The 144,179-nt window shown below is 38.6% G+C and overlaps 1 protein-coding gene across 13 annotated transcripts; it reads left to right on the top strand.

Moving 5' to 3' along the window:
- Window positions 1–1,578: 1,578 nt before the first annotated feature.
- Window positions 1,579–111,325, top strand: EMSY (EMSY transcriptional repressor, BRCA2 interacting). 13 transcript variants are annotated; one of them, XM_012469626.3, is made up of 22 exons: window positions 1,581–1,894; window positions 3,535–3,643; window positions 9,794–9,893; window positions 11,225–11,299; window positions 12,654–12,695; window positions 16,072–16,247; window positions 17,896–18,045; window positions 21,470–21,729; window positions 29,922–30,198; window positions 53,116–53,370; window positions 70,379–70,528; window positions 71,414–71,584; window positions 81,336–81,472; window positions 84,691–84,864; window positions 86,811–87,009; window positions 94,550–94,714; window positions 96,468–96,623; window positions 98,244–98,285; window positions 100,884–101,083; window positions 102,981–103,544; window positions 104,524–105,024; window positions 108,783–111,325. In XM_012469626.3, the coding sequence occupies exons 2-22, from the start codon at window positions 3,574–3,576 to the stop codon at window positions 108,975–108,977; spliced, it is 4,059 nt and encodes a 1,352-aa protein (XP_012325049.1). In that variant the 5' UTR covers window positions 1,581–1,894; window positions 3,535–3,573; the 3' UTR covers window positions 108,978–111,325. The 13 variants fall into 13 exon arrangements, with proteins under 13 accessions (XP_012325056.1, XP_012325049.1, XP_064221378.1 ...); XM_012469625.3 differs by having other exon boundaries at window positions 1,582–1,894; window positions 17,893–18,045; XM_012469628.3 differs by having other exon boundaries at window positions 1,584–1,894; window positions 17,893–18,045; window positions 100,932–101,083.
- Window positions 111,326–144,179: the final 32,854 nt, after the last annotated feature.

Here is a 144,179-nt window from a genome sequence, read left to right on the forward strand (position 1 = left end):
GCAAACTTTCTTCAAAGGTTGGAAGGTTCTGCAAAGCTTTGGGGGAGAATAAGCTGAAGGCAGCTGTTCTCTTACAGAGAAGTAGGTGCAAGGACATGTAGCCATTAGTGCCGGCAGCCCCCTAGCTGCTCTTACGCTGCATACCTGTGTCTGACTACTCCTTCCATCCATTGCTCATTGCTCAGCCTGGCTCTGTGGGATGGACCCAGCAATTTCATATCTAAATATCTCTCTCTGTGTATATATATTACAACATTATAACTTCTGTAACACTCTTTTGGATCATTTGCTCTAGTACAAGCCAGATACTATGTCCCAAAGATGCTCAAGCAGCCTTATAGGGAGGTCTACATAGTGAGAAACTGAGGCCTCTTTCCTTGCTGACTTTCCAACCCATGTGAGTGAGCCACCTTGGAAGCTCCATGAAGATTTCATTACTATTTTCCCAAGAGTTCTTAAGCAACTGGATGCATTGGAAGATCAGGGAGACAACAAAGGGAGGGCCTGGTAATTAGTATGTTCCACTTTCTGATTTTCTGAAGGTGTAGGCTTGGGTTTCAACAACAGTGATCTTCCTGGACCTCGGAGAGTATTTTTAGCTAATGGGCAAACAGTAGTAGGAAACTTAAATGCTGTTATTTACCTTCTCTTCCTAACCCACAGTTCCATTCAAGAACATAAACAGTCTCATACGCTTGTATAGTGGTCCACACCTTAGAACGTTTATGAGGTGCATCACAAGATCCCTACAGGGTAGTATTAACCCAATTTTTCAAGAAGAAAACTATGTTTGGAAATTGTAGAATGCATATTAAGAACTCTTTCTGACGAGCGTTTCTACCGGATCCTATGTTACCCAAAGTACAAAATTTTCAATTTTTGAGGGAAGTCAACCACAAGATTTCATTGAATCTTCAATACCAGGCAACTGGCTTCGATTTTATGGCCGCGAATAACTATATATTGGGCCCCTTTCTCTCCTGCAAAATAGGGGCGACAAGGCCTTCTCTACAAATACGATGAAATAAGAACAAAGGCTGAGGGTGAACCTATCACGTCGTAGGGCCTCAAATAAATTCCTTCTCCTTCTTGCCCTTGACAGACATAGCACAAGATATCACTACCATTCCCACTTCACACGTGGAGGAAACCCAGGTCGAGAACGCTCGGATTTCCCCTTCTCTACTTGCAACTCCGTAACCCGCAAATCGGCTACAGACACCTGTGATGACCTCTATCAATTCTCGCAGGGTGGATTCTCTCTCGAAATACCGTCTGGGGGGCTAGACGCCGCTAATAATTGCCCTCAGGATCGAAGAAACTCGATCCTAATCTTCGACGGCACTTCAGGAACAAAGCTACTCTCCCATCGTTCCTAACCTCGCTAGAGTAAAGGTCGCAGCAAAGCCACCGCTGCAACCGCCGGCGCCATCTTGGCCACTACGTGTGACGCCACACGTAGCAGAGAGCGCAGCCGATTGGTTGGGAGACGGCAGCTCAGGAGAGGCGCGCGAAGCCAGAGACAGGAGGGTATGCAGGAGAAGCAAAGGGAACTACAATCCCGGCCTTCCCTGCGCGCACGATAGCAAACCCAGAGCGAAAGAGGTTGGAGCTTGGATTCGGACCACAACTCCCAGCACCCTCCGTGATGTCTGTCCTTTTCTTTCATAACGCCGAGGAAAAGAAGGACAAGATGAATGGAGGCCTTTTGGTGTTTGTTCTCCGAAAGGCGGGAAAGGCGAACTACACCTCCCGACTGGCCGCGCGCGGCTGCGCCTGCGCCCTGTTACCTGTCGCCATCTTGCCCCTTCAGAGGCACTGCAAACAAACCCAATTCCTGGTGTCCTAGTCTTGGCGGAGGAGCCTTTTAGATGAGCCCCGAAAGGCCGGGCAGGTGGGTGACTCTCAGGCAGGGTCCTGGGAAATGCTGGCAGGCCAGCCAGGGTAGAGGAGCGCCGGGCCAAGCATTCGGAGACCGGCTTGGGGCTCCCAGCCCCATCCTCCGTTGTTTCCTAACGAGATCGTGGGGCTCCCCGAGGTGGACTCAGGGGAACTCTGGCAGGCCTGGTGCTGGGACTCCGGTGGTCCAGCTCTGGGAGACTCCCGGTGAGTTCAGGTCGTTTGGCTGGCTGTCCGCTCGCCTACACTCTCTCCCTTGTCCTCTCCGCTGGGGAGGGAGTGAGGCGCGGGTGCCGGCCGGGACCCCTGACAACAGCTACTGGCCCCAAGGGACTTGGGTCGTGGGCTTGACATTGGGACCGGCGCCGTGAGGCCGGGGTGAGGAGCCTGGGCGGGCTGCTGTTGTGGTGCTGCGAGAAAGTGCGTGTTTGGAGAGGGGGCGGGGCGGGCTTGCCTCTTTGACACTTGAGTGGGGAAGGATCCTACGAGATCCCGGTTCCCCGAGTGGGCTTCGGCAACTACTGCCCGGGTTTCCGATGCGTTGCGGCCCCTCTGTGGGGTCCGCTGTCGGGGACGCGCCGGGATGCCGTGACGTGGTGCTCGGTTCGAGCCAGTCGCCGGCTGCCTCCGAGATCCTGTCTGGAGGCGGGGACTGGCTTGTGGAGGGAGCGGATTCCTTTGGCTCTGCCCCTTCTTCCTCCTCCCCACCCTTTTTCTTTATGTCACACTGCCGGCTGGGGCGCGCAGTCCAGTTCTCCTTGCCTTGGGTTGGTTCTGAGCTGAGAGGACTATGGGAAGTAGGGGGAGGGGGGCTCACCTCAGGACACGGAGTTGGAGTTAGAAGCCCCAGCGCCTGGAACGGGATATAGCAGTTATTTCGGTTCGGTGTCTGACTTCCAGGCTGGACAGTGGGCTCATTCATTCATTCGTTTTACTCTCAGTCGCGTGAACCATTCACTTATCCATTTAACAAATACTTTCAGCGGCTCTATTCTGTGCTAAGCAGGTTCTGTGTAAGTCCCCAGCGCCGTGTCTTTTTGTCCTTTACACTAGGTGATTCCCAGTTGTAAGTAAGTTCCTGACAGCTAAACTTTTGGTAAATGGTTGTTTAATAGCTACAGGATCTAAATTCATTGTAAAGACTTGAGAAGAAAGTTACTTATTAAGTTTCTTTAACTTGCTAGGAGCTTTACGAATTTTATCATGTAATTCATAAGTGAGGAAGCTGACAGGAGTCAACTTGCCCAAGGTTGGTAGTGCCACCTATTTATTAAATTAAATGCCAGCCACTATGAAAGAACTTTACATATAGTGTTCTTTAATACGCATAACAAGCTGGGTGATCTTACCATTGTTTTATAGATGTGTAAAACTTATACTCAATCAGTAAGTTGAAAAGTTGGGTCTAGAAACATAGAGGTGTCTGGCTCTAAAGCCTGTGCTCGTTCCACTGTGATAGTTCAAAGGATGTAATTCTTGATTTGTCGGAAGTTGGTAAGTGTGGTGGTGAGAAACGATTGTAAAGTATTAATATCTTTTTGGTTTACTTCGTAGCCTGTGGCTGGATCTCCAGGTGAGTGGCTCCTTGAACGTACTTTGGTAATTTGACTTTTTGTTTTTTTTTTGTTCTGGTAGGGAGGACAAGCTCTTTGGGGCTACCAAACAGAAGCAGCAATGCCTGTTGTGTGGCCAACCCTTTTGGATCTCAGCAGGGATGAATGCAAAAGAATTCTTCGAAAATTGGGTATGATGTTTATTTTTGATGTTTTTTACCTTTCTGATACTTTTCCCTTTCTGCCTGGATCACGGCTGTTTGCATGGGCGTCATATCTCATGCTACATCAGAAATTCTTTGGAGTTACAGTTCCCATCTTACTCATTGTGATTTCCCCCGGTGCCTAACACAGTGCTTTGTAAATAGTAGGTAAGTGAATTGTAATAATACTAGTAGCTAAGATTTATTGACGGCTACTTGGCTATTCTGAGTCTTCTATATGCAACATCTAATTTAAATATTTTAAGAATTAGCTTTGTCCTTTTAAAGCCTGAAAGGTAGGTGTTTTTTTGTTTGTTTGCTTTGTCTCCATTTTACAGATGAAGCTTAGAAGCCAGGGTAATGCTGATAGACATGGAGTCAGTATTTGAACAAGGGAATATGCTTTCAGTCTCATTTTAACATAGTCTTAGCCTTCATGATTGTGTGTGTGAATTACATACTATTTCTGAATTCTAAGTTGATGTAAGCTATGCTCACTTTTTCAAATTATATCTTACTATCAGTAATAAAACCCACTTTACGCTTGTAATTTATTATTTAGTGCTTCTTTTCCCTTACAGCAGCCTTTCTCAGCCAGCATTGAGGGAAGGAAGCCCTAATGCTAAGGTATCCATTGCACTTAAAGAACTAACTTCTCCCCATGCATCCAGAATACCATTATTTTCCTTGGGAAAATTGAGAAAAAGAGTTATTACTCAAATCATTTTGTGTTCTGTGGTTCAAATGAGGATCTTTGGTTGAGAAATGCTTCCTTAGACTATAAGGACCTTGTCTTATTTACCAGTGTAGTCTCTGGCTAGCACAATAAATGAAATAATTGAAAAAATAATTTGAAAAAGAAGATTAAATGTTTTGGCAGTGGATATTAATTCTTTAGATAGCTGTGATTTTAAAGGGAAAGTATAGGTCTTGAATTTAGACAGTCCTGGGGTCTTGGCATTATTACAAATGACCCCTGTGACCAAGGACAAGTTATTTATTCTTCCTAAATTTGTTGACAGTTTTGTTTAAAAAAAGAAAAAGGGTAACACTATTGGCCTCATTAGTTTGTTATGTGTATTAACAGTATACCTAAAGGACCAATCATAGTAAATCTTTATCAGGAATTTTTATTTTGTAAATCAGATAGAATCATAGCTGCTCTGGCCCTGCCTTCCCTTTTTATTCCACTATGATGATTTCAGATCACTTTTTAGCAGCATCTTTTAGCAAGTCTAAGAGTTGTTTTTGGGGAGGGTGTGGTGGATGTCAATTTTTTTTAACCTTATATTTAAACTTTTAGTGCTAATCTGATGATAGTTTTCTACACTCTTACATACAATTAATATAACTTGTTAGCTGCCAATTATAAAGTTGGACTTTGTTTACTAGCTGAAGTAATTGCAGAACATATCACAAAGACAATAGATTGGATTGGGGTTTCTGGGTTTTGGGGCCCTTGAATTGAGAGATTATGTTTAAATATAAAAATGGTAGCCTTTAAGTCTAAATTTATTCCTAATTTTAGTCAGAGCTGTGTGGGTAATGTTGCTGCAGAGCTGCTTCTATACAAAAGAAAACAGTCATCCTGTATGGTAATATCATCTTCATTGACCCCTCACTTTGGGAGGTGAGCTTTGATAGTGATTTGCCAAAGACTTCCTCCCCACCCGTTGGCTTATTATCATAACAATGAAACCTTTGAATTGTCTTCAAATGCTAGCTCTAGGTTCAAAGTTTAAAAAAGGTACATACAGTTTTTAAAAATTAGCAGTGTCTTTTTAAAAAATTATAAAACATTTCAATATAAAATATTAAATACTTAGATTTTACGTACATATTAAAGAAATTGGGATAGTGAATTTTTTTATATATACCGAATGTGCTAGTGCTAGTTAAATGCTTATTTCTCTCTGTCCTGCCTCTTCCCTGCCCTATTTTTATGATCATTCCTGAGCTGTAGCTCTAACATGGGGCTTTATGGACTATAGTGTATTTGAATGGCTGATTTAATAGACTAAATTGAGGGCTTTATAAAAATGGTTTGGCAAATCTTTTGCTTTTGGAATGTTCATATGTGTTTATTCTTTCATTCTACTTTTGTGTTAACACTATGATAGAATGGTGTGAAAAATAATACCAGAAATTCAACTAAATTTGAGATATGTGGGGATCTAAGGATACCCATCAAAATGGACGTCAGCAAATGTGAAGGAGATTGGGAAGCTAATAAGGGTTCTTCACAATGAGTGAATTTCTTGTGAAGAAGAGGAAGTGATACGGATCCAATAGCTGTGGTAACTGTGTTCTGAGTCCTAGTTTTGTGTGTGTGAGGTTGCCATCTCTTGATTTTGTACATGACTTAGACTTGAAATGAGACTTGAAATGTCAGAAATATTTGTTGTATTTCTTTAGTTTTATTTTCTGATAAATAATGTTTTGATCATCATAAATTCCACAAGTCAAAAGTATGTACGTCTTTTTCATTTTCCTCAAACTGTTCCCTGTCTTTGACCACTTCATTTCTTTTTATGGCATTACCATTCTTCTAAACATTTCGCAAGCTGCAAAATCTTTCTTCTGCCTTTACTTCCCACAATCAATCAGTTACTGAGTCCTATCAAATAAAAACATTTTAGACTGGAATTAGAGGCTTTTCTCAGTCTGGCCACAAACTGCTTTTCCATTTTTACTTTTCTCTATTCTCTTACATGTGTGAACTAAAATCTTTAAAATAGTTATTTGTATATGTTTCTTAGGTGCCTTGTTGAATTTTAATCACCTTGAGGATTGGGATTTTATTTTGTTCCTAGAAATATTCTCCATGGTACCTTGTAGTGATAATGTTCAATTAGTAGTCTGATTTGAGTTAGTGACTATCCAAGTATAGACATGTTTTACTGCTCTTAATATAAAACTTTCAAACATAGTTACTGATAGTTACTGGAATAATATGAAACATCATCCGTTCTTTTACTCTGTTTTGTTTTGTACATTTGCTTTTTTTTTTTTTTTTTTAACCCTGCCTGCCTGGAGCACAGTTCTCTTTCTGATTAAACCATCTGCTTCCACACTAGATGATGTATTTCTCCTCTGTACTTTTACCACTGTATGTAAACTGTATCATAATTGTCTGATGAATAGAGAGCTACAATGAAACAAGTCATCAGACAATTATGACTCTAGAATAGAGAGCTACAATGAAACAAGTCTAGAGTTAACTCCCTGAGGGCAGGCTTAGCACACTACTTGGTATAGATAACAGGACTCAATACTGATCTGTTGAATGAAATATTTCATAAATAGGGGAGGGCATAAACATTTAGATTATACTGCATTCTTGGTTATCCCTAGTGCTTTTCTCAACTCTATTCTGAGTCTGATAAAAGCTGAAATAAGTTTCCTGGAACTAAGTATTTCTTTCACTACTCAGCAGCAGAGCTTTGTCCTTCAAGAGTGACCACCCCATTGAAATGTCTACAGAGTATCCAACACAGGTTGAACATGCAGGATGTTTAAACTTGGGGTCATTTGGTTGGACCAGACATTTCTTTTTTTCTTTTTTTTTTTCTGAGACAGGGTCTTACTCTGTCACCCAGGCTGAAGTACAGTGGCATGAACATGGCTCACCACATCCTCTACCTCCCAGGCTCAAGTGATCCTCCTACTTCAGCTTTCTGAGTAGTTGGGACCACAGGCAAGCACTACCACCCTCAGCTAATTTTTAAATTTTTTGTAGAGATGGGGTCTTGCCATGTTGCCCAGGCTGATCTTGAACTGAGCTCAAGCAGTCCTCCTGCCTTGGCCTTCCAAAGAGCTGGGATTACAGGTGTAAGCCATGGCGCATGGCCAGACTTTTTTTTTTTTTTTTTTTTTTTAGATAGGTTCTCATTCAGTTGCCCAGGCTGGAGTGCAATGGCATGATCATAGGTTCTCGTTCAGTTGCCCAGGCTGGAGATCATAGCTCACTGCATCCTTGACTTCCTGGGCTCAAGTGATCCTCCCACATCAGCCTCCTGAGTAATTGGAACTACAGGTGTACACCACTACACCCAGCTAATTTTTTTGTATTTTTTGTACAGCCAGGGTTTTACCATGTTGCCCAGACTGGTCTGGAACTATTGGACTTGGGCGATCTGCCCACCTTGGCCTTCCAGAGTGCTGGGATTACAGGTGTGAGCCACCATGCCTGGCCCTGGCCAGATATTTCTATTTAATGTAAAAATTATATTTGATGTAGGCAGCCCAGCCCAGTCTTCTACATAAAACTTAAAATTTTGACAGAACTGTGAATAATATCAACTGAATGAGACTACTGGTTTATTATTGGTATAGTACCTAGTCTGTGAGCACTTGTTCATTATTTGGCTCACATTTTAAAAATTTCTCTTGTGTGTCAGGTGTTGGCAAATAGCAAATACTCATAACAACTTGACTATGAAGACAACTCTAGTTTGGACATTTATTTCCCACAATTCTGGTTTGCTCAGATAGTTTCATATTTAATAGTTTAAAACAATAACTGTTTTATTATTTCTTGCCATTCTGTGGTTTGCTGGCCTTGTCTAAGTTCTTTCAGATATTTAGTGGTAGCTTATCTGGGGACGAGACTCAGCTGAGGTAGCTGGCCTCTCTCTTCGTGTGGCTTTTCTTTCTTTTCCTTTTTTTTTTTTGAGACGGAGTCTCACTCTGTCACCTAGGCTAGAGTGCAATGGCGCAATCTCGGCTCACTGCAACCTCCGCCTCCTGGGTTCAAGTGATTCTCCTGCCTCAGCCTCCCGAGCAGCTGGGACTACAGGTGCCCACCATCACGCCTGGCTAATTTTTGTATTTTTTTTTTTTTTTTTTTTTGAGACAGAGTTTCACTCTTGTTACCCAGGCTGGAGTGCAATGGCGCAATCTCGGCTCACTGCAACCTCTGCCTCCTGGGTTCAGGCAATTCTCCTGCCTCAGCCTCCCGAGTAGCTGGGATTACAGGCATGCGCCACCATGCCCAGCTAATTTTTTGTATTTTTAGTAGAGACGGGGTTTCACCATGTTGACCAGGATGGTCTCGATCTCTTGACCTCGTGATCCACCCGCCTCGGCCTCCCAAAATGCTGGGATTGCAGGTGTGAGCTGCTGCACCCGGCTTCTTCACAGCTTGGTGATCTCAAAGTTCCCAAAGAGCAAGGCCCTGTGTGCAAGTACTTAGCAAGCTTACGTTTGTTGTTGTTCCCTTGGCCAAAGCAAGTCGTTGCCAAGACTAGAGTCTGTGGGAGGGTTCTACACAAGGGTATCACCCAATAAACTATACATGCCACTCACTGAGAGACATGTATAATTTATTGGAGGCCACTGGGGACTTTTGGGTTTATATTTTAACCAGTCCTGGGGACTGACCATTTTATTTCTTAATGGTTATTTCTGTAGAAAGAGTGAAATGATGATGTCTGGTATTAGGATTTAGTATATTATGTCCTAGTTACTGCAAGAGCATTTCATGTCTGTGTTTCCCAGTGAGTCATTTTGATGATAGTTTTTATAGATACAGAGGATCTTGCTTCTGGAGCGTACCTACAAAGTGCCTTCTAGGTAAGGAAACAGGTTGAGAGATGAGAAAAGACTTGCTGAATGTCACGCTACTAGTAAGTGGCAGTGCTGGAGCCAGAATATTTTGTTCTAATACTTTTTCCATTGCATAGTACTTACAGTACTTTCAACTATACAGGAGGGAGGTAGAATATAGTTCGAACTCTTAGGTAGGCTGAAAGAATTATTTTAAGGGTTGATTAATGAGGGTACTTTTAAGTAATGCTGAAAACTTCTCAGCCTTATCACATCACTTGGTGCCTATTCCCAGTTGTTGGTATCGTGTGTGTTATGTGTTTTTCAATAACAATGTGTGAAACAAAATACTGTTAGGTTTTTCTACCTAAATGTTTTACATACACAACTTCTGTGAGGCAATGAAAAACAAAATGACATAAAATTATAAAAGCCACATTTTAATGTTATTAGATAAAATGTTTGAAAGGAATTTAAAACAGTATTTGCATTTGATTATTTTTAGTTTTTTTGCCCTGAAGTTTCACTATACATAGCCATAATATTAAAATATTAAATGCCTATCTTGATAAAATAATTTTCTTCTTCTAGAATTGGAGGCATATGCTGGAGTTATCAGTGCACTTCGGGCACAGGGGGATCTCACCAAGGAAAAGAAAGATCTTCTTGGAGAACTATCAAAAGTTCTTAGGTAAATTATCATAAACGTTTGTGAGACGTGACTCTAGAAATTTCATTTTGAGGGATTTTATTACCTATCACTCTCAAATTAAGTAACTGTCAAATTAAGTTGAAGAACAGAGGTGTTCAGATTGTTGGAGCTGAGGGACTCCATCCCAGTTGTGTTCTCTGTTACAGAAAATTGTGTACCTTACCAATTATTGTGTAATCCAGAATGAAGAGCATGCAAACTCTTCAGAAAGAGTTGAAGGCAAGTTATCGTACTTTTGGCCCACCTGGGAAAGGAGGTGCTTTTGACTTAGGTGAAGGAAAGAAGAGCTGGCAGTAACTGGATATGGTGACCTAGAGTGACATTTGTTGGAGGGAAGAGGTGATGTGAGAAAGATGCCTTAATTTACATAAATGGGCAGTGATATGTGGTCATTGCTTAAACATAGTCTTTTTAAGTGAAAATATGGAAGAGACTCTTCCTGTTACTTAATTAACATTAACATAGGGATGATATTAAGCCCAATTCTCAATCTTATTGTTTTCATAGTTAACAATTTGTATTTGTTTGTTGTTTATATTTCTTGTAAATTCTGTTTTCTAGCCCCTTACATGTTTTGGTCCATGTTATAGATTTAGCTTAAGTAGTACAGAATACAATTTGAAGAGTGGTATTCATTTTATTGAGTATTTATGAATGGAGTGGGGGTAACCTTTTAAAAAGTTGTTTACTATTAACTTTACATGTGTTTAATCAGGATTAATAGCATATTTTTACCATTGGTAACATTACATAATGTAGAAGATATGCAGCTGAAGTGTTGAGTAATAAAGGAATATTACCCTGTTGTTAAGTTGTATAGCATATAGCCACAGGAAAGAGTATTTCGCCACTCGCATTTCTTTATTATATTCACTGATCATAAAATTATAGACTCCTAAGCTTTAGAAAAGACCTTGGAAGACTTTTTTCTAAGTGACAAAAATCTCTTAGCAGTCATGATTAGGAAGTCATTCAGCATCTGCATGTTTAGATAGCAGGAAGCTCTGCTATTCTCATCCATTGTCTGACATTTCTGAGATTTGGAAGTAATACCTTGACATCAGGCTGAATTTGTCTTCCTGTGATTTCTAATTTGCAACTAATTCTTTCTGCAGTTACACAGAATTAGTATGAATCTTTTTCTAAGATGTTAAAGCATTTGAAGATATATATTAGACTCCTGTCTATATTTTTTCACAAAGCAATCTTGTTCCCCTTCCCCCTCAAAAATGTTGACTTAAACATTAATGAAAGTATAGAAAAGAGCTGCCTGCTTGGCAGAGTTCTATAATGGCTATTTTTCTTCATAGCATCTCAACAGAACGCCACCGTGCTGAAGTTCGGAGAGCAGTAAACGATGAACGGTTAACAACAATTGCACATAAGTAAGCCATTAGTCATACCATCCCTGATTTTTTATGACATAGTATAACATAGTTTTGAAACAGTCTTCCTATTGTGTAGTAGGTTTCTGAGTCTTTTAAATATCTGTATACTCAGGGATCCTGATCATAGCAGTCAAAGTGATGTTAACTGTTTATTCAGTTGGTTGTATTTTTTTGCATTTGGTTAGGCAAGCTTTAAGTACTCAGGTCAAATCCTGTTACAGTGTAATCTCTGTCTAACTAAAAATCACTGCAATTTAGCAGATGATTCTCTTTTTTGAAGCCAAGTTCAGTAACAAAGTATTGTGACCCCTAAAATTGAAGTATTGAAAGCCCCTTAGAAGTTCTTTGTAATGATATTTGATATGCTATTATCTTATAAATAGGCATTGTAACTCTTTTGATATCTGACTCATTATTTCATGTATTTTGAGATTCAGAAAAAAATGTAAAATTTGTGTTCTGTCTTTAAGAAATATGAATATAGCATCCCTTAATTTATTTTTAAAAAGCCAATGAAATAAAACAATAAAAGATTCTTACCAAATTGTTTTCTGATCATTATAACTATTTGAGAGGTGGGGTGGAGGGTGGTAGAGGATTGAAGGCAAGGATCCAGCCTTAATTGATTATGTATGGAGTCAGTGCCTCCTAAAGAATACAAAGGAACAGAAATTAGCCTTTAAATGTTTATAAAAGATGATAAAACATTTCATAAAATATGTTATAGTATAATTCATTTTTTATTTTTGTTTTATAGTGTGAAATAAAATGAAAGGGAAAAATTCAGTGCATTTCTGTAATGTGATAACTTAAACATTGTATTTAAACCAATTGGCAATATTTGAATTGACCCCAAAGAGCTTCATGTTGTGCTTCACTGTCCCTCATTTTACTTAACATAAAATGGGGTGTACCTTTTCAACAGCATAGTTTGAAAATTGAGCTGTTTATTCTGGAATTTTGAGATTCTTCAGTGGTAGGTATGCACTGTAGAAATTTGGAAATTTTCCGTTAGAGACATTTAGTAACCTAGTTGCCAGGCTAACATGGTTCAAACACTCAAATATTAATTAATGTGTTCTTTTTTTAATTTGCTCTAAGCTTTTGAATTGGGGTGTTCTAGAAATAATGGTAACTGAGCCTAGATTCTAATTTCAGAACTGGTAATAGGAAATGTGTGTGCTAGATGGTAAAGTAGTAAACCTTAGCTTGCATTCAGAGGCACTTAGAAATGAATTAGTACTGTAGAAGGAATGGTATTGTGGGGCGACTAGTTGTAAGTTGATGCATCAGTTTCATACTTAAAGGATAACATTTATTTAGTCTCCTTTTCCTTTTTTCCCCTTTAAAGAATGAATTTATCCTTATATTTGGGTGAAAGACCAAGTTACAGGTATGCAAATAGGTTATTATTATTTCAGGCTTTTTCTTGTATTTATTTCCAAATTGAAGCTCTCAATTATTCAGGGGCACATTATTCCATTTATGAATTAACCATGCCCCTTGCTTTTCCTTTTCTTCCCCTCCTCCCCCTCCTAATACTGCCCACCCTTTAGCCATTTTGCTGCTTGGGAGTACCTCTAGTCAGAGGGTGGGAAGGGAGAGGAGGTGAAAATTTTAATTAGTCATTTTACTACTTGTTAGTTATCCTGGAAAAGGTTTGGTAGAATAATTTACAAGTATTTGCCAAAATATTTTTGAATAACATGAGTTTCTTTAATCTATTTGACCTCTCCCTTTCCCTCCTCTCTCCATTAGCATGGATAATTGAGAGTTGGCTTTTATCTGCCTGTGTTTCCTCTTTTTTCTCTCCTTTCTGATTTCTTTAATACATAAATTTCATTTTTTGAAAAGAGTTTACTTCAGTGTATAATTTTGAGCTGCTTAGGTTTTTCAGTATTCTTGTTTTAATATTTTGTATTATTGTTTTAGTTGGATCAGATGTTTTATTTACTTGTTGAGTTCGGGGTCAGTGAGTGGGGATGGGTGAGGAAGGAATAGATCTCGCATTCTTTCCATCTCCTCTGCCTCTTTCCCTCAGAAGTAGCAACAGAGCCTAGTTCCAGAGATTATCTATAGGAGGACTTCATACTCTGAGCCTAGAAAAACAACTAAAGGAATGCATCTGAACTGACTGCATTCCCTTTCTCCTTCTCTCCCCTCCCCCCACTCAAAATAGCAGTTTAGGCCAGAAGGAATGTGGTTGAAAGGTGATGAGAAAGCTGAGAAGGTTGAGCACAAAGGAGGAGGAAACAAAAGGAGTGGGGTATCTGGGATCAAAGAAAAGCTTTTCTGTGGCTTGAAACATAACACATGTTTATTGTTTGGCACCAGGCCACTTATTAAGTAGTTTGATACTCTTAATTCAGTTTTTAGTTACGTCAGTATATTACAGTATTAATGCCTTGGATGTCAAGGAGCTTTGGATATTTTAATTGGCCTGTTCTTGCCCATGTGGTCTCTAGATTTAGGAGAAAGTGACTATTTGGAATTTCTGCTCTCTTAACCCTTTCCTCAATCAGTCAAACATTCACAGGATACTGCATCAATTTCTGTGTGAAGATGAGAATTTCTTACTGGTGCCTTGTATAGCAAAAGGTAGTTTCATTAGTTTAATCTTAGATTTCTCAGAAAAGGAACTGGAGCAAGGTTTCTCCTGGTGTACTTAGTATAAATAGAGAGGCATTCTTATACTCACACTAAGATCTATATCCCAGTGAAGCCCTCCAGGAAGATGTTTAGTCTATAAAATCTAGTTTAGATGACTTGTGCAATTAATGCATATTTACACTTACATCTTCATTTCTAAGCAAAGAGGAATTTCTGATCTAATTCTAACATAATACTTAATTTTTCACTCAAAGTTTGAGCATGTTTGCATGAGTAGAAATTTGGAAGATTTATAGATCTTTCTAAAAGTTGCAGTTGTGTCTTTTGCACTGCAAGTTTTGTCTTTTCAGTAGCATATGTTCATGTACTTCAAATTATTAATCTTCCATAATTTCTGCCACCACTTAAGCAATGCACCAGGTAAGTGTAGATATCACTTAATTTGTGTGGTAAATCCTCACTAAGCAAGCTTATTAGTGATATTCTAAAAAAGCAGATAGCAAAATAGAAGTAAGCCAAGAAAATGCTGAATAACTTTTAGAATTTTTTCTTCTAACAGTTAGTCTTTTCTGCCTCTTTCTTGTTGGTACCATTCTTTGTTTCAAAACTAGCATCAACTTGGGGATTATGTAATAACAAATTTGTGAGTGGAACTGAAGTTTTAGGAATTCTCCTTTCCTTTGTCTTAGGTAGGACTGTGTTAAACCATAAGGGAATTTACACATTTTCCACAGTAACCCAGTTGGATTCATCAGCTCTTAGAAATTCCTTTCTGAACTGAAGTTAAATCCTTAAATTGTAAAAGTGATTTATTCCATTCAATGAAAGTTGGTAGTAATTTGACACCAGTATCTAATTGGTATACATCAAAGGCAAAACCCATTTGAAAAATTTTATACTTTCTACTTATCTGTCAAATAATTTCAGTTGTATGATTATGCTTGTCGGAGGAGACATTTATTATTTGTGTGAACTTAGGCAAGTAATTTGACCTCTCTGACTCAGTTTCCTCATCTGTAAAATGGAGGTAATAATACTACCAAATTCATAGGATTGAAGAGTTAGTACATGTAATATGTTTAGAACAATCCTTGAAATAAGTGCTTAATGATAACTGTCATCATTACTATCATTATCATTGTTACTCCACTGCCCACTAACAAGGGCTTTTGTATACTCTTACCTAAATCTGAGAATGGGTGGACATACAGAGTCTTAAACTCCAAGTTAGTTTGGAGAACCTATGGTTTCAAATGCAGAAATATTTCTGATTTAGTGCAGACGTTGATTATTTCTGAGTGAATTTTAAACTTCAGCACTAATCATTGGTCAGAGTCTTTCATGGAGCCAAGTCAAGAGAAGTGATACAACTGCCTTTTGATATTTCAACCTCTGATTGGATTCTTGGGATAAAATTTGCTCAAGGAATTTAGGGTAAAGAAACTGAGAGTGGTGTTTACTTAGAGAGTTCAACTGTCTTAATTCCTTCTTAGAGTGAAGGGTTGTATAAATAAATAAAAATAATGGTGGGTTTCTTCTAGTGTCCTTAGATCTAGTCTATTTTTAATAGGAAGGATAATAACAGTGCGTTATCAGTGACACATATGGTTTTATATACAGCACTCTCCCATTCTTTTCTACTTAGTCTCCCTCATTTACTATCTCAGTTTCCTTTGTTTGAAAGCCTTAGAACCTCTGGCCATGCAGGGAGTTAGATAATTTTAAAAAGATTCAGTGAACTTCATCCTTAAATATCAAGGAAAATCTGACTTTTAAAATTATAAGTGCTTTTTGCTTTCTTGCGTTAATTATAAAATTAAGTTATAAGAATTAGTAGAAATACTAGTTTCATTAGTGATAGCAGATTTAAATTAATGAAACCAAAACTGATATTTATTTAGAAGGCATAGGAAGATTTTTTATAGTTTCAGTTATGTTCACGATAAGATTTAGATTTATAATAAACTGTAAGAACCTAAGTGTGTGACATTCCTTGAATTCTGATTCATAATTTTGATCTTGCTTGCTTAAAATAAAGCCTCTCCTATCCACTCAGGGCACTTTTTATAATTTAAAAAGTTATATATGTTTGAGAAAATATGTTTGATTTGTTTTTAGTGATTGAAAACCCTTGTAGCAGCACTTTCTTTTTTGTTTAGTATGTCTGGACCTAATAGCTCTTCAGAATGGTCCATTGAAGGTCGTCGGTTGGTACCACTGATGCCCCGGCTCGTTCCCCAAACCGCCTTTACTGTAACAGCTAATGCTGTTGCTAATGCAGCTATCCAGCACAATGCATCTCTTCCAGTGCCTGCAGAAACAGGAAGCAAGGAAGGTGAGTGGAAAAATATGCCTGTGTTTGATACTACTTTCCTTAGAATCTTCAAGAAAATTTCAAGGAAAGTTGTCTTATTTTTCATCTACTTTTATTCTAGTGTTTAAAGGTTATGAAATATAATAGGAAACTCTAATTCTGAAACTAGACTGCCAGGTTTTTAGTCTTGGACAAAATTTAAGTCTCCCTTTTGTCAAAGGTATGAATTATGTTAATCATCAAAATTGCAAAAACCTCGGAATGGATTTTTGATATCGGTGTGTTTTTAAGAATAGAAGGCCTTAATGGATAAATGAGTGTTTGCTTATTTTCTAATATCATCCATTATGGCCTTCTATTCTTAAAAATGAATAGAAGGCCTTAATGGATGATATTAGAAAATAAATAAGGTAACAGAAGTCATTTAGCTGCTAAAAAATAATTCTGAACTGATAGCTTTAGAAAATAAAGCTCTGTTTTCATTTTCTGGAATTGGTGATATATGCTACTACTTTGTTCTGGTTAGTGTGCTGAATCCATTCCCTGGTAGAAGGGCTTTCTTATCATTATTTATCTAGTAAATACACATGCTTTAGAAATTCTTCAATTCTCTAGAGGCCACCAAGAGTAATATTAAATTTGAGAGAGCTATTTGTATTGACTCAAGTAGTTTAGTTTCGTGTTGCATGACAATGACTCTAAAAACAGTGCATTTGTCAGATTACTCTGGGGAATTGTCTTTGCTTGCCTAGCAATGGCCGTGGAACAGAGTAAGTAAAACACTCTTTTTATTCATGCGAGGCTCTGTTTTAGGCTGAGGAAAGGTATATTTGGAGGAAGATAGTGTACAAACTTGGCCTCCATTGAGTTCCTCTGTCTACCGACTCTCAGGTAGAGTGGAAAGAGTATAGAGTTTCCACTAGTTAAATATATGTTTGAATCTTAGTTTGTCATTTCCTAGCTGTGTGACCTCCAGCAAGTTTTAGCTTTTGTGAGCCTTGGGTTCCTCATCTTTAAAATAAGAATGCAGTATTGTGAGAATTAGTGAAGATGTATGGAAAGGATTTAATGTGGTACTCAATAAATGGTGCCTATAACCTATTCTTATTGTTGTTGAGCTGTATCCCTTCATTGAATGATAGGTTGAAATATGATGTTGTCATTATTTTAGTTGAGTTGTTGTGCTGCTTGGATGGCAATGACTAATGAGTTGATACATAGAAAAGAATGTTACCTTGATTCTTCCCTAGTGGCCACATTGGAAATTGCTAAGGTTAGGGAACAATTATCCATCCATCATTGATGCTGCTCTTAGTATTAAAAGGGAATACAAGTAAGTGCCTATTATCTAAATCCTGCCATGAGTGAAAATTATTTTCATTTTTCTCAGTGTAATTTTAAACTTTATTTCTTTGTAACTGCTTTTTTCTCCATTAGCAATCTCACCTTTAGATAAACTGTTAAATACTTGGGAAAAATCTGTTTAAGTGATAATTTTCAGGAAAGGTTATTAATGCCTTTTAACCTGTGGACCTAATACCTAGTACTGGCCTCTAACTTCTGATACATAATAATGTTAAAATTGGCCTGCAATAAAAATAATTTTTCTGTATGCCTGGACAGTTTTGGTGAAAGTTAACAGCAAACTTTTTTATCGTTCCTTCAGTAGTGGTTTGCTATTCCTACACAAGTACCACGTCAACCCCAACCTCTACCCCTGTTCCAAGTGGCAGCATAGCAACGGTTAAGTCTCCAAGACCTGCCAGTCCTGCCTCCAATGTAGTTGTCTTGCCAAGTGGAAGTACTGTTTATGTCAAAAGTAAGTGATACTCTCAGTGTTATCAGGGCCGTCTTGGCTAAATGCTGCAGTCTAGGCTCTGATTAGACCTGTCTTCCTGGTTTAAATCATTGGTCCACTAGCTGTTAGCAGGGTTAGTTTTTGAAGATTCTAAAGAATTCCTTTCTTTACATATGACTAGGTATATATTGCTTTTTAAATCAGTTCTGGGATTTGAGATGTGCTTGTCATTTTTGTTCTCTGTGGGTAATCTGCCTTTGAACAGCACTGGCCTTAAGAATTCACTTTTTTGATTGTCATGAAATAGGAATGTTGTGAATAGAAACTGAAGGAATGTACATATGTGATTTATTCAGTATTTCTTCTATAATTTTAATCTTTTTAGTATTTTCTTAGATTATTTTATATAATGTATTATCCAACTGTTAGATTCAGTGAAACATTCTAGAGAGCTTATCTTTATTTCTAATTGACCATAATTTTTGAAGTTTCTTTTATTTGCAGTTTTTAATTCCTTGATTCTACCCTATGTGAAGCAGTTTGGTTTCCAGTTCATTGTTTTTTTTTTTTTTCCCCATCTTTTTGTTTTTAATTTCTGTTATGACAATGTTGCTTTCTATTTATTTTTATTTTTTTAATTTGTAAAGAAAAGGAGCCGGTGCAGTGGTTCATGCCTGTAATTCTAGCACTTTGGGAGGCCGAGGTGGGCGGATCGTCTGAGGTCAAGAGTTTGAGACCAGCCTGGCCAATGTGACGAAACCCTATCTCTACTGAAAATACAAAAGAAAAATTAGCTGGGCATGCTGGCACGTGCCTGTAGTCCCAGCTATTTGGGAGGCTGAGGCAGGAGAATTGCTTGAATCTGGGAGACAGAAGTTGCAATGAACCGAGATTGCACCACTGCACTCCAGCCTGGATGACAGAGCAAGACTCTGTCTCAAAAAAAAAAAAAAAGAAAAAGAAAAAGAAAAGGGGTTGATTTAGCTCATGATTCTGCTGGTTGGAAAGTCCAAGTTTGGGCAAGGATCTTCTGCTTCAACTCATGGCAGAAAGTGGAAAGGGAGCAGTTGTATGCAAAGAGATCCCATGGTGAGAGAGGAAGTGAGAGACAGAAACTGAGGAAGCCAGTCTTTTTTAATTTTATTTTTTGCTTTGTTTTCCCTATCAACTGGAGGTCACAAATATTTGATTTTCCTTTTTCTCAGTATAGTTATAAACTTGATTTATTTGTAACTTAGAGGTAAAGTTTGCTGTTTTAGACAGGAATGATTCTAGGTCTTTGTCACCCCTGTTTAAATTAGAGTTAAAAAATTGAAGTTGTAGGGGTAATATTTTATTACTAATTTCATGAGTCATGCTATACAATTGGTGATGTCTGCTCTGCAGAGATTTCTTACATTGAGTTGCTATGTTTTATGTTTCTCACTTGATTTTTAAGAAGTCTACAAAAACAGTTGAGGCTTTAGTTCATAAAGAAAAAACTCAGAATCTCAGACTATTAATTAAATTTATATCTGATTTCTGCAGATTTAGCCAAGGTGGTCTTTTAAAATAACTGTAGAGATCTACTTTTTGATCATTTTCAAAACACTAGGCTGGAGCTAGATGTGGTGGCTCACGCCTGTAATTCCAGTACTTTGAGAAGCTGAGGTGGGCGGATCACTTGAGTTCAGGCATTTGAGACCAGCCTGGCCAACATAGTGAAACCCTGTCTTTACTAAAAATACAAAAACTAGTCAGGTGTCATGGTAGGCACCTGTAATTTCAGCTACTCGGGAGGCTGAGGCAGGAGAATCGCTTGAACCCGGGAGGCAGAGAATCTCTTGAACCTGGGAGCCCAAGATCACGCCACTGCACTCCAACCTGGGCAACAGAGCGAAACTTCATAATAAATAAATAAATAGGCCAGGCTTGGTGACTCATGCCTGTAATCCCAGCACTTTTGGGAGGCTGAGGCAAACGGATCACCTGAGGTCAGAAGTTTGAGACCAGCCTTGCCAACGTGATAAAACCCTGTCTCTACTAAAAATACAGAAAATTAGCCAGGTATGGTGGCAGGCAACTGTAATCCCAGCTACTTGGGAGGCTGAGGCAGGAGAATCACTTGAACCTGGGAGACGGAGGCTACAGTAAACTGAGATCCTGCCACTTCACTCCAGCCTGGGTGACAGTGTGAGACTCCGTCTCTTAAATGAATAAATAAAATACTGAAAGTGCATTTCAAACATGAAGAAACTATTTCACATAGTATGTAGTTTTAAGTAACAGGAAGATTTATTTCTTTATGCCTAGAAGTCATACCAACAGCATTAGTTTGGAATATAATCATTGATTTACCTAACTTTGTATGTGCAAGGCACTATACTGGGGAAACAAGCCAATAAGACTTAGTCATTGCGCTCTGGGAGCCCCTTACTAATGGGAGATGCGTTGACAATCACGTTGCCATGTGGTAAGTGGTACAGCGTAGGGGAGAGGTGGATTAGCTTTGCTTAGAGGAGTAAGGGAAAGCTTCACTGAGGAGATGGCTTGTAAGATGATGATTGTAGAATGATGAAGAGGTCATTGATAGTAGATGGTATTCCTCAAGGAACAGTAGTATATGGATACTCAGAGATGATACAGTGTGGTTAAGGTGGCTTTGGGGAATGGTGAGCAGTTCAGAATCCCAAGATTATAGGGGTACACAGGGTTGGATGTGACAGGTATTGTGTTCCTGGAAAGATAGGGAGTCTTGAATCATATGGTAATGATTTTGTGTCTCATCTTGTAGGTAGATAAAAACCACTAAAGGATTTTAGACAGTGCATAGGCTTGATTAGATGTGAAATTTTTAACTAGTAATAGGATGAAGTGTAGATAGAAGTGGACAGACTGGAAGCATGAACATCTATTAGGTGGTTGTTGCTAAGATACAGGCAGGAGATAAGAAGGCCTGACATGGCCGTCATAGGTTTAAAGAAAGCAGGGAAGTCTGGGTGCGGTGGCTTATGCCTGTAATCCCAGCACTTTGGGAGACCGAGGTGGGCAGATCACGTTAGGTCAGGAGTTCAAGACCAGCTTGGCCAACATGGTGAAACCCCATCTCTACTAAAAATACAGAATTTAGCTGGGCATGGTGGCAGGTGCATGTAATCCCAGCTACTCGGGAGGCAGAAGCAGGAGAATCGCTTGAACCTGGGTGGTGGATGTCGCAGTGAGGTGAGATCACACCACTGCACTCCAGCCTGGGTGACAGAATGAGACTCCATCTTTAAAAAAAAAAAAAAAAAAGAAAGGAAGGAAGGCATTCAGAGACCACTTCTCTGAGGGAGGACTGATAGTACTTACTGGCAAACAGCTTAATACAGAGAGAGGTCAAGGATGATATAAAGATTTTAAAAATAAAGTATAAAATGCAACATTAGTTTGGTATACATATAGCAGTATTGTCATTGCCCTTCAGGTGTAAGCTGTTCAGATGAAGATGAAAAACCCAGAAAACGAAGGCGAACAAACTCTTCCAGCTCCTCTCCTGTTGTTCTAAAGGAAGTTCCAAAGGCTGTTGTTCCAGTCTCAAAGACGATCACTGTGCCTGTGAGTGGTAGTCCCAAGATGAGCAACATCATGCAGAGCATTGCCAACTCCTTACCACCCCACATGTCTCCTGTGAAAATAACCTTCACTAAACCATCAACACAGACAACAAACACAACAACACAGAAGGTATGTGGTGGAGGGAGTCTCTGCCTGCCAGTTGTTTCTTTCAGACAGTATGATTCAGATTTAATAAACATAGACTGAGTGCTTACTATGTGCTTGGCATTATGCTGGGGATGTTCACATCTTTTACTTTGTTTAATTCTCCAGATAAGGCTTTTGCATAGGTATTATTATTTCACTTTTGCAGATGAGGCTTTGTGGTGTTAAATGACTTGCCTAATACGACACAGCTAGCCTGTCTCTTCTAATAATTTTGCTCTATTTTATAGTTGCAATCCTATTTGGAAAAAAATTAAAATAGAAAAAAAATTTAACCTATATTTATATGACTTTCCCTTTAGGAACTCAGATTTTAATTTGCCAAAGTAGTAAAGTTGTCAGGTGTTTCATAGAAGAAAGGAAGGATATAGTTAATTGAATAATTTTTATCTTCTTTTTAAATTCTTTGCATGCTATTATTAATTCATTCCTAAACTCTTCTCTAAATATGTTGAAATCATCAGTATTCTGTCAATTTCATGTTATTAGACCCCTCTGTTTTCCCAAACTGATCTGGATGGACCCTGATGGCTCTCTAGGCTTGTTGCACACCTGTATTTCTGGGATCTCCCCTTAACCGTCATTCTGATCTTCTTTGTCAGTTTCTTTGCTCATTTTGCTGGAGCATATCCTCCAGTAGCTACCTGGTGTATGGGGAGATGGAAAGTAAATTTTGGGAGACCTTGCATGGTAGACTGCAAATTTCTTTTTTCTACCTTCCCACTTTTTTTATGGTTTAACTAGGAAAAGTATTCTAGGTTGGAAGTCATTTTCCCTGTTGAAGTTTTGAAGGTATTGTTGCTCTGTTGGCTTCTAGCTTCCAGTATTGCTTTTGGGAAACCCAGTGCCATTCTAATTTCAGATCCTGTTTTACTCTTTGCAAACTTTTAGTAACTTTCAGAATTCTGAAATTTCAAGGTAATGTTCCTTGGTGTGGGTCTTTATTTCATACATTAGGTTGTATACCCAGTGGGCCCTTTTATTCTGAATATTCATATCCTTTAATTCTGATACATTTCTTGAGTTACTTATTTGATTTGTCTCTGTTTTTTCTTTTTGAATCACCTACATTTGTCTATTCAGCTGCCTGGACTGATTCATTTATCTTTCTCATTTCCGTTTTTTATTTGTTTGCATTGTTTTCCTACTCTAATGTAATGGTTAAAAGCCTGTGTTTTGGAACTAGACTTCCTGGATTCAGATCCCAGCTTTTGCCACTTACTGGCTATGTGACTGTGGGAAAACTAAACTCTCTACCCAAGTTTTCTCATCAATAAAACAGAAAACAATATTTTATAGGATTTTTGAGTGTAAATACGTGAAATATGAAAAATTGTTCAAGACTTGCACGTAGTAAATGCTCAGTATTGTTATTTTCATCATTTATTTTTCACTACATTTACAGAATTTTTCACTTTTGCTCTCATGCTTTAAATTTCTAGTAACTCTTATTCTCTGAAAGTTCCTTTAAAAAACAATACATCTTGCTCTTTCATAGAAGCATTGTATTCTCTTACCTAATGAGATTCATGACAATTTTTAAAATGTTTTCTGTTTTCATGTTCTCTCTCTTACCTGTAAGTTCCTTTTATCTATTTGTTTTGATCTCTTTTATTTAGTTTTCTTAAGTGTATGACTGTCTGCTTATGAATAAAAATAGGCATTAGAAAGGTGACAGAAAGCTCTGTGTGCATGGGTGGGACATGCTGACTGGTGACTTTCATTGGAAATTGACCTCGCTGGACTGTTTTGTTCAGGAACATTCACTAACCCTTTACCTCCACCATTTGTCACTTTAGGGCTTTTTTTTGGACTGGTAGATTGCTTAGAAATATTACGGTCTTCTACCTTAAGTACTATGAGCCTGACTGGCAATATTTTGTTTGGGGGTTAAATAGAGGGAAAGGGCTAGGTGGGCTCACTGTTCATTATATACACTTAACTCCTCTGTTTTTAGCATCGTACCTGGCCCCTCAGATGTGCCTGATATCAGATGTGCCAGATTTCTTTATCAATCTCCCTCATGACAGTAAATTTCTAGCCTTCCTTTAGGACGGGGAAGAATAGCTAGGGATCTAAATCGTTCTTAGATTTTTAACTAATTTTCCTCTCTTTAGTTGCGCATTTATCCCCACTTCAGAAGTATCTGGTGCACTCAATTCCTGAGTCTTTCTGGGGCTCACTAATGCAGGTTGCCTTATTTTTTGTTATTATGTACTGCCTTAGGTTTTTACTTTCTTGGATATGCTTAATCCATTCTTATTTGTCTGTTTTTCAGTTTCCAAACTTTATAGCTGTTGGCTCCTTTTTGTTTTGACCTTATAGGTTTGTGTGTCTTTTCCCTTTAAAAAAAAAAAAAATCTCTTCATACTGTTTTAGAGGGATTTTGGGGAAGGAGTGGAGGTAAAGTCTGTATTCAATGTATGGTCTTTCCACCTTCAAATCTTTAGTCCTGTGATAACTTTCCCATAAAGAACCTCCTTGAGTTTCCTGCAAAAATGTCATTATATTATATATTTTAAATTATTATTTTCTTAATAAGTAGAAGTGATAATGAGCTGATTTGTGGGATATAATTCTATTTTCAGTCTGAAGATGGGAAATTATGGTATGATATTAAAATCAAACAAAAATTTTTATAGTCAAGAGTCCTGGGTTGGAACCCTAGCTCTTCTAGTATGACCTAAATAAATTAGTCTTTCTAAATCTGTTTACTCATTTATAAGATGAGAATGATGTCACTCTTAGTACATTATTGCGAGGATTAAATAAGACTGGATATTTAAAGTGCAACGTAAGGTATGTATTCAACAAATATTAGTTCCTTCCCTTTGCAGGTATTTTATGGAATATGGTGTTTTGTTTATTTACCGTGTTGATTAATGAGCTGTTCCAAATAAATGAATTCATCAGTTTGTTGAAGCGTATCCCTTCATATATAGAAATTAATTATTTTTGATGACTTCTTAAGTTTTATACTGAAGATAAGTTTTACACTGAAGATAAGTTTTACATTTTTATTTGTTGACTCCAAGATAATCTTTCTGAATGTCACTTTTTATATGCTATTATAGTTATGGCTTTCTGGGCTGGCCCTATATTAGGTGGCATCAGTCTGCTATACCCTGAATTTTTAAGTCTACTTACTGTAATGTTTTTACTGCCTTTGTTGCTGGATCTTATTTTCTCAGTAATTCTTCTCTCTTCCCTCCTTCTTGTCTACTCTTAATTTGGTTTTTGAGAAATAGCAAGCAAAGCTATAGCTAAAAGAGCATCTACCTCTCATCTGAATCCTTTTATTCCCATACTCTGTTTTATTGTTATTCACTATACTTATAACTAGTTGATATTATATTACAAAGTTGTTTATCTGTTTCTCCCAGGGACTATAAGCTGTTAAGGGTAGAGACTTTGTCTCATTCTTCACTGTATTCCCTAGTATTTAGAATAGTACCTGGCATGTAGTAAGTGCTAATTAATATTTGTTGAATGAGTACATTAATTAATGAACAAATAGATATATCTGGTTCCAGTACTGGCCTAGCCACCTCCCTTGAGCCTATTTCTTTATAAAATAAAGATAATCATAGTAGTTCTTAGAGTTGCTGGGAGAATTAAGTGAGATGATTCATAGAAAATACTTAACATAGTACATACAGTGAATGCTTAGTAAATGTCACCTAACGTTATTAACTTTTCAGTCTTCTTTGGTGAACTTAGCTAAAAATACTTATAGTAGATGAGGGCTCAGTGAAGTTTGTGAACTTTTTTTAAGTTATTAACTTTACCATATATTTGCTTTTATTTTTTTTCTTCTGAATTTTCAATTGAGAATGAATAGTTGAGGTTTTCAGACTTGTGATGCTTATAAAAGGACATATTTATCTCCAAAGTTATGTATGAACCATACCATGAGAGTTCAGGTTCAGATCTTTAGATTTGTCTTACCATGGTTAAAAAACAAATATTGAAAACAAATTAAATTAAAAATAAGACTCATTCATTCCACAAATATTTACTGAGCACCTACTATGTTCCAGATGTGTACTCTTTTACTTAATGTATACTCAATGCCATTACTTTTATTATTTTGTGGATAAGCTAATATGGGTAGGACTAATAAATGTTCTTAAAATTTTTTGTTTTCTTTTTGCTTCGGTAATTGGATTTTTCTGAAATCTGTCCAAGGCTGTTGCCGTTATTGCATTCACCTTGGATTTGTCACAAATCCTGTGTAAGGCAACTTAGGAATTATTGTAGGTGAAGTGACTTTTATATTAAGTATAATTATTTATGAATTTGTGGACTTTATTCAAATTCAAATAGGTCATATATTTTCAGGGTAGTCACATTTCCACCTGTGTTAATGTGGTGCCTTCATTTTAAATATAACATTGATGCAGCACTTATATAAACAAAGCAGCAGAATTTAGCTTTATGCCTTCATGTGCTTGATTGATATTTTTCATTTTGTCCTTAGGGTGCAAGTCCCAGCACTCTTAAGGAGTTTTTGTGAGTGCTAGAAGGTCAGTAATTTGAATTATGGCCTGAATAAACACTGTTTGGTTCACTTCGTTTTAAATTCCTATACTTCCCCCTGTTGTAATAACTAACTTTAAAGTGCAAGTAGGTTTCCTCCAAGGTGGATCTATAATGAAGGATAACTTCTTTTCAGATCAGAAATCATCTTGCAGGCTGAAATCTCAAAATATATTTTATCATTTATCTATAACCTAAATTATGCTCTTAAAGACTTTAGATTCATTTTGCTGAAGTTTTGTCTTAATGTTAGAAGCCTACATGCATACTCTAATTCTGAAATTGCAAATATTTGGTACAAATGTGAATGCTTCCCTTGCCCTTGCCCATGACGGACATTGCTAATTAACTGGCATACTTTCCTGCTAAGCCTTAGTGAATCCTCATCTGTGCCTCAGAGTCCTTATAAGCATTGTGCATCAGGAAGCTACTATAATTAGTTCAGAAATGGCAAAAGTGAACCCTAATTGCCATTACTACTCTAATAGTTTGGCTGTGGCAGTAGCTGTGAATTCTTTGGATTCTCAAAGGTATCAGAATTTGGGAAAAAGATTAAGAAAAGTTTTAAATGAAACAAAGTACATCGAAATACATTTTCAGATTGATTTGATATATAATGCCTTTACTGATATCCTTTAGTAATAATACACTACTAATAAGTACCATTTGTTGACTGCCAAATATTGACCACCTGCTATGTGCCTAGCACTATGTTAGATGCTTAACAACATTATATTGTTTAATCCTGGTAATGACTTTGCAAGGTAGGTATTATTATCCCCATTTTATAGATGAAAATTGGAGCTCAGAGATTTCAACATGTACAGGGGCCTGGCATTTGTAAGTGACAGAGGCAGGATCTAAGTGCAGGTTTGTTTGACTCTTAAGTTTGTGGTCTTTTTACCATATTGGTCTACTTCTCAGTTTGTATCATGGTTGATCATTGTTTTCTAATAATGCTATATAGGTGTTTGCTGATCAAGTCTATCTATAAATGTGCTGGTTAACTGTATATAGGTGTTTGCTGATCTTATATATCCTTCTTGACGCCTCAAATAATTAACAGACTCCTTAAAGTAATGGACAAGTACTTATATCTTATAATTATCTGCAACACTGAAAGTATATAACAACAGTGTTATGCTCAGAGCTTCTTGGAGATGTAGGTCCTGAGTACAGACCTATTCAGTAAATTTTGACTGACTAACTTCTGACCTTCTTTAGAAGTGATATAAAAATGAAAAATAATTTTCCCCTTAAATTCTTTAGATTTTTCAAAACAGTTTTTCTTTTCTAGATAGGTACAAATAATTTCATTTAAAGAGGAAGGAGATAATCTGTTCTGTTTTGGGTTTTACTATATCATCATTATACTTACCCCAGAATAAAAATGTGATACTATAGACTTCTAAATAATTTTTGTGTTCTCATTTATAAAATGGGGATAATAATAGTATATGTGTCATTGAATTGTAGGGAGATTTCAATAAGCCAATACATGTTAGCGCTAGGAGCTATTCTTGATTCTGTTCTTTTCCTTAACCCTGCCATTTCCATTTATCAACAAATCCTATTCTCTCTACTTTTCAAAGTAATCTGACTCTGATCACTTCTCTTTATTTCTACTACTAACAGTCCAGTGCAGGCAGCCTCTACCATTTTTTGTTTGGTCTGATGGAATAGTTTAACTGGTCTCACTGCATCCCGTCTTGCCTATTATCCTGTAGCAGCTAGAGTGATCTTTTAAAATATATATAAAATTTTGTTTTTCTTCCTTCTTAAAATCCTCCTGTGGCTTTCCATTATACTTGGTATAAAGATCTGAATTCTGCATTTGGTGTAGCCTCCGCTTACTTTTCCAACTCCTCTTTGCCCTATGTGCTTTTTTCCCCCCCACCGTGTGCTTTTTGCTACACTGCCTTCCTTTCTGTTTTTAAATTTATCAAGCTGCTTCTGACATTAGGTCCTTTCCTTCACATTATTCTCTCTGGAATGATTTGTTGCTAAATCATCTGCAGTTTCTAGTTATACTGGCAAAACCTTGACATCTCTTTCCTGCCTCTCTTTTTCTCCATTGTTCATAGCAACCTACAAGCAATCCTGTTGGCTTTACATTTGCAGTTTATTCAGAATCTGTTTACCTTTTACCTCTTCCACCACAAATACTTTGGTCACCGTCATCCCTGCTTGATTTGTTACAGGAACTTCTTAATTTGTCTCCCTGTTTCTACCTTCATCATTCTACTGTACTTTTTACCTAGCAGGTAGAGTAATGATTTTTTAAAAAATGGACTTTATTTTTTAAAACAATTTTAGGTTTACAGAAAAATTGAGAAGGCAGTACAGAGTTCTCATATACTCTGCACCCAGTTTTCTATATTCTCTTTCAGTTTTTTTAAATCAACTTCCTGAGAAGTATCCTTTATTCTGAACATTTTACATTAGTGTGATACATTTGTTACAGCTAATGAACAGTATTAATGCATTAATGTTAATTAAGTCCATGGCCTATTCATTTTCCTTGGTTTTTACCTATTGTCTTTTTCTGTTCCAGGATATTATATTTAGTTGTCATTTCTTCTTAGGCTCCTCTTGACTCCCCTTGACTGTGAAAGTTTCTCAGACTTTCCTTGTTTTTGATGACCTTGACAGTTTTGAGGAGTATTGTCGAGTATTTTGTAGATACTCCAACTATTAGAACTTATTTAATATTCTTCTCATGATTAGGCTATGATTATGGATTTTTGGACAGAAGACCACAGAGAAAGTACCTTTTTCATCACATCATGTAAAGGGTATATACTGTCAACATGCTGTTACATGATCCAGTCCTCCATTACTTCTCTGCAGTTGTCTACCACTACTTTGTACCCTATGCATTTCTAGACCGATCACTAGATCTTTGAAGTTTCTTGAACATACTAAGCTTGCTTCTGCTTTGGGGCCTTTGTATTTACTGCTCCCTGTGCCATGGAATGGTCTTCTAGGTAGCACCATGGTTTATATCCCTACTTCCTTCTGGTTTCTGCTCGTATGTCACCTTACCAAGAGGTCTTTATTGAATACGTTATTTTAAAAAATCATACAGTGCTCCCATCATTCTTTATTCTTCTACCATACTTTTTTGTCTTTTCCATTTGTCTCTACATGACATATACTTACTTTTCCATTTATTTCTCTATCACTACTAAAATGTAAGCTCCTTGAAGGTATGAACTTTGTCTCTTTTGTTCATTCTTCTATTCTCCAGCATCTAGAACCATGCCTGGCACATAGTAGGTGCTCAATAAATATTTATAAATGAATGAATGTTTAAATTTCTTTTTCGAAAGATTGTGCCAGTTTATACTCCCTAAGTAGTATACTGAAATGTCTACTTTGCTATATCTTATACAGCATTGAATGCTATCTCTAAAAATATTTGATTTGTAAAATTGTTGCTTTTACATACATTTTGATGGTTGCTAGTAAAGTTTTAATATATTTCTAGCTGTATATTCTCTGTTGAATTGCTTCTTTGTTTTTCATAAGCTGTTTTTGAATTGTATATAACTGTGAGTCTAGATACATTAGTAGTATAGTAGGTACATAAAAATAACTTATTTTTAATTCCTTAGGTTATTATAGTCACCACATCACCAAGTTCAACCTTCGTGCCCAACATTCTCTCCAAATCCCATAACTATGCAGCAGTCACTAAGCTTGTACCAACATCAGTCATTGCTTCTACAACCCAGAAGCCGCCAGTTGTTATAACTGCTTCACAGTCTTCTCTGGTCAGTAATAGCAGCAGTGGCAGCAGCAGTTCTACACCATCACCTATTCCTAATACCATTGCAGTAACAGCTGTGGTGTCCTCTACACCATCTGTGGTCATGTCAACAGTAGCACAAGGTGAGTACTGATTCACCATTTAATTCTGTCACTGTTGATATATGGGAGTTTTGCAGAAAACTCGGTGGGTATGTTTTTCTGCTGTGGATATGAAGTTCCCTACTGTTAGACCCAAGGTTACCATCCCTGGCCCCCAGTTTGAGAATGTCAAGATAGTAGGTTATTCCATTTTCTTATATTACTGTGCTTGCCCCAAGTTGTTTTACAAATGCATAGTACCTAGTTACCTGGACTGCTAACATTCACAAAATGTAGGTTAAATCTTGTCACAACAAATTTCAAAGGGCTGTACAAATATCTTTAATATAATGAAATTTTCAAATGAGAAATTCGAAATTATATTACCTAGGTTTTTCAGAGGAAATGTCAAGTACACAACCTCTTTAAAGTAAGTGATAAGAAGTAGGAGGAAGAAGATGGTTTCAAGGTATATCCAGTTGTCTTTTCTTCAGTCTCCAAAATTTTTCTTTTCTTTTTGCTGAGACAGGGTCTTGCTCTGTCACCTAGGCTGGAGTGCAGTGGAGGGAGCCATCTTGGCTCATTGCAACCTCCATCTCCCGGGCTCAAGTGATCCTCCCACCTCAACCTCCTGAGTAGCTGGGACCACAGCCACACACCACCATGCCCAGCTATTTTTTTTTCTTTTTTTTTTTTTTGTATTTTTGGTAGAGACAGGGTTCCCGCCATGTTGCCCAGGCTGGTCTGGAACTCCTGAGCTCAAGCAATCCATCAACCTCAGCCTCCCAAAGTGTTGGGATTACAGGCATGAGCCACTGTGCTCTGCCAGTCTTCTCAATTTTTCTGTATGGATAGATGATAGAAGTATTAACTGAAGAGCAACTGAGAGCTGAACTCAAGGGCAATTGTTGCTTAATAGCAGAGGAGGCCTGGTGTGGTGGCTCACACCTGCAATCCCAGCACTTTTGGAAGCAGAGGTAGGCGAATACTTGAGTTCAGGAGTTCAAGACCAGCCTGGCCAACGTGGTGAAACCCCATCTCTACCAAAAAAATACAAAAATTAGCTGGGCATGGTGGCCTGTACCTGTAATCCCAGCTACTCCAGAAGCTGAAGCAGGAGAATCACTTGGACCCAGGAGATGAAGATTGTAGTGAGCCAAAATCGCACCACTACACTCCAGCCCCAGTGACAGAGCAAGACCCTGTCTCAAAAAAAAAAAAAAAAAAAAGTCAAAGGAAAGGAAATGTGGAAATCTTAGTTCCATTTTAGCTTAAATTAGTTTCTTTTCATACCTTTGTGTTCCTTGTTCCTCCCATATGAAAAATAAATAGCATATTGTCAGAAATTTCCTTTTTTCAGTGTTTGTAGGTCTTAAGACAGGGATCAGAGAGAAGCATATATTCTACAGAATTCATACCCGTATTTATAGTTTGTCAAAGGGAGTTTGGAAGCAATATAGAAGGGTAATTGGTATTTTCATTGAGTTTTATGTGAATAATATATAACTCGAGACAGATTGGGGCTTGGAAATACTCTAGTTTATGAACTAGGAGTAAGTGCAAGCACTCAAGTAGGAAAACAGTGTCTTGGTTGCTTTAATGATGTATTGTATGTTTTATGTAACTGTTAGCAAGGAAGAGGTTACATAGATATGGATACAGTCAGTATTTCTTCACCCTACAGCTGTTATAGTAGGATATTGGAGCATCTGTCATTATTTTCTGGCTCTGATACCTATTTAATGTCTCAGTCAATGACAGGAAGTAGCAATCTTCAAGTTTCCTTTCATGTTACCTTAATTAAAAAAAAAAATCCAACATTTCTATTTGTACAGCAGTGAATGAGAATATAGTCTTGTTAAATACAGAAATATATATATTTTTTGAGATAGAGTCTCCCTCTATCTCCCAGGCTGGAGTGCAGTGGCGTGATCTGGGCTCACTGTAACCTCTGACTCCCAGGTTCAAGCAGTTCTTCTGCCTCAGCCACCCCAGTAGCTGGGACTATAGGTGTGTGCCACCACGCCAGGCTAATTTTTGTATTTTTAGTAGAGATGGTGTTTTGCCATGTTGCCCAGGCTGATTTTGAACTCCTGACCTCAATATCTTTCCGCTTCAGCCTCCCAAAGTGCTGGGATTACAGGCATACGCCACCACACCTGGCCTAAATATAAAAATAATTGTTATACAGAAAATCTGTTTAAAATGTTGGTTACAAACATGTTGCAAATTCACCTTTTTTTTTTTTTTTGAGATAGAGTTTTGCTCTTGTTGCCCAGGCTGGAGTGCAATGGTGCCATCTCAGCTCACCACAACCTCCACCTCCCAGGTTCAAGTGATTGTCCTGCTTCAGCTTCCTGAGTAGCTGGGATTACAGACATGTGCCACCACGCCCAGCTAGTTTTGTATTTTTAGTAGAGACGGGGTTCCTCCATGTTGGTCAGGCTGGTCTCGAACTCCTGACCTCAGGTGATCTGCCCGCCTTGGCCTCTCAGAATGCTGGGATTACAGGCGTGAGCCACCACGCCTGGCCCCAAATTCACCATTTTAAAATTTGAAGGTTGAGAGACGAAAAGGCCACCTGACTCCTTACCTGACTAACCCATATATCAACACTAATATAAATTATCATGTATTGATAGTTGTTTTTCTCTGCCAAAACTCATCAGACAGTTTGCTGGTTTTACTATATTGGGAAGATTAGTGTTCTTGCGAGATAGATGTTACTATTTGAGATGAGAAGTATTTCTCTTGGTTACTAATGAAATAGCCTCAAGCAAAATGAATATTCCATGCTTCTGTTTTTCATTCTTAATTTTCTCCAGGTAGACTCTGAATCTCTTAGGCACTTAGGACTTTCTTCATTTTCTCCTTTGCTTCTTAGCATTCTACATCTCTTTGTGCCTTAAGTAATTTTTAGGGGAGCTAGCTGTGACATCTCAGAGATTTCTCTTAAAGTCACTGGAAGTTAATAGAGAATGAAGGATGTGAAAGTAAACTCTCTGAATATAGATACTCAAGGAAATAATGTGATTGTTTTATTTCCATTTGAGATATTTAATTTAGATGTTATTAGTACTAAGAAATCAAGGAGTTTTATTTTTTTTAAAAGAGGCAAATATTGGTGGAAATGGTAACACACAGACTGCATTTGCGATTCTGCCTGCACTGCTTCTGTAGTAGCTCCTGTGTGGGTACCTCAGGCACAAGGGCATTCTGTGTCTGCTTCTGCTATGGACTAGAGACAGACTGGTTTAGAGCTAATGTATCTCTGTTTATATTTGTAGGGGTAGCTGGTGGTAGAGGGGAAAGGGTCTTAGCAGTAGCTTGGTAAGTGACTCCATGTTTCTAAGTGCAGTGATGGTCCACACTGCATTAATTAATGTGGTTATGTCTCTTTTAACTTAGTGGTCTTTTCTCTCTCTCTTTTGTCCTTGGAACTTACTTATTGAAGAAATAATTAAATAAGTTTTCCTAAGAGTTTCCCATAGTCTGAGTTTTACTGATTTCATCCCTGTAGTATAGTTTAACAAGTTCTCCTGTTCTATGCATTTCCATAAAACTGGTTGCTAAATCAAGGAGCTTGATTAGATTCAAGTCGGATTGTTTTTGGAAATAGGAAGAATGAACATTTTATAATGTTACTTCTTGTTGGATCTTTTTTTTTTTTTTTGAGACAGAGTCTTGCTCTGTTGCCAGGTGCCAGGCTGGAGTGTAGTGGCGCGATCTTGGCTCACTGCCTCAGCCTCCCAAGTAGTTGGGACTATAGGCGCGCACCACCATGCCCAGGTAATTTTTGTATTTTTTAGTAGAGATGGAGTTTCACCATATTGGCCAGGATGGTCTCGATCTCTTGACCTCGTGATCCACCCACCTTGGCCTGCCAAAGTGTTGGGATTATAGGTGTGAGCCACCGCACCTTGTTGCATCATTTTAAGAGACACATAATGTCTGGTTTTCCCTTTAGTGATGTTAACATTGACTAGAGGATACAAGTATTACCAAATGCTTTTAATAGCTATTGATAATCTTTGCCTAGATCTATTATTTTATTGGCTGTTGCAAAATGCGTTTTATCTTTATTTTCATTTATTAGCTGGAATTCTTAAAGAACTTTCCTTTATTACTATTGCTTACACTGAGGTACAATTCATATGGGAAAAGCAGGATAAATACCTGATTATTTCTCTTTATTTATATATTTTCAGATGAATTGGTTCAGTGGCCAATAAGATTTTCACTCCCCGTATCATTAAGATTTTTGATGTCTATCAGTACATTGCAGATTTGCCTTCTAGTGCTCAATTGTTCCATCCTTTCCAGTGGGAGCCTCTTTAAACTGGTTTCTAAATACTTTTGACACAACTACATTAGTCTTTAATAGCATCCTTATTTTCTGGTATATTGAAATGTTCCAGGTTCATCTTGTACATTTTCTCCCCCAGACTTGAAATTAGACATTTATTCCAGGAGTGCTGGTTTCTTAGTGAAAAATTGTGGTTAGATACCACAATCTGGGCATTGTGGGGATAGTTATTACTACTGCATTGGTCATTGTTTCTACATTTTATTGGTGGACAAAGCTAGAGTTCTTTTTTTTTTTTTTGAGACGGAGTCTTACTTTGTCACCAGGCTGGAGTGCAGTGGCGTGATCTTGGCTCACTGCAACTTTCGCCTTGTGGGTTCAAGCCATTCCCCTTGCCTCAGCCTCCTGAGTAGCTAGGACTATAGGTGCGTGCCACCACGCCCGGCTAATTTTTATTTATTTATTTATTTTTTTTAGTAGAGTTGGGGTTTCACCATGTTGGCCAGGATGGTCTTGATCTCCTGACCTCGTGATCCGCCCACCTTGACCTCTCAAAGTTCTGGGATTACAGGCGGGAGCCACTGTGCCCGGCCATGAATAATTTTTTTTACATGTTTGGAATAAAAAGTTCATACTCTATTTGGTAGCATGCTTTCTTCATATATCATTGTTTCGTTAACATTATTCTGTTTTTCTGTAAATATCCTAATTATTTTCAGAGCTGTTTAATAGTTTTATTATTGTTGCATAATTTATTAAATTATTCCCTTATTGTTGGGTATCTAGACTGTTTCCAGGGTTTGATATTCTAGATTTTACTGTAGTGAACATCTTTGTGAATTTAATTGAGCCTTCCATTTTCTTAGAACCAGCATTCAGGGGCAGGACGACCAAACAGAAGGATTGGAATTTTTTGTAGTGTTTACTAAATGCCGTATTTTATCCCTATGAACTATATCATTTCAGAATATTTCATTAGTGTCTGGCCACTTATCATTCTTGTTTTAAAAAAATGGGGTGGAGGCAATAATTTTGGCGATTAAAGAAAAATTGAGTAGCATACTGCTTAACCAGTACAGTTTGATCATCCCTAATCCGAAAATCTGAAATCTGAAATGCTCTAAAATCTGAAGCTTTCTGAATGCCAACTGATGCCACAAGTGGACTATTTCACACCTGACTTCATGTGGTAGATTGCAGTCAAAACACAGGTACACACTACACAGTTTATTCAGCGTTCCCAAGGTTAAAAAACCTCCTTCTGCCTTCTTTAGCAGTGATATATCTTTTCCTTGCACACCCAGATTCCCCCAACACAAGCACTCCCACAGAGGGTAATAAAATGGCACAAATGCAGGCTGGATGCACCAATAACAGGTTTCCTGCAATTCCCCACATGGGGCCAAGATCTATGTACATCACTTACTGTGTTTTCTTGATTATTTTCTGTTCTGTGGTGTAAAGATGTTGAAAATGTCAAAAAGGCCTGCAGATGCCTCTGTGGGGTAATAATGATAAGGAAACGAAGAAGCACTTATATTTATCTATAGCACAGAAAGACAAGCTGTTGGAGAAACTGGAAAGCAGTGTTGAGTGTGCAGTGTATTGCAGAAGAGTATGGTGTTGGAATGACCACCATATAGGACCTGAAGAAACAAAAGGATAAACTATTGAAATTCTGTGCTGAAATGATGAATAGAAATTAAAATAGATATACACTGCATAAAACAGAAATACACTGCATAAAGCTAAAAATGAAGATCTTGATCACATATTGAAAGAGTGGATCCATCAGTGTTGTAGTGAACTCATGTCACTTAATAGTGATACTGGTCATGAAACAAACAAAGATCTATTATGATGAACTGAAAATTGAAGGAAGCAGACCATTTGCAGAAATTTAAGAAGAGATGCGGCATTACATTTTTAAAAATTTGTGGTAATAAAGCATTTGTTGATGACGAAGCAGCAAGTTTGATGAGTTTGCCAGGGTCACCGCTGATGACTATCTTATGCCACAACAAGTCGGTAATGCTGATGAAACATCGCTGTTTTTGTGTTAATGCCCCAGAAAGACAGCTGATGAGACAGCCAATACAGGAATTAAGGATGCCAAGGAAAGAATAACTGGGATGGGATGTGGTAATGCAGAAGGCACTTGTAAGTGTAAACTTGCTGTGATAGGCAAAAGCTTGCATTCTTGCTGTTTTTAAGGAGTGAATTTCTTACCAGTCTGTTATTATGGTAACAAGGAAGCATGTATTACTAGGGATATCTTTTCTGATTGGTTTCCAAACTTCTTATACCAGCAGCCTGTGCTCATTGCAGGGAAACTGGACTGTGCAAAAATGGCAAGATGTTATTTCTTGATGACTGTTCTCATCTTCCAGCTGAAACTGTCATAAAAAATAATGTTTATGCCATGTACTTTCCCCCAATATGACTTCATTAATTCAGTCATGTAACCAACGTATCCTTAGACCAATGAAGAGTTAACATAAAAATGCTTTCTTGAGGGAGTGGCTAGCAAGATGGCTGAATAGGAACAGCTTTGATCTGCAGCTCCCAAAAAGATCAACGCAGAAGGTGGGTGATTTCTGCATTTCCAACTGAGGTACCTGGCTCATTTCACTGGGACTGGTTAGACAGTGGGTGTAGCCCACAGAGGGCGAGCTGGAGCAGGGTGGGGCATTGCCTCACCCGGGAAGGGCAAGGGGTCGGGGAACTCCCTCCTCTAGCCAAGGAAGCCATGAGGTACTGTGCTGTGAGGGACGGTGCATTCCAGCCCAGATACTATGCTTTTCCCATGGTCTTCGCAACCCACAGACCAGAAGATTCCTTCGGGTGCCTACGCCATGAGGGCCCTGGGTTTCAAGCACAAAATTGGGCAGCCAGTTGGGCAGACACTGAGCTAGCTGCAGGAGTTTTTTTTTATACCCCTGTGGTGCCTGCAACGCCAGTGAGATAGAACTGTTCATTCCCCTGGAAAGGGGGCTGAAGCCAGGGAGCCAAGTGGTCTAGGTCAGCATATCCTACCCTCACAGAGCCCAGCAAACTAAGATCTACTGGCTTGAAATTCTTGCTGCCAGCACAGAAGTCTGAAGTCGACCTGGGACATTCGAGCTTGGTGGAGGGAGGAGTATCTGCCATTACTGAGGCTTGAGTAGGTGGTTTTCCCCTTAGAGTGTAAACAAAGCCACCGGGAAGTTTGAACTGGGTAGAAGCCCACCATAGCTTGGCAAAGCCACTATAGCCAGACTGCCTCTCTAGATTCCTCCTCTCTGGGCAGGGCATCTCTGAAAAAAAGGCAACAGCTCACTCAGGGGCTGATAGATAAAACTCTCATCTCCCTGGGACAGAGCACCTGGGAGAAGGGGAGGCTGTGGGTGCAACTTCAGCAGACTTAAATGTTCCTGCCTGCTGGTTCTGAAGAGAGCAGCGGATCTTCCATCACAGCACTCAAGCTCTGCTAAGGGACAGACTGCCTCCTCAAATGGGTCCCTGACCCCTGTGCCTCCTGGCTGGGAGACACCTCCCAGCAGGGGTCAACAGACACCACATACAGGAGAGCTCCAGCTGGCATCTGGTGAGTGCCTCTCTGGGACAAAACTTCCAGAGGAAGGAACAAGAAGCAATCTTTGCTGTTCTGCAGCCTCCACTGATGATACCCAGGCAAACAGGGTCTGGAGTGGATCTCCAGCAAACTCCAGCAGACCTGCTGCAGAGGGGATATTAGAAGGAAAACTAACAAACAGAAGGGAATAGCATCAACATCAACAAAAAAGATGTTCACACAGAAACCTCATTCAGAGGTCACCAACATCAAAGACCAAAGGTAGAGAAATCCACGAAGATGAGGAAAAACCAGCACAAAAAGGCTAAAAATTTCAAAAACCAGAAGAATGCCTCTTGCCCTCCAAAGGATCACAACTCCTCACCAGCAGGAGAACAAAACTGGATGGACAATGAGCTTGACAAATTGACAGAAGTAGGGTTCAGAAAGTGTGTAATAACAAACTCCTCCGAGCTAAAGGAGCATGTTCTAACCCAATGCAAGGAAGCTAAGAACCTTGAAAAGAGGTTAGAGGAATTGCTAACTAGAATAACCAGTTTAGAGAAGAACCTAAATGACCTGAGGGAACTGAAATACACAGCACAAGAACTTCGTGACGCGTACACAAGTACCAGTAGCTGAATCGATCAAGCAAAAGAAAGGATATCAGAGATTGAAGATCAACTTAATGAAATAAAATGGGAAGACAAGATTAGAGAAAAAAGAATGAAAAGGATTGAACAAAACCTCCAAGAAATATGAGACTATGCAAAAAGACCAAACATATGTTTGATTGGTGTATCTGAAAGTGACAGGGAGAATGGAACCAAGTTGGAAAACACTCCTCAGGATATTATCCAGGAGAATATTCCCAACCTAGCAAGATAGGCCAACATTCAAATTCAAGAAATACAGAGGACACCACAAAGATACTCCTCGAGAAGAAGAACCCAAGATATATAATTGTCAGATTCACCAAGGCTGAAATGAAGGAAAAAGTGTAAGGGCAGCCAGAGAGAAAGGTCAGGTTACCCACAAAGGGAAGCCCATCAGACTCACAGCAGATCTCTCAGCAGAAACCCTACAGGCCAGAAGAGAGTGGGGGCCAATATTCAACATTCTTAAAAAAAAAGAATTTTCAATCCAGAATTGCATATCCAGCAAAACTAAGCTTCATAAGTGAAGGAGAAATAAAATCCTTTACAGACAAGCAAATGCTGAGAGATGTTGTCACCACAAGAGGCTTACAAGGGCTCCTGAAGGAAGCACTAAATATGGAAAGGAAAAACTGGTACCAGCCACCGCAAAAACATACCAAGTTGTAAAGACCATTGATGATATGAAGAAACTGCATCAACTAACAGGCAGTATAACCAGCTAGCATCGTAATGATGGGATCATAGTCACACATAACAATATTAACCTTAAATGTAAATGGGCTAAATGCCCCAATTAAAAGACACAGACTGGCAAATTGGATAAAGAGTCAAGACCCATCGAAGTGTATTCAGGAGACCCATCTCACATGCAGAGACACACATAGGCTCAAAATAAAGGGATGGGGAATATTTACCAAGCAAATGGAAAGCAAAAAAAAAGCATGGGTTGCAATCCTGTCTCTCACGGACTTTAAACCAACAAAGATCAAAAAAGACAAGAGCATTACATAATGGTAGAGGGATCAATGCAACAAGAAGAGCTAACTATCCTAAATATATATGCACCCAATACAGGAGTACCCAGATTCATAAAGCAAGTTCTTAGAGACCTACAAAGAGACATAGACTCCCACACAATAAAAGTGGGAGACCTTAATACCCCACTGTTAATATTAGATCAAAGAGACAGAAAATTAACAAGGATATCCAGGACTTGAACTCAGCTCTGGACCAAGTGGACCTAATAGACATCTACAGACCTCTCCACCCCCAATGAACAGAATATGCATTCTTCTCAGTAGTACCACATTGCACTTATTCTAAAATCAATCACGTAATTAGAAGTAAAACACTCCTCAGCAAATGCAGAAGAACAGAAGTCATAACAAACAATCTCTCAGACCACAGTGCAATCAAATTAGAAATCAAGACTAAGAAACTCACTCAAAACCACACAATAACATGGAAACTGAACAACCTGTTTCTGAATGACTACTGGGTAAATAACGAAATTAAGGCAGAAATAAATAAATTCTTTGAAACCAATGAGAACAAAGACACAATATAGCAGAATCTCTGGGACACAGCTAAAGCAATGTTTAGAGGGAAATTTATAGCACTAAATGCCCACAGGAGAAAGCAAGAAAGACCTAAAATCAACACCCTAACATCACAATTAAGGGAACTGGAGAAGCAAGGGCAAACAAATTCAAAAGCTAGCAGAAGACAAGAAATAACTAAAATCAGAGCAGAACTGAAGGAGATAGAGACATGAAAAACCCTTCAAAAAAATCAATGAATCCAGGACATGTGTTTTTGAAAAGATTAACAAGATAGACCGCTAGCCAGACTAATGAAGAAAAGAGAGAAGACTCTAATAGACGCAATAAAAGATGATAAAGAGGGTATCACCACTGATCTCACAGAAATACAAACTACCGTTAGAGAATACTATAAACTCATCTATGCAAATGAACTAGAAAATCTATAAGAAGGCTGGGTGCGGTGGCTCATACCTGTAATCCCAGCACTTTGGTAGGCTGAGATGGGCGATCACCTGAGGTCGGGAATTCAAGACCAGCCTGACCAACATGGAGAAATGCCGTCTCTACTAAAAATACAAAAAATTAGTCGGGTGTGGTGGCACATGCCTGTATTCCCAGCTATCCGGGAGGCTGAGGCAGGAGAATTGCTTCAATCTGTGAGGCAGATGTTGCGGTGAGCCGAGATTGCACCATTCTACTCCAACTGGGGCAACAAGAGCAAAACTGTTTCAAAACAAAACAAAAAATCAAAACTAGAATAAATGGATAAATTCCTGGACACATATACCCTCTGAAGACTAAATCAGGAAGAGGTCAAATCCCTGAATAGAACAATAACGAGTTCTGAAATTGAGGCAGTAATTAATAGCCTACCAACCATAAAAAGCCAAGGACCAGATGGATTCACAGCCGAATTCTACCAGAGGTACAAAGAAGAGCTCGTACCACTCCTTCTGAAACTATTCCAAACAATAGAAAAAGAGGGACTCCTCCCTAACTCATTTTATGAGGCTAGCATCATCCTGATACCAAAACCTGGCAGAGACTCAACTATAAAAGAAAATTTCAGGTCAGTATCCCTGATGAGCATCAATGCAAAAATCCTCAATAACTGAATCTAGCAGCACATCAAAAAGCTTATCCACCACAATCAAGTTGGCTTCATCCCTGGGATAATGCAAGGCTAGTTCAAGATACGCAAATCGGTAAACATGATCCATCACATAAACAGAACCAGTTACAAAAAACACATGATTATCTCAGTAGATGCAGAAAAGGCCTTCAATAAAATTCAACAGCCCTTCATGCTAAAAACTCTCAATAAACTAGGTATTGATGGAACGTATCTCAAAATAATAACTACTTATGACAAACCCACAGCCAATATCATACTGAATGGGCAAAAGCTGGAAGCATTCCCTTTGAAAACTGGCACAAGACAAGGATGCCCTCTGTCACCACTGCTATTCAATGTAGTATTGGAAGTTCTGACCAGGGCAATCAGGCAAGAGAAAGAAATAAAGCTTATTCAAATAGGAAGAGAAGAAGTCAAATTGTCTCTGTTTGCAGATGACATGATTGTATATTTAGAAAACCCCACTGTCTTAGCCCCAAATCTCTTTAAACTGATAAGCAACTTCAGCAAATTCTCAGATACAAATCAGTGTGCAAAAATCACTAGCATTCCTATACACCAATAATAGACAGAGAGCCAAATCATGAGTGAACTCCCATTCACAATTGGCTACAAAGAGAATAAAATACCTGGGAATACAACTTACAAGGGTTGAGAAGGACCTCTTCAAGAAGAACTACGAACCACTGCTCAAGGAAATAAGAGAACACAAACAAATTGAAAAACATTCCATGCTCATGGATAGGAAGAATCAATATTGTGAAAATGGCCATATTGCCCAAAGTAGCTTATAGATTCAATGCTATCCCCATCAAGCTACCATTGACTTTCTTCACAGAATTAGAAAAAACTACTTTAAATCTCATACGGAACCAAAAAAGAGCCCATATAGCCAAGACAATCCTAAGCAAAAAGAACAAAGCTGAAGAGATCATGCTACCTGACTTGAAAGTATACTACAAGAATATAGTAACCAAAACAGCATGGTACTGGTACCAAAACATATAGACCAATGGAACAGAACAGAGGCCTCAGAAATAATGCCACACATCTATAACCATCTGATCTTTGACAAACCTGACAAAAACAGATGGAGAAAGGATTCCCTTTTTAATAAATGGTGTTGGGAAAACTGGCTAGCCATATGCAGAAAGCTGAAACAATCCCTTCCTTACACCTAAAAATTAACTCAAGATGGATTAAAGACTTAAACATAAGACCTAAAACCATAAAAACCCTAGAAGAAAACCTAGGCAATACCATTCAGTACATAGGCATGGGCAAAGACTTCATGACTAAAACACCAAAAGCAATTGCAACAAAAGCAAAATTGACAAATGGGATCTATTTAAACAGCTTCTGTACAGCAACAGAAACTATTATCAGAGTGAACAGGCAACCTACAGAATTGGAGAAAGTTTTTGCAATCTATCCATCTGACAAAGGGCTAATATCCAGAATCTACAAAGAACTTAAACAAATTTACAAGAAAGAACCCCATCAAAAAGTGGGCAAAGGATATGAACAGACACTTCTCAAAAGAAGACATTTATGCGACCAACAAACGTGAAAAAAAAGCTATCATCACTGATCATTAGAGAAATGCAAATCAAAACCACAATGAGATACTATCTCATGCCAGTTAGAATGGCAGTCATTAAAAAGGCAGGAAACAACAGATGCTGGAGAGGTTGGAGGGAAATAATAGGAATGCTTTTACACTGTTGGTGGAAGTGTAAATTAGTTCAACCATTGTGGAAGACAGTGTGGCGATTCCTCAAGGATCTAGAACCAGAAATACCATTTGACCCGCAATCCCATTACTGGGTATATGCCTAAAGGATTATAAATCATTCTAGTATAAAGACACATGCACATGTATGTTAATTGCAGCACTATTCACAATAGCAAAGACTTGAAACCAACCCAAATGCCCATCAGTGATAGACTGGATAAAGAAAATGTGGCACATATACAACAAGGAATGCTATGCAGCCATAAAAAAGGATGAGTTAATGTCCTTTGCAGGGATATGGAAGAAGCTGGAAACCGTCATTATCAGCAAACTAACACAGGAACAGAAGATCAAACACCACATGTTCTCACTCATAAGTGGGAGTTGAACAATGAGAACACATGGACTCAGGGAGGGGACCATCACACACTGGGGCCTATAGAGGGGCAGGGGCTAGGGGAAGGATAGCATTAAGAGAAATACCTAATGTAGATGACAGGTTGATGGGTGCAGCAAACCACCACGGCATGTGTATACCTGTGTAACCTGCACGTTTTGCACGTGTATCCCAGAACTTAAAGTGTAATTAAAAAAAAAAAATGCTTTCTTGAACAGCATGCTAACAGCAGTGAACAGAGGCATGAGTGTGGAAGATTTTCAAAAAGGGTTTAACATGAAGGATGCCATATATGCTGTTGCCAATGCTTGGAACATAGTGTCTAAAGACACAGTTGTGCATGCCCAGCACAACCTGTGGCCTGGGACTATGTTTAGTGATGATGAGCAAGTTAGTGACTTCAAAAGATCTTATATGTCAAATGAGAAAAAAATGATGTCTGACACTTCCTCCTCACATTTGCAAGAAATAGTCCTTCAGAGTCTGGAAGGTGGGTGAAGTGGATGTGTAAGAAGTTTTTAACATCCATCATGAGACTTAGTTACTCATTCATTGACTGACAGTGAAATAGTCAAAATGGTTCTGAATCAAGGTGGTCATAAGAGTGATAATGAAGATGACATTAATATTGCAGAAAAAAGTCCTATGTATAACATGGTGAAATGTGTGATGTCCTTACTGAAGGACTAGAGCGGTGTGCATTTATAGGAGAATAAGAAATCATGTCAGCTTATACAATCAAAGAGAAAATTCTAAAGCAAAAACTGTTGTTAATAAGACAGATGACTCTGGAGGAAACATTTTTAAAAAATCGCTCAGCAGAATGCCTCCTTATCCCTAGAAGACCCACTTCCTGGTCTCATCTGCTTCTGATGCTTCTTATTACCTATAAATAAATACTGTATACGGAAACAGTATACAGTAGCCTTTTAATCGAAACACAACATCATAGGTAGAGACTGAAAGCCTGTCTTCATTTGTCCTTGCTCTTGTTTAACAGCTGATACAAGTATTCTGGTGATACTCCTATGCTACTAGATTATCCTGAACACATTTTTTTTTTTTTTTTACTGTATCAGTAATATGTAATATTTTTTACTGTTAAGTACTTAGATGTAAATAAATGTGAGAAAATGATTGCTTATCAGTAGCATACAAGTTCAGAGTCAGGAATGGTGGTGATACCTAACAACCACAGGTTGTCCACATGGGTGCCTAAGATAGTGACACCTTTGCTTTCTGATGGTTCAGTGTATATAAATTTTGCACAAAATTATTTAAAATATTTTATAAAGTTTATCTTCAGGCTGTGTATAAAGTTTATATGAAACATAAATGAATTTTATGTTTCGACTTGGGTCACATCCCCGAGATATCTCGTCAGGCTTATGGAGATATTCCCAAATCTGAAAAACATTCACAATATGAAGCACTTCTGGTCTGAAGCATTTTGGATAAGTGATGCTCAACCTTTATATCATTTTACACCTGATTTTTTTTCTTTAATGTCTATGTGTGTAACACAAAACACAGGTAATGTTCTTAACATTTATGCATTATCTTTCTTTTCACTTAATGACATTTTCAAAGTTTTTGAACTTCATTTTTCTCTAGGGCTCATGTTAAAAACTCAGGGTATTTCATATTTATTCAAAATTACCAATGTAACCTGAACCACAGTTCTTCCAAACATGGATTAATGTCTTTCTTTCAGTGATATTCACAGTAGCCCGTATTTTGTGTGTGTGTGTGTGTGTGTGTGTGTGTGTGCATTTAAGTGTTTCATAAATTTAGGCTGAGTACATTATCTCATGCCTGTAATCCTAGCACTTTGGGAGGCCATAGAGGGAGGGTTGTTTGAAGCTAGGAGTTCAACATCAGCCTGTGTAACATTGCGCCACCTTGTCTCTACAAAAAATACGAAGATGAGCCGGGCTTGGTAGTGTGCACCTGTAGTCTTAGCTGCTTGGGAAGCGTAAGGCAGGAGGATTGCTTGAGCCCAGGATTTGGAGGCTGCATTGGGCTATGATTGTGCTACTGCACTCTATCCTGGGCATTAAAACAAGACTGTCTGAAAAACAAAAACAAAGTTTAATAAAGTAGTTGTTACAGAGCCTGTGGATTATTTATGCTATTATTTTTTAGTTTTTGGTTTTTTTTTAGCTGGATCTGGAGATTCTTACATGGATTGTTGATATCTAAACTTACTTACAAAATATGTTGTGATTGAATGAGTATATTTACATAAATCTGCATTGATCAAGTGATTGGTTTTTCACAATAAAATTTATTATCTCACAAAACCAGAAATCCAGAAGGGAGGCTTAAGTTAGGCAGTAGCTCATTGGAGCCATCGAGTAATTTCTTTTCACCTTTCTCTTTGTTCTTCTTGGTGTATTGGCTTTTTTCTCAGTTAATTCTCATCCTGGGCAAGTTGAGTACATTTCAGGTACTACATCCAACTGTGACAATGTCAGAGAAAAAAGAGACAATCCCCTTCTTTGGGTCTGTCTTAGGAAAGAAAATATCTTTCCCAGAAGTCTTCCATGAGATTCTCCTTACGTTATGCTGGCCACAACTGTGTCATATGTCCTACCTAAACTAGTTGTTGGCAAAAGTAATGGGGCCACCATGACTGGTTTAGATCAATTAGGAATTGCCTGTATGACTGGCTTAGGGCCAGCGCTCTGAAAGTACATGCCAATGGCTTGTGGATTCTTGGGGGGAAAAAAACAGGTTTCTATGAGAAAAGAGTAGGGCAGATGAGAAAGGAAATTAGGCAACCAAGAGTGTATGCTGCATTCCATTATTTAATAAATGGTTGTAGAACAATTCACTTTACATTTGGTTCTGTGCATGTCCATGAGATTTACTTGGTTGATGGACTTGGTCAGATTCTTCTTTTCACTTTTTTTTTTTTTTTGGTCTACTTGTTATGTCGTTTACTGAAAGATTAGTGTAAAAATCTCTAGTTATAATTGTGGCTTTGTATGTTTATCCCTTTAATTTTGTCAGTTTTTATACATACACACTTAGGTTTATTGCATCTTCTTGATGAATTAACCCCTTTTCGTTGTGAACCATCCCTGTTTATCTCTGGTAATCCATGATATTACCACCAATGTTTCCATGCCTGCCTTTTCTGATGTTAATATAGCCACTCCAACTTTCTTATGACTACTGTTTGCTCGATGCATCTTTTATTTTTTTTTCCTTTTGAGATGGAGTCTTGCTCTGTTTCCCAGGCCGGGATGCAGTGGTGTGATATTGGCTCACTGCAACCTCTGCCTCCCAGGTTCAAGTGATTCTCCTGCCTCAGCCTCCTGAGTAGCTGGGATTACAGGTGCGCACCACCACACCTGGCTAATTTTTGTATTTTTAGTAGAGACAGTGCTTCACCATTTTGGCCAGGCTGATGTCAGGTGATCATCTACCTTGGCCTCCCAGTTCTGGGATTGTAGGCATGGAGCCACTGCGCCTGGCCTGCTTGATATATCTTTTTTTTGTTATTGTATTCTTAACCCATCTGTGCCTCTTATGAACATTGTATAGTTAGGTCTTGTTTTCCAGTCTGATTATCTCTGACCTTTAATTGAAATGTGTAGTCCTTTTACATTTAATATTAATTATCAGTCGGATTGAATTTAAGTCTATCATCTTGACAGTTGTTTTCATTTGTCTCATATGTTCTTTGTTCCTTTTCCTCTCTTTTCCAGTCTTCTTTTAGATTTATTGATTTTTTTTTAAGGATTTAATTTTATTTTCTCCACTGGGTAGCTACACTTAAAAAAACAATAATTGCTCTAGAGTAGGCTTCTCAGCCTCCATATTGTTGACATTTTGGACCAAATAATTTTTTATTCTTGAGGTTGACCTGCGCATTATAGCCGTAACCTCTACCCACTAGATGCTAGTAGCATATGCTTACCGACACTCGTTATGAAAATAAAAAATGTCTCCAGTGACTGTCAGATATCCTGGAGGGTGAGGAGAGGCAGAAAAATTACTCTTGGTTGAGAATCCATCTTTAGAGCTTACAGAATGCATTTTAAATTTATAACAGTCTACCTTGAAATAATATACCATTTCATGTATTGTGTTAGAATCTTAAGAAAGTACTTCCATTTCCTGTCTCCCTTCCTTGTGCTATGGTTGTCATACACTTTAATTCTACATATATTTATAAACTTCACATTGCATTGTTAATATTTTTGCTTCAAACAGGTGATTTTCTTTTAAAGAAATTACAAAAGAGGGGAAAAATGTCTTTTAGGTTTACTAGGTTCATCTTATACTTTTCCTACTCGAGCCTTGAAATCAGTCATTTTTTTCAAGGAGTCTTGGTTTCTTATAGTGGAAAGTAGTAATTAGAAGCTAAGATCTGGCTGCTAGATATGCTTATTGCTTGTGTGTGTGTATGTATGTATGTGTGTGTGTGTAAACAGCTCACATGTACATTTGTATTTTCATATATTGAAAACTGAGTTCATACTGATATATCAAATTTCATCAAACACTGCATGTTAACTTGTTTTTTCCCTTTCTCTCTTTGATAGTAAAAAACCCCTAACTTCTATTATCTTGAATGTACTTACCAATGTCCTGATATGTAACCAATCTTATGTCATTGCTGCTGTTGCCTCTTCCCCTATGCAGATGCTCTTCTCATTCCACTGAGGCTCTGACATCTTCATACTCTTTCCTCATCCCACCTGAGTTCTTTTTTTTTTTTTTGAGGTGGAGGGTCTCACTCTGTCACCTAAGCTGGAGTATAGTGGCACGATCATGGCTTACTCCTATGGTCAAGGGATCCTCCCACCTCAGCCTCCTGAGTAGCTGAGACTACAGGTGCACGCTGCTGGGCCTGGCTTTTTTTTTTTTTTTCTTTTGTAGAGACAGGGTCTTGCTATGTTGACCAGGCTGCTCTTGAACTCTTGGCCTCAAGTGATCCTTCTGCCTGGACTCCCATAATGCTGAGATTATAGGTATGAGCCATCATGCCTAGCCCCACCTGAGTTCTGACACCCTCCCTCAGCTACCCCTTTGCATGGATGCCTGTCTCAATCTGGTCAGCTACACCCATGCCAGGTGGTGACCCTTCCAGGCAAAAGCCCTCACCCAGTTTGGACTCTGTACTTACCCTAATGTACTCACTCTTTCTTGTGGATGCCCTGCCGAAGCTTTGAGATCCTGTGCTAGGTAGCTCACACTCATGGAAGCCCACTTTATCCCACTTAGTTGTCCCATGAACTCTTCCCAGTGTAGATGCTCTCCTCCTCCTACTGTGGCTCCCATGGTAAGCCAGTCTCTATAGTAAGCTCTGACACCTCATGTTAGACTACTCTTCTGCTTGCTGCCTAGCTGTCCGTCTTGCTTTATACCACCAGATGGCTTTAGTATGGAATTGTTTGGGAAGCTAAGGGTGACGGAAGAGGAAGAAGACCTTGTACTTGTTAAAACAAAAACATTTATTAGTTTGTAATGATAGATTTGTGGGATCATTTGATTGTCTTCTCTAACCTTCCTGAAGGTAGGAACTGTTCCATGGATACGAAATAGTATCCCTAGGATCTAGCCTAAAGTATGTACTCAAGATTTTATTGAATGAATAGATATTCAGAAAGATTAAGTTCTTTAATTAGGTCGTACAGATATTAACGTTTTTATGTGTTGAAGGCATGGAATAAATACAATTCTGACTGGGCACGGTGGCTCACGCCTGTAATCCCAGCACTTTGGGAGGCCAAGGCTGGCTGATCACTGGATGTCAGGAGTTCGAGACCAGCCTGGCCAACATGGTAAAACCCCGTCTCTACTAAAAATACAAAACTTAGCCAGGTGTGGTGGTGTGCGCCTGTAATTCCAGCTACCCGGGAGGCTGAGGCAAGGAGAATCACTTGAACTGGGAGGCAGAGGTTGCAGTGCGTAAAGATCATGCCACTGCACTCCAGCCTTGGTCATAGAGTGAGACTCCATCTCAAAATAATAATACATAAAATAAATACAATTATCTGATAACAAAAATAAATACAAGCATCCTTAATGCTTTCACATCAGATACTTTTCCTATACAAAATTATATGGAGATCATAGTGATGGCAGTGGTGGCCCATTTGGAGTAGCTGCTGCAAAGGCACTGGCTGCAGCAGGGGAGGCATGGCTGGGGCTGCCCATTCCACAGAGCCCGCAGGGAGCCAGGAACAGATGGGAACACCACTCTCTTTTGAGTTGGCAGGGCGGGAGCCCTGCCCTCCTGTATGCAGCTGCAGTGGGTGCAGTGGACTCGGGGTCCATAGACTGGAGTGAGAAACAGGGCTTTTTCTGGCCCACCCATGGCCGCCCATGAACCACTCAGCATGTACTTCCTCCCTGCTGAGCCCATGAAAAGCCCAGACTTAGTCAGACTCCAACAGACGGGAATACCTGCCAGTGGAAAGGAGCTACCCACTGTAGGTCGCCTCCCCGCACAGAGCTGGGCGACCCTGTGCTCTCAGGGGCCAGGGAAACCCCGCCCCCCCGCCGCCCCTGAAGGCTCCAAAGTGCCGGCTCCTGCTGCCTGGCCTCTCCCCGCTCCTGGTGCCTGCTCTGATTTCAGAGCAGAGTTGAGGCCGAGCCTGGGTGCTGTTGCAACCCAGCTGGCTGTGCACCACTTGGGGTGGCGCTGACGTGCCAGCCCTCTGCCGCCTAAACCCCCTCCAGACTTTGGGTGCCAGTGAGCACGGGAAGGAAGCTAAAGCAGGGGCCAAGGACGGGTTGATGTGGGTCTGCAGGCGCTCCTCCCCACGAACAGCCTGGGCTCTGTGGACACCATGATTGATGGCAGCAGGAGGCAGACAGGCTCCTGGGTGGAAAGGGGCAGGTCCCGGTGAAGCCCCACCCTCAAGCCAGGGATGGCTTGAAGCATGGGGTCTGGGCTGTCAGTTTCAGGTGGAGTTCTCAGAGGTGAGAAGTTAGAGGGCTTTTTCCTGTCCAGTGGCCGCCCATTGACTAATCAGTATGCACTTCCTCCCTTCTGGGCCCCTGAGCAGCCTGACCCCAACACACGTGGAGATGACCTGCCTGTGAAAAGGAGCTACCCACTGTGGGTCTCCTTTCTACTGAGCGCTGAACAGTTGTTGTGGAGACCTTCCTGTGGAAAGGAGCTACTCACTTTGGATCTCCTGAGAGCTGTTCTGTTGCTCAATGAAGTCCTTCTCTGCCTTGCTTACCCTCCAGTTGTCTGAGTACTTCATTCTTCCTGGATGAGAGACGAGAACTGGGGACCAGCTAAATGCCAGGACTGAAAAAGCTGTAACACAAACAGGGCTGAAACATGCTCATCTGCTCCCTGTGTTGCCAGTGACAAGGAGGGGAGAACAGCTGCCCTTCTGGGAGCCCAGACCTAGGGGCTCCCCAAGCGAGGGCTGTGACACACTCTTTGGGACTCTGTGGTTGTGGTGTCTCCAAGCTTTCAGGCGCCTCTGTGTTCCCCTCATCCAGATGCAGATGCCTGCAGCACATCTGCATGTGGTACATCCAATCCAGCCATATCCTCGCTTGGAACTGCGCACCCCACTGCAGCAGCCGGCATCTGCACCTGGCTCACTGTTGACAGGTGTGGGATCTGGGCCGGTAGCATAAGCCAAGCGCAGCCTGCTGGGCCAAGTGGGCGGAATGAGCCCAGTGGGCGCAAGCAATACTCAGGCAGAAGGTACCGCCGGTCACAGATGTTTCTGGCTGGTGACATGATACCCCAGAGATCCTGCGACAACAGTTTAGTTAGGGAGTTACCCATGCACATGATTATCTTCATTTAATGTAAGGCCATACATTATGAGTGCCATATAAAGTTTAATATGTTAGGTAGTTTAAAAATATCTTTCTCTTGGATAACTTTATACTCATTGAGTCATAAAATGTTGGCAAGGAAAGAGGCTCCAGAGATAGTCTACTTTAGCACTAGACTATCTAAGCAATAGACTAAGCAATACAGAACACACATGTTACTAGTATTCAGGAAGGAGTTGGGATAAGGGAGGTGGAGAACTATGTAAGTAATGGAAGTAAACCTTCCAGGTGATTCTGACTACCTTCTGTCCTTTCCTTCCTTCCTTCCTTCCTCCCTCCCTCCCTCCCTCCCTCCCTCTCTCCCTCTCTGCCTCTCTTTCTTCTTCTTCTTTTTTTTTTTTTTGAGGCACTTTCCTTCTGTCGCCCAGGTTGGAGTGTAGTAAGGCCATCTTGGCTCTCTGCAACCTCCACCTTCCAGGTTCGGGCGATTCTCCTGCCTCAGCCTCCTAAGTAGCTGGGATTACAGGTGTGTGCCACCACATCTGGCTAATTTTTGTATTTTTAGTAGAGATGGGATTTCACTCTGTTGGCTAGGCTGGTCTTGAACTCCTGATCTCAGGTGATAAACCTGCCTTAGCCTCCCAAAGTGCTGGGATTGCAGGTGTGAGCCACTGCACCTGGCATTCTTGTCTCCTTTCAGAGTGTCCCTCAGTCTATTATTGATCTTGATCTGCACAATAGCTCTTAGAGATCCAAGGCAAGGAAAAATTCAACAAATGAGGACACTGAGATCTAGGGTGTCATAGTGACTTCTCAAGTTTTATCCTTCTTCATCTTTATCATTCTCGAGAGACATTTTACATAAGAATGTGATATTATTTAAATTATTTTCTGTAATACAGTGTATTTGTCATGGTAGGGATGTGGTAGAGGAAGGGGTGGAAAAACATCCTAAGTACTTGAGAATTAGGCTGTTAGTTTCTTTTTATTGTTTCAGCAGTGCCTAAAAGTAATATGATGAGTTATATTCCAGGGTCTCTCGGTTAGGAATATTAACTTATTGACAGATAATAGTCCTTTTAGATAGTTGATGAATTAAGAAAAATTACAGATGAAAAATCTGAGAGAGGGAAGAATATCTGAAACTCACGCATCTTTAGTGAAAATTACTAGTACCCCTTACCTATGTGTACTTGTTAATATTAGAATCCCACTGAAAAGAACCTTATATCATCAGAATCTTTTTGCTGTAGATATATTGAGTATGCCAACTTACAACTTCTCATGTGATTATTTAATGACTCAGAGTTCTTAAGAAATGACTTTCTTTTTTTATTAAAAAATTTTATTTCTCTTCATCATCATCAGAGAAAAGGAAATGACTTTATTTTATTCAAAAGATGAATGTGGGTTATTTCATGTGATACTATGTTTAAATTGGCTGAGTAGAACCTGAAAAACAATATTTGAAAAATATATGATATAAATAGGATTCAAAAATTAATAAATTTGCTTTGTTCTTATATTATTGACATTGAGAACCTGTATTTTCTAATAGAAAATATATTAAGAGACAAATCTGGAAATATCTTGTCTGATAATTTGTTTCTTTCATTCTCACTCTTCCCCAAGGGAAAATGAGTTCATTTAAAAAATCTAAGAACAAATGTTTGCCTCCCTTGCAGAGGTTGAGGACTAGATATCAAATATGTAAGGTACCACACAGTCATCTGACACTAGGTGCTCAATAAATTGTACTTTTATGGATTTGTCTGGTCTTTAAACTGTTATCTACAATATAACCAGAGGTAACTTATTTTGCTTTCCTACCAAATTCTCTTTTCTCTTACTCCTTTTCTACAGGTGTATCTACATCAGCAATCAAAATGGCATCAACCAGACTTCCTTCCCCCAAAAGCTTAGTGAGTGCCCCAACTCAGATTCTTGCACAGTTTCCTAAACAACATCAACAGTCTCCTAAGCAGCAGTTATATCAAGTGCAACAGCAGACACAGCAACCAGTGGCCCAGCCTTCTCCAGTATCTCATCAGCAACAGCCTCAGCAGTCGGCTTTGCCACCTGGTATCAAACCTACCATCCAAATCAAACAGGAGTCAGGTAACTGGAAAATGTTTATAAGATATAGTGATTCTTCTTTATTCACCAGTTTTTTGAGTCTTCCAGTTCATGAACATAGCGTATCTCTTCATTTATTTGGGTCTTTGACTTTTTCATTAGTGTTTTACGGCTTTCAGCATACAAATTCTGTACATGTTTTGTTAGATTTGTACCTAAGCATTTCATTTTCTTGGAGTGATTATAATTGGGATTATGATTTCAATTTCAATTTCTACATGTTTTTTGTTAGTATATAAAAATACTTGTTTATCTTGTATCCTTTGACTTTGCTGAACGCACCTAGTTCTCACAATATTTACATAGATTCCTTGGGACTTTCTCTGTACACAACTGTGTCATCTGTAAATAGGGACAGTTTTATTTCTTCCTTTCCGATCAGTATGCTGTTTATTTCTTTTTCTTGTTTTATTTTATTGACTAGAATTTTCGTATTTTATTGACTAGAACTTTCAATACTATGCTGAACGAATAAGAGTGAGGGGGCCAGGCACGGTGGCTCACGCCTGTAATCCTAGCACTGTGGGAGGCTGAGGCGGATGGATCACGAGGTCAGGAGATCGAGATCATCCTGGCCAACATGGTGAAACCCTGTCTCTACTAAAATACAAAAAATTAGCCGGGCATGGTGGTGCGTACCTGTAATGCCAGCTACTTGGGAGGCTGAGGCAGGGGAATTCCTTGAACCCAGGTGGCAGAGGTTGCAGTGAGCTGAGATTGCACCTCTACACTCCAGACTGGTGACAGAGTGAGACTCTGTATCAAAAAAAAAAAATAATGAGGAAAGTGGACATCCTTGCTCTGTTCCTGATCTTAAAAAGAAAACATTCAGTCTTTCATCATTAAGTATGATGCCAGATGTAGGTTTTTTGTAGGTGCTCTTCATCAGGTTGATGGACTAGTTTTTGGGAAGTTTTTATGAATGGGTGGATTTTGTCAAGTGCCTTTTCTGTTCGATTGATGTAAGTTTTTTCTTGTTTAGTCTGTTGATATGCTGGATTATATTGATTGATTTTCTGTTAAACCAGCCTTGCTTATTTGAAATAAATCCCACTTGGTCATGGTATATAATTTTTTAAATACATTGCTAGATTCGATTTGTCTCTGTATTCATGAGACATTTTGCTGTGTAGTATTCTTATTTTATACTTGCCTTTGATTTTGGTCAGGATAATACTGGCCTCATAAAATGAGTTTGGAAGTGTTTATTTCTTTTCTAGTTTTTGGAAAAGACTGTGTAAGATTGATGTTAATTCTTTATATGTTCAGAAGAATTACCTAATGAAGCCATCTGGGCCTGGGGATTTCTGTGTTTGGAAGCTTTTAATTGATGAACTCCATTTCTTTATTAGTTATAGGACTTTTCAGATTTTCTGTTTCATCTTGGTTTTGGTAGTTTCTGGTTTTGAGGAATTGATCCATTTCTTCTAAGTTGTCAAATTTATGAGTGCAAATTTGTTTGTAGTAGTTTCTTATTATCCTTTTAATGGTTACAGGATCTATATTAATGTCCTGTTTCATTTCTGATGTTGGTGGTTTGTATCTTCTCTTTTTCTTAGTCAGACTTGCTATTTGTTGAATTTAAAAATTTATGGACTTTCTTGAGAACTAGATCTTTGTTTCATTGATTTTCTCTTTGCTTTTCTGTTTTTAATTTCATTATCTCTATTATTTCTGTCCTACTTTCTTTGGGTTTATTTTGCTCTTCTAATTTCTTAAGGTGGGAACTTAGATTATTGATTTAAGACATACTGTCTTTTCTAATTACTTAGCATTCAATTCCATCTAGGTGAAGACATTTGCCATAAATTTCTCTCAGCACTGTGTTAGCTGCATTCCACATATTTTAATATGTTCTGTTTTTATTTTTATTCAGTTTTTTGTGTTTCTAAGTTTTTCTTCAGACTTCTTTGACCCATGGATTATTTAGAATTGTGTTGCTTAATTTCTAATGGTGATTTTTCTGGGTTTGTTTGTTTGTTTTTTGCTATTGATTTCTAGTTTGATTTCATTATGGTCTGAGAACACACTCTGTATCATTTCAATTCTTTTACGTTTATTGAGGTTTTTTTTTTTTTGAGACAGAGTTTCGCTCTTGTTACCCAGTCTGGAGTGCAATGGCGCGATCTCTGCTCACCGCAACCTCCGCCTCCTGGGTTCAGGCAATTCTCCTGCCTCAGCCTCCTGAGTAGCTGGGATTACAGGCACGCGCCACCATGCCCAGCTAATTTTTTGTATTTTTAGTAGAGACGGGGTTTCACCATGTTGACCAGGATGGTCTCGATTTCTTGACCTCGTGATCCACCCGCCTCGGCCTCCCAAAGTGCTGGGATTACAAGGAGGTGTTTTTGTTTTTACCCATGATATGTTCTACTTTGTTGAGTGGTCCATGGTGCTTGAAAAATATCTGTGCTGCTGATATTGGGTGAAATATTAGATTCTGTTGGTTGATTATGTTGTTCAATTCTCCTATATCTGTGCTGAATTTTCTGCATAGTAGTTCTATCAGTTGATGAGAATGGGGTATTAAAAGTCCCCAACTAATTTTTGGATTCTAGTACTGCAAAAACAGTCCCTCAGTTTTTGCTACATATATTGTATTTTGATGTATCTATTGTTTGATGCATACATATTTAGAAACATTCTATCGTCCTGGTATGTTAATCCTGTCTCATTATGTAGTGTCCCTTTTTTACTCCAATTCTCTATTTTTTAAAAAAATATAAAGGTTGATTTCCCTTTTTACTCCAATTAATTCTCTATTTTTTTTAATATAAAGGTTGATTTTTTAAAATTTCCATTCTTAAAATTTAATTCCAATTTAATTTTTAAAGTCTGCCACATAAACTAAATGACGGTAACTAGCCTGTATTAGTATATTTAGTGCATGTAATAGAGAACTATATTGACTGGAAGGGGGTGAGTTCTATTGCCTTGTAAAGTATACTCTATCTGTAATTAGCCACTCCTGCTTTCTTTTTATTCATGTTCACATAGTATATCTTTTTCCCATTCTGTTATTTTCAACCTACTTACATTGTTATATTTGAAGTTTCTTGTAGACAGCATACAGTGTAGTTTTATATTTTTATATCAACTTTGCCAATAACTTTTTTTTTTTTTTGAGATGGAGTCTCGCTTTGTCACCCAGGCTGGAGTGCGGTGTTGCCATCTGGGCTCCCTGCAACCTCCACCTCCCGGGTTTCAGCAATTCTCCTGCCTCTGTCTTCCAAGTAGGTAGGATTATAGGCACATGCCACCACACCCAGGTAACTTTTATATTTTTAGTAGAGACAGGGTTTCACCATGTTGGCCAGGCTGATCTTGAATGCCTGATTTCAAGTGATCCACCCACCTCAGCCTCCCAAAGTGCTGGGATTACAGGCGTCAGCCACTAATCTTTAACTTTGGAATGATACATTTAGATCATTTGCATTTAAGGTAATTGTTGATATGGTAGGGGTTACATGTGCCATTTTATTATTTGTTTCTTTCACTTCTTGTTTTTCTGTTTCTTTCTTTCTTTTTTTTTTTTGGCCTATTTGTGGTTTACTTGAAGAATTCTTAGGGTTTCATTTTGACTTATATACATATATTATTTTAAAGCATAGTGTTTTGTTCGGTTTTCTTAGCATTTGCTTATGGTATTACAATATGCATGTGTTGGCCATGTGAGGCCAGGAGTTTGAGACCAGCCTGGGCAATATAACAAGACCTCTACCATTTTGTAGAGACCATTTTTTTATATATACAAAAAAATTTAAAAATTAGCCAGGCATGGTGACATGCACCTGTAGTCCTAGCTGCTTGGGAGGCTGAGCAGGAGTATTGCTTGAGCCCAGAAGTGTGAGGTTGCAGTGGACTTTGATGTTGCCACTGTACTCCAGCCTGGACAACAGAGTAAGAGCCTGTCTCAAAAAAAAAAAAGGAAACAAACCCAAAACAACAAAAAACATATACTTTTGTTACCTATCATATTTAACCTTTTCACTGCATATTACTCTATATTTGAAATAATTTTATCTTTCTAGTGAAAAAGAGAGATTTCACCATATCTAATGTTGGTTAACATATAACACTTCCGGGCCGGGCGTGGTGACTCACGCCTGTAATCCCAGCACTTTGGGAGGCTGAGGTGGGTGGATCACGAGGTCAAGAGATTGAGACCATCCTGGTCAACATGGTGAAACCCCGTCTCTACTAAAAATACAAAAAATTAGCTGGGCATGGTGGCGCATGCCTGTAATCCCAGCTACTCAGGAGGCTGAGGCAGGAGAATTGCTTGAACCCAGGAGGTGGAGGTTGCGGTGAGCCGAGATTGCGCCATTGCACTCCAGACTGGGTAACAAGAGCGAAACTCCGTCTCAAAAAACAAACAAACAAACAAAAAAACATATAACACTTCCTATTTCTGCAAGGTTCCAATTTCTAAGGTCTGTATTGGTGATATTTTTGTGAATCAATTGTTACATTATACTATATTAATTAATTTTAGACAAGGTTTCACTCTGTCACCCAGGCTAGAGTGCAATGGTGTGATCATGGCCCACTGCAGTCTTGAACTCCTAGGCTCAAGCAATTCTCTTGCCCCAACCTCCAGAGCAGCTGGGACTACAAGTGTATGCCACCACACTCAGCCAATTTTACTATTTTTGTAAAGATAGGGTCTTGCCTTATAGTCCAGGCTGATCTGAACCTTGGCTTTAAGCAGTCCTCCTGCCTTGGCCTCTCAAAGAGCTAGGATTGCAGGCATGAGCCACCACACCCGGCCAATTTATTATTTTATTAACAGACAGGGTCTTGCTCTGTCACCCAGGCTGAAGTGCAGTGGCATGATGACCATAACCTTGAACTCCCCAGCTAAAGCAATTCTCCCATCTCAGCATGCCAAAGCACTGAGATTACAGACATGAGCCACTTCACCTGGTCTATATTTTATTTTTTTGAATAGAGAAAGCATTCATTAAAAACTGAACAGTATAAAAAGTTAGAGTGAATAACTTGATCTCTATCTAGTCCTCCCTTGCCATTAAGAAAAACTTAGTTTCTTATATATTTTTAGTCTCTATATATACAAGAAAATTTAAATATGGATTCTTATACTCCTACTCCTTTACACACTTAAAACATAACACTGCACCTTACTCCCCCCGGCACCTTTAACAATATATCTTAGAGATCTTTTTAATATAGTCAATACATAAAATTAAATTGCTTCTGCATTCTACAGTGATACAGGTATACCTTGTTTTATTACACTTTGCTTTATTGTGCTTCCCAGTACTATGATTTTTTGTTTGTTTGTTTTGTTTTTTGTTTTTTTGAGATGGAGTCTTGCTCTGTTACCCAGGCTGGAGTGCAGTGGTGCGATCTTGGTTCACTGCAACCTCTGCCTTCTGGGTTCAAGCAATTCTCCCTGCCTCAGCCTCCCAAGTAGCTGGGATTAACAGGCACCTGCCACCACAACCAGCTAGTTTTTGTATTTTTAGTAGAGACGAGGTTTCGTCATGTTGGCCAGGCTGGTCTCGAACTGCTGATTTCAGGTGATCCGCCTGCTTTGGCCTCCCAAAGTGCTGGGATTATAGGCATGAGCCACTGCACCCAGCCTTGTATATTTTACAAACTGATGGTTTGTGGCAACCCCATGTCAAGTAAGTCTGTAGGCACCATTTTTCCAACAGCGTGTGCTCACATTGTGTCTCTGTGTCAAATTTTGATAATTTTCATGATAACTCAAAGTTTTTTATTATTGTTGTATCTGTTACTTTAATCCATAATCAGTGATCTCTGATGTTACTATTATAATTGTTTTGGGCCACGACAAACTATGCTCATATAAGATGATGCACTTAATAAATAAATGTTGTATGTGCTCTGACTGCTTCACCAACTGCACATTCTCCCATTTCTCTCCCTGTCCTTGGGCCTGCTTGTTTCCAAAATTGCAACGATATTGAAATTAGGCCAGTTAAAAGTCAAAAGCTAGAAATGATTAAGCTTAGTGAGGAAGGCATGTTGAAAGCCAAGATGGGCTGAAAGCTAGACTTTTTGCACTGAACAGTTAGCAAAGGAAAAGTTCTTGAAATTAAAAGTGCTACTCCAGTGAACACATGAATGATAAGAAAGCAGAATAGCCTTGTTGTAAGTTTTAGTGGTTTGGATAGAAGATCAGACCAGCCACAACATTCCCTTAATCTAAAGTCCAATCCACAGCAAGACCCTAACTCTCTAATTCCTATGAAGGAATTGAGGAAGAATGAAGGAGAGTGAGGAAGCTACAGAAGAAAAGTTGGAAGCTAGCAGAGGCTGGTTAATGAGGTTTAAGGAAAGAAGCTGTTTACAGAATGTGAAAGTGCGAAACGAAACAGCAAGTGCTGTTGGAGAAACTGCAGCAAGGTATCCAGTAGATCTAGCTAAGATCGTTAATGAAGATGGCTACGCTAAACACCAGATTTTCAATATAGACAAAATAGCCTTTTATTGGAAGAAGATGCCATCTAGGACTTTCATAGATAAGGAAGTCAATGCCTGGCTTCAAAGCTTCAAAGACAGGCTGACTCTCTTGTTAGGGACTAATGCAGGTGCTGACTTTAAGTTGAAGCTGTTGTTCCTTTACCATTCTCAAAACGCTAGGGTCCTTAAAAAGGACCCTTAAAAAGGACAAAGCCTGGATGACACCACATCTGTTTACAACATGGTTTACTGAATGTTTTAAGCCCACTATTGAGACCTACTGCTCAGAAAAAAAAAAGATTCCTTTCAAAATATTACAACCCACTGATAGTGCACCTAGTCACCCAAGAACTGTGATGGAGATGTACAAGATTAATATTGTTTTCATGCCTGCTAACATAATATCCATTGTGCAGCCCATGAAACAAGAAATAATTTAAACTTTTAGGTCTTATTAAGAAATAAATTCTAGACTGGGTGTGGTGGCTCATGCCTGTAATCCCAGCACTTTGGGAGGCTTAGACAAGTGGATTGTTTGAGCCCAGGAGTTTAAGACCAGCCTGGGCAACATGGTGAGACCCTGTTTCTACAATTTTGTCTTTTTAATTAGCCAGGTGTGCTGTGGTGGGAGGATTGCTTGAGCCAGGAGGTTGAGGCTGCAGTGAACTATGATTGTGCCACTGCCATTCCAGCCTGGCTGACAGACTTCATCAAAAAAAACAAAACAAAACAAAAAAAACAACCACAAAAAAAAACACCACATTTTGTAAGGCTATAGCTGCCATAATGATTCCTCTAATGGATTTGGGCAAAGTCAGCCTTCTGGAAAGGATTCACTGTTCTAGATGCATTCAGAATATTTTTGATTCATGGGAGGAGGTCAAGATATCAACATTAATAAGAGCTTGGAAGAAGTGGATTCCAGCCTCTGTGGATGACTTTGAGTGGTTCAGGTCTTTAGTGGAAGAAATAACTATCTTATGATAAAACTTGACTAGATGAGGAGTTGATTCTTACGGATGAACAATGAAAGTGGTTTCTTGAGATGGAATCTTCTCCTATGAAGTAATAATGTCCTGTCCTGTGGATGTTGTTGAAATGACAAAGGATTTAGAGTATTACATAAACATAGTTGATAAAGCAACAGCAAGTTTGAAAGGATTGCCTTCCATTTTGAAAGAAGTTCTACTGTGGGTAAAATGTTGTAAAACAGCATTTCATGCTTCGAAGAAATCTTTCACAGAAGGAAAAAGATCAATCCATGCAGCCAACATCATTGTTGTCTTACTTTAAGAAAATGCAACCACCCCAGCCTTCAGTAACCACCACCCTGCAGTCAACAGCCATCAGCATTGAGACAAGACCCTCCACCAGCAAAAAAATTATGCCTCTCTGAAGGCTCAGATGATCATTAGCATTTTTTAGCAATAAAGTATTTTAAATTAAGGTATGTACATTTTTTTAGACATAATACAATTGCATACTTAATAGACTACAGTGTAGTGTAAACATAACTATGTAGTGTAAACATAAAACACACTGGGAAACCAAAAATTTCTTGTGACTTCCTCTATTATGATACTCGCTTTATTGCATTGGTCTGGAACTGAACCTGTAGTCTCTCCAAAGTATGCCTGAATCGTAATTTATGTAACGAATCCCTTGTAAGGTTGTTTCTAGTCTCTCTTTTTTTAAAATTCAAACAAAACCGCAGTGAACAAGCCTATATAGGGTCATTTTGTGTGTGTATCTGTAGGATTAATTTCCAGAAGTATGATTGTTGTGTCAGTTTCGATAGATATTGCCAAGTTTTCATCTTATAGGGATTTTCAATTTATTTTCCTACTGTTAATGTACTTGGGTCCCAATTTCCTCACAGTGCCCCCTTCCCACCAGTATATTTTCAAACAGTTGGATTTTTGTGAATGTGATGGGGTTGAGAGGATGTTATCTCAGTATTTTTCTATTTTTCATTTCTTTTTATTGAGAGTGAGTTTGAGAAACTGTATGTTTTAGTGACCGTTGTAATTCATTTTTTGTGTGCTATCTGTATCCATTGTCCACTTTCCTATTGGATCAATTTCTGGGAATTCTTACACTGTCAGAATAATTGGCGTTCTGTGCATTTCATAATGTGTAGATTTTTTTTTTCAGTTTATTTGTTTGTCTTTTGACTTTATGGGGACTTCTGTGCAAAACACTGTTTGTACAGTGTGGTCTTTAATGCTTCCAGATTTTCCATCACAGTTTATAATTTTTGTATTTAAGTGTTTTGGAATTTATCTGGTATGAGGTTAGACAATATAATATATTGATAACCAAATGTGATTTGAGTCTGTAGTTTTCTTTTTTGTGTGCAGTGTTTGTCAGGTGTTTCTTTGAGCATCATGTGTATTTCCAGTAAATAATTTTGAAAGTTTTTTTTAATGCTCTGGAATTTTTTTATATTTAAATTTTATTTATTTCTTTAGAGACAAGTTCTTGCTCTGTTGCCCAGGCTTAAGTACATCAGGCAATTCTACCACCTTAGCCTCAGCTGAGACTACAAGCATGTGCCACTGTACCTGGCTAATTAAAAAAATTTTTTTTGTAGAGCTGGGGTCTCACCATGTTGCCCAGACTGGTCGTGAACACCTGGCCCCAGGTGATTCTCCTGCCTTGGCCTATCAAAGTGTTGGGATTATAGATGTGAGCCACTGTGCTCAGCCTGGAATATTTTTTCTTAAAGAGCTTTATTGAGATATAATTGACTAAGCACTCAATGAACACATTTAAAGTGTACAATGTAATATTATTTAATATATTCACAGATATGTTCAGCCATTATAATAGCTGATTTTAGAACACTTCACTTCAAAAGGAAACCCCGTAATATTATCTCCTACTCCTTGCACCCATTCTTTCAGTTTCCTATCCCTGGCCCCAAGTAACCACTAATTATCTTCTGTCTGTAGATTTCTGTACTTTGGACTTTGATATGAAAAGAATCATATCAAAGTCTTTTGTAAATGGCTTCTTTAACTTAATGTAATATTTTTAAGGTCCATCCATCTTGCAGCATGTATTAGTACTTCATTCCTTTTTATGGCCAAATAAAATTCACATTTTGTTTATCTGTCCATTGATATGCATTTGGATTGTTTCACCTATTGGCTGTTATGAATAATGCTGCTGAAAACATTTATATGCAAGTTTTTTGGTATTCACTTCTTTTGTATATATACGTAAGAGTGGAATCTCTGGATCATATGTTAATTCTGTGTTTGACCGTTTGATAAACTGATGTGTTTTCCAAAGCAACTGTACCGTTTTACATTCCCATCAGCAGAGTATGAGGGTTCCAGTTTCTCTACATTCATGTCAACACTTGTTATTCTCTTACATTCATTCTAGACAGTCTGCTTTGAGTAAAGTTATATTTCACCGTGGTTTTGATGTGTGCTTACCTGATAACTAATGATGTTTAGCAGGTTTTCATGTGCTTATTGGATCTTATATATATTTTCCCTGAAGAAATGGCTATTCAAATCCTTTACCCATTTTAAAATTGGGTTATATGTCTATTTATCATAGAGTTATAAGAGTTTGTGTGTGTGTGTGTGTGTGTACATATATATATATTAAACTCTTATCAGATATGTAATTTGCAAGTATTATTTCCCATTTCTGAATTGTCTTTTTACTTTCTTGATGGTATCTTTTAAACACACTGGTTAGCTGGACGCAGTGGTGCATGCCTGTAATCCCAGCACCTTGGGAGGCCAAGGTGGACGGATCACTTGAGGTCAGGAGTTTGAGACCAGCCTGGCTAACATGGCAAAAACCAGTCTCTACTTAAAAAAAAAAAAAAAAAAGTTAGCTGGAAGTGATGGCACACACCTGTAATCCCAGCTATTAGGGAGGCTGAGGCAGGAGAATCTCTTAAACCCAGGAGGCAAAAGTTGCAGTGAGCCAAGATTGCACCACTGCACTCTAGCCTGGGCTACAGAATGAGACTTGGTCTCAAATTAATTAATTAATTAATTAAATTAAATACAGCAGTTTTTGATATCTAACTTTTCTACTTTCTGTTGCTCATGCTTTTATTGTTATATCCAATAATCCTTTGCCAAATTCAGTATTTTAAAGATTTACCCAACGTTTTAGTTTTACCTCTAAGTGTAAATGTTTGATCCATTTGAGTTGATTTTGTATATAGTGTGATGTAAGTGTCTCACTTAATTCCTTTGCACGTATCTATTCACTTGTCCCAACCGAATTTGTTAAAAAGACTATTTTTTCCCCCATTGAATGACCTTGGCACCTTTGTCAAAATGCAGTTCATCATCGTTGTATGGTTTTATTTCTGGACTTTTACTGTTTTGATTACCATTGTTTTGAAATCAGGAAGTGTGTGTGTCCTTTTGTTTTCTTCTTATTATTATTATTTTTTTGAGACTGAGTCTTGCTGTGTCGCCTAGGCTAGAGTGCAGTAGTGTGATCCCAGCTCACTGCAACATCCGTCTGTCAGGTACAAGCAATTCTCCTTCCTCAGCCTCCCAAGTACTGGGATTACAGGCGTCTACCACCATGCTTGGCTAATTTTTGTATCTTTAGTAAAGACAGGGTTTCACCATAGTGGTCAGGCCGGTCTGGAACTCCTGACCTTAGGTGATCCACCTGCCTCAGGCTCCCAAAATGCCAGGGTGACAGGCAGGAGCCACCATGCTGGGGTTCCCACCTGTGATTTTAAATCCTTTTTTTTCAAGATTGATTTTAAATTCTTTTTTTAAAGATTGTTTTGGCTATCCTCAGTCTCTTGAAATTCCATATGAATTTTGGAGTTAGCTTGTCAATTTCTATGAAGAAGTCAGCTGAGATTTTGATATAGATTGCATTGAATCTGTGGATTAATTTGAGGAGCATTGTCATCTTAACCATGTTAAATCTGTGAGCGTGGTATGCTTTCTTATTTATTTAGATCTTTAATTTCTTTCAATGTTTTGTAGGTTTCAGAGTGTACATTTTGTATTTCTTTTGTTAATTTTATTCCTAAGTATTTTGTTCTTTTGGTGCTATTATAAATGGAATTGTTAATTTCACTTTTTAGCTTGTGTATTGCTAATTTATAGATTTTTTGGTGTTGACTTTTGTCCTGCAACCTTGCTGAACTCATGTCTCATTTTTTGGTTTTAATTTCTGTTAGTGGATTCCTTTGTTTGTTTGTTTGTTTGTTTTTTTAATATAAAGGGTCATATCATCTGCAAATAGAGATAGAATTTCTTCTGTTTCAATCTGGATACTTTCCCCGCCCCCACCAATTTCTCTGACTTGAATCTCTGGTATAATATTGAACACAAGTGTTAAGAGAAGACATCACTTTTTCCTTATTTTTTCTATTCATAGAACTTCTTTTAGTGTCTCTTGTAAGGTGGGTCTGCTAGCAACATATTGCAGATTTTGTTTATTTGGTAAAGTCTTTAGTTTGCCTTCATTTTTGAAAGCTAGCTTTGCTGGATATAGGATTCTTGGTTGGTGTTTTTTTTCCTTGAGGACTTCAAATGTGTTATCCAACTGCCTGCTGGCTTCATTGTTTCCACTGGGAAGTCAGCTCTTACTTAACTTTATTGCAGTTCCCTTTTAAGTGTTACGTTGTTTTTCTCTTGCTATGGTCAAGATTTTCTTTTTGTCTTTGATTTTCAGCATTTTTACTGAGATGTGTCTGTTTATGATCTTTGTGTTTATCTTACTTATAATTTGTTCAGCTTCTTAAACATATATGTTACTGCTTTTCAGTAAATTTGGAAAGTTTTCAGCCATTGTGTTTTTGAATATTTCTTTTCTTTTCTCTCTCCCTACCTCTGGTAGTTCCATTATATGTATGTTGGTGTGCTTAATGTTGTCCCAAATTTCTCTGAAGCTCTGTTCATTTTTCTTCATTCTTTTTTCTCTTTGTTCTTAGCTCACATACCTCTATTGATCTTTTTTCAGATTTGCTAATTCTTTCTTCTGCCAGTTCAGATCTACATGTGAACCCCCTCTAGTGAATTTTTTAGTTCAGTGATTTTACTTTTAACCTCCAGATATCCTATTTGGTTCTTTTAAAAAAATAATTTATATCTCTTTATTAATCTTTATTTGATGTACTATTGTCCTCATAACCTCCTTTACTCCTATAATCATGTTTTTCTCTAGTTCTGTGAACATATTTGTAATGGCTACTTTAAAGTCTTTTTCAGGTAAGTCTGACATCTGGTTGGTCTTACAGACAGTTTCTGTTGTTTGTTTTTTTTCTAATGTATGGGTAATATTTTCCTGTTTATATGCCTCCTTACATCTTTGTTAGATATTGGACATTTTAGACACCTCTATATCCATAAGTTCTACGTCTTCAGATTCAAGCAACCATGGATCAAAAATATTTAGGAAAAAGACAAAAAATAATGATACAATAGTAAAAAATAATACAAATACAGAAACAATATAGTATAACAGCTACATAGCATTTACATTGTATTAGGTGTTATAAGTAATCTAGAGATGATTTAAAGTATGCAGGAGCGTGTGCATAAGTTTCACAAATACTGTACCATTTTTTTATAAAGAAATGGAGCATCCACGGATTTGAGTATCAACAGGGTCCTGGAACCAATCTTCCACGGATACTGAGGGATGACCATGTAGTACTTGGGTACTGGTCTCCCCTCACCAAGGATTTGTTATTGTTATTTGTATAGTTACTTGTTTAGTGATTGGATCAGTTTATTTTAGTGAAGTCTTTTTATTCCCTTTCCAGCCTGCGTTCCTTCATCTAAGCATCTGATATTACTCCCCACGGAGGCACAACTCTGTGTATACTTACAGTCACTTTGGGATGTCAGTGGTATTAGTTTGGCTTTCTTTTGCCCTTTCCTTGACCACACCCAGCTGTTAAACTCTATTAACTGCTGGCTGATTGCTCTGTTGTTTTCAGGAAAGCCTTGGAGCATACATTGCTCTGTAATCTAATCCAAATTTTGGCTCCTTTGAAGGAATAGTTTCTGGGGTTCATTTTTGATATTTCTTCTAACCTCACAAAGGCTCCTCCCAGCTTTTATATTCTCTGCTTCTTCCCTATAAACTGTCTGCAGTGTAGACTATATATTCATTATATCCATGAATCTCCTTCTGGTTGCCTTTTACCACTTTCTTCATTGTTCTTAAGAATGCCCTTAGTCTTGAACTTCTCCATGCTGAGGTATAAATGGAGTTCGTTCTTTGGGAAGAGATTAGGAGCTATCTGTTTTATGAATTATTTCTATCCTTTGACAAAGTCGCTGAGCCAGGACTCTGGAATATGGGGTAGGGTAAGTGGCAGACTTCTCTGAGTGACACCCCTGCGTTAGGCACTGAGTGCTCACTGAGTAGGGGTGAGGGGTTGGGCAGCAGCCTGAGGTCCTCACAGCTTGGCTATCCTGATGGTGGAGTCACTGCCTCACCAGCCAGGGCAAGGACTATCAGTACTTCAGTATTCTCAGTGGTACTGTGCTCAAGGTAGAGCCTTGTCCATAAATTGGGGGTTGGGCTGAATAAGAGAGCTCTCACATCCATACTGTGCTTGCCCAGAACTTAGCCTTAGCAATGGGTAGCTGAGGGCAGGATGAGATAATCTGAAGTCCCATTTCTTCTGAGAAGAAAATCCTTCAACGGAGAACTGGTGGAAAAAGAACCCTGAGTTCTTCACTGAAGCCATCTGGAATGGAATGTTCCCCTTGCTGAGCTGGTAGTGGGGAAGGAGGAAATGGTATTGGTTTAAATACCACAGATCTTGCCTTTCTCAATGAATTTTTCTAGATTTTCTTGAATAGATGTTTTTTCATTTAATGTTTGCCCTTGGCACCATTTCCAGAGCCTTTCAGTGGTAGATGTTTTCTACTTTTTACTAGTTTCCCTGGGTTAGAGGGCCAGCAGAGCTCATGCCACCATGCCAGATACCAATATTTGGAATGGTTTTAGTACATTGGAATTAACATTCTTTTTAAAGGACTGTAGAATTCTCCAATGCAGCTATCTGGGCCTGCTACTTTTTGGCAAAGGGGTACAGCTCTGAATTTTTTTTTCTGTGGAAATTTGTCTGTTTACATTGTTTTTCTTTTCTGGGGTCAATATTGATAAATGACAATTTCCTAGAAAATTATTTATTTAATCCATTTTCAACTTATTTGCATATAATTGAGCAAAGTCATATTATGATTATCTTAATTTTTTTCTCTGTGTGGTTATTTCTTTAGAAGCTTCTTATTATATGTGCTTTAAGAATTACTATAATTGTAGCCGGGTGTGGTGGCTCACATCTGTAATCTCAGCACTTTAGGAGGCCAAGGCTAGTGGATCACTTGAGGTCAGGAGTTCAAAACCAGCCTGGCCAACATGGTGAAATCCTGTCTCTACTAAAAATGCAAAAACATTAGCTGGTCATGGTGGCAGGTACCTGTAATCCCAGCTACTCAGAAGGCTGAGGCAGGAAAATCACTTGAACCCGGGAGGTAGAGGTTGCAGTGAGCTGAGATTGCGTCACTGCACTCCAGCCTGGGAGACAGAGCGAGACCCTGTCTCAAAAAAAAAAGAATAATAATAATAATTACTGTAATTCACTAATGAAATGAATACTAGAAATTATTCCCCCATAAACCTCAATACTTAAGATTTATTATAATCAGATTTTTAAAATTTCCATAATAATTATTTACTGAATTTTTACTATTCATTATGTACTTTACAGTTTTGATTTATTTAATCTTGACAATAGCCCTATAAGGTATATACTAATAGAATCAATATTTTATAGATAAGGAGACAGAATCACAGAGATTATATAACTTGTCTAATCAACAACTTTGTTGGCTACAGAAATTTAAAATTATTTAAGGCTATTAAATAAATAGATCTGTTTGCTTCCTAATGTCTTAACCTAAATCACCATCTCTAAAAGTAAAATAATTCTTAGTTGCCTATAACAACGTATTTTATCTCATGAATCATTTCAGAGAAGACAGCAGTGGGGAAAGAGTGTTACCAAAAATTTCCTTCTTTAGCTACCAATTTAAATTTATAGTTGACATAGGAAATTTTCTTTTAACCTTTTTCTCATTTGCCCTAAGAATACTTGCCAGTGCTGCTTGCAGCTGCAGTGTTTACCCCAAGAGAACTTTCTTGCTTTTATTATTATTTTCACATTGCTCTAGTATATTGACTTTGGAAACAAAAGACATTGTTCTATTTATAGCATTCTGTTTTTAGTAGTGGCATTTCACCATTTGCAAAGTATAGTAATTCTTATTTGCTGAAAATCTCAAATCCTAGAAACTGTAGTATTCCTATGTGTGTTGTTAACATAGTTCTCAAAAACAGTTTTTATATTTTATTTTCATATTGAAAATCACTCAGATTTGTTTCAGCTTCAAAGATCATGTTTATATAAAATTAAAGAAACGCTGGCAGCAAACTACACTTTTTTTTTCTGAATGGGAAAAGGGTTAAAGGAATGTTTATGTTTAGAAAGTCAATGTAACAATTATGACAAAGAAAAATTTAGAAAACTTAAAAATAAAAACCATAACATCACCACCTTAGCACTTTTATTTTTGCCTGTCACCTTTAAGTTCTTGTCCACACACATTTTTTGTGTAGGTGGAATAATAATGTATCTTTTTTTATATCCTGTATTTGACAAAGTGAGCAATTAAAAATTCTTTTTTTTTTTTTTTTTTTGAGATGGAGTTTCACTCTTGTTGCCCAGGCCAGAGTGAGTGCAATGGTGTGATCTTGGCTCACCGCAACTTCCATCTCCCGGGTTCAAGCAATTCTCCTGCCTCAGCCTCCCAAGTAGCTAGGATTATAGGAGCGCGCCACCATGCCCGGCTAACTTTGTAATTTTAGTAGAGGCAGGGTTTCATCATGTTGGCCAGGCTAGTCTCAAACTCCCAACCTCAGGTGAACCACCCACCTTGGCCTTCCAGAGTGCTGGGATTACAGGTGTGAGCCACCGTGGCCAGCCTAAAAATTCTTTTTAAAGAAGGCAATTTAAAAATTCAAACAAAAAATATTCTTTGTCTTTATATTTTTCAACAGCTTTTATGTAAGTTTAAGAAGTTGTGAAAATTTTTTGGCAAACTTGGGGATACGTGAAAGTACATTACCTTTTGTTTCTGACATATTCTGTTAGTCCTTTCACCCTAAGTATTTGTGTGGAATGGATTATTTGCCTGTAAAGTTCAAGTACAATGGACAATTTGGTTTGAAAGCTCTTATGTAACACAGTCATAGATAAAATATTTGTTTTTCTTTATGAACTTTTTGATGTAATGTTTTAGTTGCATTTCTGAAATGAGAAATAAAGTAAGATAGGAATTTGAGGAATAAAAGTTTAGATTTTCATCGGTATTAACAAAAAGCTTATCTTTAGGCAAGACTGAGTAAATGTTTGTGACTACTGCCCTCTTAGGTTGGCATAAGGGACATGTGTTTAAAAATAATTTGTGCTTAAAATTAAAAATAATTTATTTTTCTTCTTTCAAAGGTGTTAAGATCATCACACAGCAGGTTCAACCAAGTAAGATCTTACCCAAACCTGTGACAGCAACTCTACCCACCAGTAGCAATTCCCCTATTATGGTGGTTAGCAGTAATGGTGCAATTATGACGACTAAACTGGTAACCACTCCTACTGGTAAGTTCTCTTGACCATCAGTTCATTTATTCATCATACATTCATCAAACAATTTCTGTATACCAGCTTAATTTAGGAATAGCTTTTCTAACTTACTGGATTTGTAAGAAACTACAACAGACATATATAGTTATAAAACATACATAGTTAGCTTTTAATTCCTGTTTGAAAAAAAGAAAAAAAGTCGTAGAAATAGTGGGAAAGGGTGTAAAATCCTTTGAGACACATGAAGAAAAGTAATCTAACAGGTCTAAAGTTGAGGAAATACGTAAATAGAGAAAATTTTAGGCTGAAGAGAAATATTCCTGGCAACTCTAGGCAGCCTTAACTTTAATCTCTGCTAAAATGATAGAATAATCGACTCTTTAAAAGATGGAAGTATATTTAGAGGGTAGCAGAGTACAAAGCACTGAAAGTTTGTAAAATTTTAGATAAACAATACTGCCTTACTTGCTGCATGCCCACATTGGGTTTGGCACTAAGACAGTATAAAACAGATGCAGAGACCTTAAAATCTATAATAGAAATATCTTAAATACTCTGGTAGGAAAGATGATTAAATTTGTTTCTTTTGGCATAAAACTAGTAGAAGAGGGGTAGTGGAAGAAGGGTACAGAGTTAGCTCTACTTTTTCTTGGGTTAGTAATTTGATGCAACACATCACAAAATTTTATGTGTAGAATTAATTTAAAGTGACTTGGCTGTAGCACTTGCTGTATGTGTTGAAAACTGGCTGTAAAATTATAAATTAATGTCTTGACACCTTGAAATTCCATTTTCAAGTTATAGCAATGTAGATGATATTGAATTACAGTTAAACTGTATTAATTATCATTCTTCTATAAGTAATGACAAGTTTTTCTTTTGGCTTTTCCCTTTTTATAGGCACACAAGCAACCTATACCCGGCCAACAGTGAGCCCATCCATTGGTCGGATGGCTGCAACCCCTGGAGCTGCAACCTATGTGAAAACTACCAGTGGCAGCATCATTACAGTAGTACCCAAATCATTAGCTACCTTGGGGGGCAAGATAATTAGCAGTAATATAGTTTCTGGTAGGTATATCTGACATATGTTAAAGGTATAGGTGGCCTTCATGAGAGAAAAAAAAACTTATTTCATTGAAGGATTCTATTTTATCTCAATTTTTTGCTTAAAAATCTAAAGCTTTGTTTATAGTCCTTATGTTTCATGATTAAATATAGTTTTTTGTTTTAATATTCAATATTCACATGTAAAGCTTTTGATAGTTTTAAAATGGAAAGAACCTTTAGTTGCTTTTAGTCAGAGTGGAAAGATTATGGTTTAAATTTGCATAGATATTTTTTATTTGCAAAGTATTCTCTTATTTGTCAATTCATTCAGACCCCACAACAACTCTGAGGTAGTTGCTATTGTGCTGAATTTACAAATGAAGACAGATTTGGGTTTAGAGAGATCAGATTGATCTGTCCAAGACCTATTAGAGTTAGAAAGTGGAATAATTATTTATTCTAAATATGTTTGAGGGAACATATCTTATAATTTAAATTATTGATACCACTTTGGTTTATTAAAAATAAAAATATTTGAATACTTTATTTGCTTTTTGCCATTTATATTAACAGTTTGCTTTTCAGAAATATCTTACTTTAATAGTGAAAGCTAACCATCTGCCTATTTATTGGTATACTGAAACCATACCTGGTTTTTATTGACTCATTAATCTCTGCAGTATTTGGGTTGTGGACCCTAATGTGGAATGTTAACATGGCATCTGTTTTCATCGATTATTATCTTTTAATTAAAATGATGTAAATAATCTCTGGTTAAGCAAGACTGTAGACTTTAATTGTCTACCTTTTTTGTAGACGAGTCATATTTTATATGCCCCAGGTGAGTTGTTCTAACATTTTAAAGTCAAGGGATTGAAGTTCCTGGCAGTAATTTGATGTTGCTGATAACTCAGGGAGTAAAAAAAAAAAAAAAAAAGCAAAATAGAGCATGGTATTGACATAACGTGCTATATTTAAAGCTGTTAAATATAGCACGTTGTATTTATATAACACGCTATATAAATATAGCACGTTAAATTTATATATTTAAATATAGCACGTTTGGCTCTACTTTTAAGAGTAAGTGAGAAAATCCAGTATTTGCCAGACTGAGGAGGGTGAAACCAGGAGGGAAAGAATCATTGTACTCTGGCTTTTAAGAGGATATTTTAAATAACACAGTTAAAACTTAAATTATAATTTATTACTTGACAATATCTTTAAATAGTGTAAAGCACTTATTCAATTAAACATTTGTCAAAAAGGGATCGTGTATTTCATTGGTAGGTAGCTTTTTATGACCTTAAGGATTTTTCTTTACTTATACATGAATTTATAGTTTCATATAGCTTGAAGGAATGTTTAGATGCCATGAGGCTTCTATTTTCAGACCTAATTCATAATGTAGCTGCTTTGTACCTGATTAGAGCAATACAAGCAAGCACATTTTTCTTTTAAAAGCAGAGATGTCATTTGAAATCTATGTATCTTATACATGTATGACATATTATCCACCTTTGTATTGAATTATAAAACCATTCATGGTTAGCTGCTACTTCAGGTGCATGGGTGTACATGAGTAGAGACTTTTCCAGCACTATAGGATATGCTTGGCATACAGTTTAAACAACTTTATTCATTGCATGGTGGCTCATTATGTCTCTACCTATGCTTCACTGACACTTTATTCCAAAGAACTTCTCTTCTTCCTGGTTACTCTAAACTGATCCTTAACGTTACATCTCACTTTTCTTTATAAAGACAATTTTCTTATTTTATAATATTCTTGTTGGTCCATGATACTGGGTCTATAGGTTTGTTTTAAAATCTTTCATTGTCTGTTTATAGTAAAGTGATAAGCCTGGTTGAATGAATTTAGACAGTTTTCTGCCTTCATCCATGAGAAGATGCTTTTTCTAGGGTCCCATCTCCCCAAAACAAAAGGGAAGTACTTGCCTTTTTTTTTTTTTGAGACAGTCTCACTCTGTTGCCCAGGCTAGAGTGCAGTGGCATGATCGGCTCATTACAGCATCAGCCTCCTGGGCTCAAGCAGTCCTGACATCCTAGCCTCCCAAATAGCTGGGACTACAGGCCCACACCATGCTGGGCTAATTTTTGTATTTTTTCTAGAGGCGGGTTTTGCCATGTTACCCAGGCTGGTTTCAGACTCCTGAACTCAAGCGATCTGCCGACCATGGCCTCCCAATGTTCTGTGGGGGGATTTGGAAACTACAGCAAGGTTCAAAGAAAATTAAAAACCTATGGTTTTTACTATCCATAGGACCATGTTAAAATTTAGGTATATTTCTTTTCATTCCTTTTTCTATTCATTTGTTTGTTTAAATGTGTTTATGTATGTGTATATATATATATTTTTCATTAAATTGGGATCCAGTATAGTCAGATTTTTTCCATGTTTCATGTAATAATGTTGATTATTTTCCCATGCTAGTAATTGTATTTTGACACCCCCTCATTATTTAATTATTTGCTTATTGTAGAAAGTTTTAGGTTGCTTGCAGGTTGTCTTTTGTGCGTGGGTGTGTGTCATGATAAATAATCCTATGATGAACACTGTTACAGATAAATTATTTTGTGGAATTCTTACTTCCTCTTATAAATATCCTAGAATGCAAGTTAATGCTTCCAAAGCACTTTCTATAAAGGTCACTTTGTTCTTTTTATTAGAATAAGCATTTAAATGGAAGCCATGACTATCTTTATAGTTGATTCATATATATATATATATATATATATAATTTTTTTTTTTTTTTTTTGAGACAGAGTCCTGCTCAGTCACCCAGGCTGGAATGTAGTGGTGTGATTTCTGCTCACTGCAACCCCCGACTCCCGGGTTCAAGCAGTTCTGCCTCAGCCTCCTGAGTAGCTGGGTTATAGGCACCTGCCACCATGCTTGGCTAATTTTTGTATTATTAGTAGAGACAGGGTTTCACCATGTTGGCCAGGATGGTCTCAAACTCCTGATCTCGGGCTCTCAAAGTGCTAGTATTGTAGGCGTGAATCACCATGCCCCACCAATTCATATTTTATAGTCAAATATTTATTTACATGTATATATATGAGATTATCAGATTTGTAAGTTTTTTTGTGAGCTTTGCTGAGGGTTAATTGAATAATTATATTGGATTCTTCAGAGATGAACTCGCTACCTTGGTTCTAAGGACATTATGACAGCCTGTGACAATAGCAAAACTTTATTTTAATTCTCTTGATCTTTCATTCGTTTATTCTTTGAGCAAAGCAACATAAAACATTACTTAAGAGACTAAGATTGTCAGGTGATTTTAGAATCTGTAAATAGAATAGTAAAATCTGAGCCAGTAAATTTGTGTTCTTCTTTAAGTCTACCTATTATAATGCCCAAACTTTAAGCATCTTTTTAAAAAATAAGAATGCCTGGGATGCATCAATATCATAGCCCATTATGATCTAAATGAGATTAACAATTATTTGCACCTATTATATCTTGATTGTTTTATAAGTGAAGACTATATAAGTGGGTCCTCTGATATGCTATGAGCCAGATACTGTGCTGTGTGTTGTGATACAGATGAAAATATATATGAGTTTTTATTCTTTGCCCTAAAGAATGCTAAACAAGTAAGCTTGTATAATTCTATTGTAACCATGAGAACTACATACTACTGTGAAAGCATAGAAGGTGACTTTTTTTTTAATGAGCTATACTTCTTCAACGTAATGTAGGTATTCCCTGACACAGAAACATATTCATTGGAATTTCAGACATTTATAATTGATCATTCTATCAATTATAAATTGTTTTCTATTTTAATATAATGTTAGAGTTGCTTTTTCTTATGCTATTCTTTTTTCTTCTATTTTCTAACATTTGCCACCCCCACCACATTTTGTTAAACTTGGTTTGCAACTATCTTGTAAATTGAAAAACCTCTGTAATGGAAAGGATTAGACATTTTAGTAGGTACAAATATAATTCATTTGTTAAGCCAGTTTTGTCAAAAAGTGGTCCTTGTACTTTGGTATAAAGTCAAAAGCATAGTAAATCATGTCAAAAGAGGTCATACAAAACCACGTCAAAAGAGGTCCATAGAGTTAATCATATGTGAGGGATTAGAGTTAATTAAGAGTAAAAGTTAGTGTAAGTGAATCATAGGCAGCTTGGTTTTTGAAGTTCTTAACAGCTCACTATTCAGAGACTACAAATAAATGGAAAAACAGTTGCGAAGCCAGTTCATAGATAAAAATGCTCTTTTATGTAACTTCAGAGTTACCTTGGACTAATGAGACATTATATAATGGCAAGCATATTAGAAAGATGTTTTTTGTAGCAGTATTGCCAAAATTAAGATATAACTAGAATATTCTTATTCTTAGTGTAACTTTGTTTATAAAACTTTAGAAAGGAATGTTAAGGTTTTCCAGTGGAAAATAACAAAATCTTGTTTAATTATTTTTTGATGATATATTACTCATGTTTTTACCAAGTAATTATTCTGTGACTAGTCATTTGATAAATGATATACAGGCCTATAGAAGAAGAACATGACATGCCTGTTTTCATAGGCAGAGGAAACTTTAGAAGCAAAAGTAACATTGGGATTTGTATGCTCAAAGACCAGTGTGGAAACCAACACTTAAAGGAGAGGCAAATGTTAGTTAATTCTAAAAATTAAGGTCTAACAAAGCCTGGAAAGCTAGGCTGCGGAGTTGGGGCTTTGTGTAGTAGGTCATGGGAAGCCATAAGGAAGAAGTTACTTGTTAGATTAAAGTTTATGGTGTGTACTCTGGAGTATACACTAATTAGATCAAAATAGTAGATTAAGTATTTTTTTTTTTTTAATTGTACTTTAGGTTCTGGGGTACATGTGCAGATCATTCAGGATTGTTGCATATGTACATACATAGGGCAAGGTGGTTTGCTGCCTTCCTGCCCCCCATCACCTATATCTGGTATTTCTCCCCACGTTATCCCTCCCCACCTTCTCCACCCCCACTGTCCCTCCCCTAGTCCCCCACAACTGACCACAGTGTGTGATGCTCCACTCCCTGTGTCCTCCTGTTCTAATCGTTCAACACCCGCCTATGAGTGATACCATGCGGTGTTTGATTTTCTGTTCTTGTGTCAGTCTGCTGAGAATGATGGTTTCCAGATTCATCCATGTCCCTATGAAGGACACGAACTCATTGTTTTTTATGGCTATGTAGCATTCCATGCTGTATATGTGCCACATTTTCTTTATCCAGTCTATTTTTGATGGACATTTGGGTTGGTTCCAGGTCTTTGCTATTGTAAACAGTGCCGCAGTGAACATACTTGTGCATGTGTCTTTATAACAGAACAATTTATAATTCTTTGGGTAAATACCCAGTAATGGGATTGCTGGGTCAAACGGTATTTCTATTTCTAGGTCCTTGAGGAATCACCACACTGTCTTCCACAATGGTTGCCTAATTTGCATTCCCACCAATAGTGTAAAAGTGTTCCTATTTCTCCACATCCTCTCCAGCGTCTGTTGTCTCCAGATTTTTTAATGATCGCCATTCTAACTGGCGTGAGATGGTATCTCAATGTGGGTTTTGATTTGCATTTCTCTGATTACCAGTGATGATGAGCATTTTTTCATGTTTGTTGGCCTCATATATGTCTTCTTTTGTAAAGTGTCTGTTCATGTCCTTTGCCCACTTTTGAATGGGCTTGTTTTTTTCTTGTAAATCTGTTTTAGTTCTTTGTAGATTCTGGATATTAGGCCTTTGTCACATGGGTAGATTGCAAAATTTTTTCCCATTCTGTTGGTTGTCAGTTCACTCTAATGATTGTTTCCTTGGCTGTACAGAAGCTCTTGAGTTTAATTAGATCCGATTTATCTATTTTGGCTTTTGTTGCCATTGCTTTTGGTGTTTTAGCCATGGAGTCCTTGCCTATGCCTATGTCCTGAATGGTTTTGCCTAGGTTTTCTTCTACGGTTTTTATGGTGTTAGGTCTTATGTTTAGATCTTTAATCCATCTGGAGTTAATTTTAGTGTAAGGTGTCAGGAAGGGGTCTAGTTTCTGTTTTCTGCACATGGCTAGCCAGTTTTCCCAACACCATTTATTAAACAAGGAATCCTTTCCCCATTGCTTGTTTTTTCTCAGGTTTGTCAAAGATAGGATGATTGTAGATGTGTGGTGTTGCTTCTGAGGCCTCTGTTCTGTTCCATTGGTCTATATCTCTGTTTTGGTACCAGTACCATGTTTTGATTACTGTAGCCTTGTAGTATAGTTTGAAGTCAGGCAGCATGATGCCTCCAGCTTTGCTCTTTTTGCTTAGGACTGTTTTGGCTATACGGGCTCTCTTTTGATTCCATATGAAGTTTAGGGTGGTTTTTTCCAGTTCTGTGAAGAAGGTCATTGGTAGCTTGATGGGGATAGCATTGAATTTATAAATTACTTTGGGCAGTGTGGCCATTTTCACAATATTGATTCTTCCCAACCATGAGCATGGAATGTTTCTCCATCTGTTTGTGTCCTCTCTTATTTCATTGAGCAGTGGTTTGTAGTTCTCCTTGAAGAGGTCCTTTACATCCTTTGATAGTTGTATTCCTAGGTATTTTATTCTTTTTGTAGCTATTGTGAATGGGAGTTCACTTTTGATTTGGCTCTCTATTTGTCTGTTATTGGTGTATAGAAATGCTTGTGATTTCTGCACATTGATTTTGTATTCTGAGACTTTGCTGAAGTTTCTTATCAGTTTCAGGAGATTTAGGGCTGAGACAATGGGGTCTTCTAAATATACAATCATGTTGTCTGCAAATAGAGACAATTTGGCTTCCTCTTTTCCTAAGTGAATACCTTTATTTCTTTTTCTTGCCTGATTGCTCTGGCTAGAACTTCCAGTACTACATTGAATAGGAATGGTGAGAGAGGGCATCCTTGTCTAGTGCCAGATTTCAAAGGGAATGCTTCCAGTTTTTGCCCATTCAGTATGATATTGGCTGTGGGTTTGTCATAAATAGCTTTTATTATTTTGTGATATGTTCCATCAATACCTAGTTTATTGAGAGTTTTTAGCATAAAGGGCTGTTGAATTTTGTTGAAGGCCTTCTCTGCATCTATTGAGATAATCATGTGGTTTTTGTCTTTGGTTCTGTTTATGTAGTGGATTATGTTTATAGACTTGCATATGTTGAACCAGCCTTGCATCCCTGGGATGAAGCCTACTTGATCATGATGAATAAGCTTTTTGATTTGCTGTTGCATTCTGTTTGCCAGTATTTTATTGAAGATTTTTGCGTCAATGTTCATCACGAATATTGGCCTGAAGTTTTCTTTTTTAGTTATGTCTCTGCCAGGTTTTGTTTATCATGATGATGTTGGTCTCATAAAATGAGTTGGGGAAGATTCCCTCTTTTTGTATTGTTTGGAATGGTTTCAGAAGGAATGGTACCAGCTCCTCTTTGTATGTCTGGTAGAATTCCTCTGTAAACCCGTCTGGACCTGGGCTCTTTTTAGTTGGTAGGCTATTAATTGTGGCCTCAACTTCAGACCTTGTTATTGGTCTATTCAGGGTTTCAACTTCCTCTTGGTTTAGTCTTGGGAGAGTGCAAGTGTCCAGGAATCTATCCATTTATTCCAGATTTACTAGTTTGTAGGATTTTGAAACATGAGGGAAAGTTAGAATTGGGGATGTAGTGGGAAATTGAGGAGATTTTTAACCAGTTAACATGTTCCAGGTTCTTGACATGATAAAGTTAGTTTTTTAAGGATGTTTGATATGATAGGAAGCACCAGAGCTGTTTGCATGATAGAGAAACTTGAAACAGGGAGAAAGTTTGGGAAAGGAGTTGAAGCTCTTGAGCTGGCTTTGATAACAGTTTGAAAGAAGACACATGTTGGTGACAAATTGAGTTCATTCACATACTCTTTGGACAACGATTGCCAAGTAATAGTCATCCACTGTGCTAAGCACTGAGGAATTATAAAAAGGTACAGTGTGGAGATTAAGGGGCTTTCATCTTGTTGAGAGGTATAGGGAGTTAAGACAAGGAAACAGGCCAAGACTGGTAGCTCATGCCTGTAATTCTAACAATTTGGGAGCCTGAAGCAGGAGGATCCCTTGAAGCCAGGAGTTTAAGATCAGCCTGGGCAATGTAGTAAGACCCCAGTCTCTACCAAAAAATACAGAAATTAGTCAGGCATGGTGGCACATACCTGTAGTCCTAGGTACTTAGGAGGCTGAGGTGGGAGGATTGCGTGAACCCAGGAGTTGAAGCCTGTAGTTGATATGATCACACCACCTTACTCCAGCCTGGGTAACAGACTAAGACCCTGTATCTCTTAAATAAAAAGAAAGAAAAGAAGGAAGTCCAGGTACAGTGGCTCACGCCTATAGTCCCAGCACTTTGTGAAGACGAGGTAGGAGGATCACTTGAGCCTAGGAGTTTGAGACCAGTCAGGGCCACATAGTGAGACCTCGTCTCTGTAAATAAATAAATAAATAAATATCCAGTGCCACATAGTGAGACCTCGTCTCAATAAATAAATAAATAAATACATAAATAAATACATACATAAAATGGGAGGACCACTTGTGCTCAGGAGGTCAAGGCTTTAGTGAACTGTGGTTGTTCCACTGCACTCCTGCCTGGGTGACAGAGCAAGACCTTGCCTTAAAAATAAATAAAAAAAAATAAAATTTTTTGAAAAAGAGAAAAAGACAAGGAATGAATCAAAAATTTACACCAGAATTTACATCTGAAGATTGGAAGGTAGATTTGATAGGTAGAAGAGAAGTTAATTATGGAAGGATGTGTGGGAGAGGGCAAAGTAATAATTCAGTTTGGATCAGTTGGTATAGACCTATTAGATAGATCTTGATAGTTGACAATATAAGTTTATACATGTAAATTAGAGTTTTATCCTCTCAGTCTCCAGATTGCTACAGATTGCAAAAGCATACATTGAATCTGTGACTTGTTTTGCATATCTTTTGTCTTTTTTTTTTGAGAGGGTTCTTGCTCTGTAGCCCAGGCTGGAGTGCAGTGGCGCAATCTCAGCTCACTGCAACCTCTGCTTCCCGGGTTCAAATGATTCTTATGCCTCAACCTCCCAAGTAGCTGGGATTACACGTACTCACCACCACACCCAGCTAAATTTTGTGTATTTTTAGTAGAGACAGAGTTTCACCATGTTGGTCAGGCTGGTCTTGAACTCCTGACCTCTGGCGATCTGCCCACCTTGACCTCTCAAAGTGCTTGGATTATGGGTGTGAGCCACCATGCCTGGCCTAGTTTGTTTTTTTTTTTTTAATCACAGAAAAACATATGGCTTGTTTCTTTTCATAATTTTTTTTCTAGAGTCTAGTGTTATGTAAATTTATGTATTTACCTCATATTCTTATTTGAAAGGTTTTCCCATCACTTCAGTCACAGATATGTAATAGTGGATTTTGGGGAAATACATGTCATGGAATAGAGATTCTGATTTGTTTTATTTTAACTAGTCAGACAAAGAATATTGAAGGTGAAACTGATGTTTTTAGATTCTGAGTTTGGTGTATAGGTTCTCAGATTCTAAAAATGACTGCTTTAAGAGTAAATTCTTAATATTCTCTCATTCTGGTATGACTTGTAACTTACTATTTCAAGCCTTCATTTTCATCGTCATGACAGCTTTCGTGTCATCTAGGGATAACATTTACTATATATGTATTAAATGTGTATAATATAAATAGAAATAACCAAGTATCTCTAGTCCTTAACTCAGGCCTCCTTTTCTTCCCCCTTCTCTAAGGAACGACTACCAAAATCACTACAATCCCAATGACTTCCAAGCCCAATGTGATTGTTGTACAAAAGACTACAGGAAAAGGAACGACCATTCAAGGCCTCCCGGGCAAAAATGTTGTCACAACGTTGCTAAATGCTGGAGTAAGTAAGAGCTTCAACTGAAGACTTAGCAATTCACAGAGGATTTAAAGACCAGCTATACAAATATTTGTACAAGGACTTGAGAACCCCACAATGGCCAGAATGGCTTGATTTACCACTGCTGTGATATAATAACTGTTAAAGTACCACCAACTAATGCCATTTTTCACAGTAATTTCTAAAGCATGTTGCTCATACTTGCTCATAGCTAGGTTGCTTGTGACCATGATTTAGATGCTTAGCTTTGTCCAGATAGAGAATTCCATTGGCTTAACTGTAGGGGGACTTCTGGAGTCCTGTTTTATTCCTGTTGGAGCACTGTTTTATTCCTGCTTATGGTCAACAGATACTGACCTAGTATTTGGCTTAGGCTGGGCAAAGAGAAATATTTGGGATTAAGACTAAATTAATTGATGGAGATCTGTTACTTTCATTTTTTTTTTCATTTTTACCTCTTTGTGCTATTAGAAAATAAAGTCAGGCTGCTTATGGTAGCACATGCTTGTAATCCTAGCTATTTGGGAGACTGAGGTGGGAGAATTGCTTTAGCCCAGGAGTTCAAGACCATCCTTGGCAACAAGCAAGACCCCACCTCTACAAAAATTTATTTTAAAAGTTAGCCAGGTGTGGTAGCATGTACCTGTAGTCCCAGCTACTTGGGAGGCTAAGGTGGGAGGATTGCTTGAGCCCAGGAGTTTGAGGCTGCTTTGAGCCATGATCATGCCACTGCACTCCAGACTAGGCAACAGAGTGAGACCTTGCCTCAAAAAAAAAAAAAAAAAAATCAAATAAGTAACGGATTCATTTATAGTTCTGAAGGCAGTTGGTAGAATGTTTGGAATTAGACAAACCGGGACTTCGTTTCTCTATATTGTAGTTGTAGTTGTTTGACCTTGGGTGACATATCCAACCTCTGTCATTCTTAATTTCCTCATTTGTACATTGGAGTTGATGATCGTTACCAATGAGGTTGTTCAGTAACTGGTAGCAATTGTGAAAGTGCTTAGAATATTGCCTGGCACATAGGAAGTCCTCAGTCATTGGTTTTCTTCTTGTTATTCTTGGTTCTTAACTGTTTAGGCTTGTTAGTGTCCCTACCTTGCCTGACTTCACTAGCAAATGGAATGCTATACTTCACTTAAGTAGATCTCATAAAAGCTGCTTAGGCATCACAGTCTTTACAGTATTGGTAGGGGTCCAGCATTAGATTTTTTCAATGTGTGAGAAAACAGATTGTTCCTAGCCAGAATTTACTTGGTAAGCCAAAAGTAAAGCCAGGATTAGAGTTTGGATTTTCAAAATCCTTTGTAATGTGGTTTGCAATTTCAAAGAACTTAATATATAAGAGGGGATGCTTTGTATTCTAGCCCTGTGTTCACAGACATGTCAGAGTAATGTGTGACTCATAGCTGTTAGATATCGCTGATAACAACCGCTTGACAAAGGCAATGCTAGTAAAACAAGCAAATCAGCGTATAAGACCATCTTCTGGGCTGGGTGTGGAGGCTCATGCCTGTAATCCCAGCACTTTGGAAGGCCAAGACAGGTGGATTACTTGAGCCCAGGAGTTTGAGACCAGCCTGAGCAACATGGTGAAACCCCATCTCTACAAAATATACAAAAATTAGTGTAGAGGTATGCACCTGTAGTCCCAGTTACTTGGGAGGTGAGGTGGAGGATCACTTGAGCCTGGGAGGCAGAGGTTGCAGTGAGCCAAGATCTTGGCATTGTACTCCAGCCTGGGTGACAGAGCGAGACTCTGCCCCTGCTAACACTGCCAAAGACCACATAGGCACAATCACCTCTACTCACCACTTGCTCACCTGTGCGTGCCCACAACACACATCAGAAGAGCTTTTTCGAAAAACAGCCTGCTAGTTGGTTTTGTCTGGCTTAAATGGGTCATCATACTTGGACAGGTTCTGTTGAGCTATTTAGTAGATAGGCATGCTCATTTGTAAACTAGTGGCTCTTGGCAAGTGAACTACAGCTCTTTGCAGAGTTGGTGCTGTAAAGAGTATGCTTGTGTTGGAATAAGTAATAGCACCATTGGCAGATGCTATATGTTTCCCATAGATAATTACAGCAGATAAACTTGTGATTTTTGTAATTATATTTAGTTCTGACTTCACAGAGTGATTGCTTTTTAACCAGCTCACCTGGGTGCTTTGTTTTTACTGGCTGCTAAGTTTAGATAGCCACACATTTAGATGATGCTGGCTAAAAATTAAGGAAAACTGATGAGGTGAAAATTCCCCGATCTTTTCCATTTTAAGTTTATGCATTTTAATTTTTAAAATTTTAATAATTTGGTAAAATCACTGTATTTGAACTTAAGTTAGTTAAGTTTATGTAAAAAGATGTTGATTTCATGAGTGACCAGAAAATGGTACTTAAGAATAAAACGGGTGAAAATATAGAAAATGGTGTAAAGTTAATGGATATAAGCTATTTAGTTAATAGACTAAAATGATATTAGTTATATATGAATAGTAAAATATATGCAGCACCTTGAGTTTTCCCTTCCTTTTTTTCTATGTATAATCCTATGTATTATTAATAATATATAACATTCTTTCCTCATGGCATATGTTCATCAAGTTTTTCCTATATATAACCTTAGAAAGAATGTTAATACCTCTGCTGATTTTGTGTGCCCATACTTTTTCATGTAGACATTCTACTATATATCCTTATAATTTCATATATGTAGGACTTAGGGGATTTATTTTATGTGTATACATTTAGCTACTAGTATATTGCACAGCAATTTTCTAATTACACAAATATTTATTTCAGATAAATTAGAAAATAAATATGAATGTGAGGGATGAGACTTATAATCCCAGTTCTTAGAGACAAGCATTGACAGTTTACTATACATGCTTCCAGAATTTTCTGATTCTATTATAATTGTAATATATGTATTCCATGAATGGGACCATGCAATAAGTATTTTTACATGAGGTAATTTTTAAAAATTCACTTATCAGAGAATAATTAATTCCTTCTTTGGATAGAAAGTTGATCAGATGATTTTCTAGATCATTTTAACCAAGTCTAGGATTTTTGATTTCCTGGAAACATTATACCTTGTTACATAATCCTCAGCCCTTTTTCCATCATCCTGGTAAAACCTGACCGATTTTTCAGTAAGAGGACAGATTTTATCATTTATCTGCTATAAATCTCTTATATAATCATTGACTTCAATTTAGGGAGAAAAGACTATTCAGACAGTGCCAACAGGAGCAAAACCAGCTATCATCACTGCTACAAGACCCATCACCAAAATGATTGTAACTCAGCCAAAAGGAATAGGTTCCACAGTTCAACCAGCAGCTAAAATCATCCCAACAAAAATTGTTTATGGGCAGCAAGGGAAAACACAGGTATGCTATAAGATATAGTGATTTTTCTTGGCTCTTAAATATTTTCTATTCCTAAAATCCCCAGGTAGAAATTTGAAGGAAAAGAATAGCAGTCTTTAAGAAATCAGATTGTTAAAAGTTATGTTTGAATGTGTTAATTATTCATGTATTGTCAAAACTTCTAGTTCTCTTTTTAGTACTTTCTTAAAGATATCTAAATATTTATGTCATGCTATCAGTAAAGATTATGGGAAAAGAATTACCTGGGAATACAATTTGCTGAATGTGTATTTTGTGATTTGAAGGGTGTGGTTGAGGGAGGATCGTAGTCATTCAGAATCACTCAAAGAAAAAATTTATTTTATAAGCTACCATGGCCTTCAAAAGCATTTTATTTACTTATAAAATTAGCTTTGCTTGAACCCTTTATAATTGATAAGCTAGAGATATATTTATTTTTCAACCAATAGAAGATAAGGGGAACTTTTCTGAAAGTTTGCCTTGGAATTTGAGGCTCAGGATTTAATTATATGTTGCTAGGCTATTGTTTATTCTGTAGGTACTTTGCTTTTCTGAGAATCGAGGGAAACAGTATCAGTTTTGGTTGAGAAATGCCATCCTAGAATTTTTGTAAAAGGTATTCATTTACCTATAAACTACTAATTTACTTTTAGAATCTGTTCCCTCAGAATTATAGCCAAATACATATTTTAAAAAATAAGCTTTGTTGGCCGGGCGCGGTGGCTCACGCCTGTACCAGCACTTTGGGAGGCTGAGGCAGGTGGATCACGAGGTCAACAGATCGAGACCATCCTGGTCAACATGTTGAAACCCCGTCTCTACTAAAAATACAAAAAATTAGCTGGGCATGGTGGCGCATGCGTGTAGTCCCAGCTACTCAGGAGGCTGAGGCAGGAGAATTGCCTGAACCCAGGAGGCGGAGGTTGAGGTGAGCCGAGATTGAGCCATTGCACTCCAGACTGGGTAACAAGAGCGAAACTCCGTCTCAAAAAAAAAAAAATAAATAAGCTTTGGACAAGTCCATATTTCCTATGTAGTTCAATTGTAATAATTTCATTTGCCTCATCATCTAAGATATGATATAAACCATGTTTTCCTTCTTAACTCTTGGAAATGGATAACTTAATAGAGTCTGAGAAGTTTTAGAGTCTTATATTTGGTAGAAACAAAAATAATTGTGATGAGGTAACAGTTTTTATTTCATGGACCCAATTGAAATGAACTCCTAGAGTTCAGATTTTGAAGTGGAATGGTCATTTTGAAAATTTTCTCCCATTTCACTTGTTTCAGTGTCTATTTTTGAGTTTTGCCAGGAGTTGATCCAACATATATTCCATGTTGCTTCTGATAGTTGTCTAAATTAGTATTAATCTGGGGATTTCTTCAAAGATTACTTTAGGTCCCAAGCAAGTTTACTTAATGAAGATGTGTCAATTAGGAATTTGATTTAGTTTCTAATAAAAAAAAAAAACTTAAAAGAACATTGGCTCATGCAGATTAGGGTTTTATTTTTATTATATTAATACAAGTTTAGAGGAAGGAAGTCCTGAACTGATATGGCAGCACAAAAATTCTACTGGGAATCTAAATTCCTTGTGTCTTTTTATTCTGCCATCCTCAGCTTGTCACTATCATTTTACTATATAGCCTACAGATTGTAAAATGACTCCTGAAGTCATTATAGACAAGAACAAACAGGCACTAAGGTTCTTGTTAGAATCATGGCTATTGCAGTCTGGCATGTACCACTTAAAACATTGTATATGGCTTACACTGTAATTTGTCTGTAGATTGAATTACTCTTTGATGAGCAATGCTATGCCTAAAAAGCATGATGTACAGACTATTTTCCATACCAGGAAAATATTAGTTTATGACCTAGAAGTGTAGCATTTTAAAATCGTGTTCTAAAATTTCATCTGAATTTATTTCTGCTTTTCTTCTAGGTTCTTATTAAACCCAAACCAGTGACTTTTCAAGCGACAGTTGTTAGTGAACAAACAAGACAGCTAGTAACAGAAACATTGCAGCAAGCATCCAGGGTAGCAGAGGCTGGTAATTCATCTATTCAGGAAGGAAAAGAAGAACCACAGAGTTATACAGACAGTAGTTCCTCTTCTACGGAGTCCTCCCAGAGTTCCCAAGGTAAGATCTGTTTTACTTCTGATTTATGTAAGTACTACTGACATAGTGCCCAAGTTCTAAAATAGAGGTTGCTTCTATGCATTTCACAACAAACTGTATGTTTTGTCAACTCTTTTGGCTTTATTTTTTTTTGTTGTTTATTGTTAAATCGGTGAGCTGAAATTTTATTTTTGGTAAAGGTTACCATTACCATTCTTTCCTGCATGGCATATGTTCATCAAATAATTGGTAAACTTTAGATGATGAATCTGTCAGGTAGGTAATATTAAACTGGATAGGGATATGATTCCTAGATGGTAAATTTCATATTCTTCCTGTCTGGTTTGGGTAAGTAGGAGAAAAAGTATGCAAAGAAGTGAATATACATTTTGAAATGGTTGTTTCTGTACCCTGAGAAAGAATCAAGGTGGCTAGAGGTAGACTTCAGGCAGGCTATAAGTAGGGTGACTGACTGTATGGGACAAGTCCTAGTTTACATTGTTCTGGTACAATTATTAAAGTACTCCCTTTCACTCTGAAAAGTATCCCAGATAATCATATGGTTGTCCTAATTGTAAGAAAAGAGCTATGAAGCTGGATTCTACAGTAGGAAACTCTTTGTCCTCAGTGCTGTTTGAATTATGTTACTCTTCTAGGAAGTCCCTTGAAATAAACTCATGATCATAAGCTTTGAGACCTTCTACAAATCTAGTATTCAGGTCTCTCAGTTATCTTAACTGCCTCTTATTGTTGGGTGGTACATTTATGTCTGTGCTTATGTACTCTGATGCATCTAAGCAAAGCTGTTTATCTTCCTGTGTTCTTTCCACACCCCATTCCCTCTCTCTGCTTCCCCATTATTCTCTCTGGAGTGCTTTCTTAGCAACTTCACTTTTCTCATACACAGTCTTCATATTGTGCAAACACTATTATTTTAAGTCTTTGGTGGAGTCTTCCCAGATTGGTTTTACATGGTTCACATTGCTAATTAGCCCATTAATTCAATTTGACAATTATTTATTAGTTTATACTACATACTAAGCATTGTGCTAGCCCCTATAGAGGAGTAAAATATAGTTCTTGCCCTCCAGGAGTATAAAATCTAGATCTAGAATAGGGATTTTAAAAATACACATACAACTCTAATATAAGAATTTTATTAGTAACAAACAAAAATATACCAAAGGCTGTTTGACACTCCAGTAAGGAGAGAAGAGGATAAGAAAGGATCCAAAATGTTCACTGAAAATTTACCAGTTAAAAATAAATAAAAATGTTGATTTTGTCAAACATAATATGGTACTCATAGAGAGTGGATAGTTTCCTTCAACATATTATCAATGATAGTAATATTTTCTGAATCAGTTTGCTAAGATTGACTTTATCATTCTGTATTGACTATGAGTCAAGTCAGCCAGCAGTGGTTACACTTGAATGATGCTTATTTTCCAATCATTTCTTTTGGTCTGCAGTTTCTTGAATAATACTGGCTTTTTTTGCCCTCAAGATATATTTTCAAAGAGGGCAGGTAAAATGTTTAGTATGAGTTGATGCAAAAAGGGAACATGAACAGTAGAAGTCTGTATATCCATATCCCAGGTTATTCTTTGAAATTGTTAATTCTTTCCTAAGAGAGCTGTAAACCAATTAGTACTTCCCAAACAAGCCATTCATTAGTTGAATCTTCCGGTTTTTGTTTTTTGAGATGGAGTTTTGCTCTTATTGCCCAGACTGGAGTGCAGTAGTGTGATCTCGGCTAACTGCAGCCTTTGTCTCCTGGGTGCAAGAGATTCTCCTGCCTCAGCCCCCTGAATAGCCAGAATTACAGACGTGTGCCACCATGCCCAGCTAATGTTTTGTATTTTTAGTAGAGACAGGGTTTTGTCATATTGGCCAGTCTGGTCTTGAACTCCTGACCTCAGGTGATCCACCCGCCTCAGCCTCCAAAGTGCTGGGATTATAGGCGTGAGCCACCACCCCAGCCCAATCTTCAGTTTTTATTCTAAGAATGGTACATAAGTTTGTGTCTTCTATTTTTATTTAGAAGCAATTGCCATTACTTTTAATGGCAAAACTGCAATTACTTTTGCACCAACCTAATATATCTTTCATTGTATATTACTTTTAAAAATATTCTATGGCAGAAAATTTCACAATTTAGAGAGTAGTTGACTACAAAGCAGATTTTTATAATCTGTTTGCTGCTCTCCTTATCTCCTTGTATGGCTGCTTACTGCATTCTTACAAAGACTGGGTCTGGGAATATATATATGCTGTGATTTAAATAGAAAGGGATTAAGATGTTGGTTAATCTCAGGTCATGCTGATTTTTAACATTTTTTTTTTTTTTTTTTTTTTTTTTTTGAGATGGAGTTTCACCATGATGGCCAGGCTGGTCTTGAACTCCTGGCCTCAGGTGATCCACACATCTCGGCCTCCCAAAGTGCTAGGATTACAGGCGTGAGCCACCGCGCCCGGTCCATGCTGATTTTTAAAGTATATGAGTATGTTCCTACTTACTGAGAATGTAAGTACTACATAGCAGTTTATTTTTCTGTTACATTGTTGCTTTTGTAGCCACTTTTTTCTTTTTAAAGTAACCTTTTCTTTTGATATAATTTCAAAATTACAGAACAGTTGCAAGAATAGTAAAAAGAACTCCTGTATATACTCTTTACCTAGATTCACTACTTGTTTATATTTTTCCCCATTTGCTTTGTTGTTGATTTTCTGCCTCCCTTCTGCTATGTGTGTGTATATTTTTAAAATTTCTTAACCATTTGAGTGTAAGTTGAGCTATCATGTTTCTTATATTTACTTACATTTGTAGGCCTGTATTTCTTAAGGATTCTTGTCTTTATGACTAAGATACAATGATCAAAATCAAGAATTTTAATGTTATAATAATATTGTCTAATTTACAATCCATATTCAACTATTGATAATTATCTAATAATGTTTTTTATGGTTTTCACCTGTCCTCAATAAAATTCAGATTGCCACATTGCATTTAGCTGCATTTAACTGTCATGGTTTTTAAATTCTCTTTAATCTGTAATAGGTCTTCAGCCTTTCTTTGTATTTTTTGACTTTGATATTTGAAGAGTACAGATCAGTTACTTTGTAGAATATTCTTCAATTTGGTTTTGTCTGCTGTTTCTCATGATTAGATTCATTGGGAATTCCACAGATATGATTTTTTATCCTCAGTTTTATCAGGTTCGGAAACATGATGTCAGTTTGTCCCAGCATAGTTGATGTTAACATTGATCACTTGGTTAAGATGATGTCTTTTAGTTTTCTCCACTATGAAGTTAACATGTTTCCCTTTGAGATTAATAGTAATTAGTAGGAAGGTATATGATAGAAATATCATGTTCCTCATCAAACACTTATTCAGTAGTTTTAGCATCCATAGATGATTTTCCGAAGTTCATTATTCTTTGCACATTTAATAGTTGGCATTCTACACTAAGGAAAAATCAATCTTTTCTTGACTTCAGATCCTTTTTCTGGTGACTTCTGCTACACAAGTCCTGGAATAAGGATGGCGTATGCCAAGAGAATGCCTTGATTCCACTTGTGGTTTCTGAACTTCACCTATTGTCCTCCACCCCCAAGGAAGAGAAGTTTTTATTCTTCAACTGTTTTATTCCTTAACTGTCTCCTTACAGGCTAGAATATAATCTATTTTGAGACTTTCCTTGCAAGGGGATTCATTCTTCTATGTTAGGCTTCCAATATTGCTTTGTACTATCAACTCTTTTAACATTGACCATTTTATTTTGTATGTTTTGTTTGTGTATTATAATTGTTTTCTTCCCCACTAGGCTACTAGCTTCTCAAGTTTAAGGATTATATTCATCTTCATACGTATCTGGTATTTATCAAAGAGTTCAGTTAGGACTGAGAAAGGTACTCAGTTAAGTTTCACCAAATGAACAAAAAGCAGACCAGCAACCATCATAACTGTAGCATTGGGTTACGCTTCAGCCGTATAAATGCATTTTTGTTGCCTGAGTCCAAAATGTTGGGTTTTTTTCCCTGGAGTTCCCCCTAATCTTGTGAGTGGGCCTTTTAAGTAGTAAGTAGTATACACGACTGTTGCTTAGATATGGATATACAGTTAGGTGACCAAGCCTAAAGGATTAAGGCCATACTTGCCTAGGTCACTTACTGAAGATAAGGTCATATGTCTTACATTGTTCCTGTGCTTTTCTTCCTAAATGGGCTTTTCCCCTTTTCCCATTTAGGAACGGGGTAGCCTAGAACTTATTTGGAAATGGGTTCCAGATTTTTTTAAAAACAAAACAAGTATTCAAGATTATTTACACTCTGCTTTGTTTCCAAAAGGTTTTAAGGTAGATTAAAATATAAGATTGTATTAAGTGAAGTGGAAGAAAGAAAGGAGACAAAACTAAGGGTAGAGATTTATAATGGAATAAGGCATGGGTCAAATACAGAAATGTATCTTGTAAAGACATTGTTTTGAGTAAGTCATAACTCAGTTTCTAGGATGATTTCTTTCTGAAGCTTCATGATCTCAGTAGGTCAAGGTGAGGGTGGGAAATAAATCCAGATTGAGCAGAAACAAACTTATTGCAGAACTTTTCAGAGTCATTATGTGCTAATATGTATATGAAAGATGAAGAGTGGAAGATGCAATGTAAAATGTTCCCCAACTTTTTGACCATGGAAACCTTTTTTTTCTTGCAGAACATCTTGAGGAACAAATGTTCTCTGGAACATTTTGGGCCTTGCTGTCTAGGCAATTAAATATTGAGCTTTATAACAGTGCTTCAGAGGAAAGGTATATATTACATCATAAAAGGGATATACATATCTTAGGTTTAGTTTAGAAGCAATGATTTAGGTGTGTAAGGTATTTGGAATCACTGTATGCGTAATAGTTGGTGGAGACGGTATTTATCATGGAGAAGAGAAGATGGGGTTGGTTGGGTGGTGGGGACGTAGGAGCTTTGTCAGTTATCTTGAGGACTGTGATGTGGAAGAAGGAAAAGAATTTGTCTTTGTGGATACAGGAACAGATGCTAGAAGCACTAAGTAGAAGTCACAACAAGACCTGTTTCTACTCAATATGAAGAATCTTTCTGATCGTCATAACTATGAAGAGTTGTAAGGAAAACTGTCTTAGAAAGTAGTGAGTACTTTGGTGCTGGAGTTCTCAGACCCATGGGAATATTGTGAAGATTTTAGTATAAGATTGATGGCAGTATTAAACAAACTTTAAGATCCCTTCTAACTGAGAAGTCTTAAGATTCTATGAAAGTATGATATAGGCCATTTATAAGAGAGACATAGGAGATATTTATTCTTCCATAGAGATGTCTGAGTCTGTCTTTGAATATAATACCAAAGTGTGTATCTCTAGTACCTAACATGTAGGTATCCAATAAATACTTGTTCAGTGCAGAAAAACATCTGAGGTATAGCAGGCCACCATCTGCAAGAGACACAGGAAATCTAGATGAATGCATACTGCGTAAGCACGTTACTGGTGAGATCAAGCTCCTGATGTCCTAGTCATTGCATTCTGTGACTTGGTAGCCAGTAGATTCATTTAGGTCTAAGCATAAACCAAAAGTAGGAGAGAGAATCATTCAAGGATTGGTTTTCACATAGGTTCACACACTCATCTTGTGTCACAGCTCTTAGGGTTGCTATGGTAATACTTATGATGGTCAGCTGCTCTTTCTGAGTATAGACAGAAAGAGATGGAGGAATCTCTCTAGTACCTACGAGGTGATGTTGTTTGGGATGATGGTCTTTGATAGATGCTCTCCTATGGAAATTTGTTTTCCTTTTCTTATCTCTTTCTACTTTATTTCTATAAACACAGTCCCTGCCTTCTTGTGGATATTCAGTGTGTCTTGTAGGGTTGGTTTCAAAGTCATTCTTTGCCTATATCATTATGAAAATTTCTTAAGTTTGAAAGATTAAGTTACATAAAAGGAATGATTTCATAATATAATCAATTCGCTTACCTTTAAATTCTACGTATCTACTTAAAATGAATAAATGAAAACTGCTATGTGCTTCACGTGTCATTTAGTATTGCAGGATAGTATCTGGTCTTCTGTGTTTCTGGGGACATTTAATGGAAAATTACACGTCTTTAGTGTGGCATATATTCTACCTCGTGTTTTGGGAAGGAAATCTATTGTATATTGATTTTGTTTTTTTCAGGAAGGCTGTTTTGTTGCAAGAGTTGTTCTCCTTGCCCCAACATTTTTCAACAACTTTGTGGCTTTAAAAAATATAAGGTTCATAGATTAAACTTTTATTATGTTTATTTTTGTTTTGGGGGCTACTTGAATTCTTTTAATTCTTCTGTGATGCTTTCATTGACCATCCCAATTCAAAACAGCCTCTTACTTTCTGTTTGTCTTGTTTGCCCTAATCATTTGCTATTTGCCCCAGGCTACAAAGCCATATATCTTTATTTGATGTTTCCCCCCATTATAATCAAATTTAGAAGAAAGAATCATGCCTTTATATCCCCCACAATTTCCTCTATGGTATCTTGGACAAAGGAGCTTAGGAAGTTCATAATAGTCTAGTCCAACTTGCTTATTTTATGTGTGGAAAACTGAAAAAAAAAAGTAACTTGTTGCTTGATTTGATGCAAATTTAGTATTTATATGTGTACCTGTATAGCATGAATATAATAAGCCTTGGATTAGGGCTGTAATTTATTTTGAAACTAAAAAGGGTCTTAGAATTGAAAACTTCCAAGTTACGATAGCAAGAATAATAAATTTTCTTTTGGCCTTCATAGTTTATAAAACTCATTTCCATGTATCATTTCATTGTATACTCAGAAATCCTATGAGGTGGAGAGGTAGTTTTTTATTGTTCCCATTTTAGAATTTGTGAAACTAAGACCCAAAGGATCAATTTGCTAATAATTGATAGAGTTGGGACTATAACCCATGACTTTGAACTCCAGATGCTACACTTGTCCTGTTATATCATGCTGTGTAAGTCATCTGTCTTTTCTTGCTGGCAGCGAACAGGATTTCCTTCAGTAATTCAGCTATCCAATAAGTGTTGACAGAATGCTCAGGCTATAATACAGCACATATTTTCAGGTTCATTGGAGAAAGTAAGACTCCTACTGCATTTTGTTCTTACTGTACACAAACATGCACTCACCTACACAAATGCTTATCTATTTATAATAGCAATTATCACGTTGAATTGTAATTTGTCTTTTTACATGTCCATCTCCCCAACCAAACTATGTGCTTCTTGAGCATCTTCTGATTATTCTGTCAGCTCCTTTTTATTTTCAATGCCATATGTAGATTCTGGCACGTAAGTGGCCAGTTTGTGGAATCAATGAATGAGTGAATGAATAAGTGAATTCAGAAATGAAAGACATTATGCCGTCTAGGGGCTTATAGTCTTCTTGGGGAGATAAAGCATGAAATTTACAATAAATAGAAAGATTAAAAAAAGACAAAAAAATTGCTTTTTTTTTTTTTTAAAGAAAAACTTTGTTTATAGGGTTTGTTTTTTTTTAACTAATATAAAACAGATTCCCAGCCTGTAGTTCATGTAATTGCTTCCCGGCGTCAGGATTGGTCAGAACATGAGATTGCAATGGAGACTAGCCCTACCATAATTTATCAGGATGTATCCAGTGAATCACAATCAGCTACTTCAACAATCAAAGCTCTGTTAGAACTCCAACAGACAACAGGTATGAATTCACATGCTCAATTGAATGAAGCATGTTTTCTCTAGAGATGGGTTGTGCTAAAATACTACCACTGTTATTATTATTACTATTATTCATTATTATTATTATTATTGCTATTATTTGAGCACATTTCCCCCCTCTGGACTTGTCTATAATCATTGGTACAGTCTGGTTTGCTTGTTAGTTTAATAAGATGTGCACAGGAATACTGAAGTACAGATGAACTATCTGTAGAAAGGAGAAAAAAATTGACAGCTCTGTCTTCTTTGTCTCCTGCTTAAAATGGACAGTTCTATTGTTTCTTAGCACTAGAAAGGAGTAGTTCCATCACCTCTAAGCACAAGGCTAGATACAGTACAGTAGCCAATTTAAGAATAGTAGGAGGTAGATTGAAGGGCCCTGCCATCTTCCTTGATATTGGTAGAGCAGTTTTGTGGTCATAAAACACCTTTAGTGGCCCTTGCTAACATTCTGATTTGTCTTAATTTTATCTTCAGACTTATTTCTTTGAATAGTATAGGTTAGCCACTTGAGCTGTCACACAAAGTTGTCCTCATGTAAGAAGATCCTATCAGTATTTCTAATTACTAAATATTGTCGATAAACTCTAGAACAAACCTGTGGAAGTTATACTGACTTTTCTGTTATAATAGGTCAAAGATTTTCAGAGTATTTAAATGACCTTAGCCATTATGTCATCCAGCCTTTTCATTTTATGGATAAATAAACTGAGATCTAGAGAGGTTATCCAGTTGGTTAGTGACAGAGTGAGACTCATCTTTTGGTTCCTAGTTCAGTGTTCTCTCCACTTGTAGGGTGACTTTTGTATTTATTTTTTGTTGTTGTTGTTTTACTTATTTTGTTTTAAATAATTGTTCTGATTTTGTCAGGTTATGTACTCAGTGGGTATGAACATTCAGTGGACTTAGTTACTGGTTACCGTTTATTGTAACTTCCACCTTGTACGATCCAAAGATTACTAGCATTTAACGTAAGTCTTTGGTTAATCCTTCTGTTGGTGTTATTTTTGGCCTTAGGCATTTCCTCAATTCTTTGTCGTTGACATACTGAGCCATTTCCAATAATGCCTTATAAAGGTGGGGACTTTGAACACATAGATTTTATAGAAAAATTGATAACAAGGTAGAAAGTGAGTCTATTCACATAAACCATTCTTGATTCCAGACTGTCATATCAAACATTTTTGTAGAAACAAAGAAGCCATTTTTTTTTCTAACAAGGAAAATTTGTATTCTTTAAGAGTTGTTGAAGACATTGTAACATTCCTTTGGAGATACCTTGAATTTTTAATAGCTTGAATTAAACTGGTCACTGTGTTGTGCTATTCTGGGTAGATGTGTCCTAGAGCAAATCATGTTATGTACTGCTTATTTACCCTTCATTTTTAGGTTAATGAGCTCAAGACCACCAGGGAATACCTTGAAGAAGGATATAGGAAATACCTTAAGGGAGTGTGTGCAAGAGAAAAATTCAGTTGCTTGGCTTAGAGCTAAAAGGGAGATGATTTTTGTGTTATTGGATATGAGTCCTTCTTACTAGACTGCTGAGTATGGTTATGCAAGTTGTACACTAAATAACCATACATAGCAATCTGCTTTTTTCTTTTCAATTCACTGTCTACTTAGTCATTGTCAGTGTGGCACCCCAGAGGTCTGGTTCATTATTCCTGTGGACAACTCTGGTTTTGGTAGTTGTAATAAAAGTTAACTTTTCCCCTGACTTTTTTATGCAGTAAAGGAAAAATTGGAATCTAAACCAAGACAACCCACTATTGACCTGAGTCAAATGGCAGTGCCTATTCAGATGACCCAGGAAAAGAGACATTCTCCTGAAAGTCCGTCAATTGCTGTGGTAGAGTCAGAACTAGTAGCTGAATACATCACTACTGGTAGGTGTCTTCTTAAAACATAGTATTAAGGTAGGAGAACTACCTTTCTGGATTTCTTGGGGTGATTACTTGGGGGAGAATATATTCTTTATATTTTTAGCTTTTTTCCTGTTTGTTTTCAGAGCAAATTCACATCAACCTTGGGATTTACCCTGTCTTTAATGACTTGGAAAAAAAAATAGGATGTTACATAGTTTTTAAGTAATATAAAACTACAAGTCAGCCATAAATAACATTTGTGAATACACAACAACAGTTGTAGGGAGAGGATAAAATATTTTTTGTCTAAGAATGAGGGTTTTTTTTGTGTGTATGACAGGGTCTCACTCCCGTTGCTCAGGCTGGAGTGCAATGGCGTGATCACTACTGACAGCAGCCTCAACTTCCTGGGCTCAGGTGATCCTCCTGCCTCAGCCTCCTGAGTAGCTGGAGCTACAGGTGTGTGCCACTATGCCTGGCTAATTTTTCTTATTTTTAGTAGAGGTGTGGTTTCACCATGTTGCCCAGGCTGGTCTTGAATTCCTGGGCTCAAGAGATACGTCCACCTTGCCCTCCCAAAGTGCTAGAATTACAGGCGTAAGCCACTGTGCCTGGCCTAGAATAAGCATTTTTATGCATCAGGATTTTTTAGTTTTGTGGAAAGGAGGGTCAAGGGGGAAAGAAGGAATAAAATCCAACCCTTTTAATATTTTTCAAAAAGTAGAAAACCTTGGCCGGGCACAATGGCTCACGCCTGTAATCCCAGCACTTTGGGAGGCTGAGGCAGGCAGACTGCTTGAAGTCAGGAGTTTGAGTACAGCCTGGCCAACATAGCAAAACCCCGTCTTTCCTGAAAATACAAAAATTAGCCGGGCATGGTGGCACTTGTCTGTAGTCCCAGCTACTCAGGAGGCTAAGGCATGAGAATCGCTTGAATCCGGGAGGCGGAGGTTGCAGTGAGCTGAGACCGCACCACTGCACTTCAGCCTGGAGTGAGAGGGAGACTCTCTAAAAATAAAAACAAAAACAAACCAAAAAACCCTTAAATCCATGTAAATACTTACAAGTTCTGGTGGAAAGCAGATAGGTATTTGTTTAAAATGTGGTCTGGCAGCAAAACACCGAGATGTTTAAATGGCAGAGAAATAAAGCAAGATAGATGATTTTTCTCCTATTCTGATGAGACCACACCTGGAATACTGCTTTCTCTTTTGAACACTTTATTACCTTGAAATTTGAAATAGTCCAGAGAATAGTAATGTGACTAATTAAGGGTTTAAGAAAGATGACTTGTGAGGCAATATATAGATGACTCCTATCAAGTTTGTTTTAGCAGTGATTACAGGAGAACGTAAACTTACAGATATTTGAAGGACATAAATACCAAAGAGAAAAGGAATTTGTTGGCATCATTTTAGTAGATAATATTATTAAGACTAATGGGTTAAAATTACCAAAGGGTAAAATCCAGGTAAGATATGGAAAGCCATCTAGAATCTTTCTTTAGAGATATTTAGCAGAAAGCTAAAGTAGAGGCCAGTATTCTGGGGAACTTAATATTAACCTCTGGGGGTAGACTAGATTATCACATGGTGAACAGATGAAAAGACCTATGATTTCTTCCCTTACTTATCCTTTCAGAACGCACTGATGAGGGGACAGAGGTTGCTTTTCCCCTTCTAGGTAAGTGGTGTGCATCCATTTGTAGTATCACTGAAGGTAAAAGATGATTGTTTTGGGGGGAACCACTTAAATGGATGCGCTCTACTCTCATCTGGTAGAGGAAAGGTAAGCTCCACTTAGTGAAAGGAAGAGAGATTTTTCCTTTTGTAGAATAGTGGAATTATTTCTCAGAAATGAGCATTTTGCTACTGCAACAAGAGTTCTTTAAAATAACAAAATGGCTGCTTTATGGTGTTTATATGGCCCAGTTCACTTCAGCTATTTTCCAAGTGTTTATTCTATAACCTTCTTTCATAATCTCCATCCATCATATCCATAGCCATGTTAAGCATGTTCTTTGACTTAAAAGCCAGCTACTTGGCCTGCCCCTTGTATCATTCTGTAGTGGGTATTAGTTCTAACTTTCCTGAACTCTGGAGGATTACTGTGAAGTAATTTATAATTGAAGGAGAATTATTTTTGTAGATTTAGTTGATCTTTTTAAAATCCATTTCCCTTCTTAATAAAAAAAATACTTAATGTAATAATTATGAAGATTAGTTTGGGCAGTAGAAGTGTTCCATATAATTGATAATTTCATCTGAAATGTATTATTTATTTTCACATGTCATTCATTTCCAATGCTTTTAATTAAAAACTATTAATCTGCTTAATTTTAATATTATAATTTGTTTTTTCTACCCAGTCATATTGTAAACTATTTCAGTCATTGTTGTTTTAATGTAAACCTTGACTATCTTTTTTTCAGTTATGTTGAGCACATATGGAAGATTTTATTAACTCAACATAATTTAACATGTACATATAAAGCATACTGTGAAATATAGTATGATACTACAGTACATTTATAAAAGAATACTGGTGATGCTGCCTATAATCTCAAATCACATGTAGATATATGTATAGCAACAATAGAAACACGTTTGTGACTGCAGATAGAATGTGTCATTAAAAAAAGCCTATTTGTATGTCATTGGATAGTTTTAAAGTTAGTCCTTATAATACACAAATGGCATTCTTACTTTGATTTCCATAGTGATCATCTTATTCTTGAACACACCATTATGACTTTTCTAAACAGAAAATCAGTGCTATTTGAAATTGTAGATCAGGGTATATGAACATTAGAATCGTGGATTATTCAGAGAGTTTCAGTAATCCCAAAATCCTTAGCTAATTTACAAATATGTTGTATTTTATCTGTTTCTGATTCAAAGAATTAGTTTCCCAGTCACCATAAGCATTTTTAAAGCTCTGTAGACTGTGTAAAAAGTTGAAGTTGAGGCCGGATATGGTGTCTCATGCCTGTAATCCCAGCATTTTGGGAGGCCGAGGCAGGCAAATCTCTTGAGGCCAAGATTTCAAGACCAGCCTGGCCATCATGGCAGAATCCTGACTCTACTAAAAATACAAAAGTTAGTCTGGTGTGGTGGCACCCACCTGTAATGCCAGCTAGTTGGGAGGCTGAGACACGAGAATAGCTTGAACATAGGAGTTGGAGGTTGCAGTGAACAGAGATCGTGCCACTGCACTCCAGCCTGGGTAAGAGAGCAAGACTCTGTCTCAAAATAAATAAATAAATGAATAAAAAGTTGAAGTTGAAGCTGGTAAGATTTGATAGATTGGTTACTTCATGAGACCTTTATAGCAAGAGAATAAGAGAATAAGTATAGAACTTTTAAAAGGTCTATATTTGTAAAAAGATCTATTCTTTGAAAAAAATAAGACCTTTGTAATAAGAGAATAAGAAGCAGGGATGTTTCCTATACTGCACTCTTACCCATTTGTGTCAGATGAGCTGAATTTGAAATGATAGAACAGATTTTTCTATTCTTTTGTTAACTCTTTATATTTGTTTAGTACTTTATAGTTTAAGGACCATTTTTCAATCTGTTACTTCATTTGGTCCTCTTCTAGGTAGAAACAGCAAGCTTTTATTATCCCATTAAAAACAAAGTCAAACAAAACAAAATCTCTTAGGTTTTAGAGGCTAATAGAAGGTGAGTGACCTCTTCAAATTCACATGGCTGGTCGGTGGTAGAACAGGACAGAATCCAAGTGTGATTCTTGGTCCAGTTTATTTTCTGCAGTCTCACCCAGACTTTTAGATTTTTAGGAACTATAAGGTTGTGAGACAGAATCATTTAATATAAAGGAGTGAATGCTACTTATATTTTTATTGCATGTGGAACTGAGACCAAGAGATTAAAGAACTTGTATTGAATTACTTTCCTTAAAAATACTATTTTGGAATTACAGAAATTGATTATTGCTTTGTTACTTTAACGGGATGAAAGTCATTGGAGAAAGTGAGTATAGCTCACGAGAGGATGCAACTTTAAGGGGTTTATTCCCCCCTTTGTGATAAGAGTTTTCACAGTGCTTCCATATACATTTCTCATCTCATCCTTATAATAGCTCTGTTATTCCCATTTTACAGATGAGGAAACAGTCTCAGAGAAGATAAGAGACTTTCTTAGAGTCACACAGCTCATAGATGGGCAGACTGTGGTCTTCTGCCTCCTAGTTCACAATACTACACTTTCTTTCTGTGATACAAGCTCACAGACATTTGTTTAAAATGACTACTGGTTACAGATGCTGTGGTGATTTCTGGAGAAATATCATCACCTCCTCTATTTTCAGTCAGCCATCGCTCCCAGCCCCAACAGCCTTCCCAGCCCCAGCGGACCCTGCTCCAGCATGTGGCTCAGTCACAGACCGCAACACAGACTTCGGTGGTGGTGAAGTCCATCCCAGCATCTTCCCCTGGAGCAATCACCCACATTATGCAGCAGGTTGTATCTCTTCTTTTTCTTCCTATCTGCTGAAACTGCCCATGCTTGAAATAAGATTCAGTGTCATCTTGTATTTTAAGAGGAGAAATAATGAAATGTAGAGTGTTTGTGTAATTCTTTTCTCTCTAAGAAATGAGTAAAGGAAATGAATTAAGGGTCTTAACACCAGAAAATAATTCTGAAACAATATTCTTAAATCTGTGGACTCTTACCATTTCAAAAGGGTGAGAATGTCTAGATGAATCTAGTGACATCAGAATTGATCCCTGTTTTTGTGTATTTTATTGTGGGAGAATTTATCATCGAGGTAAATAAGATGTTCAAATGGGAACATTTGGCTTGTTTAGCTATTTGCTGCTGGGTTTGTTTTGTTTTGTTTTTTTGCTTTTATAATTAATCCTTCCTCTTGGTAACATTATGAATAAGTAGGAAAATAAATATTTGATTTTTTTAACTATAAGTGGTCAATTACAGAGGAAATGCAACAGGAAGTTGAGAATATAAATCTAACGTAAAACAGGACCTCTGGTATTAACGGGAATGGGGAAAAGGAAAAGTATGTTGATAGGTTGATTTCGTGTCAGATACTGTACTTTGAGCTTTAAGTATATTAACTTGTTCAATTCTTACTATGATCTTGCAAGGTTGGGTGTATTATCCCTCTTTTACAAGTGAGGAAACTTATTCTCACTTCAGTAAGAAAGTAAGAAACTTGATCCAGGTGGCAGAGCCAGGATTTCAACCCAAAGTGAACTGCCTCTGTTAAATAGTGATATCATGGATATTGTGATTAAAGCATGACTTATTATTAGTAGTCACATAAGTCACCATCACTCACATGGTGATGAATCTAATTGTAGGCAAACTACTTGAAAGAAAGGCAATGAAAAATGTTGAATTGAAAGCCTGTATGTGCAAAGTCATTATGGTATAGGGGAGAATTACAGTTGAATCTCAAAATTTTATAGTTTAGAATTTAAGTGTTGCATATGATAAGTCAGTAGGAAGGTTGGGGATAGGTTGGATCTTGTTATGTCACTGAGGGAAGCCAACTGGCTGGAGGTTTTGTTGGGTGACAGGTCTCAGCCTGGAGTCTGGCCCTCACCTGGCAGGTCCTGACACTGACCTTTCTCCAGACCTAGAGAGGTCTGACAGGCTGACCCTAACCTGTCACTCAAGATGATGCCTCCTCACAACACTTAGCACTGACACTGAGCACTCTCCTTTCTACTGACAGGAATGCTCTTATCCCCTCCTCCATCTTCTTCCCTCCTGGGAGCCAGGGCTCTAGGATGCTATTGTCTGGTGGGCCTGGGAGCTGAGCAAAGGAGCCATTGGTAGTCGAGAGGTGCTTCCTGCAGACCTTGGTGAAGCCTGAAGAATGATCTCCACCCATGCAGGGGGCTCTCTGTGGGGACTGGGACAGGCATGGGTCTCAGACGATCTCCCTGACCTTCCAGACAACACTGGACGTACACATGGCCACAATGGGCTTCTCTGAATCTTGGCTTTTCTCTGGACCTCGTGCCTTGGTTGCTGCTTTCAGACAGGGTAACATCATGAATAGGCCGGACAGCTGTTTCCTCAGCCAGGGTGCATTTCTCTTCTTTTTCCATGTTAGACTGTGCTTGCAGGGCCATCTTATTCTAATCTGTAAGTTCTGGCTCCTCTAAGACTTTTCTTACAGTAGTGAGTAAACCAGTTTTCAAAGTACTTAATGTCTGAGAGTTGAAATTGCAAGAGTTTCAGTCTAAAGCTCCCTGAGGTTTCTTGGGTCTTTCTAGGTTCTTCTGAAATTTTTTGAATGAATCTTTTAAGTCTTTTTCAGTTAAGAGGAAAATGTAGCAATGCAGATGTTTTTCTTATTTCATTCTTACTTTGTGCCTTTTTTACGTAGGCATTAAGCAGTCACACTGCTTTTACCAAACACAGCGAGGAACTTGGAACTGAGGAGGGCGAGGTTGAAGAAATGGACACTTTAGACCCTCAGACAGGTCTGTTTTACCGATCTGCCCTGACTCAGTCACAGTCAGCTAAACAGCAGAAACTTAGCCAGCCCCCGCTGGAACAGACTCAGCTGCAAGTGAAAACTCTGCAGTGCTTCCAGACTAAACAGAAGCAGACCATCCACCTGCAGGCAGACCAGCTCCAGCACAAACTCCCACAAATGCCCCAGCTTTCCATCAGACATCAAAAACTCACCCCTCTCCAGCAAGAACAAGCACAGCCCAAGCCAGATGTACAGCACACACAGCATCCCATGGTGGCCAAAGACCGGCAGCTTCCTACCTTAATGGCACAGCCCCCGCAAACTGTAGTACAGGTGCTTGCAGTGAAAACCACGCAGCAGCTCCCTAAACTACAGCAGGCTCCGAACCAACCAAAAATCTACGTGCAACCCCAAACCCCCCAGAGCCAAATGTCGCTCCCAGCTTCGTCAGAGAAACAGACGGCAAGCCAGGTAACGGAATATTGATAGCATGCAAAGTTAAACTTCTCTGTTCACGGAAAAAAAAAATGAGACCATCACGACCCTATCATGATTATCAGTGCTTTCTCCTGGCAAGAGGAAACCCAAAAGCCTCATTACGCTGGTAGTACGTTGCCCCATCAGAAGGTTGACATTAGGGAAGAAATGCACGCATTAATATGTAGGAAGAAAAAAAGCATAGCATTCAGAACTTGATTTTCCAGGCAGTTTTTACCGAAATCACTTCAGCATTGACCAACAGTGCATAGAAGCGATATCTTTAAATTATTTTTATTTTTATTTTTTGGTATAAAATATTTATTTCCATGCCCGTAAACTCTGATTCCTGTGGCAATAATGCTAAGTAAACTGCAGTCTTTAAAGGAACTCCATTGAACACCTTTCTTTGTAGTTTATATCATAGCCATCTACTTAAATTTATTTTTTAGATTTATCTTCTAGATTACAGAGGAATTATTGGCGGATAATTGAAAGCAAAATTATGTTAACAAAGCCAGTGGCTCTGGAGTGATATATATGTATGTATATATTATAAATACATATATATAGGATATGTTTATATACATGTGTTTTGAAGCAAAAGATTGGAAAAATATTCTTTTTATTTTAAAAAGCAGAAGATTATATGAAATAATTTGAGCCAGGTTGAAGGTATACTGTTTAGGGATATAAATCCCAAAGGAAGACTAGGCTACTGAGACTGTTTTTTTCTTTATTGCTATAAACCTTGGCTGGCTGAACAAAGGTTCTTTCAACCCCTCCTCTTTCTCTAGGTTTTGTAAAAGCGACCAGATCCTTCCCATTCAGCCCTCTTAAAACAGCAAGCTTCAAAACTGTCTTCCTAGTATATAGCGCACGAATGTTTCTTTTGCCATATTGTCTGGGGTATTTGATTAGGTTTTCTCAAAGAGATGTAGCTATAACACACACAACCCCAATTTATTTTCAGGTGGAGCAGCCAATTATAACCCAAGGATCCTCTGTTACAAAGATAACTTTTGAGGGGCGCCAGCCTCCCACAGTTACAAAGATAACTGGTGGCAGTTCTGTGCCTAAGCTGACATCACCAGTTACAAGCATATCTCCCATTCAGGCCTCTGAGAAGACAGCAGTGTCTGACATTTTGAAAATGTCTTTGATGGAAGCTCAGATTGATACAAATGTAGAACATATGATAGTGGATCCCCCAAAGAAGGCTCTTGCCACTAGCATGCTCACTGGTGAAGCAGGATCATTACCCTCCACCCACATGGTGGTCGCAGGGATGGCGAATTCCACTCCCCAGCAACAGAAATGTAGAGAGTCCTGTTCAAGTCCATCCACTGTTGGCTCTTCCCTAACGACAAGGAAAATTGATGCACCAGCAGTGCCTGCGACAGGCCAGTTCATGCGTATTCAGAATGTAGGCCAAAAGAAAGCTGAAGAGAGTCCAGCAGAAATTATCATCCAGGTAAGAACTGGAAGGAAAATGAGAAATCTTGGGCGTCTTGGGGGTTGTGGGTTTGTGAGATATGTTTTTGACTTGTCACAGGAAGAGTCAAGCCAAGACAGCAAGAAGACATAGATATTATCTTTGAGATGGTGTTTGACAATTTTGGTTTAATACCTATTACAAAAATACAAATTTATTTATTTTTTGGAAGAGAATCTAATTGATGGACATTGTCACCCAGCAAAATGTAAAGGCAATGAAGGACCTATGTGTCAGTTTGATTTTGTAAGATACAAGCTATACTTGAAGTTATACTTGCCAATGTGTGAACTCAATTAAGTCAACCCAGAAAATAAGAAGTTCCTGGGCTCAAATTTTGAATTTTTCAATTTTTGCTCAAAAAATTCTGGAATGTAACTGGATTGCACTTTCAAGTTAATTTTGAGGACCCTTTTCTTGAAAGAACAGTTCTTGTTCTTGATCCACATTTATGACTTAGGACAATCAAATCTCAACTGCAATGTCTGCAGAGACATGTTCTAAGGGAGTATTTCTCTCTATTTTTGGAGACAGAGTCTCCTCTGTCCCCCAGGCTCCCGAGTAGCTGGGACTACAGGCACATGCTACCACACCCAGTTAATTTTTTGTATTTGTAGTAGAGACAGGGTTTCACCATGTTAGCCAGGATGATCTTGATCTCCTGACCTCGTGATTGGCCCGCCTCGGCCTCCCAAAATGCTGGGGTTACAGGTATGAGCCACCGTGCCTGGACAAGGGGATATTTCTAAATAATGTTTTATATTTAATTTGGGACTAATCATGAACTTTACTGTTTATTTCAATCATTGATATTAAAAAATCTTGTTTGGTTACTGTCATCCCTTGGTAAGTACAGGCTAGTTGACACACTAGAATTATTCATTGATAATAGATGGTACCTCGCATTCCCTTGATTCTAAAAATCATCTTTTGTCATGTGTAATATATCAAGATCAAAGAATTACTGAGTCCAGGCTACCCCTTGCAAGGTATCAGGTTGTTTTTTTGACATTTGTCATTTTTTTTCTAAATAGATATATAGCTTAGAAGGTATCAGAGCAACATTTTAGTTAATTGAGAATTTGGATTTATTGAAATACAAGTAGACTATGATTTACCATCAATTCATGATGGTAAACTTTGTCTTTGTCATGATTCCAAGCTGTGGGAGAATGCAAATTGACCAATGTTATTAAACCAATGAAGATAGAATTAAGTATAGAGGAAATGCTTAAAGGCAAGTAGAAATGACCATTGAATTATTAAAGTAATTTGTTTCCCTTTGTAAAACAAATGTAAATGAAGTAAATATTTCTTGACAAAAGGATTTGTGATTTTTTTTGTATTTTCCTTTGAAAGAGGTAAGATGTGGTGGAAAAGGAATGGTTTTCTGACTTTGCCATTCATTATATGATTTTGGGCAAGGCTACTTAACCTTATTTTGCCTTGGATTTCTTATCAGCAAAATGGGAATAGTAATGCCTACTTTACAGGATTGATATAAGGATTATACGAAATTAAGCACTTAGCACAGTACCTGGCTCATAGTGATTGTCTAACAGATGGTAACTATCACTGTTTTTACCAAAATTTATTGTACCTACTGGGGGCTTAGATTGGTGTACTCACTAAATTAAAAATCATTTTGAATAGCTTATTTGGGAATTATTTTTCTGTACTTTATAAACAAGAATGAAAATGTAATTTGCTTCATGTATCAAGGATGGTAGTTAATGCATAGGTTCTTTACAGAATTCTCAGCCAGCTTTTAGCTAGGTGTGCTGTGTCAGAGGTAAGAACAGTGGAGTGATTAAGAACCAAACTTTTGGAGTCAGATCCCTAGATGTGATTTCTACCTGTACCCATATGGGTACATGTGAGTTTGGGCATCTGAATTAACCTGTATATCTCTGTTTCTTTACCTATGAAGTGGAAACATTAACATCTACTTTACAGGGTTGTTTTGAGGATTAAGTGAGAAAATGTATATAAAGCACTTGGTCAAGTGTCTGTGTAGAGCAATGCTCAATAACGATAGCTCCTATTATTATACTCATGATTAATATATTGTTAGAGCATTTTCAGGTCTTACTAGTTATGTTTAGCTTTGATCCGAAGTATTGATTTGCTGAGTCTACAAAGTGCTTTGATTCTAGAAGAATGCTCTATAAAAATTCAACAGATTTGATATTAAATGCTTTGAATGAAAAGCATTGCTCTTTGTGGACAGTCTGTATTTTATTCATTGGTTGGTTTGTTCATTCATTCATTCCACATGTATATAACTACTGTATTCCAGGCACAGTGCTAAGTACTGAGAACAGGGAAGTAAACAAGCTGTATCCTCTATTGTAAAGAAGTCTATATATGTGGAATTCATAGACTTAGAACTGCAAGGATCTTCACAGTATATCCTCCAACTATCTTATTTTACACAAGATTAACGTAAGGCTCAAAGAAGTAGAATGACTTACTCAGAGGCCCTCAGCAAGTCAGAGACAGAGCTGAACTAAAATCCAGGCTTCTTGACCTTGTCTAATAGTCTTGCGCTATTATCAGCTATGTGGAAGAAAAGAGCAGAAACAAACAGAACTTCATGACTCCAGAATCAATGTGTAGCCATCTTGCATTATTTTCTTGATAGTAAAAAGTTATTTTGGTCAGATATATTTGCAAAGTGCTGATACTCAGCTTTGTTCTGGGGTTTTTAATGTTAAAAATGTGTATTTATTCATCAGATGTTTATTGAGCATCTGCTGTGTGCCAGGCCCTGTTCAAAACTTGGGGCTTCTAGCAGTAAATAAGATTGTCAAGATCTGTGCTCTGTTCACTTCTCTTGGAGCTTACATTTTACAAGTAAGAAACAATGTAGCATGATAAATTCAATGAATAAAAAATGTAACAATGTAATAGAGATGGGGTGGGTGGGATGAACTACTACTTTCGGTTTGGTAGTCATGGAAGAAAAGCTTTTCTTCCAAACATTTGAACTGAGTTGCAGATGTCAGGACAGAGCCAACCATGCCATGATTTGGAGGAAGAGTATTCCAGGAAGAGGGGAAGGACTAGTACAAAACACTAAGGTACAAGAGAGTTTGGCATGAGGCTGGGAGACATGGGGAGGTGTTTGGTTGTATGGGAAGTACAGTAGGAAACAATTTTAGAGTTTTAAACAAGAGTATGACATGAACTGATAAAATTTTTCAAAGGATGTCTAATAAAGATGAGGAAAAAGAATCTGACAAGGCAGCATACCTGTGATATTTACTTACACAGAGGTCTGTAGCAAGTGTTCATCTACTAATATTCGTCTGGCAGATAATAAAGGGCAAAATTTGACTATATTTACATTTGCTTAATAATCAAATGAAAGTTTCATTCAAAGTTTGTCTCTTGAATTAGGCAATAGATTTCAGCCTCCTTTGTTAGAAGAGGCACCATAAAGGAGTGGAAAGATCACTTCCAGTTGCATAAGATTTAGATTTGAATCCTGGCAAATCTAAATCCTTCATACCTACCCTCTCAGTTTCCTCATTTGCAAGTGGGAATAATAATTTCCTTATAGTGTTGTTACAGGGATTTAGTAGAGTGTGATATGTGAAAGCATCTTGCACAGGGCCTGGCGTGTAGTAGTTGTCTAATAAATGTCCGTTTTCTTCTTTTTTCTTGGTATTGTTGGGGAAATGGTTCTGTTACCTTTTCTTACCATAAAGATTCTCCTATGTCTTCTCTTCCAGGCTATTCCTCAGTATGCTATTCCTTGTCACTCCAGCTCCAATGTGGTGGTGGAGCCCAGTGGGCTTCTTGAGCTAAACAACTTCACTAGTCAACAGCTGGATGACGAGGAGACAGCAATGGAGCAGGACATAGACAGTAGCACGGAGGATGGAACTGAACCCAGCCCTTCTCAGAGCTCTGCTGAACGGTCCTAGTGTTTTGGACACAATAGTGCACTTTAAAACCTGCTTGGTTACCAAGTGTCCAGGGAAACCCTCGTATTCTGATGTATAAAAAGAGCACTTTTCCCATACTTAGGCTGTGGACCCTAAAACAGCAGTGTTTCAACAAGATATTGCTGCAGGAGCAGCATTTTAAAACAAGATAAAACTCACAGGGGAATGTACTTTTAAAAAAAAAAAAAAGGAAAAAAAAAAAAAAAAGCCGCACATTTACAGTGACTTGAGACCTAGTCTTCTTTCTCTGTTGGATCATGGCCGGCGGAAAAGTTTTGTCTTGCAGTGGAAAGAGACTTTTCCTGTGCATGTTTCTCAACTGGTTACTACTGAGCAAAATACCATCTAAAAGGGGAATGTGAATAGTTGTATTTTGAAATGATGTGTCAGGAAAAGTTTTTAGAAAATTTGTATGTTTTTGCAAATCCCTGGAAGTGTTGAATTGGTTAAAATTTTACATTTGCTCAGTTCATAATTAGTTTATAAGTACCTAGAAAAATACTGGCATTAAAGAATCCTTGTTGGATGGTAGAAATCAGATCCCTAACCAGTGGGAAGTGCTTTTTGGGTGGCTTGTGCATTCTCATCAGTTGCGTGCTAATTTATTGTATTGTTCCTTTGTGCTCTAAGCAGCACACTTGCCTTCTATTTATTTAAGTGTAAACATTTCAAAGCAGGCCGTACTCCGTCTGGCAGATTTCTTGTAAACCAGGATTGCGTACCCTTTCCATCGTCCTCATCTCCCCACTTTCCTTTAAGAAAACTTAATAGAAAATGTTTCATTGCGAAGCAGAGGAAAAGAAACATTTTCAGACCTAAAGGAAATGTTCAGTTATGTTAAGAAAACAAATTATTCATTCATATGATGCTTTCTTAACGTTGAAATTGCACATTCACATTGGACTGAGACTTTGAAAATAACTTTTACATACTTTTGTTTAAGCCCCTTTGAAATGTATAAAAAGTTCATTTACAGTTCTAAATGTAATGTTTTTAAGCATTCTACCTTTTTAGGACACAGTTTGTTTAAGCAATACGTTTCGGTCTTGTGATCACTGTCTGTCACGAGTAGAGTGAGAGGGGTAAGGGGGTGGGAGGGTAAGAGTTTTGACAAGTTGTGGCAAAGGAAGCTATACTTTTCATTTTTAAAAATGTAAATAGAAAAGTTTTTAACGGTTTTATATAGATTTCACTATAAATAAGCATTTTAAGACTGACAAATGTTGAACTGTACATACATTTATCAGCATAACTGCCCAGTTTTTTTGGTGCTGAAGTACTGTAAGTAGAATTCATCAACAGTCTCCTAATTTTTGCATCTACATCGGGGGGGAAAAAGCTGTGATACTATAGTTAATAAATTCTCAATAGAGTGACACTGAAGATTTAAACACAAGCATTCGTAAGATGCACTGATCTCTGGTGGTTGTCACTAGTTCTGCTAGGTGATAATGACTTACCCATAGATGGAGCTGTTGGATATTATTTTATTGTACAAATTCATGTTTAAAAAACTTTGTGACTGTTTCTAGTTAAGTAATTTTTTAACCTTTCTGGGTCATAGACTTCTTTGGAAATCTGATTAAACTATGAACTCTCACCAAAAGATATACATGCCACATGTTAAATACATGTTAGACTTTGCATACAATTTTAGGGGTTTATGGGCCTCTAAGCCTATCCATGTATTCCAGGTTAAGCCCTCTGTTATGGTCAGTCCATTACTTACAGATGTAAGTTTTTATAAAATTATAAAATAAAGTATCTTTTAAATATTCATGGATCAAATAACAAGAGCAAACCTGAATAAAGTTATGTTTTACATATTTTGGCAGTGTAGCTTACCTGTGTCCCTTGAGAATTTAGCATTCATATGTTTCTGCAATTGGAATGGCAAATAAAACTGGCATCATCTACATTTTTTAAAATTACAAATATTAAGAAATTATCAAGTGAGATTTTAATTTTTTTCTTTTAAAGGTACTAATTTCAAATAGAGCATGCATCCATTTATTTATTCAACAAATATTAATTGAGCATCTTCTGTGTGACAGGTAGTATTCCATGCACTGGGGATACAATAGTGAACAAACAGGAAATCCTATCCTTATGAAGTTTTTAAACAGGGCTTCCTGCTGATGAGCTGATGAAGTGGATACAAGGAATGAAGATAGGAGAAAATAAGAATAATCCTTAGGTTTTTTGATTAAGTGGATAGATGAGGATGCCATATATGGATTTTCAGACATCCCTTTACTGAAAGTCTTAGCGTTGTATCTATTAGTATTCCATGTTTAAGTACATAAATTAAAAGTAATTTAAAGTCATCTCTTTGAAGGTTATTAACAAATTATGATGCAAATGCTACACAATTTTTAGAATTCTAACAACTATTAGGCAGTGATAAGAAGAATCCATTTGGTTTAAAGTAAACTTTAATAAGTGCCTAGTATTGCAGATGCAGTTTATGGTGAACTTAGAGGATTAAAAAATGGGGGGCTTCATTGAAAAGGGGGGCTTCATTGAGATATTTACATGCCATAAACTCACCCATTTAAAGATACTGTTTTAATGGTTTTAGTATATTCACAGAGTTGGGCAACCCATTACCACAATCAATTTGAGAACATTTTCATTAATCATAAAAGAAACCCTGAACTGAAACCACCATCACTCCAGCCCTGGGTGACCACTCATCTACTTGCTGCCTTTTATGGATTTGCCTATTCTAGACATTTTATATAAATGAAATTATATAATATGTAGTCTTTTGTGACTTCTTTCACTTAGCATATTTTCAAGGTTCATCCATGTTGTAGAATGTGTCAGTACTACATTTCTTTTTATGGCCATTCTATCGTGTGAAATATATCACATTTTGTTTATCCATTTATGAATTGATGGATATTTGCATTATTTACACTTTTGGGCTATTATGAATAATGCTGCTGTGAACATTTGTGTACAAGTTTTACATATATTTTCAATTCTTATGGGTATATACCTCAGAGTGAAATTGCTGGGTCACACAGTAACTGTTTAACCTTCTGAGCAAGTGCCAGACTCTTTTCCACAGGAACTGCATAGGTTACATTTTCATCAGCAGTCTATGAGAGTTTCAGTTTCTCCACATCCTTGCCAACACTTGCTGCTATTTGTCTTTTTGATTATAGTCATCCTCATTTATGAATTATAAAATGATGCCCCATTGTCGTCCTAATTTACGTTCCTCTGATGGCTAATGATGAGCATCTTTTCATGTGCATATTGGCCATTCATATATCTTGGGAGAAATACCTATTCAAGTTCCTTGCCCATTTTCCAATTATTTTCTTTTTTCTCATTTTAAATTGAGAATTTTTGAAATACAGGAAATACTGCTAGTCTTATGAGAAAAGTAGTATTTATCACCCTTAAAATCCTAAGTTAGGTTCTAGTTCTTCCTCTAATGTAATGACTTAGCAGCATTAAAACAGTATAGCTCCATAGTTGAAAACTTGCTTTTAATTGCATTTCTCTATGAGGTTCTCACAATAGCCTGCTGAGATAGCAGACATACTACAAAGGAAATAGTAGTCAGATGGTCTGGATTTGACTGAGGCTCTTCTGTGTATTGATCATGTGAATTTTAGCAAGTCACATTTCCTCTTTGAGTCAGTTTCTCCATAATAAAAGTGAGTATTTCTAACCCCATGGGATTATTATGAAGATAAGATGAAACATTACATGTAAATATACGAGCGAGAGTTAGGTGCTCAGTGTTAATTTTGAGTCCAGTAATACTACCGCTCCTACTTTATAAGTGGAAAACTGAGGGTTCAGAGAAGTTAAAGGATGTACTAAAACTCAGATTAAATGCTAATGGCATCATGCTGAGCCATGAATTAATACCTTCTCTAGAAGGAAGTGTTTATGCCACCAAACAGGACTGGCCATTGGAAGGATGGAGGAACTCAATACTGGACTATTGACACGTCTGCTAACGAGCCTTGGGTGCTTTTACACAGAGATACTCAATTCAGGTTTTCTTTTTTTGTTTTTTAGTTTAATTATGTGTCACAAATCCCATGTACGAGGAAGTGGAGTGAAAAAAGCACTGTATAAGCAAGACCTTTCCCAGAAAGGATATTGAAAAAAAGTCTGGTGCCTCTGCCTGCAGGTTCATAAACTTTAAGTAAGCAAGTCTTGATGACCTATATATTGAAAAAGAAGACTTGAAACACAGGATCAGATTTGTGCTTGTGAGCAGGCTTGCACTGCCTTCTCCCCTCTCCCATGCTCACAAATATTTACTGTAACTGAAAACATATACTTGCTTTTTTTTTTTTTTAAACCAGACAAGCCCTGTGAGCTTGGACCAGCACTAAAAGGAATAAAACAGCAGAGGATGGAATGAAATAGTACTACATTATCTGATATCTTAAACAAAACTGATAGATAAGCAGTCTTCTCTCCAAGTGATTCTGTCTGGTGTCCTGACTTTTCTCTCTGTCTTGCAACAGATAGTTAATGGCCTCTTTATCTATGCCGACATTGGAAATATGGTTGTCAGCTAGGTGGGAAAAGCCTGTACTCTCGTGGAACATCCAGTCTAGTGAAGGAGACCTGTTAATCAAAAATTAAAACTAGATGTATTAAATGTTAAGAGCTGAGATGGAGAAATGCATGGTGTCATGATAGCATATAAATTGGGGAGTTTCCCTCAGGAAGGAATGCTCGAGCTGTGATCAGAAGGAATAGGAGGAATTAGGTTTTGACTAGGCAAAAAGGAGGGAGATAAGCTGTGCAGGCAGATAGGACAGCAGATGGAAAACCCCTGTAGTGGGAGAGGCATGGTGGGAGGAAAACTTCCAGCAGGCCAGAGTGGCTGCAGCATGGTGGGAGTAAATGGTGAGGACCAAACTATGTGAATCTTGCAGGTTGTGATAAAGATGTGTTTGTCTTTATTCTATGAACAATGGGAAGTCATCAAAAAGTTTAAGTCACTGGAACTGGTAAAATGAATTAATACACTTACAAAATATTTGGAATCTTGCTTCATTAGAGCAAATAATATATTTGACATTTCTTTTTTGATAACAGTCTTACCTCCTTATGTCTTTTTCTCAGACATCTTCAGTGGTTTCCTAATACAATGGTATGAATCTAGCATTTAAGGCTCCTGACCAAAGCATCATTTTCTAGATTCATATTCCCATTTTGCTCCCCTGACCTGCCTACCTCCCCACCACATACACACTGTGCTCTGCATTTGAAAATCTTACCCATTCTTCAAATTCTAACTTGAGTTCCACCTTCTTCATTTAGACTGCCCAGAGCTCTTCGATGAGAACTCAACCCACCCCACTGCTGGGTTCCTCTAGCATCTGGGGAAAAATACATGCTTACTTAGCACTTACCATTGGTCACCTACCATGAATTATTTGCCGTGCATAATGATCCTCTTTTGGTGTAAGGGTTCACATTTTATTTTTGAAGTTACCAAATTCCTTATATGATAGCTGATGGGAATTCTAAGTGTGCACCATCACTCAGTGTGCGGATTCCTTCGTAGTCCCACACAATGTGCCTCTCAGTCCTTGAGATGCATTATTTTAGGGAGTCATTCTAAAAACAAATTTTTCATCCTAAAATCATAGGCACTGAGCTTTCTTAGTTACTTTTCTTTTATGCTGTTAAATTAAATCTCAGGCTTAATGTTCAAGTTAGAAAAGAGGTTAATGAAATCATAAATAATCATGGTAAGATTCACTCTTTCAAAAGTGAGACAAGGCAAGTAAAAAAAAAAAAAAATTCACTCTCGTTCAACTCAATACCACTCCTATTTAGTCCTCCACAGGATCAACTGCTATTTTCTTGAATGGTGGTATTCACCAGGGTTTGTACTAAACCCACATCGCTTCCCACTCTGCACAGTCTTCCTGGGACTTTCATCTGTGCTATAGCTTCAGCTTCCACCTATGTATGGATTAATTAAGTCATTGAATATTTATTGAGTGCGTGTGTCTCAGGCAGTGTTCTAGCCACTAGGGATATAGCAGTGAACAAAATACTAAAAAAGTACCTGCCCTATGTAGCTTACATTCTAACCAGGAAATAACTATAAGTTAAAAATACATAGTATCTTAATGATAATAAAACGAGTAGGGAAGAAGAACGTGAAATTCCAAGGTGTGTGTGAAAATTTAGATAAATTAGACAGGGAAGACCTTACTGAGAAGGCAACAACAACAAATGGAAGCGAGAGAGGTAGCTGGGCTGATGTCTGTGGAAAGTGTTTCAGGTGGCAGAGCAAGTGCAAAGGACCCAAGGAATGTGCCTCGCAGGTTCAAAGAAGAATGAGAGAGGATTAGAATTAATGGGGAGGAAGAGAGTAGTAGAAGGTGAACAGGAGAAGCATTTCTAGTTTTCTACGTGTCATCATAAAAGTGTTGGATTTTGTCTAACACCTTTTTTTTTTTTTGCATCAATTGAAACAATGTAGATTTCTTTCTTTTTCTTTCTTTTCTTTCTTTGTCTTTCTCTCTTTCCTTTTCTTTCTTTTCTTCCTCCCTCTCTCTCTCTCTTTCTTTCTCTTTCCATCTCTCTTTCTTTTCTTTCTTCTTTCTTTCTCTAGAGACAGAGTCTCCCACTGTCACCCAGACTGGAGAGATGTGACGCGATCTTGGCTTATTGCAACCTCCACCTCCTGGGTTCCAGTGAGTCTCCTGCCTCAGCTTCCCAAGTAGCTGGGGTTACGGGCACCCATCACCACGCCCGACTAATTTTTTTGTATTTTTAGTAGAGACGGCGTTTCACTATGCTGGCCAGGCTGGTCTTAAACTCCTGACCTTGTGATCCACCCACCTCAGCCTCCCAAATTGCTGGGATTACAGGTGTGAGCCACTGTGCCTGGCCCCTTTTCTTTGTTTTGATTAATGTGTATTACGTTGAGTTTCTGATGTTGAACTACCCTGGCATTCCTGAGATAAATCCCAGTTGATTAGGGTGTATAATTTTTTGAATATGCTGTTGGATTCAATTTGCTAGTATTTTGTTGAGGATTTTTGCATGTATATTCATAAGGGATATTAGTCTGTAACTTTCTCTTTTGTGCTGTCTTTATCTGGCTTTACAATTAGGATATTATTGGCCTCAAAGAACAAGCTACAAAGTATTCCCTCTTCTTTATTTTTGGAACAGTTTGAGAAGGATTGCTGTTAATTACTTAAATGTTTGATGGAATTTACCAGTGAAGCCATCTGGTCTTGAGCTTTTCTTTGCTAGGAGATTTTTGATTACCAATTCACACTCTTCTTATAGATCTATTTTTTATTAAGTTGATAACGTGTTTCTAGGAATTTGCCCATCTCATCTAGTTAATCTAATTTGTTGGTGTACAATTGTTAACAGTATTCTTATAATCCTCTTTATTTCTGTAAGGTTCATAGTGCTATCCCTACTTTCTGATTTTAGTTATTTGTGTCCTCTCTATTTGTCAGTCTAACTAAATGTTTGTCAGTTTTGTTGATCTTTTCAAAGAACCAATTTTTGATTTTACTGTTTTTCTCCATTTTTCTCTTCTCTATTTCATTTAGCTCCACTCTATTCTTTGCTATTTCTTTCCTTCTTTCCTTTTACTAGTTTTGGATTTAGGTTTTCTTCTTTCTCTGGTTTTTCAGGGTATAAGATTTTGTTGTTGATTTGAAATAGTTGTTCTTTTTTAACGTAGGCATTTATAGCTATACATTTCCCTCTCAGCACTATTTTTGCTGCATCCCATAAATTTCAGTATGTTGGGTTGTTTTTTTTCTTCATTAATCTCAAATAATCTCAAAATATTTTCTAGTTTCTCTTGGGATTTTTTTATTTGAACACCCCCCCCAAACACATACACACACACACACACTCACACACTCTCACACACACTCACACTGCATTAGTTGTTTAACAGTATGTTGTTTAATTTCCACATTTGTGAATTTCCCAGTTTTTCTTCTATTATTGATTTCTATCTTCATTCTATTCTTGTCAGAGAAGATATTTTGTATGATTTCAGTCTTTTCACATCTCTTGGGACTTGTTTTGTGGCCTAACATATGGTCTACCTGGTGAATGTTTCCTGTGCACTTGAGAAGAATGTTATCCTATCGTAGGGTGGAGTGTTCTATATATGTTTGTTAGGTCTAGTTGGTTTATAATGTTGTTCAAGTCCTATATTTCCTTATTGTTTGTCTATCTAGATGCTCTCTTCATCATTGCAAGTGGTGTATTGGTGTCTCCACAAGTCTCCATTATTATAACTATCTATTTTTCCCTTTGGTCTTATTAACATTTGTCTCCTATCTTTTGGGGCTTTGTTGTTTGTTGCATATATATATATGTGTGTGTGTGTGTTGTTGTTTTTTTTTTTTTTTTTTTTTTTGGCAACAGAGCCTCCGTTGGTTTCCCAGGCTGGAGTGCAGTGCTGTGATCTTGGCTCGCTGCAACCTTTGCATCCCGGGTTCAAGCGATTCTCGTGCCTCAGCCTCCTGAGTAGCTGGGACTATAAACAACTGCCACCACACCAGGCTAATTTTTGTATTTTTAGTAGAGACAGGGTTTCACCATGTTGGCCAGACTGGTCTCAAACTCCTGACCTCAAGTGATCCACCCACCTCAGCCTCCCAAAGTGCTGAGATTACAGGCGTGAGCCACCGCATCTGGCTTGTCACATATATATTTATAATTGTTATATATTCTTGATGAATTTACCCCTTTATCTATATATATTGTCCTTCTTTGAAACAATTTTTAACTTAAAGTCTATTTTGTCTGAAATAGTACAGATGGTCTTTAACTTAAAATAATTCAGCTTATGATTTTTTTTACTTTATGATAGGTTTATTGGGATGTAACCTCCTTGTAAGTCAAAGAGTGTCTAGATTTACAATGGTTCGACTTTATTGGGACACAGTCCCATTATAAGCCAAGGAATATCTGTATAGCCATCTTAGCTTTCTTTTCATTAACATTTGGATAGATCTTTTTCCATCATTCAACTTATAATCTATTTGTATATTTGGATCTACAATGAGTCTTTTGTAGGCAGCATATTGGATCATGGTTTTTAAATCCATTCTGCCAATCTCTTGTTTTGGATTGGAAACTTTAATCCATTTATATTTAATATACTATTGATAAAGAGAGACTTCTACAATTTGATATTTGTTTCTCATATGTCTTTTACTTTTTAAAATTCTGCATTTTTTCATTGCTGTCTTTTGTGTTGATGTTTGAAAATAATTCATTTTTATTTCTTTATTTAAAATTTTTTTCTCCTCATCTTTGTGTTGGTCAATTGTGTGTGTGTGTGTGTGTGTGTGTGTTTTGGTAATGAAATGTTTTAATTTTATTCTTATTTCTTTTGTGGCTATTTTTAAGATATTTAGATATTTTCTTTGTGGTTACTATGCGGGTTATATTGAACATCGTAAATTTATAGCAATCCAGTTGAATTGAAACCAACTTAACTTCAATAGCAGACACAAAATTCTGCTCCAGTATGTCTTTGTCCCCCATTTGTGTTGTCGCGAATTATATCTTCATGCATATGTGGCCAATAACATAGATTTATAATTGTTTTATTCATTCATCTTCTAAGTCATGTAAATAATTGTCTTTTAACTCTCCTCCAGGTTTTTCTGGGCTTTTAGTTTGTTTAGTTGGTTATTTGGTTGAAGGCTGTAGTCGTCCATTTGTCTAGTGGCTTTTTCTATATATTTTTTCATAGATTGTATTCCTTTTCATGTGTGGTCACTGGTCACTGAAGTTGCTCTTTCTTAGCTTGTGATCAACTCGTGTTTTGGCAGATTTCTTTGAATGACAGAAGCTAAACAAACAAAAACATCTGTCTCAGTCTGCAGGTTGCTTCTGTTCTCTAGCTCTCCTTCAACACTTATGCAGACTTCCGCCGAGCCTATGGACAAACCTGAGGTGAAAGTTTGAGGTCTTTAACGAAGCTTTGTAAATTCCTCCACATAAAAGGATGCTTTGGAGTCCCCTAATTTCCCAAAGAAACACTTTCCTTGGATTTTTTTTTCTAGGCTTTGGGCAGTCTATCATATGTTGCAGCCAAAATCTCTTGCCTCAGGCATCTGCAGGGTTTTTTTGTCAGCCTTATAGTGTTTATAGAGTACCGTCGGCCACTTTTCTGGCCTGGGTACATTCTGCATTAAGCAAAACAGAGATAAATGCCTTGCATCAGTCCTTTGAATAGCCCTGAGACAGATTAGAGCAGACCTACACAATAATTTGATGTCTGCTCTGCCCTTTCTAGAAAGAGGGACCAGGATCCCACAATAGAATGTGGGCTGATGTCTTTAAGACCGCTGTCAAGCCGGGACCAGGGCAAGGAGTAGTAAAATGCCACACGGTTTGCCTACAGTTTTTTCGTCCCCTGTATCATATATTTTTATTGTGGTAAACTATACATAACATAAAGTTTACCATTTTAATTGTTTTTATTAATAAGTGCAATTCAGTGACGTGAAGCACATTCATGTTGTGCAACCATCACCCCTGTCCATCACCAGAACTTTTTTTTTTTTGAGCCAGAGTCTCACTGTCACACAGGCTGGAGTGCAGTGGTACGATCTCAGCTCACTGCAGCCTCCATCTCTTGGGTTCAAGAGATTCTCTGCCTCAGCCTCCCAAGTAGCTGGGACTGCAGGCACATGCCACCACACCCGGCTGATTTTTTTTTTTTTTTTGTATTTTTCAGTAGAGACAGGGTTTCACCATATTGGCCAGGCTGGTTCCAAACTCCTGACTTCAGGTAATCTGCCTGCCTCTGCTCCCAGAGTGCTGAGGTTACAGGTATGAGCCACCATGCCCGGCCTCTCCAGAACTTTTTAATCAACCCAAACAAACTTCTTTAACAATAACTCCTCATTCTTGCCTGCCCCCATCCCTGGTAATCACTCTACAGTCAGAAGTTACCCTCTTCTTGATTCAGTATTCAGTTGTTGCTGTGAACCTTTGGCTGTTTTCTGGAGTTCTGACAAAGTTGATTCTGACAGTTTCTGCTTGTTTTTGATATTTCTGTGAAGCTGCCTACCCTGTCATTTTGCTGACATTACTATTAATGCCAGGGTTTTTGTTCTGAGCACCTTGGAAGAAGAGAATGACTATTAACTGAGATAAGAAAGACTGTGGGAAGAGCTAATTTGGAGAGCAGAACATCAAGGGCTCAGTTTTGGATATACTAAATTCAAGATGCCACTAGATATCAAGAAGTCAAGTAGACAGTTAGAAAAGAGGTCTCAGGACTGAGCCTTGGGATGGTAAGAACATGGGAGTAAGGAAGATGAGGCAGAACCAGAAAAAACTGAGAAGCAGTGGCCAGAGATTGTGGTGTCTCAGAAATAGGTAAAGTGTTTCTGCTGCAAAGTCAAGTGAGATGAAGACTCATGGAGTTTGCCATGTGGAAGTCATTGGCAATCTTGGGAAAAGCAGTTTTGGTGGAGTTGGAGGAGAGAATTGGAGATCAAGAGTACAAATAATTCCACGAGTCATTGTCAAGAGGAGCAGAGAAATGGGGCAGTTGCTGGAAAGGCAAGTGGGATCAGGAATTGTTTGTTGAATCTAAGAAATTGGGATTCCTGATGGGATTGATCCAATTGAGAGGAGACAGTTTGTGATGCAGGAGACGGGAGAATTGCCGGTGCACTGTCCTTGAAGAATGGGAGGGAACAGGATCTAGTAGAGGTGCTGGGTTCATTTATTAGAAGAGGAAGAAGCAGGGAGGTGGGTGAATGCATTTGTTTCAGTTTTCTGATGACTCTCAAATACACATCTGCAACTACTCTCTTCTTTGAGCCAAAATTTAACTTCCTTAGGACATCCCTGACTGGATTTCCTAAACGAACGTCAGCCTCAAGTTGTCCTAAACCAAGATCAGCCCCTTTCCTTTCAACTCACTCTCCGCTTGTTATCCTCTGTCCATGGCATCCCATCCGTGCTGAGAAGAGGAAGGGTCAGTTTTTTTCAGTGAGGTGGAAGCCTCAAGAAAAAGACAATTCCAGAGCTGAGACTGGAAGATGGGTAATTTATCATGTGGGGAAAGGTGGGGAGGAATGAGATTGGCAAAGCATCAATGGTGGGGAGGGACACTGAGCTTGGATTAGGGGGTGCCTGGGGGGCAGTGAGCTCAGAGCATTCACCTAGAGTCTGTTACACTTCCAGATAGCAACAGAGCATTGTCAGGGGCTGTGGAGTTTCTCATAGTTTGTTAGGCAATGCAAAGGGCTACCTGTCTGGAATTTTTCTTCCATAGCATTAGATTGTTGTCCTGCCAGAGGAACCCTGCAACGGCTTCCACCTCCGGCCCTTGTGCCGGCCGTTCCCTCACCGTGCAGTGCACTTCCCTCTGACTTCTGACCAAAGCCCTCTCACCCAGCATCTCCATGGTCACCTCTTGGGACATTTCCCGAGTCTTTCTCCCTTAACCTCCTCGTCTGTCTCTCATGTATGGCTTTTCCCATTTGTTATCCCAATTTTTGCTCCGGGGGGGTTTTCCTCTGAGAGTTGAATCCATCTTCATGTCCTTAGAACAGGGCCTGGCATGGAAAGGGCATCAACAAATTTGTTGATTATCCAAAACATCCCAAACCATCTTGGTCTTAGGTCTTTGCCCACAGGTGCACAAATGCTTACTAACAAGCACATTCCAGAAATAGCCTTCTTTCAGGTTGTTTTTAGATGAGGATGTTATTGTTGTGAGGTGTGTGTGTGTCATCCATTCTGGACTCAGGAGACAGTGCCCATCTCTGCTGTCATTTGTTCTGTCACTTCAAAGTGCAGGAAAACCATGGGTGGTGATTTTAGAATCTTATTCAGAACGCTCAGGGAATGAGTCACTGTTCACTGACGACTTTTCCGGATTGCTGTAGTTCAAATAAATCAAGCAACAGGACATTATTGTTGTTGTTATTGGTGTTGTTGTTGTTAATTTTAACTATTTTCGATGGTAAATTTCAGAAATGGATTATACTTTCCTCAGTATGATTCTACCATCTCTTATTTCTTCAGAATCATGATGATGAGCATAGTTATAAATTTTCAGCTCAGCGATGAGAATACAGAGCTTTGCTGGTCTCTCTCTGGAGCAGATCTCGACCACAGCCCTAAACATATGGTGGAGGGAGCTGAGCTGCCCCAGAAATCAGAGGGGTAAGTGAGGGAGAGAGGCAAATCCACACCCCAAGCACAGGGCCAGGGAGTCCCAGGCTTCAAGTGCACCAGAGTCCCCTGGGGATCTTGTTAAAATACAGGTTCCTATCCGGTAGACTCAGATTCCTCTGTGGGCTAGGATCTGAGTTCTGCAATTTTTTTTTTTTTTTTTTTGAGATGGAGTTTTGCGGTTGTTGCCCAGGCTGGAGTGCAGTGGCACAACCTTGGCTCACCACAACCTCCACCTCCCGGTTCAAGCAATTCTCCCACCTCAGCCTCCCAAGTAGCTGGGATTACAGGCATGCGCCACCATACCCGGCTAATTTTGTGTTTTTAGTAGAGACGGGGTTTCTTCATATTGGTCAGGTTGGTCTCAAACTCCTGACCTCAGGTGATCTGCCCGTCTCAGCCTCCCAAAGTGCTGGGATTACAGGCATGAGCCACGACACCCGGCCTGAGTTCTTCATTTTTAACAAGACCCTGGGCGATGCTGGTGCAGCCATAGACCACACTTTTCGTATCAAATCTTTCTGTATCAAGTTGACCTCCCAGAGGCTTTCTTGTGATCTTGAGTGGATTTTACTGGGAAGCTTATCTTTCTCTGGGGCTTCTTACACATACCAGGTGGCCTCTGGTGGTAATAATTCCTCTAACGTTTACAAAGTGGTCTCACATTCCCTATTTCTCTTTATTCTCACAATAGTCCTGGGAGGTAAGTTAGCAGCCTTTCACTGACTGGGACACTAATTCCTGACATCACGTGGTTCCCAGGAGGCAGAGCCAGGGCTCGTGGCTCCATGTCCAGTGCGCTTCTCACCCCTTTCTGCTGCCTCCCCTCGTATCTGTGCTCTGTGCTGTGTACAGCCTTGTGGGCTCTCCATGCTGTGGGGAAATAGTTGCATGTGTACACACATGTGCGTGCCTGTGTTAAAAGGAAAGGCTGATCAGCAACAGCTGTAGCACATGGGGCCTGTGCAGTCTCACTTGGGACACCCTGGCAGAGACCGACATTTCCTCTCTGCTCCATCTCCCTGCGCTGAAGAAGCCCTGGCGTCATACTGTGTGAGTGAAATACTGTGTCACAAGCAGCAGCGGGCCCTGCAGCATGTGCTGAGATGCTGTTGCTGTCCCACCTTCACCCCTGATCATTTGGGGGCAGGCTGGCTGGATTTGACCTGCCAGCACCTGCTTCTCTGCCTGATGCCTTTCTCTGGCCACTGGGGCTACTTTGCCCTGTACAAGGTACTGAAGTGCTGGGAAGTTAATTCCCCTCAGTCAACCAAGGGCTAAGGGAAGCTGATGTAAAATAACCCAGCTCTCCTAAGTTAAGATAGCTCTGTGGCATTTTCTCCCATTAAGCCTCAGTTACTTACCGTGGTGACCTGCTTGATAATGTCTCACTTCCCTGCTCCCATAATAGTAGTTTCTGGGATCCTTTCCTAAAGGAATAACTTGCACTCAATTCCCTGCTTCAGGGTCTTCAGGAGGAACCCAAATTAAGGCACTTCTCCCAGCCACTATTTCTACTGACTTACATCTGACCTGACTTTCCTCTCGTCACAGTGGAGAAGTATTCCAGTTCCTGGTGAGGTCAGACCCTTTATGGGGGACCTGGATTGCATCCTTCTCAAGATTTCCCTTTTGATACGATTTCCCTTCTCGGCGGCGTCATCTTTCCTTCTCCCTCTCCCTTCCCTCTAGTCTCACTTTTCTCCTCCTCCTCTGTCTCCCTCTCCCCTAGAACACGCCAACCTAGAAACAGGCCTCAAGTTGACCGCTTAGGCCATGGTCTTCTGATTCTGGCCAATATGGAGCAATAGTGACTGGATTTTCTCATGTGCCTAAAACAGCCGTAACAACAACAGCAATGCTATATGACACTGTGGTTTTCAAGACACTGGGCATCAAGCAACAGCAGCCAGAAGAGGGGAGAGAAGTAGGGTAAAAAAATTCTATGATTGCCCCAGCACAGGAGGGAGTTTCTAGGCCACATCATAGGGAAGGGAACCGAGGTAGAGCCTGGTGAACTCCCTGAATTGAGAAAACTGGACTAAGAGTCCAGAGAGACCAAGGTAGTTAGAATGCCCAGGGCAAAGTAGTCAAGGAGAGAGCCTCATGAGAGGGAACTCCTGAGATTTGCAGTGATCTGTGCATGCCTGTGAAGAAATGCCCAAGGATAAGAGAAGCACCACTGGAACTAGAGGAAATCGTAGCTAGTGTTCACATAGAGCCGGAATAGTGCCTGTTCCCTCCGGTCTGTCTGGAAGCCCTCATGCTTCAAGAGACAGTGAGTATAGTTCTCAGAAGGGTTTTGCCTCAGTAGTGGGGAATAGTAAGCCCTAGACTAACTGCTGCCCTCGTCCTTCCTAACAAATCTTAAAAGAAATACCAAAATGATCAAACTGTGTCCAGGAAACTTCACTACATCTCAGAACAAAGTTCAAGAATATTAATGAAAACACAAAATGTCCCATACTCAGCAAGCTAATATTCACAATTACTATCATCAAATAAAAAATTAACAGGCTTGCAAATCAATCAAAACTGGCCCAGGACTGACACAGATATAAAAACAAGCAGTCAAGAACATTAACACAGTTATTATAGCTGCATTATATATGTTCAAAAGTTAAGTGGAGACATGGAAGATGTAAAAAAAGACTCAGATCAAATTTCTAGAGATGAAATCTTTAGACTTCATTGACTGAAGCGTGCTTCCTCCACGGAAGTCTTCAACTCCTCAAAGTCATCCATGAGGACTGGAACCCACTTCTTCCAAACTCCTGTTAATGTTGACATTTCGACTTCCTCCCATGGATCACGAATGTTCTGAATGGCATCTAGGAAAGAGATCCTTTCAGGAAGGTTTTTAATTGACTTTGCCTGGATCCATCACAGGACTCACTATCTGTGGCAGCTATTATACCCTTACAAAATGTATTTCTCACATAATAAGACTTGAAAATGGAAATTACTCCTTGTTTTATGGACTGTAGAATGGATGTTGCATTAGTAGGCATGAAAACAATATTAATCTTGTACATCTCCATCAGAGCTCTTGGGTGACTAGGTGCATTGTCAATGAACAGTAATATTTTGAAAGGAATCTTTTTTTTCTCAGCAGTAGGTCTCAATAGTGGGCTTAAAACATTTAGTGAGCCATGCTGTATACAGGTGTGCTGTTGTCCAGGCTTTGTTGTTCCACTGATAGAGCACAGGCAGAGTAGATTTAGCATCATTCTTAAGAACCTTAGGGTTTTCAGAATTGCAATGAGCATTAGCTTCCACTTAAAATCAACAAGTGCATTAGTCCCTAACAAGAGAGTCAGCCTGTCCTTTGAAGCGTTGAAGCCACACACTGACTTCTCTTCTCTAGCTATGAAAGTTCTAAATTACATCTTCTTTCATCAGAAGCCTGTATTGTCTACACTGAAAATCTGCTGTTTATTGTAGCCACCTTCAACAACGATCTTAGCTAGATCTAACGGATAGCTTGCTGCAGCTTCGCCAACACCGCCTGCTTCTTCACCTTCACTTTTATGTCCCATAGATGGCTTCTTTCCTCAAACCTCACGAACCAACCTCTGCTAGCTTCAGACTTTTCTTCTGTAGCTTCCTTACCTCTCTCAGCCTTCATAGAATTGAAGAGAGTTAGGCCTTGATCTGGATTAGGTTTTAGATTAAGGGAATGTTGTGGCTGGTTTGATCTTTCATCCAGACTGCTGAAACTTTCTCCGCATTAGCAATAAGGCTGTTTTGCTTTCTTATTACTTGTGTGTTCACTGGAATAGCATGTTTAATTTCCTTCCAGAACTTTTCCCTTGCAGTCACCACTTGGCTAACTGGTGCAAGAGGCCTAGCTTTCAGCCTGCATCAGCTTTCAGCATGCCTTCCTTACTAAGCTTAATCATTTCTAGTTTCGACTTAAATTGAAAAAGATGTGCAATTCTTCCTTTCACTTGAACACTTAGAGGCCACTGTGGGTTATTAATTGGCCTAATTTCAATATTGTTGTGTCTCTGGGAACAGGGAGACTGGAGGAGAGGGAGAGAGATGGGGAAATGGACAGTTGGCAGAGCAGTCAGAACACATACATTTATTGATGAGGTTAGCTGTTGTATGGGTGTGCTTTATGGCAGTCTAAAATAATTACAGTAGTAGTATCAAAGATCACTTATCACAGGTTAACATAACACATATAATAATAATGAAAAAGTTTGAAACATTGGGAGAGTTATCAAAATGTGACACAGGGACACAATGTTAGCATGTGCTGATGGAAAAGTGGTCCCCATTGCTTGACGTGGGGTTGCCATGAGCTTCAATTTCCTTCAAAAAAGGAAATAACTGAAGTGCAATAAAGCAAAGCCCAACAAAATGAGCTGTGCCTATACTAGAAGTCTATGTCCACTGAAAATAACTTCCAAAAATGAAGGCAGTAATTTTGATAATACACTAAGGTTACACAGGAGTTGTCATTAGAGAGGCTGGATGAGCATCCATGGGAACAAAGAAGAGATGAATCAAATGGCATGATGATAGATTTAAACCTAATCATATGAGCAGTTCATCCGGCAACTGAAAGGCATAGATTCTTAGATTGGATGCTACCTACAAGAAACACACTTTAAAAATGGACACAAATAGATTAAAAGTAAATGTATTAAAATATATTCCATGATATCAAATATACAAAGAAAGTTGGAGTGACTATATAAATGTCAAATAAACTAGATTTCAGAGCAAATAATATTCTCAGGCATAAAGAACATTATTTCATAATGAGAAAGTGTCAGTTTATCAAGGGGACATAATATGAAAAGCATATGCATAGATAACAATTTAAAACTATATTAGAGAAAAGTTGATAGGACTGCATGGAGGAAATAGATGAATTTGTAGTTCAAAATCTTGTCATCTAGATATTCCAGGCCCAGATGGATTTACTGGCAAATCCTACCAGACATGTGAGAAAGAAATAATGCAAATTATATGCAAATTCTTACAGAAAGTGAAATAGAAGGAAATTCTTCCCAACTCATTTATATGAAGACAGTACTTGCTTGATACCAAAATCGGACAAAAACACCACAAGACAACCACAATCTAATACATCTCATAAGCATAGATGCAAAAATTCTAAACAAAATTTAGCAAACCAAATATGACTGTTAAAGGATAATACATCATGACCAAGAGGAGCTTATACATTCAAAAGGAGCTTATACATTAACATTTGAAAACTAATTAATGCAATTAACGAATTTTTTAAACATGTTTTTTTGAATACATGCAGAAAGAAAATATTTGACAAAATTTAGCATGTTCCCAATAAAAGCTCTGAACAGACTACAAATAAAAGGAAATCCCCTATACCTGATAAAGGGCATCTACAAAAACAAAACAAAGAAACAAAAACTACAGTTAGTATCATACTCAATGGTAAAAGATTAAATGCTTTCCTCCTAACATCAGGAACAAATCAAAAATATTCGCTTTTGCCACTTCTACTCAACATTGTACTGGAAGTTCTAGCCAGTGCAATAAAGCAAGAAAAAAAAGTAAAATGCATTCAGATTGAAAAGGAAGAGGTCAAACTGTCTTTATTCTCTATGACATAGTAATGTAAGTAGAAAATTATAAAACTGGCCGGGCGCAGTGGCTCACACCTATAATCTCAGCACTTTGGGAGGCTGAGGCGGGTGGATCACGAGGTCAAGAGATTGAGATCATCCTGGTCAACGTGGTGAAACCCCGTCTCTACTAAAAATACAAAAATTAGCTGGGCATGGTGGCGCGTGCCTGTAGTCCCAGCTACTCAGGAGGCTGAGAAAGGATAATTGCTTGAACCCAGGAGGCGGAGGTTGCGGTGAGCCGAGATCGCGCCATTGCACTCCAGCCTGGGTAACAAGAGCGAAACTCCGTCTCAAAAAAAAAAAAAAGAAAATTACGAAGCTACAAAACTACAAAAATTATAAGATATAATATATATGAGTTTATCCAGGTTGTGGAATACAAGGTTAATATACAAAAATCAATTGTTCTTTTCAACAAATGGTGCCAGGACAACAGGATATTTACCCGCAAAAGAATGAAATGGGACCATTGCCTCACATGATATACAAAATTAACTTAAAGTGAATCAAAGGCCTATGTGTAATAGCTAAAACTATGAAACCCTTAAAAGAAAACATAGGTATAAATACCTGTGACTTTGAATTAGGCAATGGTGTCTTATGCACGGCGCCAAAAACACAGTCTGAAAGAAAGAATTTAATGAATTTGACTTCAGCAAAATTTAAAACTTTTGTGTATCAAAGGATACTATCAACAAAGCAAAAAGGCATACACAGAATAGGAGAAAATATCTGTAAATCTTTATCTGATAAAATTATAGTATTCAAAATATACAAAGAACTCTTAGAACTCAACATTAAAAAGATAACTCAATTAAAAATGGTAAAAGATCTAAATAGGCATTTCTCCAAAGATGATATACAGATAGCCAATAAATACATGAAAATATGTGTACCATCATTAACCATCAAGGAAATGCAACTCAAAGCTACTGTGATATGCAACATAAGGATGGCAATCCTTGTCATCATCATCATCTTCGCCATCTTCATAAAAACTTGTTGCGGACAGGGTTTCTTTTCTTTCCCTTGCTGTATCCACAGTTCATAGAACACTTCCTAGCACATGATTGTTGACTAAAACAGAGCCATCCAGGCCAGAGAGAATTACCAGGGGTATTCATTGAGGGTTGAAATAGTAGCAGCAGGGAGCTAGGTATGAAGGTTAGCAGGAGTCGTGTTAATTAGTTAGTTAGTTAGAAGGTCATGCCTAAGTTAAACCAACATTGCCTCCAGCAGCGGTGGAACTGGAGGAGGGCAGGACTGGCTGCTCTCTGAAAATCAGCAGGCTAACATGCTTAGAAAGAGGCTTGTGTGGTAGGAATGAATGCTTTTGCACTCTTATTTAATAATTTTTTAATTTAGAAATTAATATATACAGAATAGTGTGTAAAATATATATGTGCAGTTTAAAGAACAACTATAAATCAAATATCCATCTAACCACCACCAAAGTTAAGAAATAGGACATGAGCCTGGGTGCGGTGACTCACACCTGTAATCCCAGCACTTTGGGAGGTTGAGGCGGGCGGCTCTCCTGAGATCAGGAGTTCAAGATCAGTCTGGCCAATATGGTGAACCCCGTCTGCACTAAAAATACAAAAATTAGACAGAAGTGGTGGCACACACCTGTAGTCTCAGCTGCTCAGGAGGCTGAGGAAGGACAATTGCTGAACCCCGGAGGCAGAGGTTTCAATGAGCACTCCTTGGTCACATTCATCCTGTCTTCACACAAAACCACTCTCTTGATTTTTGTTATAATCATCCCTTGCTTCAAAACACAGTTTACCATCTACTTCTGTACACTTAGATAATATCTTATTCAGTTTTTAAACTTCATATAAATGGAGTTATACTGAATGCATTCTTCCTTGATTTGCTTTTTTTCCTCTTAATATTATGGTCACAAGATACTTTTCTGTTGATGGATGTGGCTGTTTATTACTGCTGTTGTGTAGTATTCTACTGAGTGGATATAACACAATTTATTTTCCAGTCTACTACTATAGATGGATGATTTCCAGGGTTTTTTTGCTATTAAGAAAATAATGCTAAAAATATTTTGTACATATGTAAGTTTCTCCAGACTCAGCATTATATATATATATATAATATGATATATAATATATGCAAAAATTTCTTAATTTTGATGAAGTCAAACCAACTTCATCAAAATTAGTTGGCATACATATATGTATGTATGTATATATAAACTTGCACGTATATATGTGTGTGTATATATATGAACTGCTGAGTCATTCAGCTTTATTAGATAATACCAAATAATTTCAAGTTGTTGATGAATTTACAATCTTATGAGCACTATGTGCTCCCCACCTTGGTTAACAATTGATAATTTTACACTACACAATTTTCACAATATGATAGGTAATCAAAATTTTTATGATAGATAGGTAATCAAATTTTCAAAAAATAAATGGAATTTTAGCATAGTTTTAAATTGAGAGAAAAATTGCCAGAATGGTATGGGAAGCCCTATATACCCCTCAACCAATTTCTCCTATTGTTAAAATCTTTACATTACTATATTTGTCACAACTGAGAAAGCAACTTTGGTACATTACCCATTAACCAAACTGCACACTTTATTTGGACTTTACTAATTTTTCAACGAATGTTCTTTCTTCTAGTCCAGGATCCCCTCCACTATGCCACATTTCACATAGTCATCATGTCTCCTTAATCTTCTCTTGTCTGTGATATTTTCTCAGTCTTTTCTAGTTTTTCATGACCTTGACAGTTCTGAGGAGTTACTTGTCAGGTATTTTGAAGATTGTCTCTCATTTGAGTTGTCTGACGTTTTCCTCATGGTTAGACTTGGATTATGGGTTTGGGGAAAGAATACCACAGAAGTGAAGTTCTCTTCTCAGCATATCATATCAAGGGGACATACTATCAACATGACTGATCAATGATGGTGTTAATGTGCTTGCCAGGTTTTTCCACTGTAAAGTCGCTCTCCCTCCACCCATTCCATGCTCTACTCTTTGGAAGAAAGTTACTAAGCGTACTCCATACTCAAGGTGGAAAAAGATTATGCTCCACCTTCTGGAGGGGGCAAATATCCATGTAAATAATTTACAGTTCTTCTGTGTAAACTGCCGAAGTGTCTTTTAAAGTAGCTATACTATTTTGCATTCCCACTAGCAATGAATGAGAGCTCCTGTTCTTCTGCATCCTCATTGCTATTTGTTATTGTCAGGTTTCTGGATTTCAGCCACTCTAATAAGCAATAGTGGAATCTCATTGTTGTTTTAATTTGCATTCCCCTAATGAAAAATAATTTTGAGTGTAATAGTATTTTTAATTTCCCTTTTTCTCATTATTATTATGGTTGAGTTTATTTTTCTGTATTTACCGGCCAACTGATTTTTCTTTCCATGAAGTGCCTGTTCAACATTTTGCCTGCTTCTTATCTTGTTCTTACTGTTTCTTATAACTTCTTTATGTTCTGGGTATTGGTTTTTTCTGCTGGTATGTATCACAAATATTTTCCCTTACTTTATGGCTTGCTTTTTACTCTTTATAAGGCCTTTTGATGAACAGGAAACTTGTCTTTGAACTAGTGCATTTACTCTATTTACATTTAATTTAAATACAGATATCTTAGATTTATATCTATCACTTATTTTGTGCTTTCTGTTTATTCCATCGGTTTTATTTCTTTTTCTCCCCTTTCTCTCCTTCACTGACTTATTTGGTATCATTCAGTTTTTCTCTCTATTGCTTTGAAAGACATACACTCTGTTTTAATCTTCTTAGTATTAAATTAAAAGATCATCATCAATTTACCAAAATCTAATGTAGTAATGTCTTTACCTTCCCCTTGAGCAATAAAAGGACCTTCAAATACATTTATCTTCTTCCAGTCCTAAATTACATGCTACTGTTATTGTGTATTTTAACACTGTCTTTTTAAAAAACTTTCTCTCACAGTGTAATATACTGCAGAAATTTGTACATAGAAAAATGCTGACCCAATGAACTTTAAAAACTGAACACATCCATGTTACCAGCACTCAGATCAAGAAAGACAACATTATCAATACCTTGAACGCTCCTTTTCAGTCATTACCACGACCTGCCAAATGGTAACCACTATTGTGTCTTCTGACAACCTAAAGTAGTTTTGCCTGCTTTTGTACCTTATAAAAAAGGAATCATATGATATGTATCTACTTGTATCTGGCTGCTTTTGCTCAACATGATGTTTGTGAGGTTTACACAGGTGGTTATTATCATTGTGGTTTTGGTTATTGCCTTGATTGAAGCTCGTTTGATATTAATATGGCCACTTCAGCTGTCTTTTTTTTCTTTTAAATTTTTTCTTCTTTTTTTGAATTTTCTTTCTCTGGTCTTTGATTCAGGATTCAGCTTTCTTTTGATTAATGTTTTAATAGTATATTATTTCCCATTCCTTTACTTTTTTTTCTTTTTTTGAGACAGGGTCACCCAGGCTGGACTGCAGTGGCACAATCACAGCTCACTGCAGCCTCAATCTCCCCAGGCTCAGATGGTCCTCCCACATCAGCCTCCCGACTAGCTGGGACTACAGGCATGTGTCATCATGCCTGTATTTTTTTGGTAGAGACAGGGTTTCACCATGTTTCCCAGGCTGGTCTTGAATTCCTGGGCTCAAACAACCCTTCCACCTCATTCTCCCAAAGTGCTGGAATTGCAGGTGTGAGCCACCCTGTCTGGCCCATTCATTTCCTTTTTTTTTTTGAGACGGTGTCTCACTCTATTGCCCGGGCTGAGGTGCAGTGGCATGATCCTGGCTCACTTCAACCTCCGCCTCCCGGGTTCAAGCAATTCTCCTGCCTTAGCTTCCTAAGTAGTTGGGATTACAGGTGCTGGCCACCATGCCTGGCTAGTTTTTGTATTTTTAGTAGAGATGGGGTTTCACCATGTTGCCCAGGCTGGTCTTGAATGCCTGACCTCGAGTGACCTTCCCACCTCAGCCTCCCAAAGTGCTGGGATTACAGGCATGAGCCACGGCGCCCGGCCCTGTTTGCTTATTTTGAACCTACCTATATCTTTACATTTAAAATGGATTTCTCGTAGATGACAAGTAGTGTGTCTTGCTTTTTTCTCTAATCTGACAATCTTTTTTAACTGGTGTGTTTAGACTATCTACATTTAGTGTAATTATTAATAGAGCTGAATTTAACCACTTTGCTAGCATTTTTCTGTTTGTTCCACTTTTCTTCTTTTTTCTGCCTTCATTTGGATGGAATATTTCTTAAATTCCATTTTAACTCCAGTATCGTCTTATTACTCATATCTCTTTTTAAATTGGAGGCGATTCCTAGAGTTTAAAATATGCATCTTTAACTTGTCACACTCTACCTTCAAATAATACACATGCGCAATAGCACATGCCTTCACATAGGCTTTAACATTTTACAAGAACAACATACTTTCAGTCCCTCCTGACCATTTTTTGTGTTATTGTTGTCACACATTTTACCTTTGTATAAACTATAAAACCCAAAATATAATGTTATATTTTTGCTTCAGACAGTCAATTCTCTTTCAGAGCAATTAGAAGTAAAAAAAAAAAAAAAAGATCTTTTCACTTACCTTCATTAAAAAAAATTTCTAGAAGTACTCAATTTTTTGTATGTATCTAAATCTTATCTGGCATCATATTCCTTCTCCCTGAACTTTAACATTTCTTGCAGCTCAGGTCTTCTGGCAATGATGTCTCTCAGCTCTTGTTTATCTGAAAATATCTTTATTTTGTCTTTGCTTTGGGAAGATCGCTTTTACTGGAAACATATTTTTAGGTAGCAGTTCTTGTTATTGTGTTCTCTTTCAGTACTTTGAAGATGTCACCTAACTGACTTCTGGTCTGTGTAATTACTTATGAGAATTCTTCTACAGCTCTGATCTTTGTTCCTCTCTAAGCAATGTACCTTCTTTATTTTTCCTCCGGCGTCTTCAAGATCTTCTCTTTTTTGTTTCTCTATTTTGTTTCTGAGGATGAAATATCTAGATTTTCTGGTTTTTTTTTTTGTTGTTGTTGTTGTTATTTGTTCTTCTTGGGGTTCTCTTAACTTCTTGGATCTGTGGTTTGCTGTGTATGTTTTTCATTATTTTTGGAAAATTCCCAGTCATTATCTACTTAATATGTCTTGTGTCCCATCCTCTCTCTCCTCCTTCGTGGGGTTCAATTCCACTTATTTAGACTGCTAAGTATTGTCTCACCGCTTGTGCATTCCCTGTTCTGTTTTACTGTTGTTGTTTTATTTTGCTTTCACTCTTGTTTTCTTTTAGTTTGGGTAATTTCTATTTACTAATCTCCAAATCCATTGACTCATTCCTCAGTTGTCTGGAGTCTTCTGACAAGCCACTGAAGGAATTTTTCACCTCCAGTAGGGTGATTGTATTGTCCACTTTCTCTATTAGATTCTATAACTTTTAACTCCTATTTGGTTTCAAGTCCCCTTATGATAGTTCCAACATCTGAATCACCTCTGCATCTGGATTTATTGATCACCTTGTCTCTGGACAGTGGGTTGTTTGTTTCTTGCCTTTTTTTGGCGTGTTTTTATTTTGGATGGGATGTCAGACATTGTAGAGCCGTAGACACTGAGATAAATAGTTTTTACACCTGGAAGTAGGTACGGCTCCTGTTCTGTCAGATCATTAGTGTGTGGAGTTGAGTCAATCTAGTCAGGAGTTGAGTTGGGTTTGGGTTTTGTTGTTACTATGGTTATTTCAGTTTGTTTCAGGCTTCACATTCTTCTAGAATTGCCTCAAGTTTAGGACTGGAACTGGGATGCTGAAGGATTTTTCTCAGTGATCTCAGGCTTCAGCCATCTCTGTACTCCTGAACCACACAAGGGCTTCCTCTCCACATTCTTGCTCTTCTCACAGTAGCAGACTCATCGTGCTTGTTAGAAATGCTTGCCAGGCGCATGGTGGGGACAGGGAGGCGTTCTCCTTGTTATGTCCCAGTCCCAGTGTTAGGCAGGCCCTGCGTGCTTGGGTCTTGGTGGGGAGGAGACTTGCTCAGGATTCCTGCCCCTCCTCCCAGTGGAAGCCAAAGTTTGCCTCATATCTGTGCTGAGTCTGTGCTGGACAGGGTTTCCTGCTTTCTTTCGTTAGTAAGATACCTCTAGAGGCATTTGTTTAGGATTCTAGGCCTCGAACAGTTTCCTTTTCTTCTATCCTTCACCCATCAGTAATGGGATCTTGCCTGTGCCCATGCCCTTGAGGATAACAGGGTTTCCTACCTCTCCCCTCATACCTTAGGGTTTTTTCCATATGAGAGCAGGGTTTGGGCAGGGAGTCAGGGCTGTGTCTTTGCTGTAGTCATTACTGAACTCCCTGCACACATGCACTACCCAAGGCTGCCTCTCCAATCGCTCACCCTTTCCCCAATCTTGTTCATCAGTACCTGGTGGAAGCTCAAGGGAAAGGCCCGAGAGTATACCAAAACTTTCCTCTGGGCTCTAGACTGCCAAGCTAGCCAACACTTGGCTTTTAGCCATTGTTAAACTTTTAACTGTTTTCTTCTCTACCTGTACGGCAGTCAGTGCCTCTTCCTATGTCCTGTCACAAGTGACCCAATCCCTGGGTCTCGTCTCTCCTTGGAGGTGCCTGACCCCTTTGGAATTCAGGGTATTTGGTTGTCCTCTCACCTCAGATCTCTGATGGATTTAAGACAATTTATGATTTGTAGTTTATCTGGCTTTTCCTTGCTGGGATGGAAACAATGCTTTTCTAGCTACTTACATATTGGGTGGTAGTAAAACCTCCCTCCTATATTATTTCATTTATTTTTATTTTATTTTATTATTTTTTAAGAGATGGGGGTCTCACTATGTTGCCCAGGCTGGTCTTCAACTCCTGGGCTCAAGCAATCCTCCCACCTCAGCCTCTGGAGTAGCTAAAACTACAGATGTGTGCCACCATGCCTGACACTCCCTCCTGTGTTCTTTATTTTGAGATGGAGTCTCGCTCTGTCACTCAGGCTGGAGTGCAGTGGTGTGATCTCAGCTCACTGCAACCTCTGCCTCCCAGGTTCAAACAATTCTCCTGCCTCAGCGTCTTGAGTAGCTGGCATTACAGGCACCCGCCACCATGCCCAGCTAATTTTTGTATTTTTAGTAGAGACAGGGTTTTGCCATATTGACCAGGCTGGTCTCGAACTCCTGACCTCAGGTGATCCACATGCCTTGGCCTTCCAAAGTGCTGGGATTACAGGTGTGAGCCAGCACACCTGGCCCCTCCTGTATTCTTAAGAAAGCAAACAGGCTTCACCTCTTTTGCCAAGTCCTTCTTCCCTACTGCCCTCTGATCTGATTCCTCAATTCTCAATTCTTTTATTCCCGAAAAGATCCTATCTGGCCTCGTGAGGCCCTCCATAAAGGGCAAGGATGGGGAAGGGAGAGAAGAAAAAGGGCAGAGATGTGCTTGTTGGCAGGGGTTAGTTAGGAAAAGCCTTGAATTGTCATACATCAATAATTCTTGTCCTGTCACACCTGTAAATAATAGCGGTGACTGGGATGAGACACAGGTCACTAACACAGGTTTGTCCTCCCCCAGCCAGTCCTATGAGGGACCCTGCAGTCTTCTCCTTTAATTTCTCTATTGCTGGATGAGAGGCCAGGAGGATTCACATGGTAAAGTACTGGAGTTGAGAGGAGCAGAGCAGGGGAGATGATGAGAAGTTGCTGAATAGCTTGGGGTGGGGTTTTCAGGGAGTCTGAGGACAGAGGAGCCAAATCAGGCCTAGGATAGAAGTAGACAGGAGGAGAAAGTGGACTCAGTGCTGCATGGACTGCATATTTATTTTATTTATTATTATTATTATTTTGAGATGGACTCTCGCTCTGTCGCCCAGGCTGGAGTGCAGTGGTGTGATATTGGTTCACTGCAACTTTCACCTCTGGTTCAAGCGATTTTCCTGCCTCAGACTCCCGAGTAACTGGGATTACAGTTGCCCGCCACCACACCCAGCTAATTTTTTTATTTTTAATAAAGACTGGGTTTTACCATGTTGGCCAGGCTGGTCTCAAACTCCTGACCTTAGGTGATCTGTCCATTTTGGCCTCCCAAAATGCTGGGATTACAGGTGTGAGCCACTGTGTGCGGCATGGACACAGTGGCTCATTTAGAGCATATTTAGATTCGTTTTTCTCTTGGAGAGAATCAGGTGAAGAATGGAGTCTTCCTGGCCTTATCTGAGTAGGGGTGCTTCTTAAACAGGATGCGACTCTGAGACTGAACCAGGAGTGTCTCAGCTTCCATAAGGGTTTCACTGCAGGCTCCCTAGGTATGCGCCAGAACTGTGTTAGGTACTTTACAGATGAAGAAACTGGGGGTCAGAGATGATGGCTGACTTGTCCCCAGTCACAGCTAATAAGTGACAGAGCTTGGACAAAAATCTAGCCAGATCTGACGTTCTAGCCTGAGGTCTTTCAGACAGCTCTTCCCAGGGCAGCCACTGACCCCTGGCTTATTCCTGCCCCTCATCCTCCCTGCCCCAGTATGCAGGGGTAGGCCTTCCCTGGGGGCCTGGCTGAGTCCACACCCTATCCAGCCCCTCTATCAGCCTCTAGAGACAGCCTTCCCAGACAGCCAGGCCCCAGGGTGTGCAGCCAAGCGGAACCTCTCTGGGTGCCCCCAGCCTGAGCTCCGGGTGTGCTGCTCCCAGTCACAGCCCAGGAATGTGAGCATCCAAGCATCAGCTGCAGACGTGCTTGCTGGCTGTCAGCCGAGCCAGGGCCCCTGAAAACTGACAGGAGCTGAAAGAACCATTAGACAGGAAAGCTGGATTGAGGGGGCAAATTTTGGATCACTTGAACTGTACATGGCAATGCAAAGCAGCCGAAGCTGGCAACGTTGGGTCGGCCACTGCCTGATGAGCCTCAGTTTCCCCATCTGTAGAAAATGGATGATATCTCTTGGCCCACCTGCCTTACTAGGCAGCTGTGAGAAAATAAATGTGATTAATTGCATCACCTGACTATATTGCCCACTCCAACCCATCTGAACGACCCACAGGGGAAACTGAGGCTCCGAGAGCACAGATGATACCTTGAGTTGGTAATAGGGCCAGGACAGGACTTCAGGCCCCTGCCTACCCCAGTTTTGGCCCATTTCTGTGCCAAACATACTTGGGGTGGGGGGTGGAGGTGGTGGCTTCCTGAAAGGTGGCCAGGATAGGGTGGAACTAGTCCAAGGACTCCTGGGTGGGCCAGGAATCTGGGCGTCCAGGCTCAGTTCTCACTGACTCTGTGTCGGACCCTAGCTAGAATATCTCTCCTCTCAGAGCCTTGGCTTCTTTATTGCAAAATGGAGAAATTGCCACAACAGTGCTTCTCAGGCTTAGATGTGCTCATGGAGCACTGGGCCCTTGTTAATCCACAGATTCTGAGTCAGCAGGTCTGGGGCGGGGCCTGAGAGTCTGCGTTTCTAACTAGCTTCCAGGATCTGATGCTGCTGGCCCTGGGGCCACATGTAAGAGCTAGGGCCTGGAGGAGCCCTGAAGACTTCCATGTCAGACATTCCTAAACGACCAGGGCTCCAGATGCCTTCTTCCCGTCATCCCAGCCCCCAGGGGGCTGTCGTGAAACTCCTCCCTTCCCCTCGACCTTCCCCTTCATCTGCACCTGCCCCACCTTCAGGGATCAAGAAGTCTCCTCCTTCCTCCCCCTGGGAACTGCCCGTCTCCCAGCCCTTAGTGGGAGAGAGAACTCCATCCCTATTGAGGATGTGGAGAGCTCAGACCTCTGGCTGGAGGCTTCCAGAGCAGAGCTCCTGTGAACATTCTCATCCAGGGTCTTGCTGACTCTGTGGCTTTCTCGCCCCTCCTGCCATGCCTGCCCAACCTCAGCAGCTGCTGGAGGAGTTGCGTATGCCATCAGGGTTATGTAAAGAAAAGAGGGTGTGTGTTGGTAAGGAAGGAAGAAGCCAACGTTTATTAAGGTCTTATTGTGTGGCAGGCACATTCGCAAGCGTCGTTTCCGGCCAGCCCGTGGCCCTGTGAGGGGCACTCACATTGAGTCGTCATTGTGGGGATGAAATATGGTGCAGTCTGGGAGACTCCTGAAGGACGATGGGTCAGCAGTGTGAGGAGGGGACAGAGGTCAGCCTGGTTTCCTGGCACAAAGAAAAGGGAGGCTGGGGGCAGGGAGCAACCAGCTCGGGGTGGGGGGCTGGGCGGGGGGTGTGGAGGCGGCGCCTACAGGTAATGAGTGGAGTTTGGATTTTCTTTCTGGGACGGGTGAAGCAGGTTAAAGGGCCGGGTGAGTTTGAAACAGGATCAAATGAACTCCCCAGAAGTATGGTGTGGTTGTTGAGTGGAGATGGGGGCCAGAGGAACCTCCAGTGAGGTTCCTTCCACTCGTGGGACCTTGGGCTACACAGGCTGTGCTGCAGTCCTGTCATTTGTCTACACCCGGAATATCTCCACAGCACATTCTTACCACCATGTGGATTCCCCGTAAAATCCCCAGGAGGGGGCAGCACAGGCCTCAGTCTCCCCTTTGGGAGAGAGTTCCAGGGAACACCGAAGGCTTCCCCACGACCACCCCGGGGTGAGTCACTGGGCCGGGATTGGAACCTGGACTCCCTCCGTAGGCGGTGCTGCTGCCAGGACTCTGGGTCCTGGGAGGGAAGAGGCCGGAAGGCCAGGGCCCAGCCCGGGTCAGCGAGCGCCCATCACCCGAGCCTTGCCCGCCTGGCCCGGCTCAAAATAGCTTTCCAGACTCAAGGAAATATTTCATCCCACTCTGTTTTCCCACACACAAAAAATAAACATCCCCAAATCTCAATGGGGCCAGACTCCGAAGACGGGTGAGAGGGAATAAGACCATGGCTGACTGCCCGCTGAGAAGTCCGGTTTTTGTCCTTTCAGTTCCTTTCTTGGGGTCAAGACTTGGCTTCCTGATGTGAGTGTGGAGACTCCCACTGCTTTCCCAGTGGGGACCGGCTTTCCCTTGGCTTTAGGCTGTGCTTTCCCAGGGGTCACACACCTCAGACATTGTGGTGTGGATGGGACAACGGCAGGGACCATACATGGAGGGCTGGAGAAGCGTATGACACAGCTCCGCCCTTGAGCTTACGTGCACTGGGGAGGCATGGCTGGGCTTCCTCTCTCTCTCAAGAGCTCTTGGGCACTGGAGAAGAGAAGGCTAATGTTTCCTGAGAGCCAACTTCTTATAGGTACACCAGTCATCTTGACCTCATTCTAACTTGATTACATCTGCAAAGAACTTATTTCCAAATAAGGTCACATTCACAGGTATGTCACAGGTGGTAGGACTTCCAGATACCTTTTGGGGAAACATAATTTAATCAATAAGGCAGCCTCTTTTCTGCCTTCGCAGTCAGGACATTAGGAACTGGGTACAAACAACCAGTTTCACAATATTTCCTGTGTGCCTGGTACATACCAGGCTCTTCCAAAGGCACCATCCCATTTGGCCCTCACCATAAGCCTTCGAGGCATCTGTTATCACTTCCCATTTTACAGATGAAGAAACTGAGATGGAGCAGGCTTGATCTGTGCAAGGTTTCCGAACCAGGGAATGGTAGACCGAGGACTTGATTTGACACAGGTGGCTGTAAGGCCACGCTTGGCATCATGCTGGTGTTGGTAGGGCCCACTTGCAGGCTGGTGGGTGGGTGACATGAGCCGGGGGTCACTTGTGCACAGAGCTCCCATTCTTCTCTTGGGTTGTGGTGAACCCAGTTCCTAGTGTCCCAGGACCTGACTGGGAAGGCAGAAATGAAGCTGCTGTTGTGGATTGAATTGTGTTCCCCTAAAAGGTATGTCGAAGCCCTCCCACCCCTGACATGCCTGTGAATGTGACCTTATTTGGAAATAAGTTCTTTGAAGATGTAATCAAGTTAAAATGAGGTCATCAGGAAGGGCCATTACCCGAGATGATTGGTGTTCCTATAAGAAGAGGGAAGGACAGCTTGTTTTGTTTTCATCCTCCCAGTGTGGGGTACTCTATTATGGTAGCCTCAGGCTATCTAGACAGCTGGGGTCTGCCTGGGGGTCCCTCAGCCTCCTTAGGCAACAAGCCGACCTGGAGGGGCACAGGGGCCAGCGCTCAGTCCTCAGCCCCATGATGGGAAGAGCTTTCTTCCAGTCAGAACTGGAAGAGAAATGGGGAGAAATGCCAGATATCAGTGACTGGGGGATGGAGGCAGCAAACCACATTGCCATGTAGGTACCTATGCAACAATCCTGCATGATCTGCACATGTACCCCAGAACCTTTTTTTTTCTTTTAGGAATAACAAATGTTTACTCAGAAACGGATAAGTAATACATAATCACCCTTCATCACTTAATGCCTCTTCCTCTCTTTTTTTTCACAAGAAACACAGATGGGTAACGAAGGGGCATGGGAAGTGGAGGAGGACACAGGACTGGCCCACCACCTTCTCTTCCCTGTCTCCCAAGGTGACAGCTTATACAGTGGAGGAGGAAAACAGGTCCCCTCAATGTAGCAGAAGATCACCTACAGCACCAGAGGAGGGGCTTTCTGAGGTGCCGAGGGCCACGTGGCAGGGATGTGTATATGGAGGAGAGGATGGCCGTTTGATGAAGGTGTTGGGTTGATCGTCTCTTTCATACTGATCTTTGGGAATTAGTTTATATAGAAATAACTCTAGAAAGACAGGTTGACCTACTGGGTCATGAGTTTGTTTTGTGCATTGCAAACATGTTTCCTAGTTTGGGGCTTGCTTGTCTTTTCATATTCTTTATGGTGTTTGTTTATTATTTTTGTTTATTTTTTAATTTTTTATTGTACTTTAGGTTCTGGGATACATGTGCAGATCACGCAGGATTGTTGCATAGGTACATACATGGCAATGTGGTTTGCTGCCTCCATCCCCTAGTCACTGATATCTGGCATTTCTCCTCGTGTTATCCCTCCCCAACCTCCGTACTCCCTGATGTCCCTCTCCTAGTCCTCTCCAACAGACCCCAGTGTGTGATGCTCCCCTCCCTGTGTCTGTGTGTTCTCATTGTTCAACACCTGCTTATGATTGAGAACATGCAGTGTTTGATTTTCTGTTCTTGTGTCAGTTTGCTGAGATTGATGGTTTCCAGGTTCATCCATGTTCCAACAAAGGACATGAACTCATTGATTTTTATGGCTGCATAGTATTCCATGGTGATATGTGCCACATTTCCCTTGTCCAGTCTATCATCCATGGGCACTTGGGTTGGTTCCAGGTCTTTGCTATTGTAAACAGTGCTGCAATGAAAATACATGTGCATGTGTCTTAAAATAAAATGATTTATAATCCTTTGGATTTATACCCAGTAATGGGATTGCTGAGTCAAATGGAATTTCTATTTCTAGGTCCTTGAGGAATTCCCACACTGTCTTCCACAATGGTTGAACTAATCTGCACTCCCATCAACAGTGTAAAAGTGTTCCTGTTTCTCCACATCCTCTCCAGTATCTGTTGTCTCCAGATTTTTTAATGATTGCCATTCTAACAGGCATGAGATGGTATCTCAGTGTGGTTTTGATTTGCATTTCTCTGATGACCAGTGATGATAAGCATTTTTCATATGTTTGTTGGCCTCATATATGTCTTCTTTTGAAAAGTGTCTGTTCATATCCTTTGCCCACTTTTGAATGAGTTTGTTTGTTTTTTTTCTTATAAATCTGTTTTAGTTCTTTGTAGATTCTGGATATTAGCCCTTTGTCACATGGGTAGATTGCAAAAATTTTTTCCCATTCTGTTGGTTGCAGCTTCACTCTAATGATTGTTTCTTTTGCTGTGCAGGAGCTCTGGAGTTTAATTAGATCCCATTTATCTATTTTGGCTTTTGTTGCCAATGCTTTTGGTGTTTTAGCCATGAAGTCCTTGCCTATGTCCTGAATGGTTTTGCCTAGGTTTTCTTCTAGAGTTTTTATTGTGTTAGGTCTTATGTTTAAGTCTTTAATTCATCTGGAGTTAATTTTAGTGTAATGTGTCAGGAAGGGGTCCAGTTTCTGTTTTCTGCACATGGCTAGCCAGTTATCCCAATACCATTTATTAAACAGGAAATCCTTTCCCCATTGCTTGTTTTTGTCATGTTTGTCAAAGATCAGATGGTTGTAGATGTGTGGCATTGCCTCTCAGGCCTCTGTTCTGTTCCATTGGTCTATATCTCTGTTTTGGTACCAGTACCATGCTGTTTTGATTACTATAGCCTTGTAGTATAGTTTGAAGTCAGGTAGTGTGATGCCTCCAGCTTTGTTCTTTTTACTTAGGATTGTCTTGGCTATGCGGGTTCTCTTTTGTTTCCATATGAAGTTTAAGGTGTTTTTTTCCACTTCTGTGAAGAGGGTCATAGGTAGCTGATGGGGATAGTGTTGAATCTATAAATTACTTTGGGCAGTATGGCCATTTTCACAATATTGATTCTTCCTAACCATGAGCATGGAATGTTTTTCCAACTGCATGTGTCCTCTCTTATTTTGTTGAGCAATGGTTTGTAGTTCTCCTTGAAGAGGTCCTTTACATCCTTTGTTAGTTGTACTCCTAGGTATTTTATTCTCTTTGTAGCAATTGTGAATGGGAGTTTGCTCTTGATTTGGCTCTCTTTTAGTCTGTTATTGGTGTATAGGAATGCTTGTGATTTCTGCACTTTGATTTTGTATCCTGAGACTTTGCTGAATTTGCTTATCAGTTTCAGGAGATTTAGGGCTGAGACAATGGGGTCTTCTAAATATACAATCATGTCATCTGCAAATAGAGACAGTTCGACATCCTCCTTTCCTAATTGAATACCCTTTATTTTTTTTCTTGCCTGATTGCTCTGGCTAGAACTTCCAATACGATATTGAATAGGAGTGGTGAGAGAGGACATCCTTATCTAGTGCCAGATTTCAAAGGGAATGCTTCCAGGTTTTGCCCATTCTGTATGATATCGGCTGTGGGTTTGTCATAAATAGCTTTTATTATTTTGAGATACATTCCATCAATATCTAGTTTATTGAGAGTTTTTAGCATAAAGGGCTGTTGAATTTTGTCAAAGACCTTCTCTTCATCTATTGAGATAATCATGTGGTTTTTGTCTTTGGTTCTGTTTATGTGGTGAATTACATTTATAGACTTGGGTATGTTGAACCAGCCTTGCATCCCCAGGATGAAGCCTACTTGACTGTGATGGATAAGCTTTTTGATGTGCTGTTGCAATCAGTTGCCAGTATTTTATTGAAGATTTTTGCATCTATGTTCATCATGGATATTGGCCTGGAGTTTTCTTTTTTTGTTGATCTCTGCCAGGTTTTGACATCAGGATGATGTTGGTCTCATAAAATGATTTGGGAAGGATTCCCTCTTTTTGTATTGTTTGG

This window comes from Aotus nancymaae, unplaced genomic scaffold (assembly GCF_030222135.1).
Source record: "Aotus nancymaae isolate 86718 unplaced genomic scaffold, 86718_ANA_hifiasm-v0.15.2.pri h1tg000059l, whole genome shotgun sequence".
Lineage (NCBI taxonomy): Eukaryota > Metazoa > Chordata > Mammalia > Primates > Aotidae > Aotus > Aotus nancymaae.

Coding starts and splice junctions, on each gene's coding strand:
- EMSY (XM_012469625.3), top strand. CDS start 3,574: ATGCCTGTTGTGTGGCCAACCCTTTTGGATCTCAGCAGGGATGAATGC. Junction 87,010..94,549: donor GTCCTCCCAGAGTTCCCAAG/GTAAGATCTGTT, acceptor AATATAAAACAG/ATTCCCAGCCTGTAGTTCAT. Junction 96,624..98,243: donor AGCTGAATACATCACTACTG/GTAGGTGTCTTC, acceptor TTATCCTTTCAG/AACGCACTGATGAGGGGACA.